The sequence below is a fragment of the Acromyrmex echinatior genome, chromosome 8, assembly GCF_024713525.1.
Source record: "Acromyrmex echinatior isolate Ae372 chromosome 8, ASM2471352v2, whole genome shotgun sequence".
NCBI lineage: Eukaryota > Metazoa > Arthropoda > Insecta > Hymenoptera > Formicidae > Acromyrmex > Acromyrmex echinatior.
In genome coordinates this window covers 7,371,596-7,515,774 of record NC_141859.1, presented here as the reverse complement: position 1 = coordinate 7,515,774, position 144,179 = coordinate 7,371,596, and the positions used below count along the sequence as shown (strand labels likewise).

Below are 144,179 nucleotides of genomic sequence, written 5' to 3'. Positions count from 1 at the left end.
TTCTATAATAGTTATTACTGCATTCGTTATTGTAAATTGTACAAATAATAAACAAAAAAAAAATGATAAAATTGCATGGATGATAACAGAAGAAAATACTTTTAATAAACTGTTTGTACATTGTTAGTAATTAAAATACCGAGCAATTTTTTTAAAGAAAAACATATATTCCTATTTATGTATCAAAAGTGGCGGAGTCTCTGTTTCTCGCAACAGGCTGTAGTAGAAAGAGAATAAAAATTACAAAGAGAATTGTAATTGAGCCAGCAGCGCAAAAATAAAAGTTATTACACCGTTGAAGCAAAGAACAGTTTATGCAATGGTAACAAACAATCAAGGGGATAAAAAAGTTGTTTTGCGAGATATACGAGAGAAAAGGTATACAAAAATAGTGAAAAGAAACATATATGCGTGTATGTGATCATGGAATTTTTAAATAAATACTTTGATATTATCTGAAGCTTGCGAATCTATAGGAAAGGAAATTTTAGTGAATGATATTAAACATCGTATTTTCAAACACTATTACATGCATATATCAGCAGAATTGATACACTTTATTGAACTCGCATTTATAAATAGAAAAATTAAACATACGATTCTCGTTCATGAACAATAGATAAACACTTATCGCTAAATGGCAGTGATATGAAAATAACTTTGACCTACGGGAAGATTACCTATTTTCAGAAGCACGTACAACTCGCGTAAAATTATGGGAATATCTATCTTAAGAAATACATTTTTCAGTTGAGAAGGGGCTCCGTTGCGACCAAGGATATCGACGCGGCTGGTACAGAACAGGAACTTTTACTTGGGCATGAAATATAAGGACGGCTGGAGTTTGAGGTCGTTTACTCGTTGATACGGGAAAGCTGAATAGTATCTCTTGAGGAAACCGAGATATCTCCGAAACCTTAGTCCTCGGTCTAAAATCCGACGTTTCTACCATGTTCTTGTTTCTCTAAGAGTACGCTGAGAAGAAACGGATAATTGTGGGATTGATTAAAGCAACTTTACTGTCGTAGCCACATATACGTATAACCATACACAATTAGAAAATTTATGTTAAATTTAAGATTTTATGTTCTAAATATTTCACTCAAATTTTTGTTTAAATTTAATACGATATAAATATATTAGAATGTGACACAAATATTATGTAAAAATTAACACAGAAATGTAACACTTTGACATAATTTAGAAACAAATTATAGAAGAATATTTCTTCAGTAAAATATAATTAAATAAATTAATTCTTCGATCCCAATTTATATATTTTATCACGTATCTATCATATAAATATTGTGTAAAATATCAAATAAATTGAACGCATTACAATAATATTTTTAATATTAAAATATTGTTTTAAAGATCGCGATGTAAGCAATACAACAATTAAAAAATAAAGGCTAAGCAGTCAAACTAGATCTTAATGCTGAAAACAATTCCGTGTGAAATTCCGTAAAAGAAACAATTTTTTTAATTAAAACGCTAGACATTAAAGAATAACAAACAAATAAGAATAACAACAATAACAAACAAATGTATACATCTTTATTAACATGAATAAAAAAGTTATAGCATATGAAGTAAAAGAAATCTTGAATATATCATTTTAAGGATGGCATCAAAGAGTTAACATTTGTGATGTGTGAAATTAATTATGTTTATCTTTTATTTATTTATCTTAAAATTTACATTTTAAATATACTATACACTATTTTTATGTTATTTGTTCTCTTATAAAATGTGTTAACACTAAGAAATGTTAAATATCAATTTAACACAAAATATTCAAATAACACAATCACATTATGTTAAAAACAACACTCGGATATGTTAAAAATTTAAGATAATTTTAACAAAATCGATTTTAATACAAATACGAAAAGTGTTTTTTACTTTGTAGAAAACTGATAATTATATGCGTATTACGGTCTAAATAATCAATAAAAAGCAGGAAATTGAAAATTGTTTCAATGTGTACATTATTCTATTTTCACTGATTACAATTTGTTCAATTATATTACTAATTATGTTGCAAAATAATTTATTATTTGTTTAACAAGTGTGATATAACGAAGCAAATTCGCAAAATACATAAAATAATTTATCTCTTTTCGTTTTATCGATTCGATAATATTCTCTTTATAGCTCTGCGATCATAAATCCGCAAACAGATTTACGATTACAAACTCAATTATCGCATTGCGATGAGAGTTATATTGTAAACACTCGTTTGTTACAAAAGTATTGTTACAAACAGCTTACTGGATAAATGATAAGAGCGTATTACGTCAAGTTGTTATTAGGTGTAAATATCGCGTTCTATTTTCACCATGATCCATGTTATAGCATCATAACGATAACGTAATCAGCCAGTCAGGCATAACGGTCGATAATTATCTTTCACTAAGTTAGCGTCCATAAGGAGCGACGTTTTATGGAGTCTCGTGGATTGGGGTTATTACCTATACCGAACAACTATCCTGGGGAAATATTTTATGGAGCAGTTCAGTGGTAATGAAGGTGTTTACATGCGGGCAAGAAGGCGTCTCGCCGGGCGGTAGGTAATTAGGACACCCTCGTCTACCTACGCGATAGGCATTGCTAGAGGTAAATGCAACCGGGTGCACATGGAGCTTGGGCGGTGCACTCGTTATTTCAGGGCTTCCGCTCGTATAATGTATTAGCGTAATTAGCGTTATCAGATTCACGGACAACGAGGAGTCACTCGTTTATAGGATTGCGAAAACCGATGCGCAACCGATTCGAATCCTGGGAAAAAGTCGAACGTAACGAAATTGCATCCGGGATATTCATCGCGATAAGAGCAAAGAGAACGTTTTAAAGTATCTCGCGTAGTTCCATTTCTCGTTTTTTAGAGGAAAAATCAAAGTAACGAACGCATTTGTATGCATCCTTATAGCATATTTTACAACGTAATCAGTAATATAATATCAGTAAATTTCTTTGCATCGATTTGAAACAACTTTCGATCGCTATGCTTATAACAAAGAACAGTATACAAAGAATTTAACGATAAATGTTTAAATAATTTAGATTTAAATTTTTATTTTGATGTCTTTTTATTACAAAATGTTCATCGCCTTCGTCAAACATTCGCCACATCATTGTAAACTAATAGTTATCTTACAAAAGCAAATAAAGTACCAGACGCATCATTTTATTTAATGGCAATATAAATAAATATCATAGAAATCATTATTTACGTTTAAGTCATTGTTAATTATCTCTTTTCAATGAGGAAATCTGATCTTCGGATTATACGGTCCTTGACCAGGGAAAGTCGGGAAAGGCTTCCAGCCACCTGCAGGCGGTTTCCTGACCGGAGATTGATACGCAAAGACTGTCATTACTGCCAAGAGCAGAGTGAAGATAAACAAGTGAAATTTCATATTGCGTTCTGTTTCTGAAAGCCAAATATAAATATATTTATACACATATATACATAAATTTAAATATCGAGTTAGTACAATCATACACAAAATGACGTAAGTTGCATAACCATAGCACAAGACCGCTGAATAATAAGCATAAGCCAATAAGCATCCAATATAAAGATGCCATGTTGATTTACATAAGATGCATTGTCTAGTGTTATGCTCATTGGTCCTTATGATTATGCAGCTTATATAATTTTGTATGTGATAGCAAATTAACTATGGAATAATTGCAAACATAATACATATATTTGAAACACTGCTTTCAAGACATTTTATAGTGAAACGTAAGAATACAGAATTTTATAATGTTAACTCAAAATTACTTTAAAAGAAAGAATATTAAATAATTAATTATATTATAGAAAAATATATAGAGAAAATTATATATATCTCATCTATTTGCCCATCCTATGTCCTTAATATTTAGTATTATTTATTAGGGTTTGGACTTATTAGGGTTGGAGTAATTCGTAGCGTTTTTCTGAAAGCAATGGTATTTCTTTCACATGGCATTAAAAAATACATAAGAAAGTCAACTTCCATCACTTGTAAAACGCTACGAAATTAATTCAACACCTATTATATAATTTTTTTTGAATTATTTATAAATTTTTTCATATCAATTATAATATATAATTTTCTCTCTTTTTATATTTCTTATATATATATTAAAGAAAATGTAAATATACCTTGTTTAACTTATGTTTTCTCGTGGAGATATATTCGCTTTAAAACCTTTCGATGTCTTTTCACGCTTGCAAATTAGAGAAGTGTGATATTATCTTTTCCAAATGTCATTATATATCCTCACTAACATATTATATATATATATGCTTCTTCATTATGCGCGTGCTTTATTTCGCTGGCGGGAAATACCGAATCTTATCTCACTCGTAACAGTCAGCGACGTTCTTTTCATACTTATCAAATGAGTGTGTATATACATGCAGGGGAAAAACACGTTTCTCTCTATTTCTCGACGCTTTTCAGCGTATGAGAGAATGTCTCCCACGTGGAGGTAGAAATTTAAAGAAACTGGAATTACCGAAACATGCGCGTGTAGAAGAGTTACGGGAATCCCCATTAAACATGTAGACTTCTAATTTTCTATCTTGATTCTCTCTGTGTGTTCTTGCGAAAAATAAATCGCTCATTTGCTACAACAACGATACAATTGTCAAAAAAACAAAATCTCCAAGAAAATGAGTTCTAATGTTTTGAACCATTAAAATATTACAACTTTAATTTTGAAATGCAAATTGTAGAGAAATTAAAGTACGTAATTTTTTAAAGCATATCTTTTCTTCCTTCTTTGTTTCTTTTTTCTTTTTTCTTTTTGCAAGCAATTAAAAAAATTTTAATTTTTTAGTTCCATTGATGTTGCAGCAGATAAACGAAATAATTTTACGAGAGACAATAAGCAGATATAGGTATAATCCTAATTCATTTTTCTCTCATAAATTTCCTCACGCATTCATTCATATCATTCAATTGTCAATTTCATATTTTACCTCGTATTTTATTTATTATATAATTCAGATCTGTTCGCGAATTTTTATTAGTTCGCACATAAGTACACCTATAGAAATTTGTAAAAATCTCGGGAAAATGAAAGATTGAAAATTAAATTTTTTGTGCGCGAAATTTATACGCTGCATTAGTGTATAACGAAGATATATATGTGATAATCATGAAATTTCATGATTATCATTTCCTTTATTTGATTCTTTTAGCGATCGGCAAATCAAACTGTTTCTGAGAATCTGTAGTGCCTTACCGCTACTCCCATAACCACCCACGTTCCTACAAACCCTTCCCCCCTTTCCACCTGCACGATTGAACGTGAGCCCAACATCAGAATAAAACTACGACGAATTCTACCTCCATCACGTTAACGTTCCTCCTCCGTCTTCTATCGTAGAGACCATTTATTTCGATCGTAACCAATGTCGTTTCGCAGTTCACTTCAAAGTGGAACGGGCTGCCTCTATCGCCATGGTAAAACGCGACGTCATTGACGTTACAAGATGATTCATACTCATGATGCAAGTAGACATTACTTGCATCATGATTCATACTAAACCAGTGGCCTATTTTTTTACCTGAACGACATTTGCTATTAGGGCAGTGTGTTATGACATATTACGTTACACTAGACAAGAACTAGCAGTGAACTAATGTTTAGAACGTATTGAACTAATGTCTATTTGCATTAATATTTGAAAACAGTAAAAAAAAACATTTTGTATTTGTGTTAAAATCAAATCTTGTTAAATTTTTAACATATTCGAATATAATTTAATATAAAATGTGTTATTTGGATATTTTGTATTAAATTGATAATAAATATTTCTTATTATTAAAATAACACAATTTATGAGTGAGTGAACAAATAACATAAAGATAGTGTATTTTAAAATTTTTCAAATTTTAAGATGAATAAATAAAATATGTAAATTTAACATATTATAAATTTAAATGTATACTGAAATGTGTTCAATATACTAAAATATGTTTAAAAAATTCAACATAACATAAAATAAATGTTACTGCATATTTATTTAAAATTGTAAAAATGTGCTTTCAAATTTGCTTACAAATTTGACAATTTTAAGCTGTTAATATTCCGCAGAAACATTTTGCAAAAACTAAACATTTAATCAGAGGAATGTCTATTGAGATTGATAAACTCCATATTAACGTATCCCGATCATGAAAACAATTCTGTCCAGTAAAAATGTTTTATTTATAATAACAGCAGTATATAGAGTTTGTAATGCTAATACATGAAATAAAATGCAAAATCGAAATAAGCACAGAAATGGGCCTCGGAAATCTGAACAAGATGCACCACGATCTGCTTTTGAAAGGCACTGAGATACCATTGAGAACTCGCTAGTAGTCCTTCAGAGCTTACAAAAATCACCTCTGGTAGTAAATATTCATGTCGCACAAGGCGTTGCTTTGACTCCGTATGACGAGGCATTTACCCACTTTCTAAAGTGAGTCTCTTTATCTTCGAACGTATTTTTATGACAGATTCTAAGCGTATGGATTTACGAGCAGATATAGAGAACTTATACTGCTAGACGTCTCTCTGGCGCAAACATTGAGAAAATATCCATAAATCATTATATCCTTTTTTTTTTTATTAAAAGGAAAATCCATCGGTTGCTTTAACAGCCATCGTATTGATTAACGATTCATGATAGCATGCCCGATTATCCGCTTGAATAAACACATGTACGTGTGTATGAATTTATTATATATGTACCGTTGAGAGAAATACGTTATTCGTTATAACACTCATTTATATCGTTTAACAAATCATGCACTACAGCGGGTACCATTTCGACACTTTTACTGCGATATTATCTCATTATATATATATATATATATATATATATATATATATATATATATAATAATATTTAACGCATTTCTCTTGCTTTTAAAATGCTTTACATGTAAAATGCTGAGCTTGTACATATAGCAGAATAAAAAATCATGTGTTTATTTTAAATGAACTAAATGTACAAAAAAATTGTGAATTTATTTTAACATATTTATTTAAAACTTACTAAGATGTCGTAAAACATTAGAATTACGTAGCGTATAATAATCACACATAATACATGCAATATAAAGTTTCTTGTTAACGTTGATTACTTTACGCGTTGAAATATTCACATCACGTGCGAGGAGGATTATCGTAGCTTGCAAATGTTTAAGAGGATAAAGGCCGATGCAGTAAGGCTAGTCTTGCTTTGCGCGGTTGTAATTTACGATTATTATTGATTTTTTTCGTTTGCATATGCCATTTCATATTGAACGGTACTGTAAACGCTCCTACCATTACTAACAATAGTAATAGACTGATGAAATATAAGCCCAATTTCATATTGGGTATAATTCTGAAAAAATATTTTTTTCATATGAAGCAGTATATTAAATTGATACGTAAATCATAAAAATGTCAATTCTGTTTTCTAATAGCCTGTTACGCGAGATTTATTACAATTGAAAGATTTTCATACAAACCTAACAAGTCTAAAAAGTTAAATTTTCAGATATTTTCATCTTCAAACTTCATTATACAGATATGATAATTTTTCTCGAACTACAATAGATATAAGAATAAAGCTCTAGGGCTTTAATTAATTTTTGAGGATCCTTTCCCCAGGAAAGGATTCTTTTCCCAAAAAAAGAATCAAAAAATCTCATTTAGTTCTTCGGAAATTTTATATTTACTATCTATTTATCTCATAACATCTTACATTTTTGCTTTTTTTTAATGATAAAGATAAAAAAAGAAATATTATTTCAAGTGTAAATAAATTTTTTATTTTTTGTTATCAAAACTGTATAAATTGCTTTAAACAAAAATATTCTTTGCAAATGTTATACTCTCATGTTTCCTATTTCCTATCTAATTCTTGCCAAAACAAAATTGTTCACAATTGACAGAAAATAATTTTATGTCATAACCTAGATTCTTTTAAAATGAACTTTTTTAGTTTTTGTGGGAAAGCCTTTCAATTGTATCTCAAAACATCTCATAATTTCCAAAAAGAAAATTGTGCTAATTTTATGATCGAATTAACAATCAATAAAATAATATTGACTTACCGATTCCACGTTTAATTAAATAACACTGTGTTGCTCTGTCGTCTCACAAATCTTACTAACCGTCGAGTTTAATCAGCAACTTTGAGATAATGTTATTTCAGGACGAGGATTGATGTTTCACATTGGTGGCCAAAGCAGAACTGGACCAACACTTGAAAGTTTCCCAAGCCTATATATCGTTCAATCTCGCAATTGTCCTCTGCTCTAGTATGATGCAAAGGATGACAAATGCATATTTATTTCACATAAATGTCCCCTCGTGTCAATCAAACATTTTATACTGTAACAAGCGAGTATACTCGCCTAACCCGACCAATTCGCTTGTCACGTATATTTTGAATAAGGATGAGTCACATTTACGTGACTCATCCTGATGAGTTACGCGAATTACATCCGTTAATTTATTTATGAGAGGACGAATAAACAAGCATCGATTACGTGCATATTATTTATTACGTATCGCATTATATAGAACGATATCTAATTTCGCTTTTTTTTTTATGTAAAATTAAATCGATACGTACACAATATTACATGAATTTCTAATCGTAGTGGAAATCACAAACGCTCGTAATATTATCTATCAATATTTGACGTTGTAGCACCGAATAGTTGCGGCACGAGAGGAGGCTGATACAATAGTCGAATTGTGACGATATAACGTACGCATCCCATATCATCCTATGGATTTGTTATCGCGGATTAAACAAATACGGGCAGTTTGGATACGTCATATTGCCTTTCTACATATATCATTATTATATACATACAGAGAGAAAGAGAGAGAGAGAATAGTGTCTCGTAAAGGCTGTAACAACGCTTAAAGGGAAATTTTCGATATCATTTCGAAACGAAAGTTCTAATACCAAAATGTCGAAGCTATAATGTTTTAATATAATAAATATCAGTAATTTTTGTATCATAATTTATGATATCATTTTGAAACCAAAATCTTAATACCAAAATGTGACTATAATAATTTTTTGAATTATAAATATCAATAATTTTATCACATAATCTTATATATACAATATATACTTGTTTATATATTTATATATATATATATATATCTCAATTCTCAAACGATACAAATCTTATCACGAAGTAAATAATAAAGGCGCGCGATAACCTATACGATTGTGAGACGATGATATTTGCAGAGCTCTTCCGTCAGTGTCTTGAGTTTCCTCGACAGGCGCCCGTTTGTACCTATCCACGGAAAAACGTGACGAGTATCATCGACTTTGGAAAACACTTTCGTTCAGGCGTACTGCACTTTTCCCAGCGACAGCTTTTGCGAAAACGGTAGCGACCCTACGTTACGTCAAGAACGCGCATTCGGTGCGGAAACGTCTACTAGGGCCGATAGAAATCGACGGGTGAGAAAGAGAGTGTGAGAGAGAGAGAGTGAGAGGGCGGGAGGGAGAAGAGCGAGGGCGGAAATACAGAAGGGGGATCGGAATACAGTCGTGAGAAAGACAGCGAGGTGAAACGACGACGTTCGCTATACGTGGCCTGAAACTGGCAGGCGAGACGAAGAGGGTGAAGCGGAGTTCCCCCGGGAGCTTGCTCGGCTCCGCGCGCTATGGCGCGCCGTCTCCACGGCGCGATCTATCGCCCCATTGACCGCCACTCCATTATCAGGATAGTAATGCCGTAACCCCGTATCCGTAACCCTGCCCTACTCGTGTCGCTCTACGCCTCTACCTTACCTAGGAATCCACCACCAGTCTACCCTTTTGTTGGTTTATCGGAACAACCCTTCGTTACAACTGTCCAAAAGAGAGAGATCGCGAGAATAATCGTGGCCGATAATTTTCAATGCAATACCTGCAGGATATTTCTCAGTTTCTATGTTAGAGAAGAATAATATTTTCTTAAAATTATCTTACGTACTAAATTAGGTTCAGGTTTTTTTCTCTTGTAAAAGATCTACTTACTAAAACCGCTACTTGAACTTCCCTTTCAATCAAAAACGCTAAATACGTACTACTGTTTCCGCATTCGAATTGTAAAGGCAAATATACTGTGCCGTACTTCATGAATTTTTGATCGAAATACGTGGGTAGTCATGCGCACATCGTGCACAGTCGCGATAAATATTTAGCAAATTTGCTGCCAACGGCACAATATTGGTTTTTTTTTTTGCGCCTTTCGTTTGCGGCTGCAATCGTTTGGTCTTCGTTGCAAAGAATGATTATAATACCGCGAAAAGTACCATACAGATAATGGAATTAATAAAATCATAATAAAAGATAAAATTTCGCACTTGTATGCAAATAAATTTTTATCCAGCTTTTATATAATTGAAATATCGTTAAAATTTATTTTAATTTTATTAACTTGAATGCTGTATTTTAATACAATCTATTTTATTGCATATTGATCTTGAATGCTTTATTTAAATTTCTCTACAGTGACTATAATTTGAATATTCAAAGTTCGTTTTTGCAAAGCAATAATATAAGAATAAAACATTCAAAATGAACAAAAAGGTAAGGTAAGTTAAAGATAATTATAACCTATATTTCAAAAATATGTTAAAAACAGTTTCAATTCGCAATTTTTTAGCCAAAAAATAAATTAATAATAAATATAAAGTAAAATATAAAAATTAATATAATATATAAAATTTGGTATAATAAGCTAAATCAACGATGGCCTAATTTATAGATGGACTAATTTAAACTTATATATATGTTATTACTGCGTATTGTAGAGAACAACTGATACAATACTCATATCATAAAAAAAATAACGTAATTTTCTTTTTGAGCTCAAACTGGCGGTAACAGGTAGCAAGTTGCTCACAAACATACCTAGCAGCTTTTGGTTGCGAGGATGCCCGAATTAATTACAAGCCACTTCTGACCTAACGGCAAACTAGAATCCGTGGCAGCTATAATTAAATTATATATAACTACTTCAACAGTAGCAAAGTTAAGAGAAACGCTTTTACAAATTAGGGAGGAAATTTTTGAAAAGAAAATTGCGCTACATTCAAAAAATTATTCCATTTAAACATAAAGGAAATGTCTAAAATTGTGTAGAATATATCTTTTCAAATATTTGCTTTAGATTCGAATAAATTAAATTAAGAGAATAAAATCCTATGCATTTTATATCGTTTTTTTATAATCTAAATTTACGCTCTATTAAAATATATTTTTTAATAATAAGTATATAAAACAGTAATTAGTGATATTTTTACTTATAAATTCTTTATAATTTTTGTAAATTATAACAAAGTCTGGTTACGAACAATTTGATTGAAATTAAAGTAAGAATGAAATAGGATGTAATGTTTCTTTTATGTATACTATCTCAATCTTTAAATAATGTCTAATCTTTAAATATGTCCGCCATATTTCCATCACTTTCATCGATGTAAATTACAAATTTCAAAGTATTAGTACAACTAGAAAAACTACAATATATTTTGCTAAAAAGTACGAGTTGACAAAATAATATAATCAATAAATAGTAAAAATTCGGATATACTGATTTTTTTGCTTATATCTTAAAGGTGGACTTATAAATGGTGATTTTTACTTTCAGATTTACCAAGTAACAAATCTAAAATTTGACGTTGTTATAAGATTTACATTTAAGAACGTTCCCTTGTGAATTGACAAAAATGACGGGCCAATCAAAAGTTTGTCATCTCGTGACCAGATTCTATTATAGAGTCTCTAGTTTAGATCAAATAAGGTATTTTTCTTCGTCGTATGTCGTATATTTTCACATATCGATCTAATAATAACGTTATTTATTTAAGTTGTTTAAAATAATAATGTTATTGAAAAGCGTAATACTTACTAGTTATATCAATTATTTATAACTTAAATCTCTCTTTATTATTTTCTTTTTCTATCTTTCTAACACAACGCAAGTGTGTTCTATTCATCCTACACGATTACTACGATTCTTTCTGATTTGCTAAAAAGTGTTGACTTTCTTCCGAAAATAACACTGTTTCCCACTACTGACGTAAAGGGAATCACTTCGATTGGTTGTACAGTATCGAAACGATCTTGTCGCCCCATACAATTTTGCGAAACGCCCGTCCCAGATCGCTAGAACGCGCGCGAACTCACGTCAGAATATGTCCCGGCGTTCCTCACGAACAGTGCCATCCGCATCCCGATCACGTAGCTCAGGAAATCTCAACAGATAGACGCAAGCCGGAGCATGGACTCGTCCTAAGCAGCTCGAATGGGAATACACCTTCGTTCCCGACATAGGAAGACGCCCGACAGCTCGACTCTATCGCGAATGAGAGACCGCGTCAGCGACTTTCAGGATAAGTTGCGCTCACCGAGGCATTTCGATTTTCGTCTTTAGACAATATCGCAAAATAACGAGCAATTTAAATTTACGATGAATAATTCTGTCAATGTTAACTCAGGTTGTATGTTTCAAAAATGGTTTTAATCGTCACTAATCCGATGATCGGCAGCACCAGAGGGAAATGCATGACTTTGATATCAGCGTGAAGTATTTCACGATATTGATACTCTTAAATCCTTCAATATAAGATTAACTTATTGTTTATCTTTCTCTAATATTTTAATTTAGAAAAAAGAAATAAATTAATTAAACCGAGATTAAAATTAATCTTACATTGGTGAAACTGGATTCAGTAACCTTAATAATTACTGAATTATTTAAGACAGTTTTAAAGAGGTTTATTGATCATATTATATTGTATTTTATTGTCATTTATAATCGTAAATAATAGTTAATAAAACGAATTAATTGAAAAGGATGAAGAAGTTAACAAATAAATATGTTTAATGTCATGTAATAATAATTTAATTTAATAATAATAAATCAATACATATTAATATTAACATTTCGATTATACATGTACTAAGCCTTTCAACATAATTCACGAAGATATAAATATTAAGGTAAAAACAAGGTAAATTAGAAAAAAATAGATATAAATTAGGACAGTTTTTGAAGCTAAAATTATCGAATAATGTTATAAATTACTAAATTTAAAATACATAGACATGATATAAGTAGTGCTACAAACATTTGTTTTGACCCAATACTTTAACATGTTTAGAAAATATTTAGAAAGTTACGTATTTAAAAAAAAAAAGAAAAAGATACAAATAATTATTTAGTCAAGTTGTTTCCAGTATTTCAAAGAAAAGAAAATGTACAGAATACAAACGACTCAACCGTATGTACTAAAAGTACAATTTGATATTATTAGGTGTTGGAATTAATTCGTAGCGTTTTACAAGTGATGGGAAGTACTTTCATTAATGTATTTTTTAATGCTCATGTGAAATAAATAACATTCTTTCATTAAAAACGCTACGAATTAATTCCAACACCTAATAATAATTTAACAATGTAGAAATCCCAATGTCAATGAATAATAATCATGAAATGTTTTTACGCTCGAAATCGTTGATATTAGCCTTTTACTAAATATATAGCTACCTAATACTCATCTCATGAATATATTGAACGTGTTTCTCATCTCAACTTAATAAAACTCGAACTGTGTATAGAACAAGGCGCGGCGAACAATGCTTCTCTATGATGCGTGCAATTGCAGAATTGCTCCCGTGCATGCGACTTTTATTAGATACATCATGAAAGCTTTATTTTAGCGAATCGTGCAGAACGTCTACTTGCATGTCCAGGTTTATGATCACAATTGATTCCTGCTCCGTTTCCTTCCTCTCTCATGCGACCGGAATACGTCGGTGAGACATTACTCAAAGCAGAACGTGAGCGAGATACAGCTGCGGTAACCGTGGGCGATTTATAGCGGGACAAATACAGATGGGGAACTTTTCGAGGCGTAAGACGTCGAGAAAATGCTTTCAGCTTTCGACAGGCTCTCTTTACCGGTCCGTCTTATCTCGCGTCCGTCGCGCATGTAAAGTAATAATGGGAAATCGAGCGAGAATATGTCCGTTCAATTTCTCACGCAACTACTGATACTGTCGTACAGAACCGCGGATCAGAACAGGCATAAAAATATTGCAACGAGAAAGCAAGAAAGGAGTCTCCGCATGTTCTTTTGCTCGAATGCGACTTCAACGGAACGTCCGTACGCGACACATTTTATGACAGGCAATCTAGAGGAGAAAGAAGGCAGTTAATTCTGCGTCATTAAGAATTATCTCGGATATATTTTGATGCCAGATGAGGATATAAGCGATCTATTCGCCAATATGAGCTTATATGCGAGAGATTTGCGAAGCTAAGGTAAAAGAAGAATAAAAGCGAGTAGTTAATAATATATCAAAAAGTTATAATTGGATATACGTTTTTTAAACTTTAAGAAAGAACATGCGAACGAAAAGAACAAATAGAAAGATGCAATTTTACGGGATATTTCAAATAACAATGTACCGAATAAAATCATTAAAAAATAGTAGCGAAGTATGACATTTTTCATGAATATTCTATTAAACACTGTTAAATATCAAAGGAGAAATGCACTGTTAAATTTATAAAAAAAAAATTGTATTCAATTTGAGTTATTTTTAATTATTTCCACATCGTTACTCTTACTCAATATATCGTTGATTTAGTTAAAAGAACGGAATTAAACAATTTTAACTTAAGAAAAATATTAATTAAACTTAGTTTATTATTTAAACTTAGTTTATTATTAACAAAATGCATATATGTCATTTATTTTAAAAGTAATCACAAAAATGAATTAATTTATATTTTGACAAACATAGAAATTAAAAATAATGAAATGTTGTTGAAGGGATTAGTCATTATTGCTTCTTTAATATCTAACAGTATGTTAACCAAATGTGACCTTTGAGTTAAATAATATTTTGTTGTAATAACTTTCATGTCAAAATGTACCAATCAATTTTTTTTAAGATTTATTTCAAAGTAATCAATGTTTATATTAAAATATGCACTTAATAAATAATAAATTAATAAATAATGATAAATACACTTAATAAATAATAAATCATAAATTTAAATCAAATTTAATACATTTATTAAGTTAAATTGTTTTTTCAAATTTAATATACAATTTCTTGAGTTAAATTACATTATTTTATTTGAATATTCTCATAACATATTATAATAAGAGCAGTGACAACTTATAAAAATTATAATAATTTTATTATAATTCAATTTGTATGTAAATTTAATCATAATAATAATATTTCGACATTATGATTTAACATTATGAAATTAACAGTACAATTAACATTTTGCCATACAATTTCCGCGAGTTATGTTCCATGAATTAGACTAAGGTATATTTTGCACTTGACGTGAATAACGTACGTGTACATGTAATAAGATAAAAGAGCATTTGATTTATATATATTTAGTTTATTTCTAATACAGTTAATATATATATATATATATATATATATATATATAACAATTATAATCCAGTTTTGCTAATATTTCTAAAATATAAAATTTCTTAAAAATATTTTTGCTACATTTTGTTATATCGCGTCGATGAGTTCTTAGAGTGATATAACATATTGTACTTTATATAGATAGCACAGGTATACATTCCGATTTAGAGATGAAATGGCATACAGAGAAGCCTTCTCTATGTATCTTCGTATTTCTGATTTGTTACTTCGTAGCGGCTCCTGTCTGTTTGAATCGTTGTGAACAGAGCTTTCAGTCGAATAAAGGAAAATGCTGCGCCACAGTTTCCGCGAGATGTCGATCACAAAATATTTCTCTGAAAATAAGCTGCGAAAATCTCTAGTCTATTACATTCGTCATTTCCTGAAACCAGTCTTATAGAAAATACGTCGTGGTCGCGACACACATATTTATCAGAAATTAAAGAAACACAAACGCTCGAATGCGCAACGTGTTTATTTAGGCAATGTTATTCATGGCTCGTTTATTTTTCGATATAATTTAAAATGCACTGCCATTGTTTTTACCACAGGCGATTTTAATTATCAAAGCTTAATCAAAGCTTAATCATCTGGAATTATGTATTTCGAAACAATAACCTATAAAATGTTCAATATTTTTAAATAATGTTTAATGAACCGCGAGATTTCTGAATCGATTGCACATTGGAAAGGCATGTTTCATTAACATTTAAGCTTTAATTAACCATACTTTTTTCATTGTCGGCAGTATAATAATTCCTTAATTTGAGCTAACGCGCGCGCGCTTCATTGACCAGTTTTTTATTTCATTACCAGTGTTTTATTACCCTGTGTTACGCGAAACCTATTGTAATGTGACGCAATTAAGTTCACGTTCATCATGAACTAAAGAATTATCTGCATTATTAAATTTATAAAATCAAATTATACCCAATTTGAATTATTTTTAATTATTTCTATAAATCGCCATTATCTCTACTTAATAAACAATGGAATTAAAGAATTCTCTTAAAGAAATATTAAATTTGACTGAAATTTAATTTATTGCTTACTAAAATATGTTAATATGGGCACTGTTTAATTTGAAAATAACTACAGAAATCAATTGATTTATATTTTGATCTATGCAATATATAAAACTAATAAAATGTTGTTTAATCCTGCTGTATACATTTTTCTATCAGCCCAATTTCAACAAAACTTGATTCTCTCTGAAAGGGATTTTTGATGTCGCTGATTTCTAATCCGAGATTCAAATTTGAAAATTTTGTAAATTCAAGAAAATCGATCCAATGGACACATAAATATTATTAAATTTCTTAGACATTCGATATTTAACTTGTCATCTTCAATTTGATAGTAAATAATTTGATGGTAAATGGTTTGATAGTATTATAATATGAGAACATTTTTTTTGGTTCAAGAAAATTATATTTGGATCTGTATCTATAAATTTTTTATAGATACTTCAGCAAAATTGTTCTTTCCACATAGACAGAGATTTTTACGAGGGATAGCTGAGATTAGCTGTAAAGAGAGATATGACACACTTTGGCTAAATTCGTCAAACACTTCGAATATATTCGGCTTTACGTAAGTGTTACGTATAAGTGTATGTGAATGTATATACACTCTTATAAACTTATATCGCCAAAAATTGAAGATACACGTTGAAAAAAAAACCTTGCATAAATTATAAGGAATATAAGTGCCATCAAACATAAGAAGGAAAATAGTACTTTGAAATCAAGAGTTCTTCATTATGAGGAGAATAAATTTATAGTTATCCATCCGACCCAGATTCCTAATATCGATGTTTTACCTATATGATCGTATTGAAACTGATACTTCATGATAACTTATGAATAATTCTATTGCTATCGATTGTCGTTTGTTTAAGAATAGTCAAAATGCTAGTACATTTGTAATGTCGAAGCATATATGAAGTACGTACGAAAAGCTTTGTATCTCCAAAAGAAAATACCGCAAAGTCATCTTCAATTCAATCAAATTGTTTTCATTATTACCTCGTGTATTTCATATCTCATGCTAATATACCGAGAAAAATATCTACGATATAGAAAAAATTATCTCCTATTAGTGTATAACTCGAAATGTCATTTTCATTTATAAATTAGTACCTCGAATTTAAAAATACTACACGATATACGGTTAAGAGTGTATATAATTATCATATAAGAAAAACACAAGTACAAATAATTCCGAGTTCAGTCGAAATAACCCTATCTGTATTTGATCAGGGAACTTTCCTTTTACCGCTAAACTCATACTCTCCGTCTCCCAATCGGCAATGTATACTCCGTCCAGTGATTCTTTGGTTGTGCGTAATGTAATATTTAGCTCAATATGCGAGGAACCTTTCTCTCCATAAAGCTCGACTCTGTCGAAATTCGATAAAACGTAATCTGTAACATTAACAGCCGCGGACATCCAATTAAATCTTATGCTACTGTAATCTCGATTGTGGAAACGATAGCGAGCCATCCTACCTATCCATCTCTAGAAAATTGTGCGACAAATTGAAATGCGCACTGTACCCATCCCCTGCACCTCCTCTCCCCCGCACCTGTCCGATCCCCTTTTTTTCCCCTTATATAATAGCATATCCGTAGTAATTACTGGAATGGACCGTAACTCTCTCCTAACGGGCGGATGAAATAAATGAAATAGCAACGTTTATTCGACAATTCGTGAGAAGGTTCCTCTATACTTCATCGTGGCAATGCAATTGATAATAATTGAAAATGGCGCGCGGTTTTATCCACGCTGATCGTTAACTGTAAACTCTCTCACACTTTTAAATTTTCTTGTTGACGAGAAATAACAATGCGCTATTTCCGCAACTCATAGCTTTATATTAATCATCGATCGTTACAACAGCTCTCAAAATCTTTGCTACATTTCTATTTGAAAATCGGGCTCCTTATAAATTACGCTTTTTAAATATGTATTAGAATGATGTGAATATCTTTACATCGATATAAGTACTAACGATAATTCGTACATGAGTTTTTTTCTTTTATTAGACATTTTTACATAATTAATAATAAAATAGTTTGTTTTTATAAGTAAACACATTTTACATTACAATATTCTAAAAAAGTACGATCTTACATCGTTAAATATTAAAGGGCCTTTAAATCAATTCCTTGAATTAATATTTTATTGTTTTTAATTTTTATGTATGTCAAAATGTACTATTTTAATACAAAATGTGATTAAAAAGAAAATCATATCTAATCAATTCATTTCTGTGGTAAATTACTTACTAGAAAAGTTTGGCAAGCATAAAATTCAAAATACCTCTCCATTTATACAATACATATATATCATTTTTTAAATTAAATTTGAAGCGAATTTGATATATTTCTAAATTATTACTCCATTGTTTTAAGACATCTCCAGACGATATGCCAACGTATGCCAATATTAGCGAATATCATACATATGTGTAACATACATAATTATCCATATTGACTATAGTTATTATAATATTTAGTGAACGTGTGCAAAGTTGGCCTATACATTGGTCATATCATCTGAAGACACCTTTAGTTAAATTAATTCTCAATCCTGGCTGATTTTGACAAACCAGATTTCTAAAATGTCTTGTTTAAAATAAAGAATGCAATTGGATTTCTGCCATACGACGATAGATAGGAAAAAGTTCAAAGCTTTTTTTATCTACAGCCTAGATTCTCATAGTATCAATTGTACAAATTTACCAACCATCTAAAATTTGCAGTTGAGTCTAAAAAAAACTCATATCTGTTAATAGTTATTGGCATATTGAATAGGAACAGTGGTGATCTATAAAAATGCCTCAAATTAAGTAATAATTTGACATTACGAATTTAATAGTGTAAAAGTGTACAAATAATACTATTTTGGAATTATTACATACTCTCGGATAAATGTTTCCAATTTTACAGAAGCGGAGTTATATAGCTACATTTATGCTCTTTCGGTAGCAATGAAACCACTTCGAGGCAATTTACCGCAATTTACCGGGTGGTATAGTGCGATAAAATACTCATAATATTTCGCCAATAATGTACAATATCTCGTTTGAAAGTCCCTTTACGTAACTAATACACATCATCTGTCAAAAAATGATGGTTCATCTATCATTGCCATTTGGGAAACAAACATATCGTTTTTTTTTTTTTTTTTTTTAATCAAATTGCGATCGTAATAATTCTGTTTTGTTAATTATTTTTTTAACTTTGCAAATTAAATATACCCGACGATTTATGTGGAAATTAAATATATACAATTATTTACAGCTTTCATGGAAAACCACATAGATGGATATTATACAGTATTAAGTATTAAAACAAAATCGGTAAACATCATAAAATGAATTAATGATTTTCATGGCTTCAATTGCCATACATATATTGCAATAATATAAAATGCAATTTTTCATTTACGTTTTAACAGTTTAATTTTAATTTATATAAATTATTTTTATGATATTATGTCATGCAGAACTTTATTGAATTAAATATTATCCTCTATCGACATAAAACATTACCATCCAACCGATAGCTGATTATTATTCTAAACTCTTGCAAACTGGTTCTATACCTACCGCTGGTACATTGTATAAACAGAAGTACAGAATATCATGTATAGAGAACTCAAGCGTTGATAAAAGACATACACAGTAACCTTAGTTTGGCATTTGCTGCATATTTGCTGTATAATAAATAAATGGTGTTTTAAGAAGAAATTGGTAATATCTTTAAAATTTATCTTTTACATATCTAAATATTTATAATATATAAAAATTTTCCCAAATAATTAACTAGTATTTGCTTAAACATCCCATTTTGCCAGCAGATGATATACACTAGATATACTAAATATTTAATCGCAATGTTATTTGAGAAATAAGCATATATCATCAAATGAAAACGTTAAAGATAGTACAAAACTTTTTAATTTTTTTGCACAGTAAATTTATTTTATTTATATTTTTGTATAATATTTTTACAGGAAGTTCTTCTTTGTTATAATATTCATTGATGTAATTTTTAAAAAATAAGCTATAATGCTCAATATTTATTAAGCATTATTCATTATTGAATTTATGGAATACTGCATTATTGAATTATATAATATTAAATAAATATAATATCTAATAAAATCTATATAATAATATTCGTTGGTTTAATTTCGCTAAAACGATTTTAATACTTGAATACGTAATCCAATTAGTACGTATCGTGCATACATAATATTATCAAGATTTTAGTATGTCGATATGACGAACAGCAATAAATTATCGTTCAGAAAGACATTCGACGTCATTTAATATACTTATTAACATAGCGTTAATATTAATGCCAGCTTCCTGGGTCTTTACATATTTATAAGGCACCAATTATCTCGCGCATGAGGTTAATTTATGATATTACCGGCTATCAATAAAAATAATTGCTTTATTAACATGACTAATGACGAGTTTACATTCATAATATATTCATTGCTGACGCGATATGATCGTCCCCCTCGCCGCAGGGTTCTCCCATTTTAATGGGCCTGATATGTTGCGAACCGTAGATAATACACCCTCGTCATCCCTCAGAAATTATCTCGTAGAAAAATCTTATGAAGAATATTCTTGGCTAACGAATGTCTTTAAGCCTCTTATAAAATTATAACCGTTTCAACCATGTTTTATTCTGATTTGTAGAAGCATCAATTGTCAGTAACTACATTAATTAACGATAATGATATCGAACACGAACCAGGAATATTAAATCGCGTAATAGATCTATCTAACCTACGGCAGCGTAAAATAGCGTATTATTATCGCGGAGCGAAGCTTTTTAAGTATACCCTCGTATTATCTTTCTTCAGCAAAACATTAACTCTCAGCACGTTCCGTTAGCAGTTAACTCTCAATCTTAAATCTTCTGTCGAAGATTGATTTTAACGAAAAAATATATATTTTTATTATTTATTTCTCTTAAATGTATATACACCGAAATGATTTTACTGAAATATCTAAAAATTTGTCTAGCTACAAATTTGAAAATATTATTTAATTAGACCATCAAAATAGTATATAGAATGCAATGCTTTGAATTTCTGGTAACCTGAGTGTCCTATGATTTAAAAGAAATATTGTTTGTATTTCAATATATGTATCACAAAATTAATACATATAATGTACACAAAATAACTTAAATTAAAAATATAAATAAATATAATAAATATATATATTAATATATAAATAAATATATATATTAATATATAAATAAATATATAAATAAATATAAAGTGTATATTTATTTTTAGTTATAATTGAATCAATGAGAATTAAACCTATTTAATCAAGAGTTTGATAATCAATAAAAATTATTTGCAAATATGTATCTAGCTAGATTTTTAGATATTTCGGTAAAACTGTTCTTTTCATCTAAGAACACTTCTTGACTTTCAATTGCCTACAGTCTACAATCAAGAGTTTGTCTATAATCCGAGAGGCGATGATTATTCCAAAGCACCCAGTATACACGTTCATACAAGCAGGTAGAGATACGCAACTCGTGCTCGCATTGAATTTAATGATAGTGCGTCGAGGTGAGCGCTCGCTTGTTCTCCGCCGGTCGCACTTACGCGCCGTGCATCACATAAATTACGGAGGACATCCGTGCCATTTACAAAGCCGAGCCTTGATGAGTCAAATCGCCTGATTACCATATGTTTACCGTGCGCAGAGTTTCATAGTCCCGCGTATGTGCGCGATCGGCACGCTGTATAATGTAGGATAAATTATACGCTCGTAAATCATTCCCATTGAGCCGCGAGAAGGGAAGGAAAATCGCTCCAAATTTTTTTTTTTTTAAGTCACTGAATCGTTCGACCGTATTCGAGATCTGTGCGAAATCGTCGCAATAATCGGCGCGACCGATCGGCGGATACGCCTTTTACGCAGAATGTCCGATGCCGATCGAACCGCATCGCATTTACAACCAACCTCCTTTTATCGCTGCTTCGCAAGAACTTTGTTTATTGCGGGTCGCGTGTCCCCGACTTTATCGCGCAGATTCCCATTATCATACCAACGCGATACGAATTAATAATGCCGTGGTGCGCAGGGATGCGGAAGGCCACCGCGTTGTAGATACTTTTCGCCAATCTCCTTGTAAATTTTTTCTCATCCTGGAGTGCGGCTAATTAAGGCGAAACACTCATAATAATAATGGTGGCAGCAACAGCTACTACCTCTAACAAATTAAATTTTTTACGCGTCATGTTGTCTTGACCAGTTAGTCAACTTGAATAATATATGGCGGTCATTAAGAATGTCTAGCAGCATACGGTTGCATAAATAAATATGTGTCAAGGAAAAAAGAAAGAATGCTATAAAGGCCGCATCTATTTTGTTAAAATTTTATTGCTTCTAGACAATTACTTACAGACAAATGGTAACCAAATGGATACGCGAAAATATGTGTAAAAACAAATATATCGGTCATTTGCTACAACAACGATAACTCAACGACATAACTCAAAAATTGTCATTATTCACTTGCTTGCAGAAGAAGAATGAAAACGTAAAGAAAGAAAAGAAAAACCATACTTTAAAAGATACTTTTATTCCTTTACAATCAATTATTACAACCAAAATTTCATTTTAAAATTCATATTACAAAATTATTCAATGTACATTCTAAAAAAGTTTGTTTTTTAAATTGTGTCGTTATGTAATAAATGAACAATATTTATTATTTATTATAGTTAAACGTGTAAAAAAGGTACTAATCACATTATTATGCGAAAAATATCGTTTAATGAAAAAAATTATAATCCCACAGAACGCGAAATATATCAATTGCCTGACAGAGCCGTCTAATTAATATCATTTTCAAAACTTTATTTTTTTTTTTAGACGCGTCATAACAAATGGGCGAGATTTATTATACTTTGGAGTGTAAAAAAAGTACTAATCGTTATTACACGAAAAACATCGCCTAATGAAAGAATTACAATTCTACAGAACGCAAAATATATTGACCGCCTGGCAGGGCCGTTTAATTAATACCAGGCATTAATAACAATAACGTTCGCCGCAACGGAAACTATTGGGCAGATTTAATTTTTTACGGCTCGCTACGTCGCCGTGCCCACCTGGGTAATTTATAAAATCCGCGTGCGGGGGGCAGCCCCGGTTTCTTTTCGCGAGTTGAAACGGCGCCGCCTCGAAGCCCCCCCGAGGGCTCTGGGCTTTATAATTAGGCAACGAAACGAATTGCGCCTGACGTCCATATCGACTACCTAACTCAAACCTGACTAACGAGCTTTCCACTCGTTTCTATACACGCGCGCCCGTGCGCGCGCACGCACACCCGTCGGCCGCTAATAAATCTTCCGACCATATCTTCGTCATTATCGGCAAACGCTTTACGTGAATGGAACCACGTGATCCCTCCTAGCGCGCGTTCGTTAGCGTCAGCTCTGTGATTTATTTCACGGCGGCTCGCTGAAATCGGTACGAAACGAAACGATAATACGCACCGGCGTGCATCGCCATCGGAATTATTAAAACGTTTCTGTCGGTGCCTAATTAAAATAATAATTTATACGCCACATTATTCGGATTGTCTCGCGAAACGAGCCGATTATTTTGTCACATCTTATCGGCGGGAGATGCGGCGGCAATGCTGCTTAATTTTATATGAATATATATTTCAAGCATTTGTTCTCGCGACGTATTCTCACGAGGAACGATCTCGCGAATGGTCTCCTCCCGAAAATGGACGTTCACCGCAACTTCAGTAAACCGGCAACTTAGCGAACACTAAGTATCCGAGACATAATCGTTAAACCAAACACACGCCCGTAATCCGCATAACTTGTACCGAGAGCCGACGGCGATCGCGGCAAACGCGGTGAAAATAAATTCTCGATATAACGTTTCATCGATAAATTAATTGACCGGGCCTCCAACGGTGGCCGCGCGGTCTCTAGCGAAGCGTGCAAGAGTCGGCACGATGATGGGACCAGAGGGGGAAAGAGAGAAAGAGCGAAGGGGCATGGAATGGAAAGGAGCAGGGGGCAAACTGCAGAATTATTATTTGCGAAAGGCGCCCGCCGTACCGCCGGCAAAACGCCGCAAAGCGGGGAGAGTTGTTACTGACAGCAAACATGGCCGCCAACCTCGCTGGGCCCTCGGGCCAGCTTAATAACTTCTCTCTTACCGAGGCAATGCAGCACCTTTTTGCGATTCGCCAGAGCATTATTAATCGCTTGATGTGAATTTCAAACTTATTACCGCGGCTGACGTGATGGACGTGGCCTGGGGGGCAACGTCTCCCTCCATCGACGAGACCGAAAGCAACGGGTCCAACTCGCCCCCTCTCGCAGTCTCTCGTATATCCTCTGTATATCCATTTGATGTTGGAGCCAGGTGCACCCCGTCTCTCCGGCTGGTTGACTTGCTCGCGGTTAATTTCGCTCACTCGACTCCGAAATGCGCAGTCAATTGACAAAGATCGCGTTATTACACAGAGTGTACACCCGCTCGAACGCAACGGGGCAATTAATACCGGCTTATCATTCGCCTAGCTCTCTTTTGCCGGACTATTGCTTCGCGGTGAATTATCAAAGTAATCACGAACGCGTTACTTCTACTACGTATATACTTTTCTCACAGTCACGTGTTACCGTGTCACGTTTGAAACGCGAATTGTAAATTTAATATATAAATTACACGCAATAATAGATAATTAAAAATTGACGATAAGTACAAAGGGATATTATATACGAGGGAAACGATTGAATAAATTATGGAATATTGATTAATGCTGAAAATATTTTATTTAAAACTAATTATACGCATGATGTAATACAAATAATCTATATTTTATCATTAATATTTAGCTCTTTATCTTTTTTATAAAAAATGTTAATAAATTATAAATCCGCTATGATACAAAATCAAGCCAGAATCTGTATCTGGAATTTGGTTTATCGGCAACTAAGCACAAGTTTCTCGCATAGTAATACAGATGGCAGTAGACTTACATTTAAGAAACTTTAATCCAGACTTATCGTGGTTGCATTCGGGGAGATGCTATTAGCGCTATTTATGCCATTCTATCTTTATCGTTTATTAAAAATAAAACAAAAATAGAATGGAGGTTCTTAATCCGTATACGACAAAAAAGATTAAAAGGGATTTTAATCCAGAATCCCATAGGAATGACTGAGCCGCCGACAGTCATTTAAACTTGGTGAACTTATCCTTGGTAACTTGAGCTTAATATACTGTTAACATTCAGCTATATATTTTTGCAATTAAAAATTTTATAAACTTTTGAGGAAAAAGGAAGTGTGATGCACAATCTGTATCGTCTAAAAAGAATAAGAATAATAACAATAAAGACAAAACTCATGTTTGACATATGTAGATGAAACTGAATAACAAAATAAAAGCTGATTTTTATTTATGTCCTTATTTATATCCTTTAATGAAAAATAATTTGATAAACTATTAAAATCTCCACTTTCATTTCTAAAATCTAATTATTCTAATTAATTTTTAATACACATGTGTCCTATACACATTTTTTTTTTTTTAAATACTGGGAACTCGAAGTAATTATTTATTGTAACATTCATATACAATTTTTTAAATATACAATCTTAAAAATATACTTTCTAAATTTGTTAAAATATATAATACAAAAGTATAAAAGTGATGAAAATTAACCCAAGATACGAACTCATCGTATGTAGTGATAGACCGGAAAATTCTATGAAAAAGAAAAATAAATTAGAAGACAATACTTTAATCGAAGTAGAATAATTCTATACAAAAAGAACGATTTTGCTAAAGTTTAGCTAGATACAGATTTTAAAATAATTTTGTTAGACCATCAAAATAATTATGTAAGACGCTCAAGCTGATTGCCGGAATGCCAAAACTTTTTGTAACATTGCCGATTATTTTTGAGCGTCCTAAATAATTATTTTGATAATTCACCAAAATTATTTTCAAATTCATATATCTAACTAAATTTTTAAATACTTTAACAAAATCGTTCTTTCCCTATGGAGGATATAATTTACGATAAACAACATGTTATGAAATTCCTTCGGTCTACAGTAAAAATATTCGCGATTTAGAAAAGATTACTGAAGTCTTCTTCTTTTGACTCCGGAGAAGACAACGCGATAACACTTATCAAACTGAAGAGTAGACGTAGGATTAATAATGCGAAACCGAGCGTCTTCCCGTTCCTTCGGGCGAGTCGAAAAGACGAATCAGTAGGCTAAATAGAGCTGCCAGGATAAGGCAGGAGTCAGACAGCTAAACCCCGGGACGCCGGAAAGGGGCATGGCGCGGGGGCAAGAAGGACCATAGTCAGGAGGCAAGTGGGGAACCCGGACGGGGGGGTGGGCGGCTCCCAAGAGACGCGTTCGTAGCAAACGCCCACGAACGGTGACAGTCGGCGAAGATTTACGACGCTATAAAATATCATTTGTATTTGATGTCAGAGCGAGGGCTTGATTAATGCACTGCCGGGCGCACAATGAATAACTGACGTGTTGTTATAGTAACATCAATCTGAAAGAAGCACGGGGTGAGAGCCCCGGTACCTCGTTGATAAATTGTGTAGATTGGAGTCGCCGTTGCTGAGATACGATCAGCAAGCCTTCTACGATTCAATCATTAATGCCGTTTCTCTTTCCCTCTCCGCGCGCGACCGGAATCATCCATAACTCCCCGGCATGTTTGCCATATCGCGAACTATCGGTATATCGATAATTTTTCGTTTTTGTTGAAAGCAAACTAAAGTGAACGAATAATTTGATTTATTGACCGACATACGTTTCAAACAGCTGGACGTAATGTAAAGTCGGAGACCGGTTTTTGCACGCAGTAATTTCCATGTACGGCGAGACAGTTCTTCAAATCTTAAAAGCCATCCGTTAAAAAATTCTGTAAACATCCTGCGGCATGTCTATTCTTATTTAACGGGAAAATAATTCCGGAAGAATTATATTTAAATCCTCCGGCGTTGGCATGGCTCTATTAATTAAACTCACTCAATTATATTCCTCTGGAGCTGACGATGAGTCTGTTGGATCAACTGTATACAGTCATTGTTTGGATAATAAAGATTCTGATGAGTATAAGTAATTCAGGTTTCTCTGTGAAGCTGTTAAGATAAAAAATACATTATTATTATATATAAATTTATTAATTTGTCATTCCGTATCTATTATTGTATCTACAACAATCATTTTAATGCATTTCAAATTTTGCACAATCATGTTACACAATTAAATTTTCTTTATATTACATCGGCAAATTTATTTTTTATTCAAACAAACTTAGCATTTATTCTTTTTTATGAGTTATTACTTTTGGTCCTTTGAAATTAATAAATGCCTTTTATTTTCAACACATTAAATAAATCTCACAGATCCAATGTTAGCAACTGCATTACAGATTTTGGCATCAGCTTCAGACGGCATGGCCAATAATCTACGCCAACATTAGTAAATATTACACACACAAACATAATTAACTATATGATTCAGATCTGAATCATATGAAGTCGTATTTAAATGAATTGTTCATTATTAAAAAAGAAAGAAAATTAAAAAACAAGAGAACTTAATCGTCAATCATTTTGACAATGACAAATATAATGATAGAAAATGACGTACTCAAAAGAACTCGTAAGAACTTTAAAGCCAGATAACATAGAAAAATGTAAGGCAATAAGTCATAAGCAGTAAGAATTGGCCAATTACAATACAGAACATAAGGCGATAACATTATCTACTTCCTTACTTTTTTTCTACGTGTTTCTGCGGTTTAATTATCAGAGAAATTTTTCTCGCGCATCGATCTTTTCTTTTCGAAATGGCTTTCATTCACGTCCACGCTCCAACGTATTCGGATCGACATTTCCGAAGCAGGAACAAATGCAATTCCCGTCTTCGGAAATGTTATCGGTCACGTGAACAGCGCGAAAGTGTCGCGAAGTTTATGGCGAGGAACTGCGCTCGGTCGGTCTCTTATAACACAGTCATTAATCACTTACCAACAATGATTTTATTCGCGGCGAGCGGTCCGAGCGTAACGTACCGTGACGTACTTCGAACAGCGGGAACGATACATCACTGCGATGCGTAATATCGTCCTCAGCTTTGCAAAGGGGGAACAGAATGGAACGGGGAACAGAAGAGCGCCGTTCAGTTTGTGACGTCGTCGCGCTATTTTCGACCTGTCAAAATATCACCGGAGCACGAAGTCGAAGACGCAAAGCGACACGTCGAAGAAATGATTGATTTCCTTTTTCCTGACTCTCTAAGAAGCATTAAACCCTTGATTACTTACTTGATGGGATGTCCAGGACGTCCCATCTTAACTCACTAAATGTACCCGAAAAGAACAATTGTGCTGAAATATTTAAAAATTTAGCTGAATACAGATCTAAAAATTAATTTTGTTAAATAAAATGATTACGTAGAACGCTTAAAGATTGATAATGCTGCAAAAAGTTTTTACGTTCTAACAATCACTTTGATCATTCTACATAATTATTTTAATGGTTGAAATGAAATTATTTTCTCTCAAATCTATATCTATATCTAAATTTTTTATATATTTTGATTAAAAAAACCGTTCTTTTCCGTACAAATTGTTAGATTTAGCGCAAATTACTTTACAATTGAAAACATTTTTACATTCACCTTTATCCAAAAAAATGTATAGAATATCAATCTTTATTTAATTGTAAATCATCAAAGAAAACAATGAAAACTAAGATATATATATAATTAGGATATCAGAAACATCCCATGAGAGTAATTTTAACGGAACTATGCGAGTAATGTAAAATTCGAACTAAATATTTGATATAAATACGAGAGATATCGTTCCTCACTAAGAAAAATTTTTGGTCTAAAGTGAACAAATCAGAAAATTCTGATCATGTCAATCAGAATTCTATTATCTTAACTAGATTGATAATAGATTTAATCATAAAATTCTGATTTGTTCATTTTTAACCAGAATTCCATTGATTCACCAGATTATTTTTCCAGTACGCCGACGTTTATTTCAAGAATTTAGTTGCGGACGCTATAATATATTATATGGGAAACGATAGATTAGTATACGATAGATCGGAGGAAGATTTGCGGAGGAATGACGCGCCGATCGATTTATCCGCAGACCCCACGTCCGAAGATGATATCACATTCACGACCACAGACGAGGCAGACGTAGTGCGGCTTACGTAGCGTCGTACAGGGTGAGGTACTCTCTCCGAAGAGGGTAGGAGGTTACTTTATTGTATATGGGCTGATTATGCTCGTAAATATTTCACCAGGGGGATGATTCGAGCAGCGGGACGAGAACAGCTCACGGTTGAGGGACGAGCCGGCACCGCAGTAGGGACAGCAATGGAAAACGGTGACGTGAGAGGAGGCAGGAAGATGGGGGATCAGGAGGGGGGGAGGAGACAGGGATTTACGCGTGCGAACCTGAACGCCCTTTATACGTCGTCGACGCTATAATATATGACACCTATAGATCACAATTACGTGTAATGGCGCTCACTCTTGTATTCATGGCGATATTATTTCTGGTTGCCTTCCACGGCCGTCGTCGGGGTTGTCCCCTCCCACCCTTCTTCCCAGCCCTCATCGCTGCTTGTTCCTGGGAGACTTTGGTCCGTATGCTAAGCAGGCGGTAATTCTAGTTTGATTTACTTCGTCGGTCAACCCTCCCTCCTCGAAACTCCGCGGCATACGCGACTTTCAACCCCGCCGGGAAAGTGATTACGCTTGGATCGGGCGATAAGTCCTTTATGGTTTTTGGTCGTGGTGTGTCGCACATTGGCGTAGCACGAATTCCCTCGGCTATCGTGACGTGTGCTTCTTTCGTCGATTTCTTTTTCCTCTTCGGGAGAAATAAATGTCTTGGAAAAATTCTGTTTAATTGTTCTGTTGTAAAGAATCCAGCGATCAAACTTTCGAGAATTATCGATTAAATAATCATTGACGAAAGTCGTCATTTCCACTTGAAATTTTTTTGCGGAGATGAAGAAATTTTTATCAACAATAAAAGATAAGAAAAGGCCTATAAGCAAAATAGATGTATAATTTGTATAATTTTTCTCATTCAAAACTATTAATAATTTTTTACTTCAAAAATGTATTGCTTTTAATTAACAAAACGTACATAATGTGGCATGAGAAATATAATTTTCATTTATTAAAATATAATGTATTTGATTGATTTTGTAACTGATGAAAAGATTTTAGCTGATTCTAAAAGCGTCCGTTATTTTTATTAAATACGATTGAATGTAATTACATTTGCAACAGTAGAGATTTGAGGATTTAACTTCTTATGCACTTTTTTCCTTACAGTAGAGATTTAACTTTCTTTTGCAATTAAACCCTTTTCTTCTTTGATTTTATACGGTTTGTAACTATTGCAACACTTTCAGTTAAGGAATCCAGAAATTGCAATATCTCATTCTTTATTTTTAGATATAGCTGTTTCGTATACCGGTTACTCAATTCATCCACAGAGTTTCTGTATTTATTTAAGAAAAGATTAAAATTTTTTTAGAGAGAAATGATTGAGAGTCACTCTCAATCATTTCTGCTATCTGTCATCTGGGAAGAAAATGTTATTAAGTTGCTGCAAATTATCTTAAACTCGTCGCAATAAGGAGAGATGACATAAATTGAACGCACGTAACGTGGACAACGTAAAATTATACATCGATTATGTATCGTGACTTATAATGAGGCGCATTAATATAACCAGAGGTGTATTTCTGTCCTGGCGGAGAGGAAGAAAGAGAGAGATGGAGCGAATGTCGATATTCTATCTGGAGACTTGGAGAACTCTGCGCGACGTGACGCTTTAAATTAAGGAAACGAGAAGCGTCAGGATTTATACGACTGTCATCTTGCAGCGGCTGTTCCTAGATATATCTTGTACATCAAGCGGGCTCGTTAAGTAATTAGTTCGAGCAGTGTCAGCGGAATCATGGGATATAATCAAAAGTTAGAAACGCGAGCGATTAATTATTACCTTACGCCGGCTCTCGAGTCGGAAACGTCAGTTCCTGGCCGCCTCTGGATTCGCCAGAGGCATCTACCTACACTAACCACGAGCGCGTTGTCATAACGAGGCATCATTACTGACTATCCATTACACGCGACGGATGTTCACTGAGCGTTATGACACTCAATGAATATTCACGCCCCGTTATATAGCCATTTTATAAACGGCCGCTGCGGCGCGACGGGTGACGCAAGCGAGACCCATATTTAAACGATGGTTTGCATGTCGCGTCGCAGAAATGAGTTCGATTCAAGTCAGTAAGTCCGAAAGTACTACATCAACGTTTCAACATGTTGCGATTACACGAAGAGAATAAAGTATATTTGAAAATTTAGCTATGTACAAATTTGAAAATAATTTACTGTCAAAATAATTATGCAGGATCCTCAAATTGATTGGCTGGAATGCAAAATGGAAACTTTTTTGCAGCAATGTTATCAATGTTTTAGCGTTCTACATAATTATTTTAGTCCAATAAAATTATTGTCAGATCTGTTTATGGAAAAGTTCAGTGAAACGATTTTACTGAAAGATCTAAAATTTTAATAAATACAAATCTGAAAATAATTTCAATGGACCATTGAAATGATTTTGTTAAAAATTCAAATTGGTTGCTAGAACATGAAAATATTTCGCAGCGGTGCTCATTATTTTTTAAATTTCCAACTTAATTATTTCGATGATCCAACAAAATTATTTTCAGATTTATATCCAGCAAAATTTTAAATCTTTCAGTAAAATCGTTTTTTCCGTGTACCTCCCTAAATTTTTCGATACTTCAGCAAAGTCGTCTCTCATCCCTCGTCGTGCTTATCCCTTTCACCATTTTACACGCGTAAAATTACTTGTCGCGTATTTCAAAGTTTGTTACATGCGAAATCTATCATCATGCCCCACATTCGCGTTTTTTTTTTGCTCATCTCGCTCTCACGTGTCCGGTGATTAAAATTAGCATGACTTGTTATTAAATGTTTGAATAAAGCGATCTCTGTCTAAACTGTCTGGACTGTCATAGACTGTCATCCAGCTGTTTTCGATACTTCGAATCAGACCAGAAGAGGAAGTATAGACTTTCACTCTGTATAAATAAAATGATCCAGTCTCGCTATCGTGCATCACCGCCGAGCTTTGGCATATGTGCACGCGCAAATAATAACGCGCACACTTACGCGGTGCGGAGAGTTAACTATTGTCCCGAACCCGAGGAGTAATGTCCCATTGTGAAACGGTTACAATGACGTATCGCCTGTCATCAGTGAAACGACGGCAATTTTATTCCATCCCAGTCGTGTTTAATGACCGTGTCAAAAGAAGCGTGGGGGAGGGAGGGGGGGGGCTTAAGAGAGCAAGGGGGAAGAGTTAAAAATATTAGCATTTCGAGCCAATGCATTTATACGAGACAGTGTCACGATACCACGACGTAAGCGGCCTCGCACCGTGAAATTAACTTGTTCCACTTAAGTCATCGGGCCAGTCGTCGTCGTCTCGGAGACGACGGACACGCTCGCGATGTCAATTGCAGCAAAACAGATATTCGTCGCAATTTCCTTTAATTGTATCGCATACGGAGCGTAACCGTCCAGTTTTGCCTTTCGGTGCGGCAAATATGTATCGCATACGCGGGTAAACGTGGGGCCGTATCCACGTTATTATACGCGCACCCGTGTTTTATACGTTCCTATAGCCCTGGGTACGTGCGGGCGCAGCAACGAATCACTCACGTTTCCTGTAAATTGCGGATTCATGGTTTATCGGCGTACGGCCGAAACGTTTTACTGCCCGGCGATGCGCGATAACGCCGCGCTGACAGCGAAATGTCCCCGACTAAAATGAATCCAACGAGTACACGCGAGACGCATATGCGGGAAACGTATTCTCTCTCTCGCGTGTGTGTGTGTGTGTGTTTTGTTTTTCCCGAGCGTGACTGGAATATCGGATTTGTCCAGTGACGTAGACGACGGGAAGCATGGAACGAGGGGTCCTGTCGCATTGCCGAGCACTCTCCCCGAAACCGCGGAAGACGACAGTCCGCAATCGTTCGTGCTGTATCCAAAATTCTGCGTACCGCTGCGTTGATAGGAAAGTGACATCTCACAAAATTAATAACTTTTCGGTAGAGCATTTTTTTAAATGGTTAATTGAAATAATGTTTTAAGGATGTTTCACATGTACAAAAATAGCTGAAATTGGAAAGTTAGACTTTCTGTAAAAATAAATATTATATGTATACAATATGAAACAGAGTTCAATAATATTTAAATATTTAACAATACAATTTTATAGTTTAAATGAAAATTTTCTCATTTTATTTTTAATTATTTTTTAAAAATATGTATTTCTTATTGAAGTGATTTTTTTGTTTAGGTTTTAAATCACTACCAAACTTTTTATATTACTTTCAAACGGTATTAAAAAATCTGTATTTTTTCATAATTTTCTTATTTTTCGATTAAAAAATACGTGTAATACATTTTTAGGATAGCGAATACGCAATTTTTATAATTTCAATTTCAATTATAAATATGTATTCCTTAAAACTCTATGTAAATTTTCAAAATTTAATATAAATACTACTAATTTAAAATAAATACTACAACTCTAGTATACATTCTTTATAGTGGTACTTTTTTATATAAGCCAATGAGCTACAAATGTGACATTTTTCTACAAAAATACATTAAGCTTTAAGATCGATTTCCTGTCATTATCTTAAAAATGCTAATTTTTTTACTCGTTTCACTTTTTTATCAACAGCGGCGATATTTTAATGAGGACATAAATCGCAGATTTTCTATGCTAAATAATGTTAAGACGAAGCACAAGTTCAGTATTAATATCCTTCTTAAGTCACTTTAGACACGATAATAAATAATGAGAAATATTTATCTACCTTACGCAAATTACAGAAAGTTATATTTAAATTGAAAGATGACAACTCTGATATATCGCAATCCACGTCGGCACTGAATAGGACATATATTATGATTTCGCTTTTAAGCGAATTTACTTCATTCCGTTTGATTCGCGCGTAATGCTCGTTAATTTAATTTCCAATTAAGCGTATGTTGGTTTCATTAAGGGCGTAACGTGACTCATTAAATGTGATTGCGTGGCATTTATATCCGCGCAGTATTGACAAATATGTGTTATATTCGCAAAGTATTCAGTAAAATAGTAATGCCGCGTATGTACACGATTTGTGTGATGAAGGAAATGAAATTATTTCCCCGTGTAGATATAAAATTTCTTCCTTTGTAAAATTGAGATTCTTTTTCTTCGTTAATCGAGAACACAAACGGACATTTTTAGCAGTAACTGGTACATCATTTTGTAATCCGTCAAGAGAATGTTTGCAGATAAAACGAAGATTGACGGGACAAATCATCAGCAAACGCTTATTATTCAAAAAGGATATTTCGTACCGGAAAACCCATCAAGGCTCTCCGTTGCGCGAGTATATACATATATATCTAAGTGCGCGAATCCTCGTTGGAAGATAAATGAGCCAATCTGTTAAACCCGGTCTCGAGATACGCACGCTCTCGCGTGGCAATTATATACGTTTCCTGAGGTCCAAATTTATTATGTACTAAAACGCCGTTATTGTTGCAAGAAGGCGGCCGTTGAGTAGAAAAAGCTGCCGTTATTAATTCGCATTAGTTTAATAGGTACCCGGGTGGAGGCCGCGGGACCGAGGTACAGGAAGGTGCGCGGTGCGCGCGGCGGAGGAAGGAAGAGGGGAAGGGGAAGGGGGGCAGGGGGAGGGGGAGGGGGAATAAGGTCACGCCAGAAAGTGAGTAATGAAGGCGGTTTATCTCCGAGGAGTAACTAGCGGTGTTCGTGTAATGGGGGCATTCATCAACGCGATCTCACATCGCCTTTCCGTTCGCGTTTCAGAGTCTCATGACGATTTGCGCTACGTACGGACGGTGAGAAACGGAGCTGAAACGATTTCTTTCTGCACGCGCCCCTGGAAAACCCTCGTTGCCACTTTGCCGCGGCAAGATTAATGCCGGTGAAGTGGTGTTTTCGGCGCCATTAATTTTTCTCTCCCCATTTATCAGTTTTAATTCCAGGAGGCCCGGACCCCAGACTACCCCCCCTCTTCATCCGCCGCGTATGACGTATAGGATTAGCACAATTGAGATTATTTTCCGTATTCCCGCAATTTGTCCCATCGGCAATGACATCGGCCCGTCATTTGTTTAATCGGATAATGATAAATGTCTATTTTGGAGATGCAATTAAAGGATTTTTCTCGAAAGCCAAACAAGTCCAAAATGTTTTTCAGAAAACAAAAGACACTTCTCATGCTCGAACTGTCCATTGTACAAATACAGTAATTTTTCTCTGCACATATAATAATGAATGAACAAACAAAATTTTTGAATAATATTTTGAGAACCCATTAAAAATAAATAAACTTTTTATTTGATTTTTATAAAAATATAAGATATTGGATCCAGTATGACCTACCTAAGCTTTGTGATTTTTATTTTAATTAATATTTACTGAGCCCAAAACTGAAAACAAATTCAAAAGAGGAAACATTCTTTAATTCAAAAGAGGAACATTAAGAAAAATATGAGAAGTTTTCGAATATTTACGTAAGTATAAGATTTTTAAGAAAAAAATAACATTTAAGTCATACTTTAGGGAATACATGTATTTAAGTATACTTTTTTCTTTTTTCATAAAAAAAATATTACAGAAATAAAAAATAAAGTGATCTATAATATTACTTTTATAGCATTATAAATTTATTAACATGTTGACATATTTATTAATTGACATAGTAAGAGTACACAAAGAATCATTTTCCAAACAATTGACTTTCTTATTTCCACGATGTTTAGCAATTATATCCATAGTCTGAAACAAAAATACCTTAAAAAAATATCACAATCAATGTGTATACACTCAGTGTGCCTAACTTGACCATATTGCTTCTACCTTACAAAGAATTTGCTCTTTGATAATAAACAAAATGTTATGACTATAAACTAAATACAGTGTTGAAAAATATAATTGCAGAGTAATTACAATAATATGAATTACAAAAATGAATAACTATCTCTTGGCAGTCATAGAAAATGGATTACTTACCTACAAAATGTTACATCAATCATGGCGTTCTGAATTTTCCTTTACTGACAATAGAATTAACAAATTGAGCAATAAATTGATGCAATCGAGTCGGACAGACAGTCTCTGCACGACTTACTAATGCTACCTGTTAAATTCACCATGTAATTACCCACAAATAACAAGTAGGTCATGTTGAGTACTAGGCCATATATAGTGAGATCCAATTATTTTATTTATTACTTATTTATCTTACAATATTTATCCTTTTTTTATAACATTAATAATGATAAAGGTGAAAAGGGAAATATTATTGAAATTATATAGCAATAATGTTTTCATTTTTTATTTGTAAAATTTTACAAATCGCTCTTAACAAAACATCCTTTGCAGAAGTTAAACTTATATTTTTAGTTTTTGTTTGTTTGATTTTTTTCGAAAACGAAATTGCTTACGATGTGACGCTATGAAAAGAACGATTTTGCTGAAATATTAAAAAATTTAACTAAATCTGTGAAAATAATTTTGATCATCAAAATAATTATTTAGAAAATTATTTAGAAGAGCATAATGAGTAGTGTTCTAAAAAGTTTTGATATTCTAGCAACATTCTATGTAATTCTAATTTTTTTGATAGTTTAACAAAATTACATTGTTAAAAATAAAATGTTAATTTTAATTTAAAGACGTTGGACTTTCTGAGACAGAAAAATTAATATTTTATTTTTAATAGTGTATTTTCAAATCTGTATCTATCTAATTAAATTTTTAAAAACTTCAATAAAATGTTCTTTTCGCGTATCGATGGAGAACGATTTGGCGCCATAACTCAGATTTTTAATAATGGACTTGTTTGGTTTTCGTAGAAAATCCTTCCATATAACAAAAATTTATTCTACATAGTATTCTTATTTCATAGCGTTTATTATACTTGTTACAAGTCCAGGATAATTTACAATAATTAAAGCTCGCAAGAGCATTAATCACTAACGAGAAAGGAAATGGTCACATTGATTCCAATACCACTTTTAAGACAACTTTTCATACCCGTCAGTATCTTTACACAGGCTCGAAGATTGATTGACGTATCGTTCCTCCTGGCAATCTTGCCGCAACATTATATTTCCTCCTCGGCACGCTCATTACTTTCCTAACGAGGAAACCGATTTTACCCACAAAAATCCACCTCCCGACGGTTCCGCGCTCCGACGATTGACATTGGCGGCCACGTTTCTGCGGCGCATCAACGCCGCCGCACGACAACCACCGACAGGAACAACAACCAGCACGATATATATCCGCGGAACACGCAACGAGCGCAGCGGGCAGCCATATTATTACCGTCTTTTCGCAGTCCGCGCCTCTGTAATTATGATTTTATTTTTATGGACATAAATTATACGGGCCGCCTAGCTGTGTCATTATATGGCATTTTAATTCAAGGCTGTAGACATAATGGTAACCCGCGCCACACGGACTCACTGCTCACCTGCCCGTAGGTGAGAGACGGGACCGGGAGAGAAGGGTACCAGTCGTGGGGCACCGAGGGAGAAGGCCGATGAGCCGATAGTGGGGTACATGGACTTTGCCTCTCGCTCTTAGCCGGTTCCAACATTTTCCTTTCCGTTTTTCTTTTTGTCTTTTTTTTTTTTTTTTTTTTTTAGACATTTTCGAGACTTTTCTCGCGTTGGCCATCTGACATTCATTTTCCACGAAGTATTGCAAAATAATGGTGTACATCAAGTAAGTAAAGAAGGACTAAATACGGTCGAGGCTGGAAAGAGAGAAGGAGAGAGAGAAAATCTTAGAATTATATGTAAAATATATATATCTTTCAATTGTACAAATAAACTGCGCGCGGTGAAACTTGAAACATAATCATAAATTAAAGCTGAAATAATAATATCGCAATTGAGTATCAATTTAATCGTAGAACGCTATCGATAAATTTTACTTATAAGGGAGTGAGATCATTGAATATTAATATCTTCTCTCAGTAATCATTAGAAGGTTCAATCTGCTATGTTATATAAAAGTTACTCCAAAAAAAAGTTTGCAAATTGAAATTCTAGTTGAAAATGGATAAGTAAAAAGAAAATTTCTGAATCTATTAATTCTAGTTATAAGAGATAAGACTAGAATTCTGATGATCAGAATTTTCTGATACGTTCATTTTCCACCAGAAATTATTCTCAATATAGCAGACAAACTTTTAAAAATTCCGCTATGTTTCAGTTTGGGTTTCTTGGCAATCAGTATTATAACAGAGAAATGCGTGATAAGCGATTTAAATTTTTAAGCATTTTTGTGTTATTATATATTTTATTTAAGTGTTATGAACAGACATTGAACTACATATTCCATTCATTTCATGATGAACTTGATGATATATGTTTATTCTTATTTTTCACTTAAGTTAATAACTAGATTATTTATGTTCGTATAAAGGTTTATTATAAATATTTTTTTCTATTAAAAATGGAAAATTTTGTTACGTTAATTAAGAGTGTTATATCTTGTAAAATTTACATAATACTGTATCGCTCAATATCGATAATGTTCTGAAGTTAATAATGATGTTAATAAGCATCTTAAAACAAAGAACTTATCAAAATATATTATCCCAGCAAAAAATATTATCCCAGCCATATCTGGTGGTCCTTCTTTACTTATTTGATTTATTCATACATCGGTCTAGTTTAACTTATTATTGTTTAATGGTTCGTACATCGCATACGTGATCGGTCAGTTAATAACTCCAAGATTAGAAGGTTCGTCGGCGATCCCGTTCCGGCCATCTTTCGCAGCTCGGTAGTTTTCTCGCGATGGTTAAGAAAGTACATCGTTCTGCCGCTTCTTTCGTTCTCAAAGTATGTATTCACCGTGTACTCTGCAATTACGTAAGAGTGTATTTGCAACGATTTCACGAAACGATTACGAAACGTTGTGTAAAATAAGGTGCACGATTTTAATCTATATATATTCCTATTAATTCAGTTGCCTCTTTTTCGTTTATGTAATAACTTTGCAAAAGCAAAGTGGAGAAGAAAGAAGGGAAGAAGGCAACTTTTACAGCAATTTCAATCGCGTCTACGTTTCGCCACGTCTCTCGACGTACATACGTGTGAATTCAAAGATAGGTCCCGAAGGTTGATAAGCTAATTGACTATATTTTCTCATTATAATGTTACATGGGATAAACAAGATATAATCTTCGAGCGATGTATCTACTATTTGCGAGGAAACAAAGCTACGCTCCGTCACGCGAACGCACCGAGCGTCAAGAGTTAAACTTTACCGGCAAACCTTCTGATGCGTTTTTACCACAGTCTCGTTAAAAACACACATTTGTACGCGGTGTGCGTGGTATCACGCTCGGCACAGCAGCGTCTGCCTCTCTATTACGATATTACAATGTATGATTTCGCGATATAATTTTTGCTTACATGCACCGTGTATATTCCCTGTCCTTAAATGACAAGCACCCCCCGCCGGCTACGCCCCGAGTCACCCTCTCTCTCTCTCTCTCTCTCTCTCGTTGATAAGTCGTGGCTCTACGTACCTATGTATTTAGCACCGTGCACGTGAGTGATATTCGTCAAACGGCGGCACGGCTATAATTTAACCGCAATTTCACAAACGCGGCGCGCCGAGGACCTGACGATTGCGCCGAATAATTACGTCGGCGGAGCTGTTGTTACGTCGTTACCGTCGGAATTACACTTAATTTGCAGTCATAAGCATACCCAGGCCGCGCGTACTTTGCTTTTGACAATAATTCGCATTTTCTCGGAACGGTCTCGCTACTATCTGTAACAAAGACGGCAGGCGATGGAAATACGGTAATTTCCAGAGGGAGACGTGACTCGACTGCTCGTCAAAATATTTTCTGGTTCGCTTACCGCTGACGCGTAAATACCCACCTATTATCGCCCGGCATGTGCCGCTCAAGCTTACGCGATATCTAGCCCAACACATACTCGCGCATGCCGCGTCGGCGGACTATATCTCTTTCTCCCTTTCTCTCCATGTCTCTCGGCCCGAGTTATAAATTCTCGGATGCGCGTTAACAAGTTCCGATGCCCCCGAAAGGTAGAGAAACTTCGGTCCGGCTGACAGGTTATTCTTTTAATTGGAACAGAACGTAATGGCCATCGCGTTGAAAATGACATCGCGCGCGGAACCCGTCAAACGACAGCGTGACAAAAGACAGGGCAAAATCGGAAGCTCGCCGGCTTTTTGCCGATGAATGGTATGAGGATCAACACGCACGGTAGCCGGTAATACTTGATGTTACGAACGCACGGCAGAGTGGCAAGCTGTCAGCCCGCCGCCGCGCTGTCAGTCTCCTGTCTGGTTGCTGTCTGTCTGTCATTCACTCACTCAACCCACTCATTCGGCTGTCCCATCTCTCCCCGACTTTTTCGGCTCTTCGTCTCTCCGCCTCTCCCACTATTTCTCTCTTCTGTCTTCTTCTCTTTTTTTCAATCTCTCTCTCTCTCTCTCCCTCCCCCCTCCCCCCCTCCCTCTTTCCTTTTTTTTCCGTGACTGGCGTTCAAACTCGTTGGCCCCGTTACAGCGACGGACGTGCGCGCATCTGCCTGCGAAAATATTTTTTCGGTCCGGAGTGCGAGCGGGCGATACCCACCGCGATGCCCGACGAAATTCATGCCAGATGTAGCTGCTCCGTACGACTCGATGTTTGCACGAAGGAAATCTTTATTAAGTGAGGACGACACCGATATAGTTTGAGAAGAGTTGAGATACACTCCGCCCAAAAATATTTACCCATCCTGGAATGTTATCATTTCATGGAATATGTATCATTTTTATACATCTAAATTTTGTTCTAATTATTATATATTCTTTACATATAGCTTGTTGTTTGATAAAAAATGGCACAATTCAGGAATTAGCACTTTTGACACATGACAGGAAATCATTTCTAAAGACATATATTTTTTGTTGGAGAAAACGATACAATTGTAATTTCTCTCAATTTTATTGCTGGAGAATAGAATTGTCGTTTGTTCTCTAATCAAGGTTTCAATGATTGTTTACAGAAAAATGATCTTTTTGAATTAGATATTGTAAAACATTGATACTGAAACAGTTATAGAAAAACGTATTCCTATTTGGAATTATGCCATTTTTCTTTGAAAGTTTCTTTAGTGTATTTTAATTGGTTTTATTTATACTAGAAATACGTCTTATTTTAAGTTATGACATCGTTCTGTATATTTAAGAAATAAAAGTTATAGGGAATAGTTCTCATCGCATATGTTTAAAAAAATAAAATATTTTAATTGAGATTTCTTTTAAACTTGAAATTTAAAGATATAAGTTTTCTTCAAATGTTATGATTTAAATATGACATTCTCGAAATACACAACTCTGATGAATGGATGAAATTTATACTACACTAAGATTGCAGTATTCGAATTTTGGAAACTTATGACATAGTTTTAAAAAAACGTATTCGTTATAAATAAATAATTAATTAAAAAATAATTTAAAACAATTTTATTTATTATAGTTCTAAAGTACTTTTAATACCATTCAATTTTCATTCTGAAAAATTTTTTTTTATCTCTTACAGTTCCGGCGATATTCGCTTCGAAAGAGAAAAACCGATTTTTTTCTAAAGAGTGTTTCACTCTCTAAAAGTGCGTATAAAAAGGGCATGTATAAAAAAATACGTATCGCTTATTTTTATTTAAAGAATAACATATTAAAAGCTCATTAAAATCGGATGGGAATAGCTAGATCCCTTTTCTTGTAAGTCAGTAAGCCAAATGTAAAAATTCTCCAATTAAGAAAAAATATAATTTGATCGGTAACGAGAAAGTGAATGCATATGCAGAACAGACGTCACTTACATGCAGAGTCACATTCACTCGAACCAAAAACGCTCGAGGCTCATGTTTCAAGACGAATAAAAAAAAATTGACTTTGCTCACGTAACATAAAACTCGTTTCATTAAAAAGTAATATGACTATTGGACGCCTCGAACGGAATGAGACCGATATATTGTGAAAGAATCGAAAGAATTTCTCTTCTCACGCGAGACCGTCCTTAAAACAGTCATCTCAAAATCCATACCTTGCAGCGAGAAACAACATGACAGGTCCATATATAACATATATCCGGCATAATGTCGGTTATAAACTGAAGGAGGCGCGAACGCAACGTCGGGGACAATGAACGAGCTTATCCGCGTTGCTATAAAATATTCTCTATGTGCCGCGTGTCCACGCAGCCGTAAAACGCGAGCATCCGTTTAATGATAAATTAGGGACGACGCGACGCGTCGGGTACCGAGCGAATATGTCCAACCGTGTGTACACCGTTCTCTTTTCCTTCTCTCTCTCTCTCTCTCTCTCTTTTTTATCGCGACAGAATACCGAACGATTTAACTCGCAGTTGTTTGCATATCCGGTTTATGTTTCAATCTAGTTCCATCAATATGAATAAACACCGGTACGCGCGAAGGTAGCACGACGCGCGGGCATTAATATGTATTGGCAATAAATCGATATCGATAATTAAAATCTGTGCCCGGCCGGGGCTGGTGGGGTCCTTGGGAGTGCGAGCGCGTTTATATAAAAGTTCAATTTGTTATATGTAACTGCACGAGATGACTATAAATATTGCGTTACCCTTTTTAACCGGGATCGTAAATCCGCGTGATTTATGCACCAGCCGTCTGAGAGAGCCAAAGGGGTCGGAGATGGCATGCCGGTGACTGCGCGCCGCAGCAGGATTTCTAGTTCTTTCGCGCGTAACTAAATTCTGGCGCCCCACTTTATCATTGTTTCGATCGCTTCGGATCTCCGCGAACGATTTTAATCTTATTAAAATGCACGTAAAAGAGAACAGAAAATTCTTCGCTGTCACCTCGCGCTCCTTTTATATATTGCTCATTTGCAGTAACGACATAATTCAAAAATTGTCATCTTTTAGCTGCTTGCAGAAAGGGAACGGAAACAAAGAGACTGAAATAACATTCTTAAAAAACATATTTTTATTTCTCTATAATCAAGTGTCATATTGCATTTTTAAAATATTACAAAATTTGACAAGAATGAGGCAAAATTCACTTTCTGGAAAACTGCTTTTTAAATGTGTCATTGTTACAGCAATTGAACAGATATTGTCGATACAATGTCTACATTGGAGTAGACGATGAACAGGTTTTGTAGAATAAATAAGTTATTTTATTTTTATTATACAGTATCTTCGGATACCGTTGATAAATTTTAGTAGGATTGAATATCATGTATATAAACGTATATCGATACACCTGCATTGAATTAAAACAAGTCGAATACACACGCAGCAGCATTAATTGTTTGACTCTCTACGATAGAATTCTCAATTATTGTCAATTAATTGATGATATAAATAGGTGCATTTAAATCTAACACGCGGGATAGAAATTTATAATTGTATAATTCAATGTCGCGTATCATATACGTGGAATTAAGAAAAATTTTCAGAGACCGAAGATATACGCAGTCTATACGAGAAGATGTGTATCTGAAAGGCGCCCGTGTGAGAAATTGCGTTGAGAAAGACGTTGTGATAACTGTTGACAAATGCCGCAAAGAAAGGAGGAACAGAAACTCGCGCCGACTAATGACGCCATCCATTTCCTTTTATATCTCGTGTGACGTTACAAAGCATCAGCCATCCTTCCCTTTCTGAACCCTTGACGCGTATTCACGCGTTAAAAGTGTCCACCTTGAGAGACATCCCCTTCCTCACCGCCCCCTACTGTCTCGTGTGTTTCGCCGTATCCATTGTGCGTGACCGTGTTGCGAGCATGTCCTGCGTACGTATGCGGGAAGACAACCGATATCAAATGAGCGTATCGGACATGGAATCCAAGAGGGTTCCCAAGGGACGAGAAGCTAATGGCTCGCCAGGTTCCATAGCGTTATTATTACTTTGGCTGATGACTTGTGACCTCCCTCCCCCTTTCCCTCAGGCTTGGAACACATTTGCCACCTATTTATCATTGAGAACTTGTGGAGGACGAAACCATCGCCTCAAATTAGAAACAAATATATTTAATGTCTATCTAGAAAGCGAAGATGAAATTGAAGATTCACAAATGTCTTTAATGATAAGCGTTAACGATGCAATTAAAAAGAATAAAGTATTATAAAAATGTTAGAAAAAAAGGATTATTTTAACTATCTTTTAGCTGACGCCAAAATCTGTAACACGATTATTCACATTATATATTAATTACAGATCTGACTTATATATTAAATGATTATATACTAAATTAATATATGTTCATTGAAAGACACTAATTAATAATTTCAAAGAAATCAAAATGACATAACTTGAATAAAAAATAATGAATACTAAGTTTATTTTAATAAGAATAATTCAAGTTTACATGTAACATAAAAAATAAAAATGTTTAACATTTTTGTGTAAAATAGTCATTGTATCTAATAATAGATACAAAAATTCAAAATTAAATAAATTAAAATGTAAAATATATTTTTTACATGAAACATTATTTCACAGGAAAAGCAGAATTATTTTTACTCATCAAAATCTTTGTTATCAAAATAGTGGGTCCAATAGACCCACCGTCAACTCCAGAAGGATATAATTGAGTGGGTCCAATAGACCCACGTCAGCTTCAGAGAGTTAATAAACTGAAAGAAAATACAGCAATAAAACGAAGAGGAATATAGATATTTTTACACTCTTGTGTATTAAAATTTTTATCGATAAAAGTAGAAATATAAAAATAAAAGGTAATAAAATTAAAAATAAAAATTTTCATTGATTGAAAAAAAATGATCCTCTAAACTCAATACACAACGTGTAGAAAATATACACACACACAACTTCTAATATTCTGCCTCTGTCTGTATATATATATATATATATAATGGAATAAAGGTGAAGAGAAGGATATACGAAAAGAAATCTGATATTAGATAACGCGCTCGAAGGTACTGTAAGACAACATACTTGACAAGTTAAAAGGAAAAGGCAGAAAGTGCGCGCAGAAAACTGCTCATACATTTTAATATTCCACGACTATGCTATCCTTTGCCCCCAAGCGGATAAAGGAATTATTTGCTCTTCGCAAGAAAGAAGCAGAGCAAGAGGAATTCGAGAGAGAAATGAAAAAGAATTCGACTTCAGCGGATGTAGAAGCAACAGACATTTGACAACGTGACTGTATGAATAACGCAAAATGTGGTATACCTACGAAAGTATACATTTATATCGATGATTTATCGGGAGCCTCTTCATTTGAGAAAGTGAATACGGTAATAAAATAGACAAGTTTACGATGTCATGGATAACAAATGATCAAACGATTCCGGAGAGAGGCCTATATCGATTCCCTTTGTCTCAAACGCACTTTGGAGATCACACATCCGGCTAGCTAAGTAAATCGGCGACGTATCATCGTCTCCGCAACAGGGCGTGAAAGGGGCTTTACCGAATCTCTGGCAGAATTCCCGGAAAAGTCCCGAGGAAAAAGGCGCTCGCGGTGGGAGGACGGCGCGCGAGCCGAGGAGTGAAGTGAACGAACCGAGGCAAAGGAGGGAAGATGACTGCTCGGTTGAGTAATGGATCAATTTATTTGCTGGCTGTAGGTACCTACCGGGGGTAGTAGATACGTATATAGGAGGCGTATAACAGGGCAGAGAAATGGCTACGTTGGATCCCCCCGGGTGTCGAGTAGAAAGATGTGCTGCGGGATGCGGGCCGCCAGGAGACGATTTCGCTATCCCCCTCCGGCTTACCGTCCTCGCCGTCGTTCTCACCCTCTCCGACTACCAAGCTGGTCCTTCTTCTTTCCACTCTTCGGCGACGGCAGCAACGGTGGCGGCGGCGGCTGCTGCTGCTGCTGCTGCTGCACGATCCTCCGCAGCCTCTTTCTCGTAGAGAAGATCGTATTTATTTCCACGGTGGTGAGAATGGATGGCGTTCCGGTGATCTATGTCCCGGCGCAGACACATCTCATTTACTCTACGAAGCATAATTCCTTAACACTTTTTCGGGGAAAAGTGCTCGTATATCTTGGTTACGCCAGCAAGTCGCGCGAATTCCACGCTTGGCACGCTCGTATGAGCAATTTACCCCGCGCACGCTTTCTCCCATATTTCACATTCTGTCTCTCCTCGGACAGCTGTGTTCCGTTTGATACCGATTTCGTTAGCGGAACTTTTGACCTGGTGATTCGTAGCGCAACTTTTTTTTCTTTTACACGAGATTTTTAAAAAAAATTTGCGCCGCTCTTGGAAAAATTTAATACTCTAAGTATTAAATAGAGGTTAGTGATTAATTATTTATTTTGAATGTTAAAAATACTTTGTAAGTACTTTTAATATTCAAAATAAATAATTAATCACTAATCTATTTAATACTTACAGTATTCAATTTCTGACCTACCTCTAGTCAGACCTAATTACTTATTTTGAGCATTAAAAGCATTAATTGCAGTTTAATATTTAAAATAAATAATTAATTACCAATCAATTTAATGTATTATTAAATTTACTGTATTATTAAATACTTGCTGTATTATTAAATTTAATTAATAATAATATATAGTATTAAGTTTCTCTCTAAAGACGAGACAGTAATAATAACCCTTCAAATGAAGAGGAAATGTCGTTCTATATCACTTTTGTCACGTATTTTCATACATTGTATGTGAAAAATATCATATAGAAATGAATATACAATAACAATTTTTTTTTAAATTAAAACTCCAGACGTGAAAGGATGTAACGGTAACAAATATGTGTCTTTATTAATGCGTTATTAGTTAAAACAAGTAACGATAACAAATATATGTCCTTATTAATGAGCAATGAAATAGTGATAACATAATAAAGTAAAAGAAACTTTAAATTAAGATTCCTGAGTCGCTGCGATCATATCGGATCATGACGTCATAAGCGAAAAGTGACACATTAAAGTTTATTTTATATTATTTGTAGATAAAGATAATGTGGGCAAAACAAAATAATGAGATTGCTTTAAAACATTTGTAAAAATGAGCCGAAGCTATCCTTACCCTTCCCTCCTCCCCGATAATCAGTAAATAATCTAAACGTAAGAGGCACTACGTGAAGTGCGTTTACCTGCATTTACCAGCATTTACTTAATACGCATGCGTAACCTATTTTCCCTTTACATGCCTTTTACGACTATTTACTAACCGTCAGAAGGAATAAGGATAACTTTGCCCATTTTTAAATGTTTTAAAACGATTCCATTATTTTATCTAAATTTTTTTTTTATTTACGAGTCGCATGCGTAAAACTTCAACTAGTCATCATCTTACGATATCACATCTAATATGGCCTCAGCGGCTACTCAGGAACTTTAGAAGTGGCACTAAAAAGGATAATAGTAGTAACTTTATCATATGCTGTAAAAAAACGAAATGATACGCAGTAGTAAAGTAAAATAAAACGTAAAATAAAAAGAGAGATGCGCAATTAAAAAATGAAGTATCATCAGCAGTAATGCCGAAACCTGAATCTAAAAACTGAATCTAAAAGCTAAAGTTAAATAAATTGAAACTAAAACGCAGTAGACGTTTTGATGAATCGTCAATTTTCCTTTGTATCCGGCGGAGTGATTATTCATCGATCGATTACATTATGCTTTAAGACCCGTTAACTACCTCAGGGGCTATTCGCGGAACGAATTATCCGCGACGGACCGGCGACTGGATATCGAATTAGAAGGTTGTGGATTGGCCGCCGCCGCAGGTGGCTATTTATGTAGCATCCGAAGTACCTGTATCACGATCATTAATAAATAACGGCATTATGCAAATGGGCAATTTGTCTCCGGGCATCGCGGAGGCGCACGAGCGCACCGCTCCGCCGTGTGGTCATTTTAAATATCAAATGAAAGTACAGACGCGCGCGATGCACGGCAATTTATTTTCGTGCACACTGTCAGACCGCGGCAAAGCAGCGGCTCGCATTTATAATGAGAAGATTAATGATGCGTCACGGCGTGTCCATATGAGGGTGCACGCTTGTATGAGTACGCAATGATGGCCGGCCATTAATTTATTGCGCGTCGCGACACGACGGGGCTGGGGCGCGCGTCGACGAGTTTTTCATGTTGATATCATTCTTGCTTTATCTACACGCGCGCTGTACGGGGCTTTGTCAGCGGTGTAAATAGAGATGTAAAATCATTCAACAAGCGCGGATTACACCCGATGACTTCGTAGATCAACAGGATACAGCGGCATTTCCGATATTCCCCTGTGGGTTACCCTTCGCTTAATTACCACACGGGCTCCAAACCTGATTCTGTCTCTATGAATGCCAGCAGATAATATATCATAAACCAGCGATAAAAATCATTCAAAAGGACTAGATGTTTTGTTGATCAAATCAAGACAGACATAAAAATAAAAAATTCAAATATTACAATAATAAGCTACTTTCATGTTTTTTTTTTTTAATTTTGCAATACAGGTTATTGCTTAAGTATTGTCCAATATTTAGGTGTTGGTTTTACTTTAACGTCATTTTATAAAGAAGATTCATATGAATGTATGTATAATTTAAATAGCCTTGCTTCAGAAGATATAAAAAATTCTATTAAATTATCATTTTTTTTAAATAGCCCGTAAACGAAAAAAAGGTTTAAAAATTAACATTTTATGTCCAACATTTTTCAAAGTATTGACGTCTATGATTAATCAAAATTAAAATTTGATTCCTGCGTACAAATTTCCTGTTTCGACGCTCTTAACTATTTATAAAATGGCGACATATAAAATATGAAGGAAATAGTCTGCTTATTTACTGTCCAAATTTAAAAAATAAATCTTTTCTGTGTTTAAGGACTGTATTAAGAAAATATAATTTTATAGAATTTTTGACATCCCACATCTCCGAAACGACGCTTTTAAAACTGACTTCTCTTTTTTCTTCATAAAATAACTTCAAAAAATTTATTTCTTAAATATTAGACAACAATTAAGAAACGTAATCCATATATTAAACTGATATATCTATTGAAACTGAAAAATTTCCGCTAATTTATAAACAAACTAAATAATTAAGTACGATAACAAATTGTATACGTATTTTTTTGTAAATCGTTAATAACAGGAGAAAAATAAAATCGAATAAACAAGAAAAATAATTTTTCAATTGGATGCAATAGGCCAATTTTAATAACAGACATAAATATTTTTTTATACATACCGATGTCAATTGCTCGCGTGCTTGATCAATCAGAAACAGATTTTTGTGGGATTAACGAAGGACCAATTAATTTGTCAATTTCGATAAACACATTTCCGCACGACCAAATATTTACCAAACGCATGGCGCACACGATGTTATTTATGGCAGCGCGTGACACAATAAAAATAGGGCCCATACAAGCTTTTTCGATAGACGAAATGGGTTTTGCAAACTCTCTGTCATAGACAGAAATAAAAATATATATAATCTTTTGTTCTACCTGTTACATTCAGTAACTTTTTGACACGATAATGTCAAACATTTTAGGACATTATTCTCATATAATACGTTCAGACTTTTTCATATATATAATGCAAGAGTACCTAATAAGAGTACTTTAAATAAAGGTATCTATTTTTTTATATTCACACATACACGCACACACACACACACACACACACACCATAGTCTTGTAAAACATATTTAGATATGCATAAAAAATATATTTGCTACTTTTTGCTCGTGTCATAAAATTGTAAGTACTATTAGAATTACATGAAGTTGTTTTATGATTCAAATGTGAATAAAAAATTATTTCCCTCTTTCGTTAGAGAATACTTCAAAATTCGCATTTGGTGAAACAATACACCACGCGACAAAATTTAATTAAAATTATAATACGTAGTCACACGATCGAAGTATCCGGATCGTGTTAACTGGAATTCGAGCCGCAATCGAAGCACCTTCATGGACGTTACAATAAAGTCGAGGTTTTAAATTTTGAAACTGTAAAAAAATAAATGAAAAACCGGCAAAAATTCGATATAAAGAGAATTGCAAAAAAAAAATCTGAAAATTATTGAAGCACTATGCAAACATTTATGTTCGCCTTATTCAATCTCCGTAAAAAAAAATAACCGACCTCTTACTTTCCTTATGATTATTAAAAACAATTAAGAAGGCAAGATAGCCCGATAGGATCGGTATATATTGCTGAACATTTTTTTCCCCACAAAATTATTCTAAGAAATTCATGTGCACGCAAAATAAATATTTTATACCGGAAAGCTAATTTAACGCACTTGCGATGGCTTCCGTGTGTTTAACAGCTACCTTAGTTGATTTAATAATATACCTAATTACTGTCTTACGCTTCTCTGCACGCAGTAACGATATTGCGCATATCACAGATCTGTACACGCAGGAACGGGCGTAAATTATGATTATTTTGATAGAACGAATATCGCTGTTAATTACCGGCCACCGTAATCATTACAATGTTATGACTTTGATATATTACAACGTCCTTTTGCTTTAGCAATGAAATTATGTGAAATCATCATCATTTTGTTATTCCGTGAAAGGAATTAAATTTCTCTCGAGCAGAAAGTTGTACATAATAATTTAATTCATATTCTTTAACTTTTTTTTTACAAGACTCTCTAATGTATTAAATAGATATATTTCTTTTTAAAAGGAAAACAAATTAAAAAAATTCGCTTAATTAGAAATGCTACACCTTGAATTGAGGACGAAACGCTTGCTTATAAAACATTTGAGAAATCCCAAACGATAGAATTAAATTGTTAATTTGTGTTCATAAACTCTTGGTAATATAAATTAACAATCACGTCATATTTTATATAAATATGTTCATATATCCAATTCATACTTTGTCACGTCGTATCAGATAAATGATTACTTATCGAATCTTGCGATAAATATTAATTGGGGAAGCATAGAATGTAGCCATAAAATATCGTCGGAAATGAGCAATTAAACACACCAGGGACTGTTGTAAGTGATGCTACCCATCGGGGTGTTTATCCCGCGTGTGGCGTGCATAGTAATTAATAGCCCCAATCGAAGTGCATTAAGAAACCACGCTATCGGTGCGCTCATTAGGTATGCGCCGGCCGACGTTCCCTTGCAAGGAAACGCAAGACCCTCATACGGTAATGGTTGTCAGGCGCCGGGTTGCTTGTGCACGGAAAGGTTACCAGCAATAAAATACCCGACATCCGGCGGCTATTAATGCCGCGGCGCAATGCCAAACGTCATTTACATCGGCACTTTATTTCTACACGCGTATCCGCGTCAGTTGCGCTCGAGGCAAAGAATGAGAAGAAGAGAGAAAACTCATGTTCTTCGTTTATGCTGCCTTAGGGTTGATTGTACCGGTGTCCAAGATCATTTTTTCATCGTTTCAGCGAGCACTTAGAACGTTCAAGCATGCCAGATATCTAGGATCTTCAGCTTCTCACATATTTGCGGAAATATATGACACTACAAAAGTAAATTTTGCAGTTTCTCCCGAATGGAGAACTCTATAAAATAATTGAGATTAAAATGTGTATTTTCTCTCTGTCTCTTCTATCTATATTAGCTTATCTACAGATATTTCAGTCCCAACACAACTCAGTTATTACACTCGGAGCAAACAAAGTAGTTCTGCCAACTATAATGTGATAACTTTGAAATTTAAATAATAATAATAATAATAATGAAATTTAAACGATACTGATAATAATAAAAAGCTTTTTTCGATCAGAGCTGGATTTTCCATTTTTAGCATGTAGGGGAGACCAGGACTCGTTATAGTACAGGGTTGATTGTCAAAATGCTTATAACTCAATCAGAACATGGCAAAAAAATCTCTCGTTTTGATTATAGATTGCTGACATAATATTAATTTCTTGTAATTTAAATTTTTTACATTATCAATTATGATCTTCTTGTAATCATAGAAAATGGTAAGTCTTAGAAAACTTTTGCTGCAATTAATTAATCGTTAATCTGACAAAGTTTGTGAATATAATCTCTTTTACTAAAAACGGTTATATAGGATAGACCAAAAAGAGCCGGCATTAAATGACAGACAATTATTTTAATCTCTTTAAATCGGCTCATTTTTAGAGAATATGTTTACGAATGTGACATTTCGTATAGATATATGTTTTTTCATTTTTAATATAGAAACTATATAATTCAAAATCAGGGTTGCCTCAGACCTGAGTTGCCAGAAAACCGGAGAAAGTCAGGGAAATTAAAATTGATCATGGAAAACCAGGAAAAATGTAAAAAGGTTTAGAATTTCGAAATATGCTCACAATTTCTTTAAATTACTCCTATTCCAAATAATTGTTATAATTTTTTAAATACTATATCTGATGTTTATATGTTCAAAACTTGCGCACTTTAAATGATTTTAATAAAATAATTCAAATTTATATTTTATTCATTATTTTTATTTGATCTCTTTTTTCGTAACTGCATTCTTTTTTTTCAAAACTAATTTATTTTTTGCTGGTTTGAATTTGTCCGCAAAATTTTACTATGCTACTAAGCTTTTTTTGCGTTTTTAATAATATATAGCTTTTCTACAATCCTTGAATCTAAATGTTAAAATTTACATATGTTATATTAGTCATGGAAAATTTTCCATTTTCATCTGGAAAACCTGGAAAAAGTCAGGGATTTTAAAATTCATTTTCTGTGGCAACCCTGAAAATAAAATTACGTACTTTGTAATTAAAATAAACAAATATTTTTCTGAGTTAATTATTATGCCATACTATAACGTATTTTTTTTTATCAATAATACATTTTTCATCTTACGTTTCTTATATTCCATTTTATATATATAATTATAAAAAATGATTAATATTATTAATCTCTCTATTTCCCAAATTTATATAATTTATTTATTTTGCTTACAACAACTTCACAAAATGAATGCTACTTCTTGTCGTTTTTTAATTAGGAGGTATTATTTTTTTCTAAACAATAGTTATAATATAAACTTTAAAAATAAATAAATATATTTGAATTACGTGAAAAAAAATTTCAACATCAAAGAAAAAAATCCAATAATACACAAGAATTTAGATACGCGAGACATTAATACGTAGGAATTTTCTTGGTTCTGAAATTTCACATAGTCGTCACACAGCCGTGCCATAGATTCATAAATCCAGGTGGCGGACTTGTTCGCGGCAGGAAAAACAATTTCCGGCAAAATGCCGAATTAAGTACTTATCTTTACGAGCCGTCGTGCAATTTTCTGAAAGGAGATATGCCGTTGGGCGCGCAGTACTGCAGGAAAAATTTATCGCAGTCCCGATACTGTATATTTCGAGCGCATAATGCCGCACATCGTTTGTTAACGAAAGTTACACCCGTGTGTACGATACAACCACCGCGATAAGAGTGGAGGAGGAAGTATTATCGTCGGAAAGGCACCGACATCATTCAATGTACATTTATCGAACATTTAATCTCGAGACTTTAACCCTCTGTCAAAACTATAACACAGTTATAAACGTTGAATATGTAAAGCTCTCGTTTATTTTAATTAATCCTAGAAACTATCAACTAAGTGATACACTTAAAATTAAAATTAAAATTAAAATTTTATGTACAAGGAAATATAATCCACTTTTAATAACAAAATATTTATAATCTAAACTTTTGTATATAAACACAAATAATCTGATTATTAATTTAAAAGGGAAGATATAATAAACACTCTATCAAATTCAATCTTGAAATGATATATAATAATAAATCAATTGTGTGTGAGTTTCCTTACATACATTTAAATAAAATATATGATAACAAGTAATAATACAAAATTGCTTAAAAATTGAAATGACCTTTTCTTCCACCGAAGTTGAATATAATTTGGTAAAAAAAAATCGTAAACGCTCAACAAAAAAGCAAATTAAAGCTAAAGATGTATTCTTTTGAATGCTGCAAACCACATTTGTGTGCGATTTTTAATTCATGCGATGGAACTTTGTAAAATTCGTACAAAATTTTCGGATTTAACGGATATCCGGATATTATTATATTCGTACAGCTCTATAAAAAAATCAATCAAATATCGAACTTCCAAACTTAAAAGTAAAAACTTCAAATTTTATAATGCTTTTCGCGAAAAATCTTACGATTGTTTTTGACGAAGTTATACTTTCATATTACTTGATTTCTTAATTTTTTAATGTAGTGTACAACGAATAAAATTTGTAAAAGCTTATCTCTGCTTGTCCTAGCTTTTAGCTGTTAGCAGATTAGATCTCCTAATGATCTGAAGATATAGCTTAACACTCAACTCGTTTACTTGTTCGTAAAATTTACATATGATAACATTCCATAGTTAAAAGCTACTGATTGATTTCAAGAAACCAAAATGACATAACTTGTATTTAAAAAGAATGAATATTAAGTTTATTTTAAGAATAAAATCTAAAGTTACAGATGTAATTTAAAGAAAATTGAATTTGACAAAAATTGAATTTTTACAAAGAGATTTATAATTGAGTAGAAGTCCAAAAAACTCACTGTCAGCTCCAGTAAAACACAGTCTTGCAGAAACATATTTCTAGACATGAAAAATTCAAATCTACATTTCGACGATCATTCCTTTTGTTATAAAAAAAAAACGCTCAAAATTATATCGTGTATTTACTTAACGCGTCCGACTATTAATTACAAAGTCCATGGCGAAAATCTCAAAGTGCTTAGAAATGGCGGCCGGAATGCATTCGTGGTGCATTCTGAGCTTGGAGTACGAGCCGGAATAAACGTACTGACCGTAGTTGGATCGCCGCCAGTCCGCGTTGGCATTCGTCTTTTCATCGCAACACGCCTTGCCCGTGGCGGATAGATTGATGCGCGCCTTAAAAGACGTAGGCGAACGATCTGAATTATTTGCGTGCTCCTGATGTGCCGCGAGATTGAAATTTTCAGTACTCGGAGCACTGCCAGTTATGTACTTGACGAACGCCCCTCAATCTTCCTGACTCTCTCTCTCTCTCTCTCGTTGTGTCACCATCGAGCGGGTCTTCGAGTGTAAAAATATCACGTTCGCGACGACAGTCGTTGATAATTAAATAGGAGGTGTCGAAGAGCAATTCGCAGTGTCCTCTTACCGTCGAAATAATCGATCGTTTAAATTAATTATTTTATTACATCTACTAAAAATAATTCAAAATTAATCCTACTTCGATAATCATCGAATATGTTAATCTCCCGAAGCAAAATCTGTAACGCAATTACTAGCGCTGAATATATAAAATCCATTTAATTTATATTAATTAAAAGTGCTAATTAATTTAAAGGAACTGAACTGAAATAATATGTATATATAAAAAACACTCAGTTTATTTTATTCTGGAATATAAGTCCTAATGAGTATCGAACATTTTTCCAATTTTTAAATGGCATAATGATTTAGAATAATTTTACAATTCACGTACGAAAGTTATTGCAGTATATTTGCTAAATTCAAGTGTTAGTTGAAAATTGTAAAACTTCCAAAGCTAATAGTAAAAAACTTTAGTAGATTTCAAAGAGTCACATATGATGATCTTTTAGCGTCACAAAAAATATATGTTCTTATTACAGGATTTAATAAAAATAATCTAAATTTGATAATATTATAACATAAAGAATTATATTAATTAATATTATTTAATGTTTTCAATGGAGATTTGTAATTATAGGTCTAATAAAAAAAAACCCCATCATCAGCTCCAGAGAGGTTAATCGTATTCAAAAATGTTATCGTTAAAAGCCACATTTTCACGGAGGAACGGGGGAATGTAGGTTAAGAGTAAACGCATTCCACGTGCTAACGTGGCGGCAAACGTCGGAATGCCTACGGACACCCTATAAATTCTAATTTAAAATCAGTGTGTCGCAACGAAAGGTCCTCCAAGAGGCAAGCCATTTCTCAGTATGTCGCTCGCATAGCTCATTCGTTTTATCGTCCTGAGTAGTGCGGCCCGTCAGTCCGGCGTCGTGATAAACAGCCAGCTACTGTCGTAAGTCAAGTCAATGTAAAATCTTATGCGTTACTCCTTTATAACGTTTACTTAGAATGACTCAACGCACGACGAGTACACTCACCGTTTAATCATCAAACGAATCGCACGTTTCGCCATCATTTGTCATTCTTCCTCCGAAGCGTACCAAGAGGATCAAACAAGCTGAGTGCTTGTTAAGTAGCGGTTCGTGCCTTCCCTTAATCGTCTAAACTCAAACGTACTGGCGCGAGTTAGTCTTATTATTTGATAGAGTAAGTCTTCGTGCTTTGGTAGCCGGTATTAATTGTAGGTATTATACAACACCCTGGAAAAGCACCTCACGTTAATCGACATCGACAACGTAATTAGATCTCCATGATTACGATCGGCAGCGACGCAAAGCTACTATCTTGGTTATCAACGTATCTTAGTTTATACGGCACTTCAAACTCTATCTTGCGTTGCTCGTTCGTAAAAATGTGTGGGTCCATGTCGAGCATTCCAGCGATAATATCGATAATATCTATACGAAATTTGAGCGATATTCTCTCTGCTTGAGCAATATTTCTGTTATTGGTTCAAAAGCTTTAATTTTTTTTGTTTGCCTTGATTCTTATATAAAATTGCATTTTATTCTACTTATTTATAAATTTAATGTAGAAGTATAGGATTACAAATTAAATCAAATACTTCATATATACTGACTAAAACTCTAATAAAAATTCATGCAAAAAGTTGATTTGGATCCACATTTAAAAGTTATTTACCTAAAACTGCAGCAAAATATAGTCATTGGGCTGCATAATCCATTATAAGCCAAATATATTTATCTTCTACGGTTGATTTCAGGATGTATTCGCAGTTAAAACTTTTTAGCTAGTATTAACTGTGTCCAGCAAAAAGAATAACTTTGCAACTGTTGTAAAATGTGATTGGTTTTTAATTCCTCATTAAATCTAAATGCATAAACCAATCATATTTATAAAGAATTTTACAATAGTTGCAAAGTTATTTTTTCTGCTGAATGTAACTATTGATATTGAGCGTATTCGAACTAACAAAGTAACTAACCTGCTCACCGAGTAATTGAACACGATGAAACATGATAGTTGTTACTTCTAGATCCAATTAACCACATTCAATTGCTCGATGAGCAGACTAGCAGCTTCATTCAGCTGCAACACGATCATTAACTTTTTTGACTGATTTTTGGCAGATACTTTCAAATAATATTGTACAACAAAAATATCCTTAAAAACGTATAACTTCAATAAAATTATGGGCATAGATGTAAGCCTCTCTGGACCTAAGGTTAATCTAGCAGGCGAGCGTCGCGACGCCTGGGCTAATGACACGTACGACGTTGTGCTGCGTGCCAGCATTCTCAGCCTCGTCGCAGCGGTCGTCGTCGTCTTTGCCGTCGTCGTCGTCGTCGTGGTCGTCGTCGTGACACGATGAAGGGGAAGCTCCGCCGATACCGTAGGCTGAGTGATGAAGTGAGTGCGGAGTGAGGTCTATTTTTGCGCTCACCGACAAACAGCCTCGTAGATCTCGCGACACGTTGTTAGAAACGCCACGAAAATACCCTCCGCACAGCCGAAAGTGTCGCCATGACATCCGCGGACTGCTCCTTCTCTCTCTCTTCTCTCTCTTCGACGTTTATTCCGAGAAGCTACTAAATGCCACGCGTCTTGTAATGACACGTCGTTCAATCGCACGACAAATATCGCCGAGTGGCCGATTATCGCCGACGCGCGGATATCCACCGTCACGAAAATTATACATGCCTTCCGTAAAACACGACAGTATATAATAGTGTCTTAAGTTGCATGTCAGCGGAGTGCATTGGACGAGTGCTTATCCGACGAGTCACTTTTCACAAAGTTTATTGAACGGCTGCGCTACCGTGCCTCCGATAATAATAAAATAAAGCGGCAACAAAATGAACATTCGAGAGTGCTGAAATATAGGTGGAGGATACAGTAAAACATTATACGAAGATCCATAAGAATGGCTTGATATGATACATGCTCAAAGGATTTCCTAGGAAATAGCCTCATGGATGCCGATGATAAATGATTAGTGGCGCGGGGAAACTGAGAATTGTAACGGAACCGGGATTGTGCGGGCTCAGAATATCCCATAATCGCATCCATTTGTATGCATGCCGATAGTTTACATACTTCTGAATCGAATTGTCGCGGGCAGACACGGCTAGAAATGTCAGACTGTAAGTTACTTAAAGCTTAACAATAATATTCGGATTTGGATTAGAATGAATCCCGAGTTACGCATCCAAGCTTCCAACAGCGATAAACGCAATTCAGTTCATTCCCATCGTGATCGGTCACAAAATTAAAATTTGTCACGCAATGAGGGGGTAATAAATTTCTATCATCTAGTAAAAAATGATAAATAAGAAGCATAAAAGTTAAGCAGGTTCTAAGTGTTAGAAATAACAGACGTTACGACCTGAAATAACACTATTTTCATAACATTAAATTATAAAATTAAAAAATAAATTCTAAGTTGATGCTTAATTTCGTACATATATCTAATACGATTCTTAAGTGAATTAAATAAATTACATGTTTTAACGCAAGATAAAACTTGATAAATTCCAAACAGAATGTAATGAAACGCACTTTAGCGTGTAATAAAATAATAAATAGGAAATAAACTTAGACAAGAAGGATAAAAAATTAGAAATTAATTAGAAAATAAATTCTAAACCGTAGGTGACGCTTAACAGCATATCTTAATTTATATTAATGTCTAATGCAATTCTTAAGTAAATTATATGTTCTGATATCAAAATGAAACTTGATAAATTCAAAAAAGTCTGTAAATATGTAACGGAACACATGTTAATATTCGCCTTTAATAAAATAATAAATAGAAAGTAGGTTTATATAGTTCGAATTAAAAAATGATAAAGAGGGAAACGCAAAAGCCAAACACAATCTAAAAGTCAGCCACTTCATCGTTAATTTATATTCACATCCAATTGCAGGCACATTGATAATTATAAAAATGGATTGCCAATATCGTAATTTTAAATACACGACAATGATATCAATTATTTTCCTCGACGCCAATTATGACGCAAGATATGATTAAAGCGACTAATAATGTACTATACGAATATTTCAACGTCTATTTAACAGTAAATTCTACCTAAACATCATCTAGTCACGCATCGTTACGTACAACAAGGAAAATTAAGCTAACGACGCACTTCGTCATAAATTCTTTGGGTTATTAACTTTGATTGCTCGTAGATTATACCATGGAATTTATTTAGTACCGTTAATATGCTCAAGTCTCGGTGAAGGCACAGGTAAAAGAGGGTAAATGAAAATTATACACACTATTCATGAACGAAATGATCTTGCTACTTTAGATAAGATAAGATACTCCGTGAAATGCAATGCTGCATTCACATATATCAGATAGTCATAAAAGAACTTACAGGAAAAAAACTGCATTACGGACAACTAATTAAACTCACGACGTCATTACTAATGTTCTCTTTTCTAATTTAACGGGACGAAATCTTTTACCATTAAATCCTTTCGTAATGACAATCGAGTTTAGATGATTCAACTCTGAAGAAATCTCATCATCGGAATATTTCCCTGCTAATTTCTGACATTGTAACTATTAAATCTTGGACAAATATAATAACAAGCGCAAGAGAACTTACTTGGTAATAAAAATTTATCGTAGGAGAAAATTCGGTGGGGGGGGGGGTTTCCAGGAAGCGCGATAATAAAATCCTCGAGGGCTAAACGTAATCGGCGCCCGTTTATGCCGCTGTTTGTAAGAACGAGAGATTTTCAGAACAAATCCAAGCAGGCGTACACCCTATATCAGGCTTTCCGCCGGCTCCCCTTCTGACAGTTATTGCAACGTTTGAAGATACTTATTCGAGGAAGTTACGGCCAACAGCTGTGTGCTTTTTTCGATCGTTTGGTCTTCACCGTGAAAATTATTATGTACCGCACCGAGTTTATACATGCGATGTAGGCATAACCTCCCGGCATAGGAAGTCTTATATATTTTCCAGAGCTAAGCGGCGGGAAACTAATGATAAACACGGCTCTTCATGGCTATAAGGGGAAATTAATGTTCCGAACGTAACGGTAAATGGAGTGGAAAGAAGACAAGAAACTGCGAGATAAATGACGCCAGGTTCGCCGAAGAAGAGCATCTTTCGCGGAAAACCACAGAAACGTGTAGTGAAAAATCTGAAGTTTTATTCGAGGATCATTCTGGAAATGTGTCAGGTAGTGGGAAAGGTGATGGAACATATTAGAGGATAATGCCAACATTTAGCTAACGTACTTTTTCTCGATGCGTGCACTGATAGAAATGATTTCTTTTATCATAATTTTATTATAATCTGTAGTCATTTTCAACGCCAACTATATATTTTTGGATAAAATTATAAATATAATAGTTATTATTGCTAATATTATACCAATAATAAATATAAAACTAGAATTTATAGTTATAAATATTTTACAATACAAATTTAATCACCAAATATTTTCTCTCTTAATGCATATAGATAAATATAGTATATAATAGGATAAATATATAACATTGAAAAAATATTAAATAAATATTTGTTTGAATATTTCTAAGAGTAAACATTTACTGAATATATATTTATTTTATAAAAATCATTAATTTAACTGTAATCATTTTTACTAAGTAAATATTTAATTACTGTAAATTTATGTTTATTCAATACTATTCAAAGGAATATGTATTGAGATTTAATAAACTTTTTTTAATGTAAATACTATAAAATTATTACATCATATCTTCTAATTATGTCATAACTTTTCAAACAATCTGTTACTTTGCTACGAGATTATCTGGACATATCTGAAAAGGTACCTTAAAAGTCAGCTATTTATGTGATTAATAATATGATTGATTGCTCATTCCATATCCAGAATTAATGGAATGTGTCAGCAAACGTGTCCGTTATGCGGATCAACTATCGTTGCGGGAAGAATATTTAGAGACTTCACGCTGGAAATGTCAGACGCGGTAATCCTCGGGGGATCTATTTTACGATAATCATTGTACCGGTTTATTACACTATAATTCCATCTCTGTCATTCATGTCAGCAATCCCTGACGTGAACTTTCAAGCGCTCTTTTATCCAGAGACGAGAATTATGTAACGTATGTCAACGCGCTGCAAATAAGATAAATCTCGCCATCTCTTTCACGTATTTTCAGGCAAAAAATATAAAACCTCCGTAGATATAAATACATATAATCCGTGAGTTAAATCAGATTAAATTACCGCGCGTTAAAATCCGAAGAGATGTATTATCAAGATATAATTTATTACTGACGTCTCACAGAGGGAACACTGTGCGCTCAACACCTCGCGCAGCTGAGAATTTCTCAAATTTCATAAATCAAGGAAGTAAATTGAAGTGAGAACCATCGTCAATTCATTGCAATGAGAATTAACGTCACCCTTTACGGAAACGTTGAATGAGATTCTGGCGTGCCCAGAGTGCATTAATCGTTTCGTCATTAAGAAGAAGATCCCGAGTACGAAATCCGGTGATAATGAGTGGCTTCATTAAGGACCGTTGTTTTCTGTCTGCGAAAGTCTTTACGCTCACTTATCAACGAATTCCAATTTTTTTTATTTCAAACAATTAATAAACTCCAGGCTTTATGTCGAAATATCATTCGTGTCAACAATATAAATTGACAATCGCCAATTGGTTCATTAATTAAACACATATTTCAGTTGCCATGCAAATCACATAACGATATCAACCATTTCAAAGCTACACAGTAAAAAATATTTTGTATTTGTGTTAATACCGGTCTTTATTAAAATTGTACTGTTGAATTTTTAATATACCCAAGTGTATAATTTAACACAATGTGATTGTGTTATTTGAATATTTATATTAAATTGATATTCAACATTTTTTAGTATTTAAATAATGTAATGTATGAATAAATGTAAGAACAAGTAATATAAAAATAATTAATTTCCAAAATTAATATTCTCTAAATAAACTATTTTTTGTTTATACATATATATAAAACAAATCTAAATAAAATTCCCATAATTTATCTTATAAATAATTTAATTTACAATAATAGCGGTATAATTAATTTATCTCATGTTTTAATTCTATTCATTATTTATACAGTAGTAATAAATTATTTAAATCTTATATTTACAATTATATTATTAGTTCAATACACAATTTTAAAACGTAAGCTCTAAAAGATAAATATATAAGATGTATTAATTTAAAAAATGTATTATTATTAAATAGATTATTATTAAATATACAAATGTTAATGGTACTGGAGAAATATGCGTCCGCAATTTGTATACAAATTGTATCAGTGTTACATTTTTTGTTAATTCTTTATATAAAATTTGTATTACTTTCTATCACACTTATCTTATGTTAGATTGATACAAAAATTTGGGTGATCAAATCGTTTGTGATATGATGTGAATTGTATTAAACTTAATCCAAAATTTCCATCTATATAAATAAAGCAATTACGTAATGTAATACGTATATGTTAACTGTCTCAGTCATTATCTAATAGATGCATCATAAAATTAATTACATACGCACATTATGCAACTCTAGTTCAGACAACGAGATTTTGCTACGTAAAAAGTTTGATATAAAAAGTAGTAATTACATTTTATTCTGACATGATTAGCAGAATAGATTGACGTAGATTCTGACATCCAATTCTTCTCTTGTGCATTCTCAAATAGGTATTAACGGTTCGTCTACGTATACAGAGACGGCGAGAGAGAGAGAGACAGAGAGAGAGAGAGAGAGAGAGAGAGAGAGAGAGAGAGGGAGAAGGAGAGATTCATTTTTTATGTGTAAATGCGCGAATGCGTCGACGGTGGACTGCGGAACGAAATTTGAATTGATCCGTGCCGCTCGCCGAGAGTGAATGCGCAAGGAAGTGATTGCGGATGATGGACGATCGATGCCGGGGGATGATAAAGTGGTAGCGTGTGGCGGAGAAATATCGACGGGACGCGCCCCCATCTATCAGGTCTTTCCCCTGCCGTCTTTCCCTTCTCCGTCCGCCACGCCGATAATCACCGGCTGCCAACCAAAGTCAGGGATACAAGTAAGATCTTGTAGGAAGATTTGACTTGCTCTCGATCAAGGTAGAAATTCAGTAACGCGGTATCTCTGCCATGTTCCGAGGTTACATAACTGACTTGAAAAGATGTAAAATAAAAGTTCGATAATGTGATCGCAGAGAATATCGTAAAATATTTCGTACACGCTTATTTAGATACACTGAGAAAAATTTGTTTGGTATTTGTGATTAAAAATTATTTCATAAAATAATTATGGTTAAAAGTTCCATTTTTATAAAATAAATATTACAATTATAATCCTATATAGCACAGATCCCCAAGGAACGTCTTAAAAACGTCCAGAATACATCCCAAAGATATCTTCAGAACATCCTCCGAAAAGTTCATTGTGAAATGTTAACAATAATAATATTTATAATTCCATATACTAAAAAAATAGTCCACATGGAAAATAATTTATTACCATTCTCAGTTCCAACTATAATATATATTATTTTTATAAAACAGTAAATATAAATTATTTAACTATAAAGTATCATTACTAATGTTATAACAATAATAATTATAAAAATAGAGCTCCTAATCACAATTATTTTACTATGCAATTACAATTACGAATACCAAATACTTTTCTCTCAGTATGAACAAGTTATCATTGACTCTCAAATTTTTAACCTGATATTTTTTAAAAACGCATTATTTTTTTTAAATAATATATGTACAGCAAAGAGCGTTACGCGAAAACCTTAAAAAGAATCGATATGCAATTCGCAAACAGTTGCGGGACACACTTTTCAAAACTTCGTGTCTATCTTTCCCCGAACGTTGGCCTCTGTGTCACGCTGAAAAAAAAAAAAAAAAAAAAAAAATCAAAAAGTGTCAGTTCTATTCCACGGACGTATTAATACGTCATACGGTTACGCCTGGCGCGGCACGCAATGCGCTGTCATCCATCACACTCGGAAGATGCACGCCGCCGTCGTTCCGGCGTGCACTCGCATCATACTATCTGTACATACGAGGGTGGTGCGCGGAGGGGGGGGGGGGGAGGAGAGAAGGGGGGGCCGCGCGCATCCAGTTAAAGTATGTGAAATCCAAGTGCTTTCAACTCCGCGGCAACTCGCAGCCATAACTCAGTCCGCGCGTCTCTCGACGTGCGGGGGTAAGAGTTAGAAGAATTTCACGGCTGGCGTCACCGTGCACGTCGAGAGCCTGCACATAGGTATACGGAAGGGGGCAACCTCCGCGCGCATTTTCACCCGACGACACGTGTGGCCGACACTACTGCGTCGTACTTTTCCGGCGACGAGACGTACGTACGTACGTACGTACGTACGTATGTACGCCGCCGCGCCGTTTCGCGGATGTTGAGTCGGATCTCTCCCCGAAACCGAAATCTCTTCGGTCTGCTTGGCTCCGTTATGCTCTCCCGCCAACCGTTGGAAGCCACTTGTGAAATGCGCCGGTTGTGACGTGGCGATGAAGGTGAATTGTATAAATCTCGGTCGTTGCGCACTGCACACACAGTAAATTCATCGAACGTTAATAAATATCATGAGCAAGTAATTAAGAATGTATTCTTATTATTTAACGTCATTGTTTATTCAACGTCATCCGAAAAATGAAAATTCTTCCGACATTTATTGATTATTCAGATAAATATCACTACATGCTTTAGTCGAAATGATAAAAGATACCCCCATCGGGTGTGGAATGTATAAGGGAGGTTCAAGTTCGAACCTTTGTTTGGGATGATGTATTTTTCACAATACATTTTTTAAAGTGGATTATTTTGTCAGTATAATTAAATTGTACAGTTTAATTTATGATATTACGTACTCTGCGGTTTCAATTTAAAACTGAATTTAATTATTAAATTATTTTTAAATCGGCAAATAATCGGCGCGCAGTTTGCATGAACGGGAAATCGTAAAATTTACACGTAAAAATATTATTATAGGCACTGATACTTTAACTGAATGAGACAGACCTTCACTTCTTCGATTATGCATGAATATTGTTGCATATTATACGAAAGCATAAACAGGAAAATTGATTTCACAGCAAAAAATATTTTATATTTGTATCAAAATTGGTCCTCGTTAAAATTTTTATCCGAATGTTAATTTAACATGATTATTTTAATATTTTATCTTAAATTTATATTCAACGTTTTTTTACCGTCAAAATAATACAATTTATAATAAGTTAATAATACAATTGATATAAAAATAATGTATTTTAAAATACTAAAATTATAAATAGATAAGATGTATCGGTTTAACATAATTCATGAATTATTATAAATATTAATTTTATTGAAAAACAATGCTTCCGCAATTTGCTTGCAACAATTCGCTTGTGTTTTATTTCTGTGTTAATTTGTTACATAATATACGCGTTACTTCCTTACATATTCTTGTATTAAATTAACACACAATTTGAATGAACCCCTTGGGACACGTGGAATGTGAATTACATTTATCATAAATTTTCCAACTGTGTGTAAAAGTAACTAAACTCTCCAGTCCTCTAACTCGTCGCCTTGGTTACGCACGTATGCGTGTACGTCGCGTGGTGCGAGTCTAGTCGGAACGTAGGAACGGAGATCAGCATACGTCGCGTATTATTTACAATTGGCGGCGATTTATGTCTCTGGGCCGGATAGAGGTAGGTAGGTAGGTAGGCATGGGGAATGTAGAGAGAAGGAGAAGAGATCTGCGAAAGAGAGGAGAGAGAGAAAGAGAGAGGAAGAGCAAGAGGGAGAAGAGCCAAAGGGGTGCAGGAGGAAAGCGAAAGAGAACGCGGCCGCCTTGCCAGCCAATTCCCGGCGGCCCGCTATATTTACGAGGCCCATAAAGTAGCGAGCACGACCGCGTATATTGCCACGTAAATATCAGCTTATGGAAATATAGAGCTCAATATCTGCTTGCCTGCCTACCTGCCTACCCAACGCGCTCGGCAGCTTTTCTTCCCTTTCCCATTCCGAGGGGCATCCCCGATCCGAGGTAGTTCTCTCGCTTAGCTCACTCGTAATCGCGCAGTTTCCGGGAGGAGGAGAAGAAAAATCAGTTCGGAGACTCCGACGTCATTCCGGCGGTGGATTTATCGTCCGGCTTCGGACGAAAAGCCATTCGACGATAGCAATTAGCGGCGTGTGGCGAGGAAACGTTCGAGTCTTAATTACAAGAAGGACTTCGCGGAACAGGTTTCTCTTTATACTTAATAACGTCCCGATAAAAGTGCGCTCAGTGTTAGGGTACACGCCTACTTAATATACGAAATTTGTATTTGTCATCTTTATACTGTCACAGGCGTCATAATTCATACTCGTTAATAACATACTCGCAATGTCACGTCGTCGCGTATTATACTTTTTTGTGTTTTTTTTTTGTTTTGTTTTTTTTTTTTTTTTTTGCATGCGCACGTTGACGCTTTTGCCGATGTTAATGGAGGGGCTATATCGGAGGCCATATGCGGATATTCGTATCCACGAAGGAGTCGGTCAGAAGTCTAGAACGCGACGGAGGCGAACGCGACAAGGACGGCTGTCGCTGGCTGACACCATTAGCGCGGCCATCAGTCACCATTAACACAGATGTCCGTGTGTTTCCGCGAACATCGCATTAATCACACCTATCCACATAAATTTCCGCCGGTCCGAGCGGAGCAACGAAACCGGAGCGCGTCCTGACACCTTAATGGATGATAAATCAGGAATTCATTAAGGGAGAAGGGGGATTAGGACAGATGCGACGTATTTATTAAATAGAATACGATGCGGGAGCACAAATGGCTGTATTTTAATCTATCCGTTGTCAGGCCGTTGTCCACCGTTGCAAATCGCCGAGTTGACAATTTCGGGCACGTATCTCCGGTGATTAATGCGTAATTAACGAAAAACATATTGGCGGGGCGCGGTACGATAAACCGAGTTACATCATTGTACCTTCCCGCTTCGTCATTTTAATTATAATGACGAAAATTAATATAACGTAGGTACGTAAAATATCAACCTTGTGAGATAGAAATTTTTTTTGCCCCTCACGCTATTCATTTCAATTAATTTCGATGAATAGTATACCTCACGGATAGTTTATCACTCGAGGAACATTTCGGAATATAGTAGAGCGGAAATGTAGAGACTCGTGCAACCAGTTTCTATCTATTAATTTCTAGATAATTGGAACTGCGAAAAGATTGACGCGCTTATAGTGACATTACAATTAGCATCTAAACTAACCGGTTAGTAAAAAAAAAAAAAAATTCTCGTCGGAAACATAAACTGGTGTTAAAATATATAAAGCTTATTAAACACACGCCGAGTTGTTCTCGAATGGACCCTCCGGACGAGATTGAGCGCGTTGATAATTCCATAACACTGCCTATACGTTTTCTCTGATCGCGATAGGATGCATTAAGCCAACGATGTTAAAATGTAAATGGCATGTGTGGCCGAAATGACACGTACAATGGACGAATCTCAGTGACGGACAAATTTATTTTTACGCAAACGTCATCGTCCGGCGTAACGTCCTTTACGAACACCGCCATATGGGTATTAAAAGTTAGACAGAAGTCAGTGTTTTTGATCCTCGCTGACGTGTTTTACGAGAACCGTCTGGCAATTAATCGGAATTTATGGCATACTTCTGTAACGCCACTTCGGATGAATCCATCTTAAATACCGATGCCGGGAGGGACAAGTTTAAGGCCGGTTGGGCGACGCAAGCAATTCCACGCTCTTTTTATCAGGGACAGCTGCTAAACGTTCTCCACTATCCTTGTCTGCAAGCCGGTTGTGATCCCGTGCGAGAAAAAAATTACGGGAGTTACGCGCGCCGACGATCACATCTTTTTGCATCGTCTCGTCGGAAATTTTATGTTCCGCCGGATTGAGATTCCGATATTTTATATTGCAGAATCTCGCGTTGTTTAACGATCGAAACACACGACAAGAAGTAATAATTACGACACGGCAAAGGAGAATCTTTAAGTGTTGGAGATACAATTCTCCACCGACAGTGATCGATCTTGGAAGTTTTCGCAAAGCGGTCGGCTTCACAGGTGGCTGCTTAAAACCCAAAAGATTTCGAGTAGAGCGTGTAGTTCGCAGATACTAAGTTGATGATGCTCTCGATCTGATTACGAATACAAAGCAACCGAGGATCAGGAAATCCTTAGGATTGCTGTTCTGATTGAAACTCCTGCGGATATTTCCCTAGCGTGTTGTCGCGCATACCCGCTTTGGCTACCGGTTTGTAGCAGGTGTAACGAGCAACCTCCCGCTGCGGCTATTAAGCTTTAGCCAAAATTAAACCTCACGGAACTTGAAACCCCAGAAGTTATTATCATGCTATTGCTCTTGCGGACTCCGGCCAAACCTTTCTCTATCGGTTTGCCCCTGCGCTTCGTGTAATACTAACCATCAACGTGATTCTCATGCCACGTACAGATTGTTGTGCGGAATAAGAAAGATAAAACCGTGAAAAATTGCGGGATACCATCAAAAGTTTTTAATACGTATAGTTACTCGGATCAGTTTTTAATGTAGTCACTCGGACTACTTCATTGCTAATTACTCGATCTACATACATGCATTCGTGTAGATTTAATTTGTTGATATCAATATTTCTTATTGCATTCTTTTGATTTAATGATTTATAAGTTCAAAAAATAAACAGGCAATTGGCTCTGTAGACGGAGTACAATTTGCTTCTTTAAAACATTTTATCTCAAATCAAAAGAAATTTACTTGTACATGTTTCGGCTAATCTTCTAGCCTTCTTCAGCAAAAGCAACAGTTATAATACGATAGATTGCTATTCCATTAGTCGCAGTTAAAATGAGAAAAAAATAATAACAGCAAATTGAAATCCGATCGATATCGTAAGGTGGTAATCCTCCATTATAAAGTGAACTCTCCAATTGAAATACTGGATGGTAGTGAACGATTAGGAATTCCACAATGACGTAACCGACGATTATAATAGTCGTAAATTATTTCAATTTTAGAGTAAATAGTCGCATTACAATTAGAGGCATAGTCAATTGATAAAAGCATATTGAAAGATTGAAATAAAAGAAACGGTGATTCAACACAACTGTCAAATTATGTCACTAATTAAAACAGAAAAATCCAAGTTCGATGCGAAAAAGAATAGGTATCGGAATTCAGAATTCCTATTGTAATATCATAGATTATTTAGAATACTTATTTTAAACGTAATCTTTCAACTGGCGACGTTAATTTCTTCATATTACTTTTACAATTTAGAACGTTCTTTTGTCAGTGAATTTATTAATGTTATTATATTCCACAACAAACGACGGTATTTTTTAATAGCTTCATTTACATATGAAGAAAGAAATTCGATTTATATGTGCGGTTTTAAAAAAAGATATATTCTGAGTTACAAGCGCAATGTGAAGATATGGGCGGAGAATACAACAAATTTTCCGCTTAGCTTTTGAGAAACTAGCTTTTGAAAAAGACTACCCTAACGATGTTCACGCCCTCCTCTTGAAAATATTAGGCCTGCCCCTTTCCTTTCTCGAGTGCGCCCGTTCCTTCAAAGATCGCCAATTGCGTCGACACTCCGCCCGATAATTATGGCGGTCCCTTAATGAACCACCCTTACAAATTCAACGAGTTCGATTGGAAAACGCCCATTAAAAGTCATGTCATTAATTCCAATAGAAAATAACGACGTCGCGTCCATATAATATTACATTTTATCATTATGATGTTACGTTTTATGGTAAAAAGATTTCAGCAAGCACGATCCGGGTAACTTTCTATAAAACTAATTCAATCGCCACCTGGGCGGTAAACTTACATCCTTACCGTTCTACAAAAGGATACACTGCCAATTACCTTTCGTACCGCGCCAACGTTCGCGTATATCATCCCGTGGACATAAATGAATATATAGTCGCTCGCATAAATACGAACGTGGGGCGCGTAGGTGCCGACTGATTATAAAGGTTTAATATCGCTCCTTGGGCATTTGCGGTGGAGTAATGTAAGCCGCCGCGGCGCGACGGCCTGAGACGTACGAGCTTCGGCTAGCAGCGGCGAGAATGAGAAGGCGAAGAGAGAAGGAGAGCCCAGCGACGGAAGCCGTGAGTGCAACGAGTAGAACGAGGATAGTGCCACGACCAGGTGAGGCGGACAACCGGTGGTAATGGAGCCGAGAGCCGACTGTAAATAATGCGGCTTATTGTTAAATCGCCGCGGTCCCAGCATCATTAACTCTATCGCAGATCTCGCTGGCGCAGCGGGTGTCGCGGTAACTCTTACCTCGAGTGGGTATGCGTGTTGCGAGCACAATGCCGGCTAATGATGCCTCGGAGGCGGTATGTGGAGCGAGAGAGCGCTCGCTGGAAAACGGTGGATGGTACCGTACGAAAAGAAACAGAGGAAAAAGAGGAGAAAGACGAAGAGCAGGCAGGTAGAACATGAAGATCACGTGGTGAAAGTGAACGACAAGTTGAATACTAACGTTACGGAATCGAAACGAACACTCGGAAGTTTTTCAGCGAATAAATTCGAAGCGACAAGAGAACGAGATAGAGACTAATAGACACTCATCGGTACAAGCCGCTGATTTCAATCTCTCTCCTAACATTTGTATTAGCCGTGTTGTACATTGCGGTTAGGGTTTTCCAGCCTAACGGTTTTAATTAGAATTTCGCATATATTATGCGCTGAATTTCACATATATATTTAAAAAAATATGTAAAATTACATAAATAATATGTGTGTAAAAATTATACAATTTTACAGCGGAGATATTTTAAATTGTGCATTTTTATAAAAATTAGTACTTTTACCTCTCATTGTTTAAATTTATTTTTATATTAGGAAAATTACAATAATATAATAATATATTTTATTCAGTTTTCATGTAAAGGTACACGTTTTTATAATATAATATAATGGTAATATCACACACAGTATATTTGCATTTTTACGTTCAGACATATCGATAATATATACAGTTTAAGAAAAATTAAATGTAATTCATCATTGGCAAATTATTACGTACATATTTCCATAAACTTAACTTTAATTGTAAATTTACTTTCGCAAATTGTTTAATTACTATAAAAAAATAATTTTATTTCGAAGTTATAACTTTAATTAAATGTGTAAATGTACATCTTTAACCCTGAAGCTTCGCCAAAATTTATAACACATTTATTGAGATTGAATCTGTAGGATTCATTTAATATATGTTGATTAAAGACACTAATTAATACAAAGAACTAAAATGACTGTACATAACTCGTATACAAAAGAACGAATACTATGTTTATTTTAATAAGAATCATCCAAATTTATGCATGTAACATAAAAAACATTAAATTATTTGACATATAACTAATAATAAATTCAATTATAATACTTTTTATTTTAACTTCATAAAGAAAGTTAAATTATTTCTACTCGTCAGAATCTATGTTATAATAAGTTCAACTCTGGAAAGATATAACTGAATAGGTCCAATAGATTCATCGTCAACTCTGAAAGATTTCAAAATTACCTACTACAATTGTTGTAATTTTATATGAAATATTTTTTTGCAATCGCTTAAGCAAATTCGCGTGCATTTCAAATACAACTAAAATATATTTTACCTCTTTATTTAATTTATTGTTTACAATTAAATCTTCTTTGACCCATGAATATCAAAGGCAAGTCTACCTAGTAATCCTTTGACCGTCTTCATAGCAAGTCTACTTATGTATGACGCTAAGCCTATAATCTGACTGATCGAAAACGCAAATAAACGCATGGGCAAGAAATGATAGAAGTGGATGGGATAAAAATATTAAGCGTGCCACACTGAAGCCCACGCCGGTTTTACGAGGCATCAGAATACCGAAAGAGATAGGGGACATCACATGTGGCCACGGCAGTGGTATGTGCATCATCCACTGCCATGCCACACGTCACGGGTGCGCTGCAAAGGCCACCGCAGGGGACGACCCTTCATCACCCATCAATGGTGGTCCCCATCCCCTTTGCTCTTCGTGACCACACGTAACACTACCGTGTGCCTACCGACTCACGCTGCGATCGTACCCCACCACTAATGAACGTCTCAATATTCATGCTGAGCGCTTCCAATTCTTGACGCTCGTACCTCGTACCGATCATCGATCCGGTTTATTGCCGCGTAACATGCCGCTGATTCTCCTTTTTTCTCCGTACATCACCGATCGTGGACTCACAGTTGCTTTTTTGCAGTATATGCAAATGATATCCATTTCAACTCGGACGACAAAGTAGTTATTCTAAAATATTACTCTTTAAATACAGTGAACGAGAAAATTATTTCGGAGTATCTGAACTCTATAAAGACTTCTTCTTTCCTTCTTTTCCTCTTAACTGCATCGGAGAAAAGGGGCACATAGATAAAACTCTTTAAGTTCATACATGCGCCGTAAATGTTAGTTTTTTTTCTAATTTTCTAATTTTTGTAAATGATAAAAACGCCTGATAATGATGAAATTTTCATTATATAATGCTCAAGGGTACAGTTATATTGTCACACGATATCTTGCGACATATATAGCGCTTATTGATCGAGTTTCTAACGATAGCTCCTTCGAGGATTGAAAGTTTTTCGATTTCGTTCGTCTACGATCACGAACGATATTGCTTTCTGCTCTAGTCCTTTACATCGTAGAACGAAATATATATTTGACGCTTTTCGAAGGTAGGCTAACTATGTGGGGGATTTGAAAGAAGTTGGAGAGCTAGGGACGACGATTGTAAAATTTACTGTTGCAAGTTTATGAGATTTCGGAAAGTTTCTCACTCCAGTATCGCGTCATTTATAGGCATACAGTTATGCAATACTGTCACGAACCAATAACAATAATTTTTAAATATAGAACAATTATTATTGCGATTATCTAACTGAATAAGGGATAATATTCTGAGGAAAGTATGGAAAGAGACAGTTAAGAAATTGAAGATGAGGAAAAAAAATAAGAATAAGAGTTCAAGTATAAATATGGAAAATTAATTATTACACTGAAAGAACAATTTTGCTGAATGATATAAAATTTTGCAGGATCTGAAAATAATTTTGTTGAATCATCAAAATAATTATGTTGAAAATTTAAAAATACTGCGAAAAATTTTGATATTTCAGCAATTGATTTATGATCAACAAAATTATTTTGATGGTCCAACAAAATTGTTTTTAGATTTGTTTCCAGTAAAATTTTTAGATTTTTTTAGCAAACTCGTTCTTTACGTGTAGGGGAGGGATTCGTATAGAAAAATACGAGGATAAAGAAAAATACCGGGGTACGAAAATTGTGTAATATTTAGATAAATGTGATATTGATATAAATTGTAGTATCTATAGGATGTCTGATTAGAAAGGCTGTGATATTTCAGATACAAAAAAAAGAAAAAAACTGTAGATTTAAGTAATATTTAATATCTCTCGGATTTCAGTTAGCCATTAATCATAAGATATGGATGAATATGTAAGATTAAGAGAAAAATTTATAAACCAAATCTCTTCTTGGGATATAAGCTGAAGTAATAAATATATTCTACATATATCACGATTATATAGAACTTAACGATCATAATTTGCCATAACATTTTTTCTTGAAAGCAACTGAGTAAATTAATAAAAATTTGTTTAAAGTTGCAACACGATGTCCCGTATTACATGTATATCGAGGCCGTAATTGCTTTCAAATGAGAAATGATTTGCGATTTATCTGAAGGATGCGTATACCGCAACAATGCATGCTAAAGTTGGAGTTAGCGCGCCGTAAGGTTATAAATAGCAGGGTTCAACGATGTTTCGTGCAACAACGGCGGGACGAGTAATTAATTTTAGTTAGACAGCTCGTGGTGCAGAGTGAAAGGCGATAGATATTGACTGCGTCTCCCACAAAGACGGTGGCACACCGGAATTCATAGCGGCACGGCGGGAGATGCGGATGAATTTGTATTGTACAATCATGACGATGCTGCACACACCGACTATCTGACATTTGTGTGAGACTGCATAGAATCTTGGTATTGCCGCAAAATAACGTCCGTTTCGCCTCCGTTAACTCTTCGTTAGTCTCTAGAATAACCAAAGAGAAACGGACAAACGGAATTGTACCCCTAACGATGTACTGGCAAGGGTTCATGAGGGCGGTCCATGAGGTTTTTATAGATTTCTGTTAATGTATAATAAATCATAAGATAATATCTATTCTTAACCAATGATTAAGCACAATGTGGAATTCTCTATTATTAATACACAAGCTAAAGGAGACGTTATTATTATTTCGCTCGAAAAACGTCTGCTAAGTCTCGAGGGAATTAAACGAACGGCATTATCTGGCAAAAGTAGCATTATGTTTGGACACGGCGTACACGACATTGTCCACTGATATTACAGTGATCTGCTCTTTCCGTTTCTCTCTCTCTCTCTCTCTCTCTCTCTCTCATCTTTTCTTTCTCTGGAATCTTGCCTTTTTTCTCTACGCGCCAACTGACGCTTTCCTTTCTCCGCACATTCGCCATATACTCTGACACTCTTGAAGAAAAGTGCTCTCGCGCTCCAAAGGGCGATGGCGATGTAAAGAGAACACGGACACGGACATGGTAGAAGAAAGAGCAACCACAATTTCGCCGCACAATCGCACCATTGCGGCGAGGGTGGCGGGACGGAAGCGGTCAAGACCAAGGGTGACGGTGGAGTTTTTGCCACGGTCGGAGCTGACCGCAGCGCTGGACACAGCAATACCGAGAGTTCTCCGGTTTGGCATTTTACGGAGCCATTCGAGCAAGATGGTGCGTGATAATGGCGCCTTATAGGGGAAAAGCAATTTCTGTCCGCAGACCAACGCTGCGCGCCAGGCTCGCCACCCCCTCCCGTCCTTCCGGTTCTCTTCGTGCTGCGACGGTTACGACATACCGCGGACACGTCGATTCTCGCCTCTTAACGTGGTGTCTAAGTATCACGTTCGAGATATCATGCGACCGTCCCGGCCTTCATTGCGCTCTAAATCTGCTACATGGATAATACCATTTGTCATTATGTATCCCGTAACTGTCGCCGCATTCGAAAGCCGTCACATTACGGATCGGAGTACATATAACGATCAAATATTCCCTTACGTGGACACAAATCCGACCGTGTAAGAGAAAAATGTAATTGTACAATATATAATTGTATTATACAAAATATAATTGTACATAAAATAATAAGAGGTTAGGAGCTACTTTTATAATTATTAATGCCATAATTATTATATTTATAGTTGTACATAAAAACAACTATAAATTACGCTATTGTTTTTTTATATAGAATTATAAATATAATTATTATTACTATATAACATTATAGCAGTAATAAAAGTGGAGTTTGTATAGTTATCACAGTTTACAAATTTCAAATAATTTTTAGTATAAACAAAACGAAATTTTTAAAATGTATTTTAGGCATTGAGTTCGAATCTATTGTCAGAAAAAGTTCATCAGGTCAAATATTTAAGATTAAGTATAGTAAATTTTAAAGTATAGTATTTCTTCCCAAATAATTTGGATATGACAAGTGATGAGTAAGGTGAAAATTTCCATCAGGATTTGATGCTAATTGAAAAACATTATTAGAGATATTTTGGAACAAAAACATATTAGGCAACTATTGTTGAAGATTTCTAATACTTGCGTGAAACTGATCCATAGTTATACATAAAAATAATAAAAATTGAATTCTCAACTTGGAAAAAGTGTCTTATTGAAATTAAAAAATAAATCAAGTCAATCTTTTCTTATATATCTCAAAAACTTGACCCGATGGAAATATTTCGGCAGATTTGATGGGCACCGTTGAAAATTACTCTAGGAACAGTGTAAACTAATGTAATTATTTTATCATACAATTATAGTTACAAATATCAAATACTTTTCTCTCAGTATTATCAGGAGAGATGTAACATTTTCAAAACGACGCTATTCAAAGTTAGATTATACGTTTTAAAAAATGCATTTTTAGTATACCTATACTTTTAGTATACTGCATAATATTTATAAAATTTCGAAAAATATAGACGTATCCGTGTCGAAATATATATAAGACCAAAGTCCAGACATAAAATGGATCTAACATCCCTTTACGCGCAACGAAAATACGCGAAGCGGGCAAGGACGACGAAGGCTTTTAGTATGAGTCTAGTTTATGAGTGTCGGGTACAGACATTTGTTACGCGACAGCTCTCGGCCGTCGTCGCGCGGAAAGAGCAATGTGTAATATTTCTCCAGTGGTCGACGGCGCGACGCCTACGCTTCAACTCGGCCCGTAAATCCGTCGTTTATAACGTGCGGATAATGTGTTTATCTTTTATCGACAACATAAATATTCGGACCTCGGAAACGCAGATTGCATCACGGTATCGTCGTATACAAGTAATAGAATCTCTCTCGTCGTGGTTGAGAGCTGTAACTTAAGACGTTACGAATCCGCACGTAAAGCTTTCCGCGATAGCGTCGTCAGATGGCAAATATTAAACCACTTTCGAGCAGTATATTTTTCGGTTCTCATTTTGCGGCGTTAAATATAAATTTTACGATTTTTTTTTTTTCGCAATCAACACAAATTAAGCAAATTTAATCTTCACAAACTTAACCTTCAAGCAGGGTTGTATCGCATTAAAGAAGAAAACGTTGTAACCCTTGGTCACCCTGATCGCTGTAATCTCGGTCCCAAAATACTTCGGCGTCAAATGGACCGACTGACGTCTGGAGAACCCTTGGTATAGTCGATCGAGACTCGTGTAACCGAGTGGGTAACGTCGTCGGCTGGCCACGAGCACGTGACCGCCACTTCATATCCGATCGTATAAAGCGCAGCGCAGCGCAAGCGAGCGTACCACGACCAACCCTCCTCGCGTCCTCGCCAAACTTTGCCCGACCCTCCGCGGTGAGTTGCCCGCACGTTTATAACCACTCTTCCACTCTACACGCGGTATGTCTAGAAGTCTCCAACGCCAGCCCGATCTCTACGACTCGCACTCCGGGTTCGCCGAAGGGTACGAAGGTGGGCGGACGAGGACAGAGCGAAGGGAGGGCGGGAGAGGCTACCAGATATAAATTTCCTGATATTCGACCGTTCGTGTCGTTTGAAATGGGGCAGTTTTCTCGGGACCTAATGGTTATTGCCTTTCTCGGCGGACATATTGCGTTCCATCCAGTGCAATGTGTGCGGCCGATATATCAGAGCTCTTCGCTCTCTCGACTCGGGGCTCTCTCTCGGCTAAGGGTGGCTGTCAGGGGAGGGGGAGGGCGTGGATGTAGCGAAGAGAAGGAGAGGCAAAAGGGAGGGAAGTAGACACGGGATGAGAGATAGAAAGAGAGAGAGAGAGAGAGACAGAACGTGCATATGTGTATGTATGCGCGTATGTCGTTTTGCAGCGAGGGTGAGAGAGAGATGGAAAATAACGGAGGGTAGTTGTGAAGGGAGGGGGGAGGAGGAACGAGAAAGAGGAGGAGGAGGAGGAGGAAGAGGAGGAGGAGGAGAGATGTCGACCGCGCAGCTACCGGAAATCCCTCCGCAGCGGAGCACAGCAGTCCGCTCGGTGGTCGTGCCCTGCCAGACTGCAGACGGGAAGTGGCCGAGGTGTGGCCGCGGAGTTGAATTATTACAAGCTGCCCCGCCATTCATACAGGATGCATGCCCCGGCCGGCGCCCGTAAATCTTCAACGCTACGTCAGCCCTCGACTTCGCGCGCCGCCTGCTAGCGGCTGATGTTATTATCGTTGGCTTAAGCGCGAATTGAATAACGCTCTGTTCGGAGCGCACTGACGAGGGGTTAAGTGATTTTCACCCCATTAGTCGCGACACGTTGCCCCGGCCCGCCGGACGAAGCTGATGCGGTTACCTTCGCATTCCGTCGTGGCTCTTATTCACCCAGTTTAACGGTGTCCATGAAGGATAAGATTGATTCGCGTCGTAAGAAGCCTTCATAAACAAGTCATTAGTCGCAAGACAGGTGATTAATCTCGTTGATCAAAATAATGACGTGTTAACATTATACACGATCTATTTTTATTATATACCAAGCATAATTTTACCAAGTTTGTATATTAATTGTATATTAATTCATTCGCGTCTAAAAAGGGAATTTATTAAATAAAATACTTCTAAAGAAGCAATATCAGTTTAACCTCCGGAGTTGATGCTAAAATCCGTGACAAAATTATTTGGATTTGTAAGGGCATTTAATTATGATAATTAAAAAGCACTAAATTAATTTCAAGGAATCAAAATAACATAATTCGTATAAAAAAAGAAATGAATACTTAGTATATTTTAATCTTTTTATCAATGCATAATTTTTAAGATTTTTCACTGCTATGTTTCCTAAGGTTTCCACTAAAAATTTTATTATTCGAAGAGTGGAATTTTGGAATCGTAACAAAATTCGTATAAAAATATAAAAATTCTTAAAATTTGTTAAAAATTTTTTTGTCAAATTTTTTAAAAACTCGTTTAAACTAGTTAAAATATTTTAAAAACTGATTAAAATTTGATATAGGTACGTGAACACTTATGCATTGACAGAATGATTAATAAGAACATTTCAAAATTGTCGATGTGTAATATAAATAAAAATTGAATTGTTTGACATTTTTTACAAAGAGATTTATGATTAAGTGAATCCAATAAATCGACCGTCAGTTCCGCAGATTAAAATGATCTTTCAAACAATACATTTTAATAAACCTTATACTTAACAATACTAATGTATTTTGCTCAACTGTACTTCTATTTAAATTGCTTATAGAATTCATTGTCATTATGATCACATTTTGTAATCCAGAACCACATTTTGTGGTCCCTTAGAACACTAATTGATTATGAAATTGGCAGTTAGCTACACCAATTGGCCGTAATCGACGTGAAATTGTCTTGGCATAAGATAGTAATAGCGTCCAGGGTTTAGCAAATTTGCTGTACGCGCGCACAGATATGCGATGGTATTTAACACGTATGCGATGGTATTTAAAATAGAATTCCGCTTTCACGCGTGGGTAACGTAGAAAATAATAATAAATGAACAGATGTTGCTATAAGTAAATATGAGTTGAATCAGATCGCCACATGTTTGCACCTATATCCAATAAATAACGCGCGTTTGAACTGGATTGATACAAGGATTCTAATTTACGCTCGGTTGATCCCTTTCGGTTTACGCCTCAGAGATAGAGACCGCGCGGCTTGCGTGTAACACGCAAAATATAAATAATAACCATGAATAGAACGTGAGTTGCAATTTTACGATATAATTGCTGCGTACGATTAAAATAAGAGCTAAGTGAATGAATTAAAGTGAAGCACGATACAATTGTGTGAACAATCTTTTTACACATTACAATTATATCATTTTTATTTTTTAAAATATATTATTCTATTCTTTTATCAAACTAATTTTGTATATTAAAAAAAATAATCTAGATTCAAATCCTGTCTAAAGTGATATTTTTCACAAGAAGTTCGTTGTAGTTTTAAAATGCTTGTAAATTGTTAAATACCGGAGAAATAATGGCAAGCCAATCTCTTGAGTTAAGAAATAATATTTTTAACTTACATATGTGTAAATCAATCTATTTCTATAGTTAATTTCAAAATAAATAACATTAACGTATGTATTTAATAAATAAACTAAATTTAATCTTTAATACATTGAATTAAATCGTTTAACTCCATTGTTTTAATTAAATTGACAATATATTGAATAGAAGCAGTGATAAAAATGGCTAAAAATAATTTAAATGAACAAGTCCGGTAATCAGTGCGCAATGTATATAACAGAAAAATATATTTAAAATTTACATAGAAATATTATTAGGTACTAATATCCTCGATCGTATTTGATTTCTAATTTATTTGATCTGAAAAACATAATATTACAATAGAGAAACAGAGAACTAAAATATATACGTCATAAATTTAAAAACTACTCACGCATTAAATTAAAAATTAAAATATAAACGTTACTGTAACTATTATATGACACGTCAACCTCCGGTTAATTATAATCATCGTAAAACGTGATTTGCAATTTTACAATGTATAATTGCTACGTATAATGACTAAAATAAAAGCTAAATGAATGAATTAAAATAAAGCACAGCGTGATCGTGAACCATCTTTATTATTATTACAATTATCATTTTTATCTCTCACTATATTAGATACTTAACTCTTTACACTGTGATGTTAAATTAAAATGTAAACGCTACTTTAACTATTATACAACGTGTCAATCGCGTTATTCTGCAATCGATTTAGTTCTTGGATATCAATAAATGTGCGAATATCGATAAACAGTAAGAGCCTAAGTTACCAGTTTGAAAGGAACTGCTCGAGGAACGAATCGACTTAGGCAGATTCCAACAATCCAACAAGAAATGCCATACAATCTCGAGTTCTGCCGTTGAAGGTGGATGGTAAGAGAGAACCTTACTTGGATGCGAAGCACGTATTGACAACCTGGTCACCGGCATGCTCAATGGCAACCCCAAATAGAAAGAAAGGTGAAAGACGTTTCTTCTTCTGTCTTCTCCCTACAACGTTCGATCCTCCACCCCACCCCCTCCTCCCTCTCACCCACGCCATGCAGGAACACTTTTACAACGGTCAGCGCTCTCTGATGTTCGTACAAATCTTACCGACGACTCCTCGCATGCAGTCCAATTTAACTAAATCCTTTTTGCTTTTCCTCACGGATGGTGAGGGCTGGACAGAAAGAGGAAAGGAGAACGAGGGGGAAACGAGGTGGAGCCGAAGGGGTGAGAGGTGGGGAACCCATACGTGAAGATAAGATTGGAAAAGTTGTATGAGGGGCAACTTTAACGGCTATATAACCATTACAGTGCCGATAAAGTGGAATCTAGTGTCTTAACGGTCCGGAACGAAATTCCGGATATAGCGTCGTATATTCCAATGGAGTTAAACACGTTCAGATACCGGCCGCCGTTGTGAATAGTGTGCGACGCTGGTTTATTGGCGCAAATCGATCTGAGAAAACGGCTGGGTAACTTCTGTCTATCTATCTATCTATCTATCTACTCTTGTAAGCGCTTATGAATCTGTCCATGAACAAGGATAAGTTCTATGAACTTAGTTCTCGCGGATAAAAGAACTTTGTAGATACGCTCGCGTTTTCTGTCGTCAATCTCGTCGCGCGAGCGAAGATTGCGCCTCGTAAAATCTATCTAGCTGTAAACGATCGCTGAGTGAACGATCATTAGTACAGTGAGAAAAAAGTTTTTGATATTTGTGGAGTATAATTGTATCATAAAATATTATGGTTTGGAGCTCTATTTTTATAGTTATTACCACTAGAATGTTACGCGGAAAGAAACGGTTTTAGTGAAATATCTAAACATTTAGCTGTAAATTTGAAAATAGTTTTGTTTGGAACATTAAAATAGTTATATGGAACGCTCAAACTGGTTACTAGAATGTCAAAACTTTTTGCAGTATTATTATCAAAGCCTCCTATATAATTATTTTGATGATCCAACAAAATTACTTTCAGATCTGTATCTAATTACATTTTTAAATACTGCAACAAAATCGTTCTTTTCGAGTAATAATAATTAAATTATATTTATAATCCTACATATAAAAAGATATATGTAGTTGATACCAGAAACGATTACGCTTAATTATTATTACTAACATTATAGCAGTAATTATGAAAATGGAGCTTTTAATTATAGTTGTAATATTTTATCATGCAAATATGGTCACAAATATCACAAATTTCTCTCAGTATGTTACAATCGAAAATTTTTTATAACTCAAATCAGTCGCAACTGAAATAAAAAAAATCTCATCAATATTCTTCTAATCAAGATGTCAAGAGTGTTACGGTTTTATTATGAAACTAAATAAGTATACACATGCAATAAATCGGGATCCTTGTGGCAATATGTGCGCGTGGAAAACGGATTGATAACATATGTTATGCCGGAGACAAGAAGCAGTAATTTCAAATTACAACGCGAATGTTGTTGATGTAAATATAAGGATTGCTGGTAGACGATAATACATGTTTGTGCTGCAGGCTACGTTTGCCATAACTCACCTACAGGACTGACAGCTTGCATAATACCCGCGAAATTGGTTTTATAAGACGACGCCAGGCACTGCTTCACAACAATGCCATAAACGCTCCGGGTAAATTACGACTCAGTGGCGTAACAACGTCGGCGTAAAGAATATATCGGGGAAAAATAACAGGCAACAGCGAAAGCCGTATATATATATATATATATATATATATTTGCCGAAGATTTTAAATTATTCAACATCGTCGGTGTTTGCGAAAGTATGATATCGAGCGTTTGTATATTTGCGAAAATATATAAATTCGTTATTGAGGCGAGTCGTCAAACGTTTTCATGTTGTTTAAAACACGCTGTTGCGGAATATTTCACATAAAAAAATATGTTGAAGTTCACGAAATGTATAGGAGTACGTTTCGAGGGCTTTGTTGGACGTATGGTTGATCGATATAACATTGCATACGACACAGGAAATTGAATATCCTTCATGCGGACACCTATCATTTATGGATGTATGAACCTTACATTGATATCTGCGAAATGATTGATGTTTATATTTAATATTACTTCTCACGCACGGCGCATCCCTATTTTTTTTCCTAACACGTTTATAAATACTATGTGACGTAAAAAATGTCTGTAAAAAATGCTGCGATAGAAAGAACGAAATAGCGCAATAGCAACACGCCAAAATAATGTTTTATATGAAGGATCCTTTAAATATTTAGCAAACGGTAAGAGATACACAAAATAAAATATTAAATATTAAACTGCGCCGTGCATGAAAAAAAGATTTTCCTGTAGTATCCGCAGATATTGCGAGAGTACTACCGAAATTATTGATAACTATTGATACTGAAAATTGATTGTTTCGCCGAATCAACGTGCGCTCTGCGAGGAACGTAGGTGCTAAACATCTCTGACAAATGGACGCGCCATAACTCCACCCGCGGATGAAAACGCGAGAGTATGTCTCATGCACAAGGAACTTGACCCGTTCGCTGAGTTATAATCTCTCATATCATTGTTTTATGGCAGGATCATAAACAATTCAGGCGCACAGGACTGTACCGCCCGCGGGAGTAAGCAGGGACCGCCGCGCGTGCAGTGATTTACCGAAAGCCGTAAATTTTTTAACTTACTGCGGATTAGATAGCACCATCTGAATGTAAATTCATCGTGACAAAACTGTGTCAGAACTGTGTACAGTCGATGGCAAAAATAACTGCCGCGCCGTCCGAGCGCAACGCAACGTCCGGCGATCCGCGTTGCTACGCCTATGCGCGATTTGCATAAGATAAATACCTACGGAGTGAGCATACCATCCATCTCGGTGCCCGCGGCCTAATTTTATTCCTACCGCGGGTCTTCTTATGCGCTTCGATTCATAACTTCTTGTTTCCTCCACGCGAAACGAGGATATAAATTTTCATAATTTTACATATTGCACAAACATACATTCGGTCGGTACGGCACACGTGCGCCCATGCGTATATCGTTAGCTAGAAACGATGTAATGATCTCGCAGCACGTCCGATGTTAATATCCCCGCTTTGTAAACGAAACGATCGGTGCAATGGAGTTTTCGGTATCAAGTATTTCGGTGCGGAAACATCAGTGCGGAATAATAAACTCCCCGGGTGATCGATCCCTCTCCAATCTCCCGAATAAAATTACGTTTACGTATCACTTATATAAAATGGACCCATAACACCATTCGCCGTGCACCCCTATCCCCTCGATCATATTTCAATCCTGACGGTTCACCAAGCGGTAGCATTCGATCTCGTTTCTGTGCCATTTGCCGCGCGCAAACGATCGCCATAAAGCAACCCCGCGAGACTCCGGCGCGTCGAAAAAAACCACGTCCACTTTCATGGTACACGAAAACGGACGCGAGAGAGAGAGAAAGATTTCCTCTCCTTCTTCCTCCTCCTCTTATTCTTCTTCCCCTTCATCTTCTTCTTCTTCTTCTTCTTCTTCTACTTGCTCGTCTCTCTTTCTTCTCCTCGCGTTTCCCAAAGATCGCCACGACGCAGTAAGTAGCGGCCATAATCTTGGTGTATGCGCACGGGCATCGCTGTAAGTCCGCCTGTAAACGGCCGAATTATTCAAATGTTCGCGCCCGCTAGTACCGAGCATTACTGTAGCGACGACAAGCGGTTCGCAAGCGATCCGCTCGCCGAGCCAGCCGCGTAACACCCGCCAGGCGTTCCGCGTTCCACGACGATAAATTGGCGCCGATATCGCGGCCAATTTCCAGAATGCGTTTAAGATGTAGCTGCGCGTTACCACTCGTGTACGTAAAACGAATACGGGGGAAGGTCTTCCCGAGAATACGGAGAAGAGAGAACAATTGTACAATAAAGAGCGTTGAGTCTCTCGCACAAGTAACGTCAACTATTTGCAAGAAGTGCACCAATTCTATATGTACGTTCTATATGTACGTCGCGCAGAAATGGACAGAATTGGACCTTGAGAGTTTCACGAAAAAATTAACTATCGAAATAACGAAATATGGTCTGAGGTTTTACTTGTTGAACTTGTTGGACCTAGAAAGTAGAATTTGTTTGAAGTAAAATTACGATATAAGCTCCAATCGGCGAATTTACCTTGGAAAGGGATAAACGTCCGCAACGGACTCGCAATTCGAATAGCAGCCGAGACGAAAAACAGGGTTGCTCGTGAGGAACAGTGGAAGCAAGAGACGAAGGTAAAAAGGGTAGTTGAGTGGCGCGGAGAGCGGAAGGCCAGTGGTGATTTACTGCGGCACGTCGTGCGCCAGATTACCCCGGCAACCCTTACAAACGCGAGCCACCTAACTCCCCGACTAAAAGTTGACGTAGAAACCGGCGCCCACGGCCACCCACGTCGCAATAAACGAGCCAATTAATATTGCTTCCCTCTTGCGCTCCGGCTACTGCCCTTGACGGTCCGCCGGATCATCCCCGTGCGTTGGTGAATAATTGCGCGAACGTCGCCGAGACGAAGAATCGCGGTTACCCGCTATTACCGAGTGTGAAAATTCTGCGGCGAGGTTGCGTAAATTAGTGGAATGGGAACGGTCACACCTCTCACTCTTCATCTAAATACAATCAGTATATTTGGGAATATATATTATTATATATATATGTATATATAATATACATATATGTACATATATATCTATTGTTCGCGATAAGAGAGTCAAACTCGAATAGCTGTCGGGGCATTGTATTTTTTTCAAAAGATTTTCCGAAATTGCGATACGAGTAACTAACGATGATATAAAGCCAGTGATAGAGACTCGAAAATGTAGAGAAAAAGCATCTCTATGTCAATATTTCTCAAAAGATTACATCGTCATCACGTTGTCAGAGATCACGGGCAAGTTCGTTAACGTTTTTGATACGCGCCCATAAAAGCTTTCGGGCATGTTTTACATGCAAGAGGTCTTTGTTCGGCGTATCTTCGTAAGTCTCGCCCTGAAACATAAAGGAAATGATTAACGAGCGAGCCCACCCTCCTTCATTTTCACGCCGTTTGTTCGCTCCCTCGATATTTACGAACTCTTGCCATAATATATGGCTATACGCCATATACGTATAACGTAGACTTATGGCCAGTCGTGTAACTCCATATGGAAGTTTTAATACAACAGCGAATGATAGTGTCGAAGCTTCTAAAAATAGCATAGGTAATGTATTTTTGATAATTGAATTGTGTAATGAGAAATCTTTCAATGTGTTCTGACATGTGCGATAAATATATTATAAAACAAGAAAGAGAGAGAGAGAGAGACAGAGAGAGAGAAGAAAGAAAAAAAAGTTCCGTTATTATTAGCATTATAATATAGATTGATAAAATATAGAATAATAAATATATACGCGTAAAGAATTATTTTGCTGAATATAGATCTAAAAGTAATTTTATTTGAAACTCAAACTGATTACTAGAATATTAAAATTGTTTGCAACATTGTTCATTATTTCTCTAATTTTTGATTTACAACATAATTATTTTGATTATCCAATCAAAAAAATTATTTTCAAATTTGTATTCTATATCCAGTAAAAATTTTAGATCCTTCAAAAAAAAATCATTCTTTTTTCGTGTAGATATAGAAATATATTATAGATACGAAATTACATAAGTAACTTGGTATTTCTCACGCCATATTTATAACGTTCGCTATACGTTCGCATTAACATCATACATTTCATATTCATTTTTGTACAAACGCCGACAGCCTGGGCATTTCAAATGTAAAATGATGGATTGTCGTGGTGTTAATCAACGTGGATAAATATAGAGCGGCAGGTTCGTCTATATAAACCGTCCATCAAGAGGAAGAAAGAAAAAAAGAAACGTCCGATTTCATTTGCCTGCTCGCGAAGTTCATAACGATATACCGACATTTGTCAAGAAGCACGTTACGCGCGCAGTGCACCGACGAAACTGGCAGCCACGACGATGTTAGCAACCGCCATCAGTCGCGCGGCGTTGTTTTAATGCCCGCGTGATTCTGCGCCGGGCTGCGTGATGAGGCCTCCTAATAACCAGTCGCTCACACGTCTGGCTTGCCACCCTTATACCACCCGCTCCCGACGGCACCGACGTCACCCCAACGGCTCCCGACTAACACCGACACCGACCAACGCGCGCACTGACTTCGACCCCCTTCACGGCGAGCTGCGAAACTGTGGCATGTCGGCTTCGCATCAATCTTGTTAAATTACCCGCCCGGCCAGGAGTCGTTCTCGCGCGCTCCTGGATTGATAAATTGCCCGGTCCCGTCTTCCGCAGACACGTAACGCGCTCGACGTCGCGACCTCGGAAGGTAGGGAACGTGCGAGGGACGCCCGTTACCAAAATGCGCCGAGGAAAATCAAATTAACGTGTGCGCGGCGCTTCGCTTTCTGACAACACGAATCCACTTCGGCGCGCCGCGCTCCCGCCGGGCTGTCCTTCAACGTTTCGGACGCCCGTACGGTGAATAGGAATGGCGAACCAGGTATGGGGCGCAGTGACAGGCTGCGGCTTTCAAGATGACTTTTTGCTGTCGATCACCCGACACGGCGAATCGAATTTTCACTCGGCACGTTTTCCAGCCGTGCCCGTCATTTGCGCCGAAACGAAATGCTATGCTTAATCAGGGGCTAATTATTTTAACGTGCGCTTCGAGATCAACAATCTGCGGGCTTTAATAATAAATCGAATCTCCATCTGTTTGCGAACAAAAACGATGCTTTCAACGGTTGTTTCGGCGCGATATTCCACTAATTCTGAATCCCTTGTAATTCTAAAATATTTGTTTGCTAACAATTAACGTCTAAATTTCTTTAATCCTTATAGAATGTTATCGTACGTAAATTTTACGTAAGTGAGCGAGACAATTGAGCGCTAAGCTATGCATTCAGTGATACATACAAAAAATTTTCACGTTTTTGTCCTAAGGAAAAAAATTACATGATTGATTCCTAGTTTGAATCTCCTGAATCAGTATTATAACAGAGTATAATGAGTGATTTCAATTTTTAAGTAGTTTTGTATTATTATTATTATATATTTATTTAAATATTAAAAAGAGGCACGTACACATTTGAATTACAGATAAAAATTCAAGATTAGATTTTATAATATGCATATTTTTTCTTTTCTTTTGAGTTAATAGCTACTTGTGTTTATATACAAGTTTAAATTATAAATATTTTGCCATTAAAAATATGAAATTATAAAAATATAAAAAAATATTTATTATATCAATTGGAAGTATATATCCTATTTCCTTGTATATAAAATTTATATACAAAATAACAATACCGTATCACTTTACTGTCTTTTTGTTGAATTACAATTAAATAAAAAATTGATAATATTCTGAACATTTAGATAAAAATAAATGCAAAAGATTTTTTAATTATGAAACAATTTACATTAAATATAATTACGTGTATAAATAGCATTCATACATTTAACAAATTTATAAGGTGTCGTGATAGACGCTGGACATCCGCAAGTAATAAGAAGTTAAGGAATTAAATTGTAACACGACTATTTTCAGTCGCTTTAACGTAATAGCAAATCGTAGAAGGATGATCATAATGAACACTGCCGAGCGCATAACGTCCAGCGTCAGCCGTAAACCTCTTGCCAAGTACCATCCTTACCTTGGCAGGTACTATTCCTTCTACCTATTGCCAGTATTCTACCTACCTATCCCCATTCGAAGTCGCGCTATCGTCTTCAGCTTCTCAGCGATGAAGATAACTATCGGCTCGTTACACCTACCGAGCATCGTGGCGAACGTGTTGTAACCAGGACCAAGTACCACCTAGTCGGATCATGGGATGAGATAGAAAGAAGGCCAACTAAGCCATCGCTGATAGCGTCTCTAAGCTTGCGGACCTGGCTACCCCAGTGAATGCCCGCGCCAGTGGCTAATGGTAGGTCCGCGGCTTTAGCGCGACAACGCGACCATGTTGAGTCGGACCAACGTAATCCTTACATATGGCCGAGAGATTCCACGGGATTAGGAAGGCGCGAACCCATTGTGCTTGTTTCCTCTCACTGCGTTGAGTATCCTCCTAATATCTGCCGCGATTCGACTGGTCGGTCGACCAATGTTAGTCGCGAAACAATTCCGCGAATATTCACTTTTCAGACCAGGGATGAAGGTTCAAATACTCCACTAATACTTCGTTTCATCAAGTTTCTCCACTTTATCCACGATCTCGAATGTTGAAGCGATTCACGTTTTAACGAAGATTTCTAATCAGATTTCTGACATGAACGTTAATCGTATATTTATAGGTGTAATGATTGTTGTTTCTTATGTTCGATGAATAGTCGTAAAGATCAAGATGGATCGGATAGTGAGATAATGTTAATCCGGCCTCTTGTTTTGCGAAGATTCGTGGGAAGATCCTCTACTGAGTAAGTCGAGACGCGATGTGAGGTAACTCAAGTCTCGCAACATCGATGTGCTGTTAAATGAATAAAGCAGAATGACTCATCCTATCTGTAGAATTTTGCGAAACAATCCATATGAAATATGAAGTATACACATGTCAATATATTTTTTTAGGTAATACATAAAATAAAAGTCCTAATGATTAAATTAACATAAGAAGATATAATTCATTCTATTATTATTGATTAGCATTACAAAAGCAATCCACATAAAACTTTGTTTTGTCGATGATCGAAAAAATATATGCTGTTATATAAATCTAAAAAAGAACACTTAAGCAAAATTTCATTGATACCTTACAGTGTCACATCATAGCGATTGTACTAGTAAGTGAACATTGAATGAAATAAATTTTTTTTAATTCAATTTTTAGTTTCTTCTACTGTCGGAAAAAACATACATGTTTAGATAAATATAGTACAATGTTTTAAACAATTTTTAAATGCAGACACCATTAACGAATTTGGTTGGGCGCATTTGTGCGCATTAAAGTGCACGTTAAAGTCGTTGTACACTGATTTAATCCGAGCAAAAAGTAAAATGTAAATATTTCGAATGCGTACTTTCATTCACTTATATTTTAAATATGTATTTCCATGTATACGAATTGTTGCGAAAAATGTTACTAACAATAAGTATCCATCGGTGGTCTAAAGACTTAGGACGCTGGCATGGAATGCAAAAGATATTAAGATTAATCTAAAATGTCTGCGTGAGCATCAATATAACTAAATTGCTTGTTAACTTAATTTATGATATTACTGTTCTAGTTCCGTTAGAATTGCGTTTCAAGACCGAATGTTTCAAATGGAAATATTTAAGCACTAAGATCCTGTTTGGACCGAATATTTTGATACAAAATATTGAAATCAACTAAGAAGAAGCCAACTGCGGTCAAACTTAGATATTAGAAAAATTCTATATGTAATTTATTATAAATTAACATTTACTTTAGATATATGACTGAAATAATAATAATCTCACAAATTTTTCAAATTGGATCGTCAATTTGAAAAGCTTTATTATTTCAAGCCTTATTTAAGATTTGACGTAATTGGCATTTCTTCTTTTATATAGCAGTCAAAATATTTAACTTCTTCTTTTTATATAATTTGCTATTTTTCTTACTGTTATTGATAAATATACTTAAATAATTATGAACATATTGTTGATTTCTCAATCAATAAGCATATTCTGTTATTACATTTACCTTATAAATTCTACATTCTAAAAAATGTCTGTATGGATTTATAATCCTTGATGTTTATATCAACGTCATCATGTGGATTTAAAATTTATTGTTAAATTCACATCACGTTTGTGTTAATATTAACATCAACACAATGAAAATTATATAATGTTAAATCCACACCGATACTTTTTAGTGTACGCGTCGTTGTCTCTTCAAACTCCACAAATAACGTAATAACAATTTTATTTCACAATTAAACGACAAAGGTAGACAAACGATCACTCGTCGAATCGAGTACGCAACTCAGTGTGTAGAACCAGTTGAAAAACGCATTTCGCCAAACGCATTTCGAGCTTCGAGTGAAAAGATGTTTCGAGCGTTCGAGGAAAGGAATACTATAGGGGACATAAATTTCGCATGCAGAGGAATCAAGTGGTAGGTACAATGTATCGCGGCAAGACTATACTCCGCCGGGTTTTGAATGATAAATGGCCTTCAGTGGACTGGCTAATGAGTCGGCTAGACTGACTTATACGACTCCGCGTTGGATTTTCCAGCGAAGGACTCCAGGACTCTCGGTGCCACGCTACCGGGGAGGTGACGCTCGCGGGAGTAGCCGTCGTATCATCGTTACGGGCGCTCATTATTCAAACTTACCGCGTTCCATCTATCTCAGTTTTACATCGCGGGAGGATGTGAGCTGCGTGACGATGTCGGCGGCTCGGAATCCCCCGGCATGCATTATTCACAGTTTCATATTGAAATTGCACGAGGGGCACACACCGTTGCTTCGTGCGCGCGCGCGAGGAAATGGAAACGCATTTTATCTCTCGCCTCGGCGACAGCCCGTCAAAGCCGCGCCACGTGACAGACGGCCTTGTTTCCACCTACAAATCTACCTGACGTTTCTCGCCGGTCGCTACCGAAAAGCCTCGCCGAGAGAGAACGAACACGGAATTTGACTCGTACAGCGTTTGCGGAGGATATAAATCACCGTAATAAATAGAATGCGATAGATGTGTATCGTGATGTATTTATTTCGTCATTCTTATACATCTTGTATCGAGAACATACGGCAAATAGAAACCGGAAATAAATAATGCAATTTCGTGAACGCGACGCTGAACGTCAATCGTATCTTCTTTCTTTATTCTTTTTTATCGAGGTATAAAAAGATAGGAAACACAGTTTAGAACTGTTGGATAAATTATTCCGATGTTATTCGTTCGCCTTTTCGATTAATAATTATGTACGCACATAAAAATCATCATGATAAATAGACTCGCCAGTTTCACATACGATTGCGCAACGCCCATCGGTCATTCCTTAGCCCCTCGGTGACGTACATCCATTAGGTCTAGTGTCCCCCTAGTGACGCAACGCCAAGGTGCGTCCCTATACCTGTTTCGAATAATGCACGCTGCGAACAATGACGTGTGGTGATGTATGTGGGTTACGGGTCGAGCAGCTGTTGCTCTCGACAACTGGTTCCTCACACTCCCGTGGGCGCTCACAATGTCACAATGACGTGTGAGCACTTGTGACAGCATCGTGTGGGTACTACATACTACATTGGAGTTTGTATTACAAGCGCTTGGCTGCACGCAAGGGTGGCGCGACTCTTGACGCTCGCTGCACAACACACGCCGTGCGCACATTTCCAAAATACGGTCCGAGACCGTGATTAGCTACTTTTTATCCAACCAATGGATGCAAGCTTCTTCGATGTGCCTTCGGGAAACAAAAATATATCGCAGCTGTATATTACGTAACATTCGTTATCACAATAGCCTGCGAGTTATTTTAACTATTCACACGTACAAAAAAGTTCCACTGCAAAATTTTGTGTGTTCAAATTATTGCTAGGTTACCTTGCTAGGTAACAACAAATTGACGTTATTTGTTGTCATTGTTTTGACGTTTAAATGATAATAATCATTGTGGTGTATATTAAAAATAAATTCTAGAGTCTTAGTTCATGTTATCAAATATCAAAAAGATTCTGTACCAAACAATTTTCATCGCTTAGTAAACTAACAAAACCATTCTAATGGTTATTTCGGAGAATTTATCCGTGGAAAGATGTTCAGCCATGTTAATGTGTTTCTCAAATATCTTAAAACTTATGTCAAAACTAAAGATAACCATTTTGAATGTTAATTATTACTTTTGGTATTTAATAAGATAATATTTGATTTAAAATTAACATACTCTAGAATTTTTTATACATTACTATAATTATTTAAGAAATACAAAACTGTATGATCCAACTGTTGAGTCTTACAATTCCTAAATTAAGAAAGCTGAATATAGAAATCTGTAAGAGAAGAGAGGAGAGAGAGAGAGAGAGAGAGAGAGTCATCGTTAACATCATGAATGTTGGGGAGTCAACATTATCGACGACACGTCGACGTTTGAAACTCCCCTGCCTCTCGCTAACCCCATCGCGAGACGTATATTAATCTTACCAGCATGTATAACGCGATACCGGGCGATAAGTAGTCCAATTTGGCAAGATACGTCATGTGAACCCATCCATGTCGAACTTGGAGCACTACGCTTTGTAAAGCCTCGCCGGCTTCGCCCTTCTCAACACCCGTGCGGCGCAGAGCTGTGTGTGCAGTCAGGCTCGTATTCGCCTGGCTATCGAGTCTGGATCACGTCACGTCGCGTCGGATCGCGTTACGCTCTCGACACTGATCGGAGATTAGCGCCGCCAAACCCCTGCCACGTTGGCTCGCTCTCGCTCTGTCTCTCTCCCCCTTCAATCTGCACTTCGTCCCCTACGCACTCCCGCGACGCAGCCTGTCTGCCTACCTACCCGTACCCTATCCACCATCCCTCGGATTGCATTCAAATCACGCACAAAGAGCTCAACTTGAGAGCTCTTCTCGTAACCGCACTAGTGCCGCGCCTATCTGACAGCCGCATCTAACGGATTTTTAACGACCTTTTGTTGGCCGAAAAAAGAATGCATATAAGCTTCCGATAGTCGACCGGCTACTCGGTCCCCGTGGTACGAGACAACGCACGGAAACGATCACCAGATAACGCACTAGGCATTAGGTACCTTTTGGCGTGTCCTCGATAAATCCGTCCCATGGTGGTGCAGAGTATGGAGAGAGGAGTAGAGGGGAAGGGAGAGAAAAAAGATAAACATTTTACAGATTATCCTCGCCAATGCTGATTTGAATTACGGTTACCGTGAAATTGAAATCATGATTTATTGGCGGAGGAGACACAATTTATCTTTTCTTCTTCCCTTTTTTCTCTGTCACTGCATCTGCCGTCAAAATATCCTTGACAACTAATGGGACGCGTTGCGCGTCATTCGTGTAACTGACTGACGCGCTGAAGCTAATCGACAGAAAAAGTCTTTATGTTTGTCGTCAGCTTTTCAAAGTCTTAAAGACCGTCCATTGTCTATATCTTTTTTTTTTGTTCAACTAATAAGAGAGGAGCAATCGTAAACCATAATAGAGGAATGCTTTTGTTTACATGGTTTCCTGAGATCGAAGAATCCTGAAATTCAATTGTTGTCGACAGGTTACGTACCTTTAAGCACGACTACGGTGATAAATGACTCCTACCGCGTGCCTCGTCGTTACCGCCTCATTCCGAACTTCCTTGCTCCGGCATAGTTCGTTTAACGTCACGTCGGATCTTCAAGATGGCGCTGAGCACAGGAGGGAACGATTTTGCGAGAGTCGTTAGCACGGCACCGAGCCACGCCTCCTTCTACGAGCGTTGCCTCCTTTTCCCGTACCCGTACGCGTTGCGCTCTACAAAGAACGGGCTGAGGAGGCACTCGAGGCGAGACCGGGGAATCGCTCGGAAAGACTCGTGAAACAAGAAATAATCACCCTATTATCAAGAGTTTAACGAGGCTTCGCCTGTTATTGAACATCGCCTCCCTCCCTCCCTCCACCCGCACGGCAACACAGGCCGGAGAGATATGAATTTTGCTTCCTACATCTCACCGACATCTCTTCGCTTACGACGACGTTAGCTCGCGGCTTATGAAAATATATGCCGAGTACGCGACGACACGCACGCGTTTGCGCGAAAAGTAATGAGACGTTATTAATTGAACGTCTCTCTTATTTATCCCCTCCCCCGCCCTCTCTCCTCTTCCTACCTTCCCCGTATCGCTGAGTGTTTTATTAAAAGATGCCAGAGATAGTCGATGTTCCAAATGAAACAGATGATCGTTATAATAGATACAACTGAAAGAGTTCTTTTCCAGTATTTTAAAAAGATTCTATAGAAATATACCTGTCCTTTAACTTCTTATGGAATTAAATCTAAGTTGCTTTGAGAAGTTCTTTTTCTATTCTTAATAAATGTGAAAAAAAATCGTTAGCAGTACGCGGCATCGCCGCCAGATGGACGCGCCGGAATTCTATTTCTTGTAAGTGAAAAACTACCAGGATAGAATAAAATGCGGTAGCATTATAAGACTTCTTAATCATGTTCTAATGAAATGATGTCGAAATGATACCTTGAAGATAAGCCCACAAAAAATTGGACTCCGAAATAAAAATAATAATTTATTACTAATATCATCAAAAGATTATTATTTCGATTTCATTGCAAATTTTTTATAGACTATAAAAAAATTTTTTTGTATATGAAAAATTGCTTAGAGAATTGGTGACGTAAAAATTAAATCTTTTGAAATTCTTATGAATGTTTTTAGAACAGAAATAAAAGATGGAAAAAGGAACATTATAATTGAGGAAATTCAAAAAAAACTCTTTCGATTCTTTATGCACAGCCATGGCGAGTCAGACATAAAAGATATACGAAATAATGTGTGTTCCAGTAGATAAAATCGACGATCGCGTATTTTTACTAGTTTTTAGGCACAACGTTTAATCATAACAATCTGTGACGATCTGTCCTGCCCTCTCAAGAGAGCCGCCAATAAAAGTCAACCGTTCGCGTGAGAAGCGAGAAACAGTTTCCGACTCGCCGCCGATGTCATACATCATGTCGCTTAATGTACCCACTTTGTTAATTTCTGCACTTGAGACTGTAATTAATGCGCGCTGAAATGTAAGACTTGCGTGAATGGTAATCGTTTTTCTGCTATAAAAACCTACGGTTTCCGTTCCACCTTTCTGTTACCTTCCATAAAAATGTAAGTTCCGCAATCATAAATCATTTTTAATCAACTTCCGTTTTGATACAAGAGCTCGTTAAACGAGCGCTACGAATGTACTAGAATTAATAATACGATAACACCCGGTTATGAATCGGATCGGTCAAAAGAGAGCGGCAGAAAACAAAAACATTTCGCCATCTCGCGTTGTTGTTGTACACAACTTACAGGATGTATCTGCTATTCATAATTTAGGACAATCTTGATAACGAATAATGATAAAGATGGACGCATATCATTGCAAAATCAATAAGCCAACGAGGAACTCGTGAAGAAATCGTATACACAATTCGTACCATTCGTTACCGTGAGTAATGAAAAATGGCTCCGTGCTTAGATGGAAGCAGGTCGCGTCGGAAGAGATATAGATAGGTAGGTAGGTAGGCAGGCAACTATACGGGGAGGATGATAGAGTGGGCCTATGCATTCGTCCAGTAAATAGCGTGATTGATCGATATTATATTCATAACAGGCAACGACTTGTCATCAATCATATCCCGTCGCGCATAACTGCGGGTCTCTGTAATATACCTGCCCGGCCGGTATAATACATTACGCCTCCAGTCCGTATTCAGTACACCGGGTGATCTAGAAACATTCTCCTTACGCCTCCCGCGGAAAAGCTGGGCACGCTAGAAAATTAATGGCCTTAACAACGCATTGTAAAATACCGTACACGTGTCCGCTTTTTAACGAAGTCGAGGCCACGACTTCTCACCTGTCAACGAAGTGGCGCACAGGTAACGGAAAATTATATCGAAATATTATTTTTAATGTAGAAACCCGATTACAATCCTCGCCCACTTATATATTTACAATATATACATTTTCCTTTTTATTTATTTATTTATTTATTTATTTATACTAGCGCGCACAGTTACGCCCGCGTGTCGTGCGCTTGCGTTCTTCGCTTGCGATGCGATGGGTTGATGCGTGACAATGGGTCCGGTGCTGACACGGTAGCCTTCCCCCCGTTGCCACTCAAAACCTCTCAGGTAACGCGATCCCGGCAGCCTAAATAAACAAGGTAGAATAAATAAAAGCTATTCTATATGTCAGTTCGGTGTTTGCCTAGCTGTCACGGAAGTGGAGGGCACTCTCAGTCTCAAATGGATATCGAATCGGCCGTTTACAGCCCTCTTCTTTCGGCGTGCGATAGGCTACCGTTCTACCGATGGCATATGAACGATATTTTTATCATCGCCATGTTATGTACGCTCTCTTAGATTGGCAATGTCAGATTAAACCTCGGGGAGTTGGAGAGGGGAAGAATTTCAAATGTATCTGCTACGATGTATCTGCTTGGAGAAAACGCAACCTAGTGTAAAATATTAAACCTTATTATTCTTAATATTCCTGGTTTGATTAATATTTATCACATTAGCATATCGGTAGATATAAAATATGCTAATCCTTACAGAGAGAGAGAGAGAGAGAGAGAAAGAGATAATGAACATCGCGATGTCGCTTTCGACGATTACGAAGTTGTGGGCAGATCGAAATAAAATTTCCTAATTAATGCGCGCGCTTGATAAATAACAGGAAGCGTCGATTCCACGGTCCCTCAACGATCGGGAGCAATCGCGAAAGACGTCCGAGATAAGCAGACAGGCGGCTTGGTGGAAGAAGCAAATGAAATTGACAGTCGACGTTTGTCTGCGCTTACGTTCCTCTCGCGCTCGTAGTCTCTCTGTAGTCTGTCTGTCAGCATGACACCGAGCGACGCCTTCTTTATTATACATTCAATTATTAGGCGCTGCGCATGACAAGCGCTATTGCATATTTATATCTGCCAACCGAGGCGAGCTCAGCCGGATAAGGGGGTTCCTGACAGCCCGTCACGAGCATACGTTAACATTCTTAATAACGTACCCGGTTTGTATACGTCCAACGTGCACCGGTGTGTGCGTGCGCATTCGTATATACACGCAGAAAACGCATACGCGCACAAACGGCACGTATACGTAGACGAAAATGCATGAAATGCACACACACACACACACACACGGCCGGGACACGAACGTGTAAAAGCCACACGATGCAGTGGTGTAATTTCAATACACGAGGAAGCTATCAACCTTTATAACCTGTTTATTACGATAATACCGTAAATTTGCATCGCGTGTTCCACCGTAATCGCTTGCCGCGGCGGATGTCATATTACGTTAACTACAGTAGTTAAATAGGCATCCGGGGAATAGGCCCAAAGCCGGCATACCCTGAAATTTGCGCCACTCCCAGTGTACATGGATATTGGTTTCAGGACGGTTTAATGAATTCCGCTCCGAATTTTATATGGCAGCTTGTTTAACACTTGACCGACGAAACATCTGACCAATAAATCAGCTATGATTTTATATATGTATTATACATATTTCACATACACACTCTCTCTTTCTCTATAAAATCAAGTACATATTATAAATATTATCTGGGAATTATGTGGAAATATAAATCACATTTTGCGTTATGTAGCGTTTAAAACTAAAATAGGAATACATATATGTGTTCGATTAAATCTAACGCTCACCTGCAGCATGTTATTATAATCTTTCGGACATGCCCGAGGTGTTGCGAATTTCGTAATGGATGCGGTACAAATTTCTCTTAAGGTTTTTTAAAGAAACCAGAATTCTCCATCAGTCTTGTCTATATGTACCGCGTTAAAAATATTATCAAAGACGTCGCGTTCGCGAGATAAAATGCATGCCGATACAGTAGCTTTTTCGTCAACAAAATGCTGAACAACGATCGTATATCAGACACCGCCCACGGCGACCGTGGGCACCATAAAGAGAACAAAAACTTTCTTATTTTCCCCGACCATGGCCGCCTGCTTTGATATACGATACGTTTGTACCGTGTCGGCCAGAGCCTTCGAAAGCCGACCATCTACCGTAACAGCATTTTTATGCTAAACTGGTCGATGCAACTGACAAGAATTGACAGAATTCGGAAAACAGCTGACAGCCCGCCATGCAGCCACTCCTCTGTCCGCCGGCGGTAAATTTCAAACTGCCTCTCTCCCTTCTTTTTCTCTCACCGCAAAACGAATGCTGGTCCATTTCTACCACGTTCGCAGTCCCGCCCAGATAGCCTCAAAAATTATGATTAAACGGGGAGAAGAGAAAGAAAGAGAGAAAAAGCGCGAATGTCAAAATCCGGAGAGTTTTGTAAAATGTAAACTGCATAATATGCAGAATTGGGAAAGTTCGTAAAAGGTTACGATTTACAAGTAGTAATTAAAGTTACAATTTTTTTTCTCAAAAAATAACTAGTTATTATTATAAGTTTCCAATTCTAGAAAGTAACACATTACAGTTACAATAATTTTAAACGAGTCGTTACTTTTCAGTCTGTTACGATTTTTTAATTTTTTGCATCGCTATTTTAAATATAAAAACTTTATACACTTCTAATATTATTGAATTATTTTAGTAATTATACCAAACATTCAGTGTTATACACTATATTATTTATAATAAATGAAGATATACACTTAGAATTATATTAATAATATGAATATGAAGACGTTTTATTATAGGGGAAGGAGTCACCAATATCGTCATATTACAAATGAAACTTTAAAAACATAAATACAAACTAGAAAGTATCTACTGTCAAATAATATAACAATTTTTATAATGCCGTTTGTAATAGTTAACTTTTTCATAAAATAAGTAAAAATAAGTGTCTGTCAAAATAGACCCCATCAAAACTGACATAGTAGACAGTAACATCACATATTCTTATTCTTTTCTTTTACAGGAGTCATCTGTACAATATATTTACAAGAAAATATATATAAGATTTTCTGGAATCCTTTCACTTCAATATAAAATGTTTTTTGTTGATTTATATGCATATTTTATACCTACTTTTCTGCAAGATACAAACATGTAATGTAACAATTCTTTTTTGAGGATTATTTTCTATAAATATGATTCTTCAGCTTCGATAGGGCTATTTGATACTACAATGTAAGATTAAGTTAGCTTATAATCTGTCTTACTGGCAGATATACTGCACCCTTATTTTATGATTTACATTATATTATGAAAAAAAGAAAAAAAAAGAAAATATAATTAAAACTGAGACTTACAAATATGTAAAAAAATGATGTAATCGATAATCACTTAATTTTTAACAGACTTGATAATCATTTAATTTTTAATAGACATTTACAGAGTGTGATGATTATCATATTTTATAAATGTCGTGTATTCGTCAATATATAGGCAATCAGAATGAGTGTTCAGTAAACAATCAGTGATAATTTATTGATAATTTCTTGTGATTAGGATAAAGATATCACATTCTACAATTTAGAAAGAAACAATCAGTATTCCCTTCATTTTGGTCACCATATGTTGACAAACAAGTTCGATATAAAATAACTATAAAAATAACTATTAAATTAGTTACTAGTTATAAAAAAAATATAATCAAATTAAATTACAGAAATAAAGGAACAAAGTTAGTTATTCAAAAAATAACTATAATTGTAACTTCGTTACAAGTAATGAGTTACTTCAATACTGATAATATGTTCAACGAAAAAATAATATACTAATAAATATACCACACGTCGTTTAAATAACAATAAAATGACTCTGAAATCACTAATAAATCTTTACCTTTGAAGTCATTATAAATCTTAACTTAAACATATGACATTTCTGCATTTTGATTTTGTAATTACCACAAATGATATTCGTGATCTTTCATTCAACGTATTTTTTATTCGTTTGTTTCTCATGCAAGTGCTACGTATAAATATTTAAAACGAATTATCGCCGGGTCATAATAGTTAACTTGCATTTATGCTCAAGTGACTTGCAAATAACCAGAGATGAAAAAAAATTTAATTTGACTTAATTGCGCTATTACATATCGAGCACAATTGCCACGCCTAAAGGTGTGCAAGACACAAGACAGATGTGACGGTGTCACCGACTCCGCGTTCTCCAGCTGCTAAAACAGCATTATGTTTCGTTCTGAGAAGCTTACATTATACTGGTTGTTACATAACATCGCCTTGTCTATAATTTGCATGGCTTAAGCGATAGGGGGAAAAAAATCATATAACTTGATCGTCGTAACATTATTACTTGCGCGCGTAAATCGTCTACGAATCCGCTCGAAATTTGCCATTCGATGCGCTTATGTGTTATTCAATCGCATTTAATTAACGAAATTATAATTTATATAAAGTGAATTATATAAGATAAATAAGGATAACACTAATCCAATGATTGAATGTGATCGAAAAAATCAACAATATATTTGTAATTATTAAGATATTTATCAATAATAGCAAGAAAATAGCAAAAAAAAAAGAAGTTAAATATTTTGTGTTAAAATAAATAATAAATACATGTAATTTTTATTGAAAATTATCGCAAAAAATTGTTCGTTTCAAATTTCGCAAGATTAATTATATTTTTAATCATCTTCTTACCATCTAATGTAAGACAGTCTTACATAGTCCATACTTTCAAATTTATTATACTGTGCATGTATTTACCTAAATGTATAATAGTGTATTTTCCATGATTATAGAAAACTGAAATTTAAATTTAAAAAATTTATTTATTAGAAGTTACTAGTTCGATAGTGTAATATATAAGTGAAATTTTACTTAAATGTTCTTTTTTTAGATATATTTTTATTATATATACATATATATATATATATATAGTATTTTTTTATAACATTTTTCGATTACAAAAATTTCATGTGGATATTAATTTATGTAACGTCATTAGTTAATAATCAATAATAATATAAAACTGACTCATATTTTCTTATTAGTCCCATCATTGAAATATTTACCTATCTTATATGTGCATTCCTGTTAACGCTTGTCCGTTGACCGTCGAAGACAGGTCTCCACCTCCGTTTATACGAACAGACTATTAAAGCCCGTACAATCTACGTCTCATGATATTGGTAGACAAAAGAATACATTAGGAGAGAAGCCTTATGACAGATACGTGTCTGTATCGGGTTATCAGCGGCGTCTCAGCATCAGACTACGGCATCGTTATGGGCACGACGTTGACGGACGGCTCTCTTACGCACGGTTGACGGGAAACACAAATTGTGGGCGCAGCTGCGCCGATAGTAATCAAGAAACACGGTAGGTAGTGGAGTAGAGTAGCCAGCTAATAATTCTCTCCCTCCCTCCCCCTGCCTTTCGTCCCTCTCATCAGCCTCTCTCTCTTTCTCTCTCTCTCTCTCTCTCTCCTATCGTGCAAGTTTACACACACACACACACACATACACACACACACACGCCCTAGGTTATAGACTAGCTAAAGATGAGAGTGAAAGAGGCAGGAACGTAGAAGAAGAGAGACAGGGTAGAGCTGGTAGCACTTCACAGGAAAATGATGTTGATCCAGGTCGATACCTGTCATCCGCTAGTCGATCCACTGCCGAGATTGCTCCTAGCCCCGGATTCGCCTCGCTTTACATTGATATTCGTGTGTCCCCTGCCTGTACCTCGTATATCCGGGCACAATGAGGGCTAACTGTGTAACTCTATGACCATGGCAACGTATTAGTGCGTTCAAATATGTAGTTATTAACTACACAATCCATCCAAAGTCATGGAACTGAAGGGAGAAAAAAAGATATAAAATAGAACGATTATTTATAAAACAGAACGATTCCCATAAAGTACTTTATTTTTGCTGTAAATAAATAGTTGTACAAGTATAATATATATAATAATAATAAATATATAAAATATATATATAATAGTATGATATATATATATATATATATATATAATACGTTTTTGAACAGTCTAATAAATAATTGTAAGAAAGATTTAATTATGACATTATAAATGTAAGCTTAGATAAATACTATTATTATCATTATTCATAGAAATTCATGTCATACATTTACAATTCACCAATTATCAAAATAGTAGGCTCAGATACGTGAAGGCGAGTTGAATTTATCACCTTTGAATGACGCGAGTAACTTTAGCGAGATAATTACCAAGATTATATGATACGGGATGACGGCTGGCGCGAACATTTCGCAAACGCTGCCACCGTCAATCTACTTCTGCTTACTCTAAATTGTTATCCTCTAACGGCGCGTCGAGCCAAACGGTTAATCCGCCGAACCGTGTCTAATTCCATCTGACGCGGTCTTTCGTTTGATAGTCTCTCTCTCTCTCTCTCTCTCCTCTCTCTCTCTCTCTCTCTCTCTGTCTCTCTCTTTCTCTCTCTCTCTGTTCTTTCGCACGATGCCTTGTCAACGTGCAGACATTCTTGCGAAAGAGCTACATTACCGGGTACCACAAGCGTCATGCACACATCGCGTATAAATTTTCAGTATACATTTACATTTCTTGGCAATCGTTCGAGTAGCCAGTCCTTCATTCCAAATCTCTCATACTTCTTTGTCATTTAAATTATATCTTCCGTAAGGTCTGTCATATTCGGGTGAGATAATATCAGTTTATGTAAATACTCCGAAAATGATTTCTCAAATGTCACTATTGAAAAATATGCATATACTTCTTACGGGAATAAAAATATCATTTAGTGAACACGACGGAGAGAGACTCGAAGGGTGGAAAGTATATGGATTAGAATGTAAATTAGCTTTGAGTGCCGTCACAATGCGACTTAATCTCGTTATGTTTGGGAAATATGATGCTGACGGAGTGCTTGTCAGTCACTTTCGGTGATAGGGAAGCGTTGCTTATTGGTTGGGGAGCGGCGGTTGAATGCGGACCAGGGGAGATATCATTATTTATGCTATAAGTGTCCTCGAAACTCTTCTTTGAGCTAACACAAAGATTATATGAATCATGGGTCTCGTTCTGAGGCTAGAATCTTAATGAAATACGTTTGTAAAAATTCATTCATGACACTCGTGAAAAAATCGACAAATTACTATATTGACCATTGACGAATTTCTCATTCGGAGAAATACACGATAAAAGAAAGTGAGATTTTTTATTGGAAAATTATGTTAAGTTTACCACATTTCACGGAATCTCAAACAATCTATTCAAATTTTTGTGTTAATTTAACTCAATATGTTATCTTTATAGTAATTTAATACTGAAAAAAAATTACTTTGAGTAATAAAAGAATCACTATTGCTTAGTACTCTTATTTAATATATAAATAATGAAAAAGTCTTTAATAGTAAAATTTTTCACAATAAAGGAACATATAACGACACGTTTATTTACCTCTTTTAAAATAAGATCTCTCTCTTACCAAAGAATAATTCGAGAAAGTTCTCAACTTTTGCGTATAAATATTCATCACAGAGCAAAGTAACGACAAACAAAATTAACACGCTATCACGATATTGTTCCATCTATTTATTCATTACATTGTCGGTGATGACGCACAAATTTCACCGAATTGCTGAAAAACTAGGTAAAGAATTGTAACCTTCTAATAATTAGATTAAAACAAATTAATAGCATATCCGTTGTATGTTAGAATTTAGTAATTTTCGTTCTACACAATTCGAGACATTGCATTTGATTCATCAATCAAGTATTATGGATTCACTAATAAGAAGAAAGAGAGTGTGATTTGCTAATTGTATGACTGCGAAATTTATTGTCTTAATTTTATGTATTAATGCGGGATATTTTGTATTCTTACTGAAGATGGCCAGATGTTGGCCGAAATGTCTAAGTTTAATCTGAATCTTGATAATTTTAAATATCACAAAAAACAATCTGTGTTGTGGTTATATACTCCTTTATTGTGAAAAATTTTCTTGTTTAATATTCAGAGAAAGTAATTTTATGTAAGTAAGTAGTAGAGAAAAGTAACAAGAAAGTAACACAAACATTGTTAAAATTAACACAAAAAATGTAACACTTTATTATTTCAAAAACAAATTGTGAAAATATATTTCTTCAGTAAAATTAATATTTATAATTAAATTAATACATATATTTATGTTTTTTCACTTATCTTATTATTAAAATTAATGTTTGAAAACTACATTATTTTTATGTTATTTATTCATTTACTCATAAATTATGTTATTTTAATTCTAAGAAACGTTAAATATTAATTTAATATAAAATATTAAAATAATATTTTAAAGAAATCATATTAAATTAATACTCGGATATGTTAAAAATACAATATAAAAATTTTAAGATTTTTAAGGCAAATACAGAATGTTTTTTTATTGTGTGTTTATAATAACTTCGTTACCATTTTAAAAGTGCGATTAATGAAAAATAAGTATTCGGATATAACGTTATTAAGCGTTTTGCAGCCAGCAGTAACGCTTGAATCGTTTCGTTTAAAATCGTTCGCTTTGGCCGCGATAGAAAAATCCAATTTGCCCAGGTCACGACGGGCGTATACTGTATAAAACATGCCTGTCAGTGGCGCGGAAAGCGGCTTCCACAAGAGTCGGTAATGCACGTGTCACGTGAGTGGCATAAAAGACAGGAGTGATGGAAGGCTAAATAGCAACAGTGTCGTGACATGCAACAGTGACCGAGCGGCCCCGACTGTCCCTGTCCGCGTGCGGAGTCACTGCGGCGCGACAAGTTGACATGTTTGCACGGAGGCCGCACGCTGATCGCGCACGGGCATTAACAAATACTCTGTTACCCGCAGCAGGGCGACAGGATACATTCTACACGTGTACAGGATGCGCCGAAGGGAAGTTCATCGGGGACAGGTGGCCAGGAATCGCGGCGACACGCCGACACGCCGACGGGTGACTCGGTTTCCGCTGCGTTTGTCGCCACCACCGATTAGAATGGAATAAAAAAAATATATATATATAAGTCGACGGGAAACTGGTGCCATCGATTCTCGTAACCTTTCTCGGCACTTTTCTTGTTTATCAAGAGCGGTTGCGCGCCGCGTGTACGTACATGCACACTTTACGATCACGATTGCCACCTCTTCGGTTTTCAACCGAGCTGGAGGCTCCAGCTTTTTACTAAATCTTCGGCTAACCAAATTTTGCAGGGATGAGAAGTAACTTCGTTATTTTTACCGTTACTTTTTATAATAACGATTTGGTAATGACGTTGCAATTTTTTACGACGGTAACGATAACTAACTAAAAGGTTGGGAAGTCATTTTTGAAAAGTAACTTGTCACCATTACGTGTTACTTTTATACTCGCTTATTTTAACTCGTTACATGTAACGAGTTTTTTTTTTTTTTTCATTTTTCTTCCAATAAATAACGCGTAATGATGATAAATTACTTTTCGAAAGTGACTTTTCCAATCTTAGCTTTTAGTTAGTTATCATTACCGTCATAAAAATTACAACGTCATTACCAAACCGTTATTTTCAAAGTAAAAATAACGGCGTTATTTCCTATCCCTGAAATTTTGACGACTTTTTTTAAATGCGCTCGTCAAATTTTCCTCCGATTTTTTAGAAAGATATCTCCGGCAAAAAAGGATCAAATCTGCACTGTTAAATTCATAATAAAATCAAATTATACTAAATTTAAATTGTTTTTAATCATTTCTACGGGTCGTCAGTGCTCTTAATATTCCATCCTAGTAAATACTAACTAAAAGTAACATAAAATCAATGGTATAATTTCACACTGAACAATATAACTGTTACGCACATATATTATATGACATATATATATTTATATTGTTGAGTGTGAAATTATAATTTTCGTGTTATGCTACTTTTAGTTGGAGTTTACTGAAATATATCATCAATTTAACTAAAACAATGGAATTAAATCGATTTAACTCAAGAAAATACATTAAATTTAACTCAGTTTAATTTATTATTTACTAATTTTCTAAATGCATACGTTAATATAGACATTTTTCATTTTTAAACTAACCATAGAAATAGATTGGTTTAAATTTGATTACGCACGTGGAAGTTGAAAATAACAACATGTTATTTAACTTAAGGGATTGGGTTACCATTGCTTTTTTGATATTTAACAGTACGATGATCTTTTTTTAAAGAGAAACATGCACTACAAGAAAGTTTCAATTTCAGCTATCGATCTCCTACCGGAGAGCCGTCAATTTTCAGCGAAACACTAGTCGAAAGGTGCAACCGTGTTTACGATCCGCGTATCTTATTTTCGTAAAAAATGCTCGACTAGCGCTTGGTAACACAAAGATTAAAGCCGCAACGAAACAATTTGAGGGGAAAAAAATGGCGAGAAAAGCGTGTTCGCGTATAAACGTTGTCCTCGACGTTATACCACAGTGCTCTACGTTCCTTCTTTACGAGCCCCTCGCAGCAGCTAGCCGCCACGTATTTTCCTCTTCCGTAATGTCTCCGCGCGCGGGTCTTTTGTTCCCCTCCCTCGATGCGGCAGTTTCGCCGTAACGTATAAAGTTTGTGTTTTCTTGCGTGGCATATAGTTGGCTGTTCTCGCTGGCATAAAGCCGGAGAGGTCGCCGGAGGAGTTAGAGGCCGCTTTAGGACGATGTACGGTTTAGCTCTCTTCATCTTTGCTGAAAACGCTTTGAGCGAGACACGAATCGGATATCTAGGTCGAGATATGACTACGTAGTTACAAATAGCAGTTACCGATGTGCGACGTCGCGTTTCATCAAGTATTAATGCAGATGTCTTCGTTGACGAAAGTGGCGCATAAAAATTATTATATACATACAATTCCGTCTTCTCTAGAAGACAGACGTATATTATGGAGTTAACGACACTCGCGAAATACGATTCAAATATAACTCGTGCATCCATTACCGAGTACGTATTGTCTTCGTACGAGCGAGGTAATTGCTATTTCGTAGCCATAACGAATGACTTACGATTATGTTTTCCTCAATTCCTCCAAGTCCTTTGAAAATGGGCGGAGGGAAGAGGACAGAATGGGTCGGCACAGAGCAAAGTAGCGCAATCTGCGAGACCGCCACTTGGCTGTAACAGATACGCCAGGAAATAAATGTCTGTATAAAGGAGTTGGCAAGTTCGCCGGATGATATCAAGATGCCGCCGGCTAATACTGCCAGTATTAGTCCAAGGGTGAGACGACATTTCACCGAGAAAATGTACCCCTTTTGTTCCGCGCCTATCTCCCCGGCCCCGCGATACCCTCTCCGATATCAAAAGAATTTGTCTCTATTTCCCTTTTATCCACCTTGGAGAACGACACGCTGTATCTAATAAAGAGAAATTATGTCCTACGAGTCGGGCTTCTGCCCAGAATAGCCAGACAGCGTGTCGTCTTTCATCGGCGATGCTCGAAGTCCGGTAACCATGCCTGCCTGCGGTAACAATGCGAGCTCGAGTTTCGCTTACTTTGTAAGTAACGGTCAAACGACGACGCTAAGACGCTAAGTGCTTGAGTGTTTCACGTGTATTGCAACGTATTCTTCGAACGTTTGTGAAGTTTCAATTTAAACTGCGATTATGCGATTTTCAGTATTCATTAATAAAAAGTATTTTTAACGAAATTAAGAAAACGAACTGTTATCGCATAATCGCAGTTTTAATTGAAACTTCATAAACGTTCCAAGAATATGGTACCATATCGACGCGTGTGATAGCAAAGTTTAACACAACTTAAAATTAGTTATTTTTTTAGTAAAAGTTTTTAAAATTTTTTCTGAATTGGGGAATAATGTTTTAGAATAGTGAAATTTTAATTTCTCTAATAATATCTATAACTAAAATATGGGAGTTTACTTCAAATAATTAACATTCCTAAAGAGAGCTATCTCACTAATTTTGAATTTCACTTATTTTATTTTTGACAATGTTATCTATAACATTTTAGAATGTCCATCGGTAGTTATCTCCCATTATCACGGACTAGATATTGAATGATTAGGACAAGAGATCTGGTCACATCGAGGACACAGTTAGACACAGTGTAACACAATGAATCATTACATCCTTGTTGTTTGCCTACATTAAAAACAAGGATGAAACGATTCACTATGTTACATTGTATTCTTGATGGAAAGCACTCATCATTGGAGGTTACCTTTAGTAGCCCTTTAGTGTTTTATTTAAGATAAGTGGTCAGCATTGTATCATAGCAGTTCAAAATAGAGCACAAGAAATATTAAATTCTGTATAACTGACGCTCCAATTCACTTTGGAGTTAGAAGGCCAAACATTAAATTTTCTGGATGTTATTATAATAAAAAATAAGAATGAAATTGAATTGATGATTCCATAACTTTTTGTGGTTGATATTTAAATTTTCACTCTCAGCATTTTATTGTTGTTATTTTCTTTTCATGTTAGATTTTTAATTATAATGTCATTCTCTTACTTCAAAAGTGACAGCTCAAAAAATTAAGTTTTCCAGGAAAGAGGAAAAATTATTTTTCAACTTGACAAATAATTATTCGATAATCAAATAATATTGATAAAAGGAATATATTCTTAAGTAATCAAAAATCATTCTTATCATTTTTGTTTCACGATTCTTAAAAAATTACCTTCTTTTAATTATGATAATTTTGACAATTTTTTTTAACCATCTTTTTTAGTTTTAACTATTTTTACGAAGTTAAATTATTAATTTATTAGTTAGTTTATTAATTTATTTTTGATAATTGATAGGGTAACGTTTATTTAACTCATTCATGGTAATCAATCGAAAATCATGTTTTGAGTTGTGGCACTTTTGAAGTAAGAGATTCTTTAAAATGTATTCTTTAAAATTATTGCACAAGTTTTCAAAATCAAAGTATTCGAATCCTGCGATTCTAGTATAGAATTGTATTTTTTTATCTCTTATCAAAGTTGTGACACTTGTCCATACACACAATATGCTGACACATGTGTCATTTTTCCACAATAATATATTAGCCTTTCGATTTCCCTCTGTTATCTCAAAATTACTTTTTTGACTTATGTCACTTTTTTATCAACGCGGCATTACAATCTCAAAAGTAAAAAAGTTTCAAGATCAATTTTTATGCCATATCTACACAATTTAAAAAAATCAAATGTAACTATGTAAAAGTGTCCTCGTTCAAGGACAATGGAGGGTTTAAATTTGCCAGCGTGCAGTTAAGGACACGCGGACATTGATCCAGACATCCGTGGACATCGTTCGGAATCCATTTTGACGTTGCGCATCGGGGACGAGAAGGAAACATAAATTATCGAATAAGACAGGCGAATATCTGCACCGGGATATCACGCCGTCAACTGGTTAAAGCGCTCGTTTCGGAAACGACGAGACAAGGACTGTCGCGTGGCAGATGCTCTTGGGTTGTGCGTCTTGTTCCATTCCTGCCGAGAGGGCAGAAATGTGTCAACGTGTCCGGCATGAAAGACGAATGTCCCGCGGTGGTTCTCATTAGCAGACCGCACCGGGGGTATCCTGTCCTGCCATCCCTCCGCGCTTTTCCACCCTCTGCCTCTCTCGTTTCCGCCGTAATTTCACCGGCGTAGATTCTCCAGGTGCTCGTGAACGTCAAGGGACGATCCTCAGCTGCCCGCCCACGCTAAACGCCTACCAGTTAATCTTCTCATTCATTCGTACAAAGGTCATGACTAATGACCACGGTATACAAGCACACAATGAGATTTACTTCCTCGTGCCGGACATTTTCCCCGGTTTCGTCCCGTTTCGATACCCGTTGCTAATTTCTTAGAGAGCTTTTGTGTTGCCGAATGAAAAAAATCAATAAAATTCAGGGAATAAAAACTCGGCAAAGTTTGCTTTGGAAATCTGAGAATTTCGCAGGTAACAAATACTTATTGTTACACTCACTGCCATGTAATCAATAGTAGTATTTTGGGATCGACAAAAGGTAAAATATGATCACATTTAGAATATATATATTTATCGCACATTATATCTTACGAAAGGTTACGCATTGTAACGAATTTTATATATTACATTGTATCTTTTATTTACATCATACCCTCATATATTAAGAGTTATAATCGCCAATAATATTTTATTTTGACCGAAAAAAAGATGCAAATAATAAAATAAAATCACACATATTTAGACACATATTTTATCTTATATCGTCAGCATGTAATAGTGAGCTATAATATTATATCATAATCGCCAATAGTATTTTGTAATAAAAAAAAAAAATCGGTAAAATATAATCGCAAATATATAATATTTAACATGCATTATTTTATGTTATACAATAAGTCTTACAAAAGATTATATTGTAAAGAATTTTATATTACACTGTACATTTTGCGAAGATTGAGATATACTCGTTCCGATTTATAGCGCGAGAAGCTGAAACGACTTTTGCACAAGTAACTCAACATATCTCGCGACGCGATCGATATGTCGGGTCGTGTAAGAGGCGAATGAAATATGCAGTGTAGTAGAACATATGTAATGCCGTTTTATATCATTCATCGCACTTGCCCTTATGACAACATAACGGCGTATGAACGGACATGAGTAACAAAGTAATAACGTATTACGCGATAGTATCATAAACGACATCGATTTACGCTAATTTTTCCCCCCCCGCGACGATGGACTTTGTCGCTTTCCTGTTGCGTGATTCGTCATTGTATAAATCAGTCGAAATTTGAACTGAGAGAAGCAACCAAGAGAAATTTATTGCAGCGTTTATAGACAGACGTATCCTCCGCGAGGAAACGAACGGGGAAAGCTCCCGAGACGCTCCATTACGCCGTTATTTTGCTCGCAGGATGCAGAATGCTATAATGATGGGAGTCTATGTGTACAAAACCGAAGACTGCCTTCCCGACAGATGAAATGGCAGACGTCTCGCGCAACAGCAGGATGCGCACACAGAGAGCGAAAATGATCGCCCGAACTCATCTTAGAAGAGATATGTTTGCGCACTAGAGCTCTCGCTCGCCTAGAGTACTCGAATGGGAAACACGGTCGTAAAATGCGCCTGCCACACACGTCTTATCCCTTTCACCACCACGTACCGAGAGATGGCCGGCCGTATATTCTCGCCATGATATGCCGGCCCCGGAAAAAATTTAGAAAACTGCAATTTCACGACGATTGATCGTGACGCGTATTTCACCTTCCGAGCCGACCCTAACTCGAGACTGACGTATGGTTATCGTCGCCTAACTATAGCGAGCGTGTTGCCAGGTCGGTCGTGGATGTGCCACGACCGATTAGGGACGGACTCGATAACGCATTTGACATTCCAAAAAGAAAAAAAAATACAACCTCCTATATATCGTAACTTTACAAACAAATCTCGATGTGTTCACGTTACTTTTTACCTCTGTGGAGCTAAAAATGATGTTTGTTCCCAGTCGACATAAAGTAACAATAACGTAATATTAATGTTATAACTTTGCACTCAACAATGTAAATGTAATGTAACACATGGTGTTACATAACAGTTATAGTGTTGAGTGCGAAATTGTAACATTGATATTATGCTACTTTTAGTTAGTGTCGACTGGGGTAAGTCTATTAAATCCATTCAATTATATCCCTCCGAAGCTATAAAGTCTATTGAATTCTCTATGCCATGGTTGTTTAGACGACAAAGATTCTGATGAGTAAAGATAATTCAGCTTCCCCTATGATGTAATGTGAAAATAAAAAATATATTATATTTGAATTTATTATTAATTCTTAATTCTACTATTGTAGCAATGGCCACTTTAACACAAAAATGTCAAATAATTTAATTTTCTTTATGTTACAATACATATGCAAATTTTGATTATTCCTTATTAAAATAAATTTAGTAATTCCATCTTTATACGAATTATATCATTTCGGTTTCTTGAAATTTAATTAACGTCTTTTAATTAATATATATTAAATGCCTCTCACAGCCTCAGTTGATAATAACAGATTTTAGTGTCATCTTCGAAGGATTAAATCAACAATCAACGAGCTTAAAACTAACGGTGTTCGTTTGTCTCATTTTTCCGCGGCAGTCATTTCAAAACGGATAAAACAACGATTGCGAAAATCAAAGAGAGAGAAAGAAACAGAAAGAGACTCGCGAATCGCGCACGATCGTACATCCCGCCGTAATCGGCGAGACTCAACGGTTCGGTCGCGGAATAGATCGCGGTCCGTTTCTCGGCCCGATCGATCAGGTTGACGTGTGGCGGCCTTAATCGGCAACGCGTACACGGATCGGTACACGCGTCAGGACGCGACGACGTAGTTAACGGCTTCCAGGAATGATCTCTCATTCCCGTCTCTCTCTCTCTCTCTCTCTCTCTCACCCCGACACGCACTCTCGCTGGCCATATCGAGGTTCCATCTGTGACTACCGTGCCACGCCGACAGACGTTTCGCCGATCGGCAATCTCTGCCGGATTATTATGCCTGTCCACCGGCTATGATCGCCGCGGACACGCCGGTATGCCGGCCTCATTAGCTGTTCGGTGCTCGGCTTAAGCCAATGAATAATGGGCGGCTGCACAGTGCTGCCGCCGTGACTGCCCATATCCACGACAGATTTACCGTCTCCCTTTATTCGGTACGCTCCAGACGCTGGGATCTTTAAAACCGCACGGGAGATTGACGAGTTATGCGCTTTGTACGTATGAATCTGTAATTCCACGCGCGCAATTTGCCCTCTCTGACAATCTATTCATTTATTATCATTCCGGTAGAATTTTATTCCGATGGAAGGAATACGTTTATGTAAAATTACTGCTTTAACAAAATAGGTATTATATTTTCAATATTGTTTAAACATTCATCTCGAAACTCTTATATATATATATATATATATATATATACATATTTTTTTTAAATTAACAACGCACATCTCTAATTAGGAATACGTGTATAACTCTTAGCAAAAAAAGTTTTATAGTTAGTCTACGTATGCATCGTGAATATAAACAACGTCTGTTAGCGATTGATGTATTAGCCGCAAATATTAATTATCTTCATCATATGATTCCTTATTTCAAAAGTGACACAACTCCAAAAATTACGTTTCCTAGAAAAGAGGAAAAAGTATTTGTCAAATTGATAGAAAATTGTACTGAATAACAAAATTTAATCCTTTTTTTGTATGTAAATGTGAATAATCATTTCAGATATATTCGTACTTTTAAGAAAAATAGCATTAAAGATGCACACACAATAATTTTAAAGGTTTTCATAACGTTGTTCCGTATATTTTAAGTTCCGTATACCACGCGAAAGTATTAACTTTGAAATGCATTTTATTTCGTTTTGATATGATTTTTCGTTTTCGAAATGTAGCAATTCAAATACATGCATCATTACATGGAAAAAGAGAGCTATTTATATTCAAATTAATATATCTCGAAAACGAAAAATGATATTGAATGACGAGGCAAAGTGCATTTTAAATCTAAAGTTGATACTTTCGCGTGATATAAATGAAATTTAGAAATAAAATTTAATGCTCTACAATATCATGAAAACCTTCAAAATCGTCATTTTTTAGTACCTTTTTGATGTTATTTTTTTCAAAATGGATATGACAGCCAAATTTAAACAACAAATTCTTATTCAGCATATAAAATACATCACAAATATTTATATTCGTGTTGCAAAATAATGTTGATTTAATTCTTACATCAAATTCAAAATTTTCAAACTTACAATTAATATATTATGAAAACTAGAGCTAAAATTAATTTTTATTGATATATATTAGCATTATAAAATTAATAAAAATTGGCTGTTTTGATGTGGGATTTCAGTATTGATCAGTGTTTTAACTAATCAAATAATATCACCAATAAAAATTATTTTTAACATAATGACATTTTTTTTATATTTCTGTCTCACATTTTCATTTTATAATCTTTTAAAAAACCACTCTTTTAATTGTGATGATTTTTTTAGACACCATTTTTGTGAACTGTAATGATTTTCTGTGAAGTTAAATTAGTTTACTTTTGATGATTGATAAAGTAATGTTTACTGAACTCATTCAAAATAATTATAATAATAAACTCAAAAATCATGTTTTTTCAATTGTGTCACTTTGGAAGTAAAAGAGCGACATATTTAGGCAATTGTCGAGAAGAATACATCAAGTATGACCGTCACCGGCACGCCAAACTCATTAGCTGTTCGAAGCTGAGTTCAAACCAATGAGTAATGATGTTCTTTCCCATTGCAGCCGCCGCGGCTGCTCGTATTTTTCTACACCGACTTATGGCGCCGGCCGTATGTACAAGCAGTACGATTATTTATAATGTCGGCTCAAGACCAGCTTCTTCTGTCAACGGAATAAAAGTGAGCAACGTGCGCGTTAAGATTCTTTACGTTACAGAATACCGCGACGGAATAATGCATCAGACGGCAAATAGTTACGGTAGAATTCTATCAAAGTGACTGTTTGTCATTGCACCGATATTGCCAAATTGTAACTCGACTGTCCAGCAATTTACAGAAAAAAATGCCAGAGTCGATTACTGGAAATTATTCTAGTAAAACGTTTCACTGCACGCGGAATAGTACCTTAGCGCGTTTTAAATATCCATGTATTCGTTTATTTGTCCTTCCGGAATAGTATCGAGCGGAATGGTTATACCATTTTTATTCCAGCTCGAATAGTGGGATAATCCCCAGGGATGAATATACATGCATGATATAACAGAGCCCCGATGGAAACTGTTCACTGCGTACGTGCAAAGTACCTCTCTGCCTCCTTTTACCATTATAGAGCAACTTGCATTTCTTCCGGGATAGTATAGCGCAATGTTTTGCTGTAATTTGTCAACTTTCGTTTGTAAAATCTGATTCAGAAAGACGTTATAACAGAAAATAACTTGCAAATGTAGCAATTATATTATAATGATTGATGAGATACGTATTATTTATATCTGCCAAGGATTTATTGAAATCTGATTTTTTTAAATGTCCAAAAATTTCCAAAATTTTCAGGTATTTTTATTTAAAATTTTTATCTTAATAAGGTAAGATTAGAAAAATTTTTAATGGAGCTTTGAGATAAATTAGAATGTGACGCAAGCGAGCCATATAATTAAAAGTAAAATCTGAAAATTAAAAGTAAAAGACAGAGCTTTCCACGAGACTATATATAATTTTCTACAACTGTGGAGCCACGAAACTTATAGGATAGTATAAGAAAGATTCATTACATATAATATACATACAATAGTATCAGTAAGCTGCTCTTTTCTGCTTAGTAATGTTGTTTTCTACTGTTATTCTAATTTTTTAACCTTAGAATGTCAATACATAAATTTTACGTACAAATATCATGCACTTGTATGTAAAATTTATGTATTGATAGCATTCTAAGGTTAAAAAATTAGAATGACAGTAGAAGACATTACGTACAAGTGCCATGCGCTTATACATACAATTGAAATCATTTATCACTCGTTCTTTGTTATCGAAAGACAAGATGTTTACTATCTGGACAAACTGGAATTTTCAGAGAATTTTTTTTTTTACTTTTACACTCTTTTGACAGAATCTCATCGATAACATCTTAATACTTTTAGGATTTTAAATTGTTCCAACATGGTCGTGCGATAAGTCCAGCTATCGCATTTTTTATCTTTTTTAAAAAGATAATAACTCTTGAAGATAATAACCTTGTAAAGATAATAACTCTAAGCTATAGGTTACGTATACTATAGCAAAAATGCACCCTAGAGGCATGATTTCTGAACGCAGCCCAGAGAGTTCAAATTAATAACGGACAGAATTTTTAAAAACTTGTCTTATTTATCTTAGCTTTTTACAAATTGGACCTTTTTATGCCCATTTTCATCAATGTAGATTAATTTTAATTCTCGATTCAACTTACTCTTCGTCTTTTTCTAATCTTTAGAACTGAAAAAGACGAAGAGTAAGTTGAACTAAGATTAAAGTTAATTTACATTGATGGAAACGGGAAATTAGTGATTACTGAAGGCATATCTTAGTACGATGATCTAGTCTTATTTAAGTATTATGAGACACACACATACACACACAATTGGACTACATACTCCATATCATTTCAACATTGAATGCTAGTATGTTTATTAATTCCTTCTTTTGAAATTAATAATTATTTATTTGTGATTATATATAAAGGTCTAAATTATAAGTATTTAGTCATTAAAAGTACGAAGTGTATAAAAAAAACTTATATTATAGTACAGCAACTATACCATTCATAATTAATACTGTTATCACTCAATAGTGATAACATTCTAGGATTAATAAAAATCTAATAGCGAAACGCATCAGAATGTACGTGATACAGATGTACATGCTATGTATATTTATTGCTAACCGGTTATAAACATTTTGCATCAAGAAAAATCTATCAAAGAAACAATTCTTTCAGAAAGAAACAGAATTTCAATTTAAAATTCCACAATGTTTTTAAGTACCGATAAAATTCTATGAAAATCGATAAGTTTTTTTTTTTAAGGATAAAAAGAAATTCCTCAAAAATTCCAGTTTATCCTGATAGTAAACACCCTTACTTGTGTATATTGATAAAATTAAATCGTGACGAAAAGGAAAAATTCGGTCAGTCCAAAGATCATTCCTTGCGAGTTCCTAGATCATGAATAACATAAGAAATGTCTCATCGGTACGATGAAGAGAACCGATAGTCCCGTGGAATTACTTCTTTCACATTTCATTTCGTGCTCGTTCCTCTGAATGATGCCCGGAATACCGCCCACGCTTGCGTCTATAAGAGCCGACTGATATATCGCCTCGTTAATGTTTCGCTTCATCAGATGTTATGACTGAACATCCTTTACCCTGCCACTGGGTGGTCATTTCTGACTGCTCTTGTTGCCGGTGCCCTGGTGTTATAAATTATAGTGGACGTCGCCACGCGCTCCGTAAGTCGCACGTTTCGTCTTTCAGGATTATATCCAGTAAAGCGCCCATCTCATCTCCGCGGTACTACGATCGAATATTAATCTGTGGTATCATGACGATGTTATATCGACGTGCATTCCTCGCGTCATCTAATATAAACGACACGTGGACACTTAAGCTCGTGTGCACTTAAACTAAGAGTTTGAGTAAATTATGCAGCGAGGAAAGAGTGTGTGACTGACAGAAGTGACTCCGTGAACGTGCATGGACTGTTTAATATTTCAAGCTTTTTTTCGTATGACTTTGGCATGAAGCGTTTAATCATGGTTTATAAATAATCTCGCTTCATCGTTACGTAGAAAAACATGCGCACTCACAAAGGCACGCCAGGTAATAAATTTCCGGCCGGTACTTGTCATAGTGAAATTAATGATAGACTTAAACTAACCATGCCACTGAAACAACAAATCTTCGTATGTGAATCTCTACAGCCATTAAAATCGGTGATATATGATAACTAAGAAATACGACGCCTTAATATATGCGATGTGATTAATGTTTTCACTGCTATTCCAATTTTCATAGTCTATGTATCGTGCTGCGCTTAAATATCTAAATCTTTTAGTCTTTCCTTTTTATCACTTTTTGTCTAGGAAATACATAAGATTATATGTAAGTTAAACATGTCTATCGCTTATGACAATGATAAACGTTAGGTTGAACAACATAAAGTATGCTAAATGCGTTTATACCTCACTACACCGAGAGAAGAAAAGATTTTTGATATTTATGATTATAGTTATGTTACTATAATTATAGTTATTATTAATAGCCGATATAATATTAATAGCTAATATGTATGATTTTATCAACAAATATATACAGTTAGTACTAAAAATAACTATAAATTATAGTAATATAAATTTATTAAATATAAAATGATTACAATTACTTTAATTTAAATAATTTATGATCATTTTTTTTAGATAATCATATAAAATATGATTTGTCCATAAAATGACTACAAAAAAGTATAAATAGTCACAAATACCAAAAACTTTTCTCTCACAATAGTGCATAATTCTTGTGACGATAATCAGCATGGATGATCCTTTTTAACGAACAGAGAACTCAGCGCGAGAAAATATGGAAACATTACGCGATAAAGATTATCTCCCGTGTCGAACTATTCTTCCCATCCAATTTCCTATTCATTCCCTGGACTTGACAGTCAATCTATGCGTATTACGAAGGGACCGTCGTAGACGACGTATTCGAGGGTGAATGCCTTTCCGCACTGCACACGCACGCACTCACGCATGCACACACTTTCACGCACACGTACGCGATCAAAGAATAGCGTGGGCCACGATCTCTGTAAAGGCGTCGCCGTTTAGATAATAACGCGCATTTTATCTCCCTCATAAAACCTAATTTATAGCCACATCCAAGTCCATAGGCGTGTACGTACGACCATCGTGAATAGGAAGGACCCCGACAACGGCAGTGCCGTAATTTCGGGAAAAGTGCCCGTTTGGGATCCAAGTTGTTTCATAAATTTTCTTTTCGAAATGATAAAGCGCGTATCGCCTTTCGAGATTATGTTATACAATGCTGCATAAAAGTTCGGTCATTACCAGACGCGTTATCACGTTATGACTCGAGTTACATACACGATCTAGGAACGAATGATTGTTTAACGTTAACAACGTCGATCGATAACACTGTGAACAATAAATTTTAATCAACATTTTATTTCTCAACTAATATATATTTTTTGTAAGGCTTTTTACACTGAAAAAGAATGTTTTTTTTTGAAAAATTCTATTACTCTTCTCAATTTTCAGAGACTCAACTTTAAATTTTTTATTTTTAACACATTTGTAATAAATATGTGTAAAATATTGCGAAAGTTATTTTATAAAAGTAACTTGTTATTGTTATCATTACTTAAAAAGTAATAAGTAGCAATTTCTGTTACTTATTCTGCACCGAACTTTGATGACTCCTTTTTAGAGAGGCATTCAATTGTCTTGATTATTAATGGACCAATTCAACAGAGATCTACAATGATTATGATGATTGTGATTAATCGCAACATAGTTGAACATAATGCTTTTTTCTTTTGAAACTCGCTTATGCACGTTCTCCATATATATTATGTGTAAAGTAACGACAAAAGTAACAATTATATTTTTATTTATTATCGTTTTCCAAAAAAAGTAACTGCGTTACTATTAACGTTATAAATAAAAAATGGAACGTCGTTATTAAAAGAAAAGTAATTGGTAATGATAATGTTGCAAGTAATATGTTACTTTCCTACATATATAGCTATCAGAAATTTAAATATTTTTTTACAACAGATATATAAAAATAAATTCGAACAATGTGATGGTGTAAAACCTCTCTTATATGCATTTTACGTGATACGTCACAATAATAAAATTTAGTGGTAATATTTAATGTCAAAAAGATCCACTGATTTACAAGCTTTTTATTTTTCAATACCTGAATGGTAATTCTTGTGTAATTTACTGCATAAAATAAAAAAAAAGGTTGATTAAAATAGAGTTTCTTTAAAAATAAAGTTGTTTATCAAAATCTGCAATTTTTCTTTAACCTTATTTATTTAGAGTTATTTAAATTCTTTTAAACAGCTAAAAATTCTTATGAATTTTTAGTTACTCAAGAGAATCATTCAGAGGTGTCAAGAAATAGAGATCCTTATAAATCAGTATAATTTAAACATTATAAGAATGACGGAACATTTCAGTTTACAAGATTTTCTTTTAAAAAAACCACTCGTTTATAGCTTTGTTCAAAGATTCTAAAATGCAGATAAGTTTCCAAAGATAGTAAATCGCTGATTCACCAGTATGTCCGTGAAAATGGCAAATATTTCCGCAAATATCAATGTGCTGGCTTGAAAATGACCGGCTGTGGTCGACTACGCCACTGGACAACGCCACATACGCGAAGAGAGAGAGGGAGAGAGAGAGAGAGCGCACAGATCTGCATCAGGAAAGGTTGCCGAGAGTGAATAGGACAGTAATATTATATCGGTGTTGAAACTTCCCCCTTCGGCATTTAGGTGACGAAAAATATGGGCCGTCACGTGCGCGCGCGCTCGTTCACGATGGCACAGCGCAGTTACCGACGATAAACCGCGTACGTGTTTACCGTATAATCTCCGACGGGCGGCGATAAATCCGTGATTTACTCTCATTACCGTGCCTCTGAGTGTTACGACTCATGCTTATACGATATACAGCCCGACGGGATAGTTTAATTTATTCATATTGGCGTGCCATTTTCTGCGCGCCTGGTGTCCCACTTATCGCCGATATCGAGACAAGAATCGCGGCAACGCGCGCGACAATAATGAGCCCCGTCGTTATCCGGCTGGAAATAATATTCCCTAATTGAATGCACGTCTGTGCATATATTCTCGCGGTCGATGTCGCGCCCTTCGAGACTACGGCGCGAAACATGCGTTTACATGCGGAAGTTAAAAATCCCGCTCTCTCTCCTCGAACGCGACGGCGCGTTTCGCGCGAAAACGTTTCAATTTTCGGTGCCCGCGGTGCACCGATGATGTCACAGTATTTATCAAGCGTGATCAAACCGATACCCGAAAAAAAAAAAAAAAAAAAAAAATCCGAGAACGCGTGGGAAATTTTTAATCCCGTCATCTCGATTTTCCAAGCCGTCACGGATGTTTCGCGCACCCACCGCACGATTCTCGCGGTACCGAACGAAAAAAAATTCACGCCATTCAAGGCAGGAGGAGAGGAGGAACGCTTTGTCAGAGAGGTGCAACGAATTTCACGCCGGTAGAGTAACGAGAGTGGCGAGCGTGGACACGTTTCTGCGTAAAAGTGTAAACGGAAACGGACAAATGAGGGGAGGGGGTGAAGGAGTTGGCTCCGTGAGGGAGTTGAAGGGAGCGTAAGGTAACATACATCACGTTTCCAGTTTATGGTCCGATACGCTCGCAGGAATTGGCACCCGGTTGCCGAGCTTTCCCGCAAATGCAAGGAACGCCGAAGGGGGACGACGAGGACGGGGAAGATACGAGGCGTTATGGTTCTTCCTGGCTCGTAACCTCTGATCATAAAGCTACTGCCGGCTAAAATATTGTCGGCCGCCGCGCCGCGCGTCTCCACGCCTACGCCGCCTGGCTGTCGATCTATCTTAATGCTATTACCGTAATTTATTAGCGTCGTTCCCGGCCGATAAATCGATCCTCCGTGTCTACCCGAAAATGACTTCAGCTCTAGGGGGTATAGAGATTGCCCGTAATATCATTACGAATTATAATATGCGGGATGAGAAGTAACGAAAGTGAGCGGCGCGAATGAAGCGTTTACGATAAAGCTCTAGATATATCAAAATAGCGCAATTCTTTTATCTGAGCTGAAATGCCGAATTTCCTATTGGCTATTTCGACCGCCAGTTTCGACCTAATTATTTGTAGCCCAATAAGCGATTAATATTATCGGTATATGGTATAGTTAGTAAAATGGAGTACCTTTGCGCTACTTTGATATATCTGGAGCTTTATTAGAGTTCATGGAACAGATACGAGAAACTGTGAAAAGGCTTATAAAAAATGATTAGATAGATGGAATTGAGAGAATTCTCCCTATTAAATAATTCTTGTTAAATAACTGAGTGACTTGCGTTGATTGTAACTAATTCTTATCGTAATTAACCCGTCATTACTCGCGCAGGATATCCAGAATATATTAATTTTTTAAATTCACTATATATAATATATATATATATATATATATATATATATATACACTTGGTAAATAATAAAATAAATTTGAGTCAAATTTAATACATTATTTACATATAGGAAATAATTATAATAAAAATAATTCAGACTGAATGTAATTTAACATTTTGAATTTAACAGTGTATGAAGGCTATTTATACACCTTCTATATTTAGTGCAAAAGGTTTCACTATTAAAAAGAATTTGTTATCTTTATCTAATTAAAGAATGTATAGAATAATATCAATCTTTTAATTGCAAATTAAAGAGAACGATAAAAATTGAGATATATAATGTTGGAGTATCAGAAATATGTATATACGCCATGTGACTAATATAGGATTAAAACACTCTTACGCTCGTCGTACTTCCGCTCTGCGAATTTCAACCTGAAATTTGATTTACTCTTTAATTCTACTCGAATAAACCCCGATTGAGTTCTCTGGCTTTCTACGCGACAGCAAAACACAATGCGGTTCGCGCACGTCAATATTTAACACTTAACGCAATCAGCGAATCGGTGAGACTGTCAACCGAATCCGAGAGTACACGTTCCGAGAAACATCAATGGCATTTCGCTTCGCCAAAGCACGGGGTACCCGATATTCCATGGAGACGAATAATTCAGCGGCGGCTCGGCGTTTCCATTTCGGGATCGCGTAAATTTCACGCCATTCCCCTCCCCTCTCCTTACCGAAAATCCTCCGCCGCCGGTTGTGACAAAATGGCCAATGGTCCTCGGCGGAAGCGCGGCTCTATCGGCCGACCGATGACAGCCGCTTCGCGGCCACGGACAAAGTATTTCCCGAGCGTCGTAAAAAACAAAGCCCGGACAGTTACGACGTTTGCCGTGCACGCGAAAAATATAATCGCGGTAACGAGCTCCCTCGTACAATGCTCGCGCGGGCATTAAGGCGCGACTATATTTAACGACGTGGCCACGAACGCGCGCGCGCGCGCACGCTCACTCGCGGATATACTTGGAGAACCCTCTCGCGTGTGTACAACGCTCACGCTCGCGCGCACAATATTATTATCTCGTGATTCATAGCTCGCATTCATAAATGTTCCCGGGCCGTATAACGGAGCGGCGCACGGCGGCGTGTATCGATTAACGTCGCTTCCCGACGGGATTTACAGCCGGCGACTAAATTATTTAAAGTCTTCATTTGTAGCGCGACGGATGGACGGACACGAGCTGGCGACCACGTAGCCGGTTCTTCTTCGACCGACGGTGTAAGCTCCCTCGGTACAATCGTCGGCAAAAGTTCAATTCCGTCGTCGATGCTAAAGCCTCGTTCACACCCATTCGCCTTGCTCGTTCGCCACTCGTCGTTTCCGAATGAACTCTCCGTCTCCGAATGAAGAGGTCCTGTCGGAAGCTACATGTGATTTTCTTTAAATTTAATGGCGTTGCATCGTGCGATTGGTATCATTCAAGAATATTTTTGCACTTTATGGTATCGATAGATTTATGTCGAAAGCTCTACACTGCGAGAAAAATATAATTGCAATTATCATAATTTAATTATGATGTCATTTTGCCAATTATATATTTTTTGATGAAACTATAAATTATTATTACTTTGACATATAATAATAACTGTAAAGATGAAGCTTCTAATAATGATTATTTTATTATGCAGTAATCAGAAATACGAAACACTCCTTTTCTCTCAATATATGATTGCAAAATCTGAAAAATCAAAATTAAAGTCGACGTATATCAGTCAGTAGGTCAAATTTAATTTATTCTACGACAAATGATATATTTTGTAAAAATAAAACAAATTAACTCTAAAGTGACAGCGATAGGAAAAAATATCAGTACTACGCACTGTAAAAAATAAAATGTTAATTTTTAACTTTAAAGCGTACAGTGAACTTTCTGAGATATATGCAAAAATGTTAAAATTAACAATTTTGTGTTAACATTTTATTCTTTACGTCCCATATTTGATTACGTTGTGAAACTAATCCGTAATGTAACCAAACATATAATATTGATATTTTTCCAATCGCTTTAACTTTAGAGTTCATTTGCTCCATTTTTTAGAAAATGTCGGAAGCCCATTGTTGCAGCAAGTCCTTCCAATCCATTCGAATGAAAGAGAACGGGTGTTACCCGAAAAAGGATTAAAAGATCGGCTGATCTACAAAACACCCTGTTGCACTCCTGTTGTCTGCGGCCAGGTGCAACTTTTACGCGTGAGTATACGACAGAGATCCGCGGATTGTGTTGGCGTGCCGCGGCTGCCACCGTCCACGCCACGAACCGTCCAACAAACGCTCCAGCGGAAAAGCGTGCGCGAAAAAGAGAGGAAGAAAGAGAGAATAAATAGAGAAGAGAAGAAAGACAACGTGTATGCATATACGCGTGTGCGCAACAAGAAGGGAAAAACGCGACGAGGCGAAAGACAGAAAGCGAGAGAGTAAGACTGAGGGAGAGAGAGAGAGAGAGAGGAAACTAGTGTGTCCGCGAGAGTTCGTGGTCGAGCGCCGAGCGCTCGTGTGTGTTCCATGTTCCGAATGCACGGAACAAGCGCTGCTTGTCCGCGGCCACCTGAGTTATGATCGTTCTGTGCCCACCCTGCCTGTTCGCCTGCCTGCCTCCTGCCTGCCTGCCTGCCTGCCTGCCTGCCTGCCTGCCTACCTATCTACCTACCTGCCTGCCTTACCTCCTAGCTCGACTGACTGCCCTCTTCTTCTTCACCCTTCTACTTTCACAGCGGCCATCTTGCCTCTGGCTGAACCGGTTGGCTTCTCAGGTTTTAAGGTGGGTACACACACGACGCAGACGACCGTCATCCGCGGCGGCGATGTTTGCGGACAATGCCGAATATGAATGAACGACTTTTCCATTTGTTTTGGCACGCGGCACGTCGCGCAAACAAACGGTGCCAACGTCAGATACCGATTATGGATAGCCGTGAATATTCACGTGTCTGATTGTGTATTTTCGAGCTGTACACTTTGCAGAAGTGATTGTTTACTCTTCGGTCTTCACGGAAAATTGCGGTATTAGATTTCTACGAGCGATAGGATCGGTAGAAGGGAAGGGAAAGGCGTTGTACATCTCGTTGTACATCTGCTAAAACATCCTGCTAAAAACACAAACATATAATAAACTTTTCTTCCAGCGAAACGCTCGCGCTTCGCGCTACCAATCTGCCGTTATCTAACCCAACTTCCCTCCGAAGAGAAATGCGTGTAAAAACCACAGGCGGGACGCGTTTTGCGGTAGGCGCAAAAAGCGGCAAAAAGTGCGTTGAACATTGTCCCGCGCGAGATGTACACGGGAGATATATCGCACGGTAATGTACGGGGCTCTTTGCGCGCGCAAAGATGTCTCGACGGCCGCGCGGCGCAAGATTTATCTTTCATTAGTACGTCGTTTGCATTGAATAGACACGTTACGGGTTAACGGCGGCCGGGCTCGTTAATTGTTTGTCCCGTTCCCCATCCTCGCGTCGACCTCCGACGGTCGACGGAGGTATACCGCCGGGTCTTGACGAGGTACGACCCGGCGGCGGTGATATTACGGCGACGAGGAGGCCGTCCACGCGGCACCGGTATCCGTCCTATCGCGACCGCGCATAGCACGATGTATATGCGAAACGACTGTATGCGAAAAGGCGTAAGAGAACCACGGCCCCGCGGCGGCGAGGCGTGGTCGCCGCAATTACCTCGATAGAGTTACAAGACCCGTTTTATGCCCTCGCACGAATTTATTAGCCTCATTCGCGTCAGTTTAATTACGAGCGCGGCTTCGCCACGAGTATACGTGTACGTACTGCGAGACTCTCCCTCTTTCCCCCGGGCGAGCCGTTGCTGACTCCTTTTTTCCGGCGAAAGTAAACTACTGGGATCTGCCGCTACTGATCGTCGAGAAGAACGGAGGCGATCTCCATACAGGAACGAACGCGCGTGCGCGCGCGCGCGCGGGAATAGCGGAAGAATGGACGAGATACGCGTCAAGTGTACGCGAGCGTGGAGTACCGGAGTATCAATCGCGGTCCGCTTCACACCGAGTGTATCCCTGGAACTCAAGCGGTAATTAGTTCTACCACTAAACGCTTAACGGAATCTCCGAGACGCTGCTAACTGCTTTGCGCCTACGCGGCTCGTTTACCCCTTTGCCTCTTTCCGCTTCTTTGCTCGGTTCTCTCCACGTGGCTCTTCTCTTTTTCTCTTTGCTCCTCTTGGAAACGTCCGTTTCTCTCTGCGTCTCTTTCTTTCTCCGCGCGCCGCGCGGACAGGATCGCCGTTTCCCAGCTAATTGTGAGCAATTAAGCGAAGCAAAGTCAAGGAATATTATGAAATTAATTATATAAGATTGAAGCCAGAGACCGGTGTGCAAGGTGTAGATAAGTATTTAAATTAACGCGTTTTTGTACGCTTCGCACAGACACGGTCTCTCTCTCTCTCTCTCTTGCACGATCGCACGCTGCGCCCGCATTATACTTTGATTTCCATTACGTGAGCTCATTATTGATTTCAAGTCGTTTTCTTTTAATTAATTTTAATACCCGCATCCACGGAAAGCCGCAGCTTTCAACATTGATCACCGTTCTCTTATCTATGGAATATTCACGATGCGTAAAAAGTATCTTCTATCGCTGCAATATGCATGCGACTTGCTCCCCGGATATTTTACGGAAGACTCGTCCCATTGGCAGATTGTATACCTGGAAAAACGGAATGAAATAGTATGCTATTTATCTCATATCGTCGAAATGAATCTTTCCTCGGAAAATATACCTTTACCGTATCTTATCTCAAGTAAACATTCGTTTAGATTTGTGAGAGAGTTGAAAATACATTTTAAATGAAATTTCGCGCATATTAATCATTTTTACAATTAATAATGTGGTTTGAGATTATCTAGAAAACGTCGAGGTCTTGAAGATGTCTTTGAGATATTTTTAAAAGATATGTGAAAGTTGTCTAAAAGATGTCTAAAAAGATTTTGTCGGGGGATATAACCTCTGTAAACTTTTCATTAAAGTCGCTTGCCGACAAATGAGAACGCGGTGAAGTTTTATTTCTAGAAGAACACTATACAAGATAAACTATAAAAGGTGTAACGTTATGAGATTTTTTTTTCATTCATATTTTAATGAAACGATGCCTTTGAAGGTTAACTTCTAAAATTAGCCTCCAAAATAAAAATATAGTGCGTCTTTTACAATCTTTGCAGTTCTATGTAAAAAATTGAAACATCAACAGTCTACAGACTATTTAAATGACGGCGACGTTTGATATTTATAAGACATTCACAAAATATATCTTTCAAAAGAAATCTTTCAAGTATCTTAAAACGTCACATAAGATATCTTTTAGATTTCCACGAGATATCTTCATAATGTCTGTAAAATATCTTAAAGTATTATATAAAATGTATTTTAAATTTCCTAAACGATATCTTTTCGAGATTTTTACAAGACATTTTATAACACGACAAGATATCTTTCAGAAATGCAAATAAGAATATCTTTTTGTCTACATGGCTATATAAATACGAATCTACGAGATAAAGAAACGGTCGTGCTTGTCGATCGATTAAAAGGCGATAGAAACGTATATCTTCTTCATGCCTCGTTCTTATAATCGCGACAACATTGGGTGCTAAAAGGGCGGAGAGCAACAGCCGTGAACGTTTGCGAGCGTGACGCTCGACATCGAACTTGCAGCCCCTCCGCAAACCTGGAAGACAAATCGGCCCCGGTGGGTGCAAACGTCGTAATTATCGGAGGCGGTAATCTCTCGACACGGGAGAAAAGGAGGAGGCGGTAGAGGAAGCAGAAGAGACGCTCAGTGAAAACTGCGTGACAGAGTGGCTCGGCCTGTTCACCCTTGGCGTCCTCTGGGCTGGTTTGCCCCCCCTTTTGCCCGGAATGTCGGCCATACATTACCGCCGTTAGAACCCGCCAGCACTATATTATTCCCCGGCGTGGCGTGGCGCGGTGCGGCACGGAGCGGAGAAAACGAGACGGCAGACTAACGACTAAGAGAGAAGAGGAGAAACGACGAGATCGAGTAAGAGAAGTGAAAGGGGACGTCAAACGCGTGCGAGGGAGAAAACGAAAGTCGAGTGTGGAATGAAAGAAGGAGAGAAACGCGGGATTCGCTCGGCTGCTGATAAACTACCCTCCGCGCTCACTCACTCCGCAGGTATAATAAAATGATATCTGGCCAGCTGTATCGCGATTCTGGCTGCGAGCGGCCTGGTCGGCACAAAGTTGCCGCCTCGCGCGCCTATGGCGGTCGTGATAAATAATGCCGCGCCGCGCGGTTCGAGAAGCGACGGGCGGGCCGCTACGTTCCGCACTGTACCACGCCATGTAGCGCCGTGGCCACATCACTACGAGCAGTACGAGCCACGCCATCACCGACGGGTTACAATCGTCGTTCGGGCATACGGATCTCCTGGAGAGGCCGATCCCCGGCTGTCGAGTTCATGCTCTTGACTCGTATATACAAACCTCCGTACACCCGGGATCGCAACACCTCTCTCTCTCTCTCTCTCTCTGTCGGTATCATCTACGTCGTACCTACGTCGAATGCTCGCGGCAAGGCTCGCGTCCGGTCGTTCATTTTGTGCCCGCTCTAGTAAAGCGGATGTCCCGGAGACAGACACGCCGGGCGGCGCGGCGGCGCGTGTGTGCATTTCTGTGCGCTTCGTTTCTACCCGCTCGTAAATTGTAAAGCTTAGAGGGGACCCCGCGCACCCCCCGGACCCGCCTGCCCGCCACAGGGCTGAAATACTTATGCCGATATGTCGTGTGAGCGGGCCGACGAGCTGGAAAACGACGTCCCCGGCAATATCACGCCGCAGCGAGCGCTCGTTCCAGTTCGCACGAAACGTCCTACACGGCGACGTGAATACGACGTTGCGTGACAGCCGACTCGTATGCTTTGCTCCGTCGACTTTATCGGACGTAATATCGGGCCCAGAGAGCACACCACCGTGATGGTATCATCCCCGCCGATGTGCTTAAAGCCGTCAGGTTGACTTAAGATCCGCGCACACTTTTATGACGATCTCCACAAGTTTTATTGATGATTAAAACCTGCCTCAATCAGGATTTCCTTGAAAGAGACTTTGTCATGTTGGACGGTTTGTTTGAAATTCAACTTCATCACTGTCAGTCATGATATAAAATAAATATACAAAATGTATTTTTTTTATAAAAATAAAGAAACAGAAAAAAAAATGATGTCTAATAAATTCACTATATAGTTCACAATTTATTTTTCGATTTTCTTTAGCGTTACAATTTATTTTATACAATAAAAGATTACATAAAGTTTATAATTACGAGACATCTTAATATGCTAAGTTGTCAAAAAAGCTCTGAATCACTTTTCAAAAAATAATTTTTACGTACAAATTTATTCAAAGCAACGATAATTACACCGTTCAACAAAAGTTGATCTTTTTTTGCAATACGAGTGTTAATAGTCGTTTCTAACGCATTTTTATCTGTTGAACACGAATTCATTGGCTTTTAACTATCGCGTTACAATTTTAGGAAAATAGCCTTAAAGAGGCTCTATAAATGTCTATTTTAAAAGTTTTTATGAAAGGAAATGCATTTTGTTTCATTTCGGTATAATTTTTCGAAATGCAAATCTTCCTATATATATATTAGGTGTTGGAATTAATTCGTAGCGTTTTTAATGAAAGAATGTTATTTATTTCACATGAGCATTAAAAAATATATTAATGAAAGTACTTCCCATCACTTGTAAAACGCTACGAATTAATTCCAACACCTAATATATAGAGTAAAGAAAGATCAATCTTGTAGAAGGTAATGATATATCAGTCGTTTTAAGTAAAAATATTCATCTAAATGTATGTTCTATTCTGAATTGGTTTTCGAGATTTCCAAGCAAAAATATTTATATGAATGTGTATCCTATTCCGATTTTCGGAAACCGATTTCAATTTCAGAATTGAATGCGCTGTTGTAAAATTACTGTTAAAAAAGAGATACATATATTTTTTTATAATTCATTGTTTAATTGGACACATTTTTTAAAGTTTATAATAAAAATTTTCATCGTCTAAACTATTTCGAAAACTGTTCAGAATAGAATATACATTCATATGAAAATTTTTGCTTCAAATGGTCGATACCTAAAATATGTCAGTTCTTAAAATATTGTCCTTTTCTCTTAGAACAATCAGTTTGTATGATATGTGCATTATTCTCTAAAATATACATTTTTCATCTTATATGTACACTATACAAATGCATACTATACAAATGCAGTAAACAAAAGAGACACGAAGACTTGTTGACAACTCAGCGTTTAAATGAAATCTCAAAGAAAAATATCGACGTGCATATTGAATTCAATTGTTCGTTCATACGTACACCCTTTTTGTACGACTTTATATAAAGATGCAGCATCATTTTGGCTCATCGAAAAGTGTCAACGAAATCAGTTAAACCATCAAAGGACCTGTCGACCGATAAGTGAGGAAGGTAGAAAAATTTCGAGGAATCGCTTGTCCATCAAGATTCGGGCAAAGGAGGATCGTTGAAGATCCATTACCGAACAATGTCCGGTGATTAGCAAATGCCAGTGATGCTAACGACAAGCAAACAAATCATGGCTTATCCTGGATTACGTCTCCCCAAGGGATACTTAGTTGCTACGACCAAGGTCTATACCCCGGAGCCTAGTTCCGAATATTATACACCGCCTGTCACTTCCCTCTGCTATGGCTTATGCCACACGAACTCCTCCTTTAACCTGTCAGGTGAGAGACGCCGTACCAGTTATCCGATGGAGAGAAGCCTTGACGAACGCCATCCGCAAGACTGGCTCTTGTTCGATCACCACAAAAGAGAACGCTTGCCTCTGTATCCGTCGACGTACCTTTACGGAGGAAACAGAGTTTGGCAAAAGGATAATCGACGGTGTAAGCTGATGGTTTACACCGAAAGGTGTTGTACGCTATTATGGGCCCAGAAATTGATGTACACAGGCTTTGTTGCTCGTAAGTAATATCGCGAACGATAGCACTTGTAATACAATTTTCATAAATGTTACTCTTGTAGCATTTTTCAATCCTGAAAAATTTACCAAATTATTTTGAGCAAGAATAAGAAACTAATAAATATATTTTTAATGAGATAGGCATTTAAATATATTATTTGATATTTTATATCTATCAAATATTAAATTATTATTACATTTTAGTGTGTTGAAATATCATTCTTGAAATGTCAATTATCTTAGACTTACTTCAAAGTCAGACTTGCTAATTTTGATCACCCTATTCCTTTGAAATTACGCAGAAGGACAGGACTAATCCAATCATCTGATGCTAAATCACACAAGTTTAGCAAGCAAGTTTCTCACGCTTACAATCTACAAAAAAGACACTGACAGTTTGTGCTAAATATATTTATTTAATTATTTCAAGTGTATTACAAACTGTTGTGTATTCAATGCTGTCGATGTCTCTTCAAAAACATTTTGAAATCGGTAACGTTGTATAAATGCTTAGTCACGTGTCTCTGAAACATTGTCGGCGTAATTTTAATAACAATAAGATGAATGGTGCGTTTGCGTAAGGTTAACACAGTCGTCTCAAAGACTGCTCTGTCAAATACGCCAAGGTAAAGTGGCAAGCTAAACGAGAGTCGTGAATGCAATATGTATTATGCGTATGGAGATAATATAGAGCCCCGGGGAGAGGTGGTGGCTGACTGAGTTTATTTCGAAAGACAACAATAGAATGCATCGTAGAACGTATTGTATGCAGGAGGGCGCGGTATGGCTCACAATGCCTGCTGCATTATGTATCGCATGCTGGTGGTTATCTCTGTGTGTTGTAATCCTAAACAACCGTCCATACACGCATTTCGTGCGGTGTCCGTAGTGCCAATGGCGTAGCTACGTCCGCGTCATAACACAGTGTCCAAGTGAAGAGGCTTATTATGCAACGTGTGTAAAAGTTAGGTTCTATTAATAAATCTTGTCAAAAAATACTATTTTAACGGGAATAAATTTAATTATATTATAATAAATTTAATTATATTATAATAAATTTAATTATAATATAATTAAATTTGTAAATAATTATAAGATTTATAGTCTCGTAAATATTATTATAGTATAATTAAATAAATCATTGTAATTACAGGGTTGGCCATATTCGACGGAAAGATGTTTTTTAAAAAATCGTGTAGACAGCTTAATAATAATTTAATGACTTCCATTTTTTTTTACTTGCGAATGCTCGTACATTACCTTGAAATAAAAAAATTGATGTTCGAAAATAAATAATGTTTTCAAATAAATATGTATATATCTTCAATTTCATGCTATTCTTAGACCATTTACAAATTGTCTGCATCCATAAATAACAAGTACGCTTTAGTATTTATTTTTTAAAAATAATTCAAGTCCAGAGTAACAGTCCAAAGTAAATAGTCGATCATGCTGTTTCGAACAAACATAAAGCTTCGTTGGAATCCCTCTATTTTCGAAAAGTTCTTTCGGAAACATTTAAAGACACACCAATCCCGTGCGTGCGATTCGACAATGCCATCCGAAGATTGGTCACAAGAGACCAACAATTTTGACCTCGGTAAATCTCCTCTTCTGAAAGTGTAGAAACGATCCAATCAACGCTATTGGTTTCTACTATCTTCCCTGGCGGTTATCCCTATGGCCATGATCTTTTCGCACTCAATAGATTCCGTACAATTTGTAACTCCGTTGGGGGTCCGTTTTCGGCTTTCGATTTTTGACACAGTACAATAGCTGAAGTTGAAGCGATGAACGGATATTTATCGTGTACAAACGACATTCTCAAAAAGATGACATTCTCGTTCCAATAATAATCGAATAATAGATTATTTCGTAGAAAGAAACTTCTCCGTGGATGCACTCCGTCGATACACTTTAAAAATCTAATCCAGCGCAAAATATCTTTTTGTAAGGATGCTGAGTTTCACGAACAAATCAAAGCAGAGAAGATGTCTTCGACATTGACAAATAGAAAAAGAAGACAAGTATGAGAGAGCGAGGAACAGGAGGAAGGGGAGCAAGAACAATATTTTGAGCAGCATCGGTATGAAAGAAAACGGATGGATAAATCTGGGTGTCCGGGAACATCGTCCGCCAGCTGGTTTCCGTCACTCATGCGGTCTCTTTGATCTCTCTCGCGTGTCTATCGTGCACTTAAGCGCGTTTTCTCAACTTAATTTCGACCCACACGAAGCACAGTCTAGTGGCTCGCAGCCGTGGTTTACTTCCGCTGCATAAAAATGTCTCAGTCAATAGATCGCGTTGATTTAACTGATTTCGCAGTACTGATAATATCTGTAAATATAAAAGAAACACGTTCTTTTTCTTACTTTCTCTTAATTCTTTTATCTTCTATACGAATATTTCTATACAAGTGTAAATATTGTGACAGTATTAAAATAATAATACTTTTAACGAGACTTTTAACTAGCACTAATCAAATTGCGTATATTCGACAATTTTTAGCTTGGTAAACAATTTTTTCTCAAAAAAATTAATAGATTAACAAAAAAAAAGTACAGTTTTATCTACAAAAATTTTTTTTAATTTTTCTTACGACTTTTCTTGATCAAGTTACGCGACTTTGAAGTTATACTTGCAATTCTTACAACGAAAGTTGAAATTCAGCGAAAAAAATCATCGCAAAAATGTTTTAGCTCCCCAACTTTGCGAAGTTATTAATTTGAAAGCAATCAACAGTGCAAACTTCGTTCTTTAAAATGCTTTTTTTAATTTTTTTTGTGATGATTTTTCGTCGAATTGTAACGTTAGAAATACTTGTACGAAATACAGGCTTCAAAATCTTGTAATTCGGCCAAGAATAATTATAAAAAATTTTTTAAAAAGATTTTTGCAAGTAAATCTCTGTACTTTTTTATAAAAGTATTAAATTTTTTGAAAAAAAAATTTTTATCGAGCTACAGATTGTAAAAGGCACGTAATTTTGAGGAACATAATGTGATCTTTAAGATACAGAAGAATTGTAAAAATGTTTTTTGAAGAACGGCTAAAAGCATGTTAAGCTTTAAAATGCTCGTTAATTTTTTTGTTTGCGATGATTTCACCGAGTTTCGGTGACCTAAAAATTATGCAATTTTGAGCGTTTTAAAAGTGTTCCCTATTTTGTTGAATGTATCTATTATGTTCATTATCAATAATTTGCTAATTAATGTTTATTGTCTACAAATAAATTTTCTATAAAAATATCCTTCTTTAACGGATACATTTTATACATTCATTGTAGATATAAGTAATTAGTATATGATAGAAATGTAGCACTGATTGATTACAAATGTCAAGGTTGCAACACTGATGTTTCTGCCAAAAGTACTTTAAATAGGTGACACCTGTGTTGACTACTTTATATTTCGCAGTGTTGCTCTTTCTAGCGAATGTATAAATAACAAAATGCATAGCGATACGTCCTGCGATCGTTGTCACGACGCGCATTAAGAGACAAATGACTTGGCTAATGGATACGTTACAAAATCAAAGATGTGCAACGCCGACACTCGCGCGTTCCTTAATTAACTCTCTTTCTCAGTCCTTAAATATGGAATGTCTGCTGGCAGCTACGTGGAACGTCGGCTGTGCAATGTCGCTGACGTCCGAGGAGACACAAAACATGCCGGACGCAGGCGCGCCATTTATCATTCCTACAATTAAGGTTGAATTTGTGACAACCACTTAACGGAATAATGCATCTAGGTCTGCGACTGGTTTTTGGCTTAATAGTTCAACGAGAGATATTGCGCGGAATATAAACGCATCAAGTTCTTAAGAGATGAACGAAACGGGTTTCGAATCCCACGTTTCGCAGGAGCCCGCTGGCCGCGTGATTGATACGGCTCGAAGTAAAGAATGCCGCATAGTTAGACCAACGTAATTGTTGCGCACGTCCGCGCGCAATAAAGCCGTTTCGCAACCTAGTTGAAAAATATTCGACGTACGACAGCTACTTTTATCCACGGAATATCCGAGATAATTGAAGATAAATTATCAAGTGTCTGCCAAGCCGCAACGGACAATTAATCTGCTTGATGACATACTATTACGAGCAAGATTCCACAACGCAAAGCGCGGAGTCATTGGGATGCATGCGGTTTGAAATATAAACCGTGTTGAACTGAGAGAACGCCAACAAAACGCGGTCCATTAACATAATGCATGTCTACTACAGAAACTTCACACAAGTTTGTAGCAACGGAAGTGATGTCACGCTCTCTCTAACGTCACAATGGTTCATAAATAAGTTTCAGCTTGTATGCCGAAACCTCCATTCACGTAAAAATCACAATACCATGGTGTCACGAGACAGCATCAAATTTACGGTTCGTTTAACAGCTTAACAGGAATACTGGCTCGTTCGATGGGTGGCCGATGAAAAACACTGCATGCGGATACAATTGCATCATTTATTTTCAAGTTTTATGTAGCTACGTGCCAACGGCATTAAACAGGGTCGTTATACGATAAAGTTCGCCCGCATATCCGTACAGCGGAATAAAACAAATATAAATGTAACGAAATTCCGAAATTGTCGCTTCTATCTGATGCAGACTCGAATAATCAAAAGGTGATCAGTTTGTACTATCAGTTTGCACAAAACCTCATGTATTAAACACATTGGAACATTACAAATTAAAACGTAATGAATAATAGGATTAGGAATAGTCGTGTGACAATTTTAATCTGCAATTTTAATTTTTACACTTTTTCGTGATAAAAAGATTATTCCCAGTTAGAGATGAAAATTACCGAAAAAACTAGAAACTTTGAATAAAAAATCTAGTAAAAACCAATTCTGTACTCTATCTCTGAAAATTTTTTATTCAGATATCAATGTGTATTTTTTTTTAATGTTTGTTGCCATATTATTGTTCGAGAATTCAGTCTTTACATTTATTCAAGAGATTATTTATGTGCAAAGGTAATACAAACAATTAAAATGTAATACATGGCTGCCTTCAGAAAAAACAGTTTTGAAACTGTTGTAAGATTCTTTAATATGACTAGTTCTTATTCTTAATTCCTTCCTGGACCTAAATATATATGTGTGTGTGTGTGTGTGTGTGTGTGTGTGTGTGTGTGTGTGTGTGTGTGTGTGTGTGTGTGTGTGTGTGTGTGTGTGTGTGTGTGTGTGTGTGTGTGTGTGTGTGTGTGTGTGTGTGTGTGTGTGTGTGTGTGTGTGTGTGTGTGTAACTAATCATATTAACATTAAAAATCATTATTAACGATTTTATTTTTGTATTAATATTATATTTCTTGTGTAAAAGATAGGATTCTGAAATTTTTGACTTTTCAATAATTATGTTTCTTATATTGATGAAATGTATGGTTTTTCATTACTTTCTTTATTTTCATAGTAATTTATTTGCTTGGTCCTTTTAATAAATAAGAAACGTTGATACTTTTAATGTTAAAAAATCTTACAACAATTGTGCAAAGCTGCTTTTTTTACTGAATATAGCCAATGAGTAAGTGGCAGCCATGGATATATTTATCCAATTTCGAAAATCGACTTAGATACCACAATAACGCAAAACCATTTCCGCCCCGATATTTAAAATTAAAGACAAAAAATATTAAATAATATTGAAATAATGTAATCATTAAACGACTATTTAATGACTAAGCTAAAGAAAAATTAATTATATGATTTTTCAAAATTTTGATTTAAGAAAAACAATTTTTTAACCATAAAAAGCCGATCTATTCGGTTTTTTACTGTAAAAAAAAGAAGTAAAAAAAGTCTGTTTTTTTTATCATCTTTATATACGTATTCCCAATTCGCAGCGGATATTATTCGTGATCGCAAACCGTGAACGGATGCGAATATTCACCGATTTTCGGCATCTTGATCATGCGATAACGGAAAATGAAGTAACGCTCGCAAAACGGGATCCACCGCTGATGTGACGTAGGCTGGGGAGGGGGGGGGGGGGAAAGGTCGGAGACGTCGAAGAAAATTCATGACATCGTGTCGGATCGAAACGCAGCGCAGCGCCGCGCCGATGCGATGGCTAAGCATCGTAAGTCGCCTCGTTCCCTTCGCCTTCGCATCGCCGCGCGCCGTGGCACGTCGTAACGAGGTACGAAGGAAGGCAGTCAAGCAGAGTCAGGCCAGGCACCAGGCGTCACGCCCGCCAGTCATCGAGCTCGTCAGTCGCCCACGAACGCTTATAAAGATTCTCGCGAGCAGAATGTAGATACGAGCTGTCAGCTCGACATGAAGCATGCCGCCGACAGCGCACGGACAGGCGGGACAGGCGGCGGAACAGGCGAATCTATCTCCTCTTTCTTCCCTCCCCCTCCCCCCCCCCTCTCTCTTCTCCTTCTCTATCCGTCAGGTTTGCTTCTTTCCCTCTTGCACTTCTTGCTCTCCGTCAGCTGCCAGCTGAATCCGTCTTCCTTGTACTCTTTCCTTTCTCCCCGTCGCTCTAACTCGGTTAAGCAGCGCGTTTCCGTCCTTTTGTCATCCTGCTTGTACTTCTCGTCTCCCGCGATCCTTCTTTTCCGCTCACTCACTTAGAGATTTCTTGAGATACTGAACTCTCATTTTCTCTTTTTCTTATTTTTTTTTTGTCTTCTGTTTTAACTGCATTAAACTTGGTCCGCTTCCTCCTCGCGCGACCCCCCGTTACGCTACGCCTCGCTCTCTTCTTCGACAAGTGTTTACCTCGCTTAGCGCATTCGCCTTTTGCTATCGTAATCCGTTTGGACTCCTTTTTCCTTCTTTCCGTATACCACCGTGTTCTTCGCTTTTTCCTTGTTATCCCGGTTTCTTATGTTCTAATAGCGTGTTGTTCCCATTGTGATTCCGTTTAAATCGAGATTCCATATCAATGTCTTCTTCGTAGACTTCTTTATCTTCTGCTCAGTCCATTCGTGTTTGACGACGAGGGTTTACCTATCTAAGGTTACCATCCATGCTTTTATCCCTCGTCCTGTTTTTTTTTTTAAGGTATGTTCCGGAGATTTTTTCCAAAAACATCCGGAATAATTATGAGCGTTCGGTTTTAAGGAATCTTCTAAATATTTTGTTTTGACTCCCGTGCTATCTTATGTTAGTCTCAAGTGGATTCTAAAGTCGTCTGTTTTATTGACTTAATAAGACTTAAAATTCCCTTAAGCCATAAGAAATTGATCAGTTAGTGGAATATGAGGAGGATAATCGACTCTGATCAATTTTTTACGGCTTAAGGGTTACTACATCTATTGTAGATCATGATTTTGTTCTAATCAACAATTAGATGTAGAATAATTCTTCATTGATTATTTTTTATCAACTTTACTAATCTACGCATTTTTGCGTTCAGGATTGCAAGCGAAATGTCCGGGGTTTTTGGTCTGTAAATTTTAAAATTTTTACATAGCAACCTCATCATGTACGACAGGATCTCTGCTGCGTAAATCAGGCGAAAGGTATGACCACAAATACTTCTTTCTTACTTTTCATTCGCACGTTGCAAGGCAATCTGCAAAAGGTCAATGGTCTCTCATCGCTCTCGACAGGCCTTTTTGATTATGTGAAGCTTTTGTCGCTCATCATGCTCGATTTGTTAACACTTCCGGCTACTCCGCGAAGTCAATGTACCGTTCGAGCACGTGGGTCGAAAACTAAACTTCCATGAATGACGATCGTTTATTTGATATTCATTTCGGCACTCTCAGAAAGACGGTCCGCCAGGCCCCGGGAGAGAATTCAATGTTCCTTGTTTTTTTCTACGTGGCAAGTTTTAAGGAAACGATCCAATGATGTTCCAAGTAACCGCGCAATTTGACAGCAATAAAAACGACGATGTTAACACGGTTGTTTATAGAAATACGTTATTACATGCCTTGTTGGATGATGAGGAAGAACACGTTGCACTTTCAGTTTGTCTAGCGGATATGAGATAAGCCAGACGCATTTCCATAAACGGAACGTCGCCTCTGCATTTTTCTACTTACGGCGATGCCACGTTTACGTCGTGACTTCCGCTCCAGGTGTTGAGCAGCGCGATGCCAGTGCGAAAATGGAGTTATTTTATGCCGAGCTTACGAGGATCGTTTCAGAGGAGCCTCACGGAATAGCAGCTATCTATGTACCGTTTGGCCTACGATTTACACTTGCACATTCTCTCTCTCTCTCTTCCGTTCTCTTTTAAACGTCGAGATTTAGAATGAAAACCATGACATATGCAATGCAATAAATGGTAATTGATTTTTAGCCTGATTCTGTCGTTGGCATACATATTGATACGATAACGTCAAAGTTGTTATATCGGCAAACGACTCGTGTTCAATATTACTGAATATAAATGGGTAATTTAACGCGACTTGAAATATCCCTGTCACGAATAACTGACATCGTGCAAGAAATATTTCTCAACTCATACATTACTGAAGTGAGTACAAAATTTGAAATCCGCAGCATTTCATGTAATGTTCTTATCTACATTCGAGAGAGAGAGAGAGAGAATTTTTCTCCTATATTATCTAAAAAGAATATATAATCTTTAGGATCTTTTTTCTCAAAAAGAGAATAGTATCTTTTCTTTATAAGGATAACAATGGAGATTAATGAAAGATTCCAACATGAATAAGAAAGAAAACGCATTATAACGTAATGTGTTGCTTACGGCTATTTTGTAGTTCGATTCTAGGCTCTCTCTTATGTAACATTATCTTCTCACCAGATAAAAATCAAAGATTTTCTTCGGCTCTCTTTGTAATCAAATATTTTATAGTTTTTTCTACCTGATTTCAATTTTAACATTCTAATAAAATCCCGCACATTTTTCTAGACAATTTAAATTAAAAAATATGACATTTTATTATGTCATTAACTGTGTAGCATAAAAACACATATTTATTCATTTTTATATTTATGTAGTTTTCAGGAGAAAACCGTTTTAAGTCACACGAGATTTAAATGCGAATGTTGCGACTCGAAACGTTACATTGTTGATTGTCAGCGGAAATTTATTCGGCCTGTCTGTCTGAGTTACGAGTAGAAAGCTCGATAAGGCAAATCGTGCAAGCGGTACTAAAATAGCTGAGTATATTTATGATATTCATTACAATTTTATCTAATCGACTCGAGTACCATTAATTATTACTAGCTGCGAACAATTACGCTTCATGCATGTCTTCCTGAAACTTTCTACAGAACGTAAGCGGCCGTCTGTACGTCGCACTAGTGATTTTACAACACTTACAATTAGTTATGAAAGCATATATATCTTTTTTAAGTGATTCGTATATCATTGATTCCATATTTTTTCATTCGTAAAATCCATATGTATGTTATATGTCTCGAGAAAGGTTTCGAGAAAGATTTTATAATAATTGAAAGATTTTTTATATATTTTTGTATTTTTGACACAATTCTTGTTTCAAAGTCATATCTTTAACGAGAAAACAATAAAAAAAAAATCAAATTTTTCCACATATTTTTCCATTATATGGAATTACTGATGTTGCGAAAAATAAAAACATTTTTTAAATAAAAAACTTCTTATATAATCCCTACACACATAATAACGATTCATAAATTACAAACATCATTTTACTGCACAATCTGCACATTTTAATCAGATTCATGTTTAATAAAATAAATTAAAAAGTACAGTAAGTCATTTTATTATTATAAGCAGATTATCTGTGTTTAATTAAGATAAACAGAATTTTGTTTTAAAGAAATAATTTGGTTTAATAATTTATACAACAGGCAGATGGCGGCATCAAAGGAACGATTAAGTAATACTGTGTGACAGCAAATCCGGATGAATAATTCGCGTATCATTTCGCTCCATATCATTTCGTATTGCTCCTATGTCAGTCCGTGCCATCTCATTTCGCATTACACGTTAGGCTGTTTCGTATCACCGCCACGTCACTTCGCGTCACTGGCATGCCAGTTCGTATCACTCTTATGTCATTTCCTATCATTTTCCCGTCATTTCGTATCCATCGTTATATTATACGACATTTGGCGGACAGAAACAAAGCAGAGAAAGGAGGAGATGTGAGTGACGTAGAGATAACGTAAAGGAAATCTTTTATTCAATGCTTAATTTTAGTAAGTAGCTGCTTATTAAAATCCAATTTGCGAGAAACGTCATATTCGATGACGTCGAATTTCAATGATTGGAAGAAGATCAATAATTGCGACATTCGCGAAGAAAACGTGTATAACGCGTGCAGTAAAATTATTAGTTATATCAAGATCGATGGTGTTATTTCTCAAAAATTTTGAGTTGACAGGATAAGATGGTAGGTGGGCGCAAAGCTGTTCGAAATATTTACTTAGGATAGCAAACTCTGGCAAAAGTAACGAAGGAAGGAAGGGATTAGCCTACAACTGATAGCTGGGACTGACACATACATCACATATGTCTTATTGTTTGCTTTGAAATCTTACAAAAATGCGGTCTACAACAAATTGTACTGTACATATTGATCCCTTCAAAAGTGAAAGAATTCAAAAAATAAATTTTTCCAAAAAAAAAAAGAAAAAACCGTTTTTTAACTTGACAGAAAGTTATTGATTAATCAAAAAATATCGATAAATGGAATATATTCTTACCTTGATTAGATGTCATGTTTTTTTCATTTTCGTTACTTAAAAAAAATCCCTTATCCCTTTTCAATTGTAACAATTTTGAAGAATTTTTTAAACCATCCTTTTTTAGTTGTGACGATTTTGACGATTTTTTGATGAAATTAATTTATGTTTAATAATTGACAGAGTAATGTCTACCTAACTTATTCGGTAAACTCGAAAATCATATTTGTTAAATTTTGTTACTTTTCAAGTAAGAGAGCAATAAGTATTGCAATAATTAATAAGAATTGTGTACGGACTATCTTTCAAAAGTTCCGCGAATATCTTAAATTTTTCGAAAGAAAGTTTATCATATTTATTTACTAACATTTAAATTTTATCTCGTTATTAAAAAATTTTATTTCAATAAAAATAAAAATTGATATTTCCAATAAAGTAATTACAACTATAAAAAAAAATCACAATTTTATTTAAAAATTACAAGGTGCTTCAAACTTTTGAATGGTGGTTATGTATGTATAGAATTTTTAACATGAGTTCGATGTAATAATGTCATTCAGGCAGGTACTTTAACGATTTCAAGCAATTAGGGGGAAAAAATCAGTTAATGTCAACCGCAGACCGCATGTATCCTCTTTTACATGGAAACACAAGAGCTGGCACGACGATGGGAAATTTGATGCCCGATTAACTGCGCGGGCAATCGATCATTCCCACGTCGATCAAACCAGTCTGCGAACGATCGGCGAACAATCACGCCAGCGAATTGTAGCCAATCGATTATCACGATACGCGGGCGTGCGATATGTTGGATCGCGAGAGAGGGAAGTGGAGAATTAATCTTGATGTTAATTAGTTACAACAATCTCGCGTAACTGCGGTCCACTAGTACGTTCCGTGAAAAAGAAAATATCCCTCCCCCTCCCACCCTTTTATTATCATTATTACCACTTACCATGATCATTACCCTCGCTATTACTCACTGTGGCAGGAGCGCATGTGCTGCGTACGGCCGTAATAATAATCTTGATTGTCTCCGGGCACCGGCTACTCACGCCACTTCGCGCCAACACGTCCAATTATAGTCACACAAGGGTGCTACCGGTGACGGCAACGACGTCGTTGCAGGCATCGTCAAACGGTCGCCATCATCGCTGTCGCCGTCGCCGTCGCCGTCGCCGTCACCGCCGTCGACTCTTGGACATTGCCGACTAGCACGATCGTGTCGTTAATTGAATCAAATCAATGCAAATTTTCGAACATTTTTCTCTGGAGCACAGAGATTAGAGGAATCCATTCTCGAATCGCAAAATATAGTCTCACGCTGTCGTTTCTCCTTTTTAATGTTAGAACTTCGAGTCTAAATTAGTCCAATCGCAGTTCAAGGTAAAATTGAATGTTTACAAGGGAAGGTCGTCACCATAGAAAGTATAGATATTTTTTATTTAATTATAATTATTTATAGAAAGTCACAAAAATCTAAAGCGCGTTCTAGTGTTAAGAAACAGATATTTCGAGAGCATGAGTAATTACCATCGTGTCTTGGGCACTCCATTAACGGCTATCATATATCCCTGACATTGATAAGAATTTATGTTCTCATGGTGATTGTCGGAGGAAAGTTGATTTCACGCGGTGGCCGATAAAGTTATTTGCTTATAGCCGGCTCGGTGAGATATTGAAAAGTAGTTAAACATATTAATTACGATAACCTGTTATTTATCGTTGATGATTGCGAATTTATGCGCAC

At 36.1% G+C, this 144,179-nt stretch overlaps 2 protein-coding genes and 3 long non-coding RNA genes across 12 annotated transcripts in view; 1 reads left to right on the top strand and 4 right to left on the bottom strand.

Moving 5' to 3' along the window:
• LOC105142955 (uncharacterized) overlaps positions 1-10,761 on the bottom strand; it is a 12,058-nt gene extending 1,297 nt beyond the window's left edge. Inside the window, exons 1-2 of one of the 2 annotated variants that reach the window (XR_015545872.1) lie at positions 8,100-10,761; positions 7,022-7,384 (exon numbers count right to left, since the gene is read on the bottom strand). The gene's annotated coding sequence lies outside the window, so the exon portion shown is untranslated. Of the gene's footprint in view, positions 1-7,021; positions 7,385-8,099 lie in introns of those variants that run through there. The other variant, XM_011050886.2, reaches the window with a different exon arrangement.
• Positions 10,762-23,385: 12,624 nt separating this feature from the next.
• Positions 23,386-31,580, bottom strand: LOC147908723 (uncharacterized). Of its 4 annotated transcripts, XR_015545874.1 has the most exons (4): positions 28,320-31,580; positions 27,944-28,007; positions 27,566-27,678; positions 23,386-26,268 (listed from the first exon to the last, which is right to left on the bottom strand). It is a non-coding gene; the product is annotated as an uncharacterized LOC147908723 (long non-coding RNA). The 4 variants fall into 4 exon arrangements; XR_015545873.1 differs by having other exon boundaries at positions 23,386-27,678; XR_015545876.1 differs by having other exon boundaries at positions 23,386-27,678; positions 28,573-31,580.
• Positions 31,581-36,267: 4,687 nt separating this feature from the next.
• On the bottom strand, positions 36,268-41,145 carry LOC105142954 (uncharacterized). 4 transcript variants are annotated; one of them, XR_015545959.1, is made up of 4 exons: positions 40,267-41,145; positions 37,752-39,594; positions 36,726-36,852; positions 36,268-36,491 (listed from the first exon to the last, which is right to left on the bottom strand). It is a non-coding gene; the product is annotated as an uncharacterized LOC105142954 (long non-coding RNA). The 4 variants fall into 4 exon arrangements; XR_015545960.1 differs by having other exon boundaries at positions 37,752-38,478; positions 39,433-41,138; XR_015545961.1 differs by having other exon boundaries at positions 37,752-38,067; positions 39,433-41,127.
• Positions 41,146-87,070: 45,925 nt separating this feature from the next.
• LOC147908722 (uncharacterized) lies at positions 87,071-130,002 on the bottom strand. The gene is made up of 3 exons (XR_015545888.1): positions 123,515-130,002; positions 93,602-97,311; positions 87,071-92,864 (listed from the first exon to the last, which is right to left on the bottom strand). It is a non-coding gene; the product is annotated as an uncharacterized LOC147908722 (long non-coding RNA).
• Positions 130,003-131,002: 1,000 nt separating this feature from the next.
• Positions 131,003-138,326, top strand: LOC147908721 (uncharacterized). The gene is made up of 2 exons (XM_087408720.1): positions 131,003-131,836; positions 132,138-138,326. Exons 1-2 carry the CDS (start codon positions 131,413-131,415, stop codon positions 132,149-132,151), a joined length of 438 nt encoding a protein of 145 aa, XP_087264846.1. The 5' UTR covers positions 131,003-131,412; the 3' UTR covers positions 132,152-138,326.
• The last annotated feature ends 5,853 nt before the right edge of the window (positions 138,327-144,179 follow it).

Excerpts from the sequence above, each read along its gene's own strand:
- LOC147908721 (XM_087408720.1), top strand. The coding sequence starts at position 131,413 with ATGCCAGTGATGCTAACGACAAGCAAACAAATCATGGCTTATCCTGGA.